The 144179-nt window shown below is 40.3% G+C and overlaps 1 protein-coding gene across 1 annotated transcript; it reads right to left on the bottom strand.

Annotated features, from left to right (window-relative positions):
• Nucleotides 1-23178: 23178 nt before the first annotated feature.
• Nucleotides 23179-136500, bottom strand: nectin3b (nectin cell adhesion molecule 3b). The gene is made up of 6 exons (XM_048533448.2): nt 136387-136500; nt 53595-53936; nt 52450-52749; nt 46270-46387; nt 40154-40305; nt 23179-38118 (listed from the first exon to the last, which is right to left on the bottom strand). Exons 1-6 carry the CDS (start codon nt 136445-136447, stop codon nt 37520-37522), a joined length of 1572 nt encoding a protein of 523 aa, XP_048389405.1. The 5' UTR covers nt 136448-136500; the 3' UTR covers nt 23179-37519.
• Between the last annotated feature and the right edge of the window lie 7679 nt (nt 136501-144179).

The following is a 144179-nucleotide window of genomic DNA, read 5'->3' as shown; positions in this document are numbered from 1 at the left end:
TATTTGACTAATGATGTTATGATTTTGAATCACAATCTTATGTCAACATTTAACATTTAACATTGAAAATATCCATGTAGGTAATTGGAACAGAAAGTGTGGAGTTAGTAGCAGTGATTTACTTTCAGGCTCTGGCTAGCAGCTGTCTATCTGCAGTGCATTTTTGAAACATCTTTCCCAACCCTATTGCCATCCTGGACATGAATTACCATTTAGGAAAATAGATAAATGTAGAATTTTAAAGGAATACCAAAACTTTTGAGTGGTAAAATGTGTGCATTTTACTACAGTATTGATCTGAATTTACAGTCTGGAAACACCAGCCAATGTTATAAGGAATGTCTGTAGGTTTTGCTCATTAGACAACAGTATAATTTTGGGGCTCTATGAAAAATGAGGATTTAACCTTCTTTAGCACAGTATGCTGGTGAAAGAAAATGGTTCATTGAGTGTTAGCATCCTAAGCTTTGTTAATTTTATTAATGCTGGCTTTCTCGTTCAACTCATATTGTTCTGAGAACACCTCACCAAAATATTGCAGGAGAAATTGAAGTCGTGACCTAACATCTACCGAACAAAAGAGGATTTAAATTCCATTGGGTGCTACACTGCTATCTTAGGGGAGAGGTACTCACAAGAGTGCATAGAGTCATCCTACAGAAGGGTTCTGGCACAGTAAGTGGGCATACATCCAGAGAATGGGCCATTGTCTGGTGCCTAGTTTGTCAGCCTGTGTCTCTTCAGCTGAAGGATCGTGGTCAGTCAGTTGACTCTGAGTAAAGCTAATGCAGTCAGGGAGATATACATGCAACCCTCCAGGGCCTGGGAGCATCCTTCCCTGGGCTGCCTGGTCACATCAGTGGTGGGCTGTGGTTAGTCTACTGGGTCTTTCCACAGAACCCAAGGAGGGAGGGGCAAATGTGACTTGCTACCGAACTGAGTCCCAGCAGCTTACCCCATTCAGGACTGGGGAATGGGGTACTTGTGAGCTTTAGGCAGGGGCACAGAGCAGTTGTGAATTGACAGCGAGGGGAGCAGCAAAATTTGCCATGGAGACTATGGTAAAGCATAACTGGGAAGGGCTTCATGCAGTCGATGGAATTGACCACAGTCAGGAGCAGCCTAACTTTGGGAAGATGGTAGGGTGGGTGACAGTGAATGACCACACCTGCCATGCTCACCTTATACGCCAAAGGCTAGCTGGGAAAGGTAGGCAGGTGTAGGATGGGCTGAGTGGGGATTTGGGGAATTGTGTATACTGTGGGGTTAATGGTAGGGATCACGAGGAAGGGGAGGTGGCTCCGTGGGGACTCACGGGTACATTGGTGCTGATGTTGGAAGCCCCTGGCAGAGGAACACTCGCTGCCATCTTCCATCGGGATGGAAATCAAAAGGGCGCAACAGGGAAAAAATTTGGTAAAATCCTATTTGGAGCGGACGGGCAAGTGACTCAACTTGTGAGAATGGGAGTTGCAGCAAACATTGAGCATCAGCATCTAAAATGGAAAGGTAATTGGCCTCATTGGTCAATGTACAGTCACAGGCTGCCAGTTCCCTGGCCATCCTAAGTATTCCACACTCTGTATAGTGCACCTCCTTGATACAGCAGGAACCAAACTTTAGGGATGTTGAATGCTGTTGGATGGTGCTAAGATATGTTCAGTCACGTACAAGCCTTTCTCACCCTGGCCCCAAAATGATCCCAATCGGTTCTCATTTCCCGACCATGCCTATATTTGAGCGTAACCCTGGTTCCACGGTTGGGGTGGAGAGAGCCTGCTGGGAGGTGGAATCCGTTGGCCACAGAGGTTTGAGAGTATGATGCTGGAAGTTCCTAGTCTTCTTGACAGATGTACGTGAACTGTCCTCAGCTTGAACTTTCAACAATCAAAGTTGGGGTTTGTGGGGTGGGGGTATCTGGGGTTGGAGGCAAGGTGAAGTTGAAAGTTCCAACTGCCTCTGTAAGTGTCCTGAGTTGAAAACGCTGAGGGTGCAGAAAAGATTTTACAAAGACATTGCTGGGATTGGATGGTTTGAACTATAGGGAGAGGCTGAAAAGCCTGGGACTTTATTCCCTTGAGCATCGGAGTCTGAGGAGCGATCTTATATGGTTTATAAAATCATGAGGGGAATAGATAGGTGTTTTCCCTGGGGTGCGGCAGTCCAAAAAAAAGGACATACGTTTAAAGTGAGAAGGGAAAGATTTGAAAGGGATCGAAGGGGCAACTTTATCAAGTAGAGGGTGGTGTGTGTATGGATCAGGCTGCCAGAGAGAGTGATGGAGATGGGTACAAATACATTGAAAAGGCATCTGGGTGGGAACATAAATAGGAAGGGATTAGAAAGATATGGGCCAAATGGGACTAAATTAGTTTAGCAAAGGGTTTGTTTCTGTGCTGTGTAATTCTATGACTTTATGATTTGTGTGTCTGGCTCCAGTTCCAGCTTAGTGCCTCTTAGAACTGCCCTGACTCTGTTAAGCGGGAGTGCCTGCACTGGGATTTCATTCTCCACCCCGCTCCACCTCTCTCACCCCACTACGGCCATGCTTTCATAGGCCTGAAGACAAATGGCTGGGTGTTGTTGTGTGGGTCTGAATGACTTTCATGTCGGTCCTAAGGGTGCTGGAGCTGTCTCCGCAGTGCGACACAAGGTCACACGATTCACTGCACTGATGTGGCTTCAGGCCAATGAGGGCCATTGCCTCCCAGGTGCCTGTTTGTTGCTGCTACTCCTCCCTGTGTATTTGGATGAAATCCCTGATTGACGACACCACAGTGTAATCTCATGCCAGGGCGCAGCAAGTGCCCAGTTTCTGAGTGCCAACTGACTGGGCCGCCTCTTCCTCAGCCAGCTGCAATGCTGTCACTGTGAGGTGCTCATCAAATTGTGTGCCTGCACGCTCTCCATCTACTTTCTCCCCGAGCTGTCAGTGTCTGGGCTGGTGGGGGTGAGTGGGGGCAGCCTTTCCAATCATTTCTCTAAGACCACAGTGCTCTCATCCTCAGAGGCCAAGGTGGGGAGCTTCTAATGAAGTTGAACATTTCTCTGTAGGGCTCATGCCATGTTAGCGGAACCTGTAAGATAAAGGAGAAAGGAGGTCTTGTGACCAGTTAAGAGTGTTGAGTAATGATCGAGAGTGGCAGCCGTGAGAAGGCAACTGGCAGTTACATGTGTGGGGAGACATGAATGTTTCTGCAGCCCCCGAGGAGGGATTTCAGTATTTTTAGATTCCGTCCTCATAGGGGCACGGGTAATAGGCACCGGCCCATCTAAACTTGCTCTGTCTCTCTGCCATGTCATGGGATGGCTTCTCCTGTACTAACCAAATGGGCCAGTGAGAGAGGTCACAGTGACATGGCTGTTTGTGATGGTGCATGCTGGTCAAAGATATTGAGGCGTAGCACAGGCAGCACTGAGGGCAATGCAGGGTGAGTGGCCTAGGAGTTTAGAGGAGGGGAGCAGTCATGAGAGACCAAGTGAGGGAAGGTGTTGCATGCAATGAGAGTGGCAGAGCAAAAGCCTTGGTGGGAGATGGGTGCAGTAACAGAGATGAAGTGGGCATGAGGTGGCAGAGCCAAAGGGTGAGTCACTTACACTGGCAGAGTGGAGTAGGTCATGGACTGACCCAGCTGGCAACCTCAGATCAGGCTGTAATGGCCCAGTGACATGGCCTTCTCAGTTGGCCCTCTGGGAAGAGGACATCTCTCATCAGGACTATCCCATCCACCAGGGCTAGCGTATGGTGCCATCTTTCCCTTCCTTACCAAATTCTGACTCTGTGAATGAGCAGTGCAGATCCAGAATGCCAGTGCACATCTGAGTTCCCTTTTAAAGGATAGCATGGGCACATGTGTGGCTGTCTGCTGGATGTTCAGATGTATTGGGAATGGTGCATGGCAAAATAGAACTGGAGTTGGATGTGATGGATGTCACATTAACAGGGCAAGTAATTCATGTGATGAGCTTGGTGAGATAGGTTGAGAAATCTGACTAGGTCTCACGGTGAAAAACCCTCCAAAAAAAACTCAACACAATACGGGCTGAGCCAAAAAGAGAAAAGATTCAAAACTCCAGCTTCAGAACTCCCTCAACAACTCCTCACTATCCTGGAGATCATTCTGTTACTTCTTTGGCTTCCACAGGTAGTCATCAGGCAACAAGTTTCAAGTTTAGAATGTGAGATAGTGGGAACTGCAGATGCTGGAGAATCCAAGATAATAAAATGTGAGGCTGGATGAACAGAGCAGGCCAAGCAGCATCTCAGGAGCACAAAAGCTGACGTTTCGGGCTTAGGCCCTTCATCAGAGAGGGTCTGATGAAGGGTCTAAGCCCGAAACGTCAGCTTTTGTGCTCCTGAGATGCTGCTTGGCCTGCTGTGTTGATCCAGCCTCACATTTTATTATGAAGTTTAGAATGTCCCTGCTTTGACTGTCACCCAAATACTCAACCTCTCAGCCTGATACTGCCCCCCACTGGATTCACAAGATTACTTCAAAAAAAAAGTTAGAAGCCCTTAGCCAGGTTGTAGCATACATTTGACTGAATGAAAACAAACACCAGGTCTTTGGTCAAGAGAGAACCCACTTCAGTAACGTGATGGGGTCTTTGCAATAGAGTTATACAGGAGGGAAACACACCTTGTGGTCCAACTCAGCCATGCTGACCAAATGTTCTAAATTATTCTAGTCCCATTTGCCCACAATTTCCCCATGTCCCTCTTAAACCCTTCCTATTCACGTACCCATCCAGATGCCTTTTAAGTGGTGTAATTATCTCAGCCTCCACCGCTTCCTCTGGCAGCTCATTCCATATACACACACACCACCCTCTGCGTGAAAAAGGTACCCCTTAGGTCCCTTTTATATCTTACCTCTCTCAACTTAAACCAATGCCCTCTAGTTTTGGACTCTCCTACCCTGGGAGAAAGACCTTGGCTATTCACCCCATCCATGCCCCTCATGAATTTTATGAACCTCTGTAAGGTACCCCGTCTGCCTCCGATGCTCTGGGAAAACTAACTACATCTCTTCAGCTGAAAGGGAGGTTCAGATAGCAAAGGAGACACACTCTTACAATTTAATGGAGCAGTGATTGGGAAATGCTTTCCTCGTTTTTGCTGTTAAGACTTCTTTGGCCACATCCTTTTTTAATTCATTTGTGGGGTGTGGTTGGCACTGCCTGGGCCAGCATTTATTGCCAATCCCCGAGTTGCCCTTGAGAAGCTGGTGGTGAGCTGCCTTTTAGAACAGCTGCAGTCCACCTGTAGGGTGACCCACACTGCTATTAAGGACAGAATTCCAGGATTGTGACCCAGCGGTGGTGAAGGAACAGTGATATATTTCCGAGTCAGGATGGTGAGTGGCTCGGAGGTGATGGTGTTCCCATATATCTGCTGCCTTTGTCCTTCTGGATGGAAGTCGTTGTGGGTTTGGAAGATGCTGTCTGAGAATCTTTAAATTTCTGCAGTACATCTTGTAGATGGTACACACTGCCGCTACTGAGTGTCGGTGGTGGAGCAAGTGGATGCTTTTGGAGGTGGTGCCAATCAAGCGGGCTGCTTTGTCCTGGATTGTGTCAAACTTCTTGAGTGTTGTTGGGGCTGCACTCATCCAGGCACGTGGAGAGTATTCCATCACACTCCTGACTCATGCCTTGTAGATGGTGGATAGGCTTTGAGGGGTCAGGAAGTGAGTTACTCACAGCAATATTCCCACCTTCTGGCCTGCTCTTATAGCCACTGTTAATGTGATGGGTCCAGTTGAATTTCTGGTTGATGATAACCCCCAAGATGTTGATAATGGGGGGTTCAGTGATGGTAGCATCATTGAATGTCAAGGGGTGGTGGTTAGATTGCCTCTTATTGATGATGGTCATAGTCTGGCATTTTTGTGGCGTGGATGTCACTTGCTATTTGTCAGCCCAAGCCTGGAGATTATCCAGATCTTGTTGCATTTGAACATGGGCTGCTTCAGCGTCTGAGGAGTCACGAATAGTGTTGAACATTGGCAATCATCCCCACCTCTGACCTTATGATGGAGGGAAGGTCATTGACGAAGCACTGAAGATGGTTGGGCTGAGGACACTACCCTGAGGAACTCTGTAGAGATGTCCTGGAGTGGAGATGATTGGCCTCCAAAACCACGGCCATCTTCCTATAGATCAGGTATGACTCCAACCAGCAGAGAGTTTGCCCCTTGATACCCATTGATTCCAGTTTTGCTCGGGCTCCTTGATGCCACACTCGGTCGAATGCAGCCTTGACATCAAGGGCGGTCACTCTCACCTTACCTCTGGAATTCAGTTCTTTTTACTAAGGCTGTAATGAGGTCAGGAGCTGTGTGGTCCTGGCAGAGCCCAAACTGGGCATTGCTGAGCAGATGCTGTTTGATAGCCCTGTTACTGACACCTTCCATCACTTTACTGATGATCGAGGGGCGACTGATGGGGCGGTAATTGGCCGGGTTGGGTTTGCCCTGCTTTTTTTGTACAGGACATACCTGGGCAAGTTTCCACGTTGTCGGTTGATGCCAGTGTTGTAACTGTACTGGAACAGCTTGGCTAAGGGAGCGGCAAGTTCTAGAGCACAAGCCTTCAGTATTATTGCCAGACTGCTGTCAGGGCCGTTAGACTTTGCAGTATCCAGTGACTTCAACCACTTGTTGATGCCACTTGGAGTGAATTGAATTAGCTGAAGACTGGTATCTGTAATGCTCCGGACCACTGGAGGAGGCTGAGATAGATCATGCAGTCGGCACTTCTGGCAGAAGATTGCTGCGAATACTTCAGCCATATCTTTGGCACTGATGGTCTGGGCTCTTCCATCGCTGAGGATGGTGATATTTGTGGATCTTCCTCCTCCAGTGAGTTGTTTAATTGCCCACCACCATTCACAACTGGATGTGGCAGGACTGCAGAGCTTAGATCTGATCTGTTAATTGTGGGATTGCTCAGCTCTGTCTGTCACTTGCTGCTTTCGCTGTTTGACGTGCAAGTAGTCCTGTTTGGTGGCTTCACTGGGTTGATACCACATCTTCAGCTATACCTGGTGCTGCTCCTGGCATGCCCTCCTGCACTCTCCATTACCATTGGCTTGAGGGTAATGGTTGAGTGGGGGATATTCTGGGCCATGAGGTTACAGATTGCACTGGAGTACAATTTTGCTGCTGTTGATGGCCCACAGCGCCTCATGGATGCCCAGTCTCGAGTTGCTAGATCTGTGTGAAGCCCATCCCATTTAGCACGGTGATAGTGCCACACAGCATGATGGAGGTTGTTCTCAACGTGAAGGCGGACCTTTGTCTCAGCAAGGACTGTGCAATGGTCACTCTCACTGATACTGTCATTGACAGATACAGCTGGCAGATTGGTAAGGATGAGGTCAAGTATGTTTTTCCCTCTTGTTGGTTCCCTCACCACCTGCTGCAGACCCAGTCTAGCAGCTATGTACTTTTGTACCCGACCAGCTCAAACTGTAACACCGTTGCTGAGCCGCTCACAGTGGCGGACATTGAATCCCATCCAGAGTACATTTTGTGCTCTTGCCATCCTCAGTGCTTCCTCTAAGTGTTGTTAAACATTGACGAATATTGATTCATCAGCTGAGGGAGGACAGTACGCAGTAATCAGCAGCAAGTTCCCTTGCCCATGTTTAACTTGAAGCCATAAGACTTCATGGGGTCTGGAGTTAACGTTGAGAACACCTCAAGCAACACCCTCCTGATTGCATCCCACTGTCCCGCCCCCTCTGTTGGCTCCATCCTGCCGGTGAGACAGGACATATCCAGGGATGGTAATGGATTTAGGGCAACGTTTATAAATATGATGCTGTGAGTATGACTATGTCAGACTGTTGCTTGACTAGTCTGTGAGACAGCTCTCCCAGTTTTGGTACTAAGCCCCAGATGTTAGTGAGGAAAACTTTGCAGGGCCAACAGGGTCGTTTCTGGCGTTTTATTGTCCAGCACCTAGGCTGATGCCGGGTGATCCATCCAGCTCCATTTCTTTGAGTTTTTATAGTGATTGGCACAACTGAGTGGCTTGCTCGGCCATGTCAGAGGGCAGTTGAGAGTCAACCACACTGCTGTGGGTCTGAAGTCACATGTAGGCCAGACCAGGTGAGGGCAGCAGATTTTATCCGTTGAAGGGCATTAGTCAACCAGATGGATTTTTCCCGACGATCGGCAATGATTTCAGGGTGATCAGTAGATTCTTAATTCCAGGCTTTTTATTTTGAATTCCAATTCCGCCATCTGCCGTGGTGGGATTCGAACCCAGGGACCCAGAACGTCAGCTGAGTTTCTGGATTAATTGTCTAGCGGTGATGCCAGTAGGCCACAGCCTACCCCTATCTGGTCCTGGTCAGTGGGTGGAACGCCTCTTTTTTTCCACTCTGACTTGATGTAATCCTGAACATAAGGTAGATAAAATCCCTGGGATCTGATGAAGTGTGTCCCAGGACTTTGTGGGAGGTTAGGGAGGAAATTGAAGAGCTTCGAGGTGAGAGCTTTGTATCATCGATAGCAAAATGCCCAAAAATTACAGGGTCGTTAATGTTGGGCCATTGTTTAAGGAATGCTGCAGGGAAATGCATGGGAGCTACAGACCGGTGAGCCTAACATCCAGAGTGGGTATGCTGCTAGAGGGGGTTTTAGAAAACAGGATCAACAGGCATTTGGAAAAGCAAGGACACACTTGGGATAGTCAGCATGACTGTGTGTGTGGGAAACATATCTCACAAATTTGATTCAGTTTTTTGAAGTGCTGACCAAAAAAGTAAACGAGGGTAGTGTGGTAGACTTTGTCTACATGGACTTTAGCAAGGCCTTTGACAAGGTACCTCATAGGTTGCTGTGAGTAAGGTTAAATCTCCAGGATCCAGGGAGAGCTAGCCAATTAGATACAAAATTGGCTTGACGGTAGGAGACAGAGGGTCATGGTAGGGGGTTGTATTTTCAGATTGGAAGCCTGCAACCAGCAGTGTGCCACATGGATTGGAGCTGGGTCCAACATTATTCATCACTTATATAGATGATTTGGATGAGAATTTAGAAGGTATAGTCAGTAAGTTGGCTGGTGACAGAGAGACTGATGGTACAGTGGGCAGCAAAGGTGGTTAGCTGGGAATACAGTGTGATCTTTATTAATTGGGCCAATAAGCTGAGGAATGGCAGCTGAAGTTTAATTTCGATAAATGCAAGGTGCTGCATTTTTGTAAGACAAACCAGAGCAGGACATATAATAGAGTCACAGGGAGACAGGGTGGTGGAGAAGGCTTTCAGCATGCTTGCTTTCATCAGTCAGAGCACTGAGTGTAGGGGTTGGGATGGCCTTTTAGAGCTATACAAGATATTACTGACTCCAAATTTGGAGAATTGCGTACAGTATAGAAAGGAACTTCTTGAACTAGAAGGAGTGACAGGAAAGAGTTACTAGGGTGCCACCTGCTCGGGATGGTTTGAATCATAAGGGAAAGGTTGGATTGGCTGGGACTATTTTTCCCCTGGAACATTGGAGATTGAGCGGTGATCTTATAGAGGTCTATAAAATCACAGGAGGCACAGATAAAGTAGACATCCGATGGCCTTTCTCCATGGTAGAAGTGTGCAAAATTAGAGAGCATGGGTTTAAGATGAATGGAGAGAGATACAAAAGGGTCTGGAGAGGCATTTCTTTTTTCACACAGAGGGTTATGAGCACCGAGAACGGGCTTCCAGAAGTTAGTGGAGGAAGTGAATACAATTTTGCCATTTAAGAAACATTTAGACAGATACATGGGTGAGATAGATATGGAAGGGTGTATGGACCAAGCGCTAGGCAAATGTGAGTGGTTTAAAAATTATGAAATCTGGGCAGCATAGGCAAGTTGGACAAAGGGCCTGCTTCCTTGCTACAGATCTCTATGACTACATGAGGGTGAAAGAATGTTTTGTATTAGCACTATACTTTTAGTTCTATTCATTTGGGATATGGGCATCAATGGCTAGCAAGCATTTATTGCCCAAACCTAGTTACCCTTGAGAAGGATGTGGTGAGCTGTCTTCTTGAATCGCTTCAGTCCCCCTGCTGTAGGTTAACCCACAATGCTATTAAGTAGGGAATTCCAGGAATTTGTCACAGCGACAGTGAAGGACCGGCGATATACTTCCAAGTCAGGATGCTGAGTGGGTTGGAGGGGAACCTGGAGGTGGGGGCTCTCCATTATGTCTGCTGTTCTTGTTCTGCCAGATGTAAGTCAGATTTCCCTTAACTTCTGACTGCCTATAAATGTTCCTAAGAAGTCTAGTTTAAAAAGTGGAAGAAAGGAAAGCTATTATGGAAATTTGAAATATCGGTGGTGAATATCTAATTAGAAACAGATGACTAATGAACAACTTTTACATGTGCTTTATAATTTACAACAAATTACATGCCTGCAATGAACTGTATCCTTGAAATAACCAAGACCAGGTGTAACATATTACAAATCTCATAGAATCTAATGACCTAGGAAGCCATTTGGACCATCACAACCAATGCTACACATTGTAGAAAGCTCCAATAAGCTCAGTTCTCTTGCTTCATCTTTATATTTCCAAAAATTCATTACCATTGAATGCCTACCTTAATTACCAAAGTAAATTTCTAAAAAAAAATGAAGGCAAATGATTAGAAGCCAGTCATGATTTCTTGATATGAAATAAGAAGAACATCACGTATCAAGATCGAGTTTATTTTTACCTCCTTTCTTTTGCTCTGTTTAGGTTTAAATGTGGGTCTATTTGCTGAAATCATTTTTCTCCTGACCATTCAACACAATTCATCACTAATTCACTAACGTTGAATAATCCACTGTTTAAGTGTGCCAATTCACAGAGACATAGACATAGAAACAAAGAACAGTTCTGCATAGCACAGGCCCTTCAGCCCATGATGATGTGCCAATCTATTATCTAACTAAGATCAAACTACCCTGCATTATACTATCATCCATATGCATTTCCAAGAGTCGCTTAAAAGTCTCTTAAATTATCTGACTCAACTATCACTGCTGGCAGCACATTCCACACACCCACCACTCTCTGTCTAAAGAGCTGACCTCTGGACATCTCCCCATACCATCCTCCTGCCAACTTAAAATTTATGCCCCTTGTAATAGTCATTTCCATCCTGGGAAAAAGTCTCTGACTATCCATTCTACCTTCGCTTCTCATCATGATGGGTTTCAGATCATTTTCCTTCACATGCATAGGCTGATGCTTTGATTTGAAGTTTTGTCTAGGTGAAGATGTACAATATTTTGGTGAAAATGACATTTTGGTGGACGTGCATAAAAGTCTCTTTCTTAAAGTTATTCAGCTTTTCAGTAATTAAGCGAGTCCCAGCTCACATTAAAAATTTGACTTCCATTTCCAAATAAAATTCTACCTTCAACTTCTTGGTCAATCTTTTAAAATCCAAAATGGCCAGTGTCATTTTCCAGAGCCTTACAGTCTTACATATAAATATGAATTTGTGAGATGGTTCCATATGAAATTGATATATATTGAGTAAAGAATTTATCTCACTCTCCATTTACCAAATATTGTATTGTGTAGGTGAATGGCATTTGTATTAAAACCACTTAGAACATTTTATAGTTTTCAAAATGGTATACTTTTATGAATTACTTTGATATTATTTCAAATACAGCTCCTTTAAACTATTAAAAAGGTGCAATGTCAATAGCACATTAATGTCGAATAAATTATGTTGACAGAGTTTACGAATATACCATTCTGAGTCATTCAAAGTAGGTCACAGTCAATCCATTGTGCCAGCTCTCTGAAGTTGCTCCCAATTAGACCGACTCACCACCTTTTTTCACATAGCTCTACAAATGTTCTCATTTAAGTAGGCATCAGTTCAGTTTTGAAGTTACAGCTGAATCTGACTTCACTAATTTCCTAGCTATGCATTCCAGACCATTAGTAACTTGCTGATTTTTATTAAATGCCTCTTCTCCCATCCAACTTTACAGCTGATTACCTTTAATCTGCGCTCTCATTATTAATCCTTCTGCCAATGTAAACAGTTTTTTTCTTAAATACTCTGTCAACATTCTTGATTCATGTGAATACTGCTATCAAATATTGTGTCAATGATCTTTGTGCCAAGGAGAACAATCTCAGCTTCCACAGCCTGTGTACCAGCAGTTGCTCACTCTAACCTCTTAGACAGAAGGTTACAGCTTCAAGCACCAGTCCAGCATCATGGACACACATACCTTGAGTGCTGTTCCAGGGCCATACTTGAGCAATGTTGTACTCTCAGTGATGCCATCTTTAGGCTGAGAACTTAAACCAAGGCTTTAGCCTCCATCTCAGTTAGACATGAAATACTTCATTACGCAGTTTTGGAGAACAGCACAGTTATTTCTGGTGTACTAACCAATTTTTATCCTTTCAACCAACATCACTTCAACAGCTCAAAGAGCAACAACAAAAAAAAAGCTGTAAATTGTCAGCTGATCACACAGCATCTATGGAGGAAAAGGGGGTGAATGTTTCAATTTGATGATCATTTTGTCAGAAGTTATTCTAGGACCTTGCTGTGCACAATTTGCGGTCATGTTCTCTAACCTCCAGCAGTGATTGCATTTCAAATGTATTTAACTGGTTTGAAGGTGCCTTGGGATGCCCCAAAAGTGAAATGTGAAAGACAACATTCGAGCGCAAGACTTCCATTTTGTTTTCATCACATAACTATAACCCTTGGGCCTTGATGTCATTTTAAACAATGTCCTCTGCACCATCTCCAACACTTCTCCAGAGTATGTTACTCAATGTGCTAGCTAAGGCCTAACCAGTGATTTTAGAAATGTGTAGCTTAACTGCAATTTATATTGTGGTTAAAATGTTTGGCGTCAGCCAGGCCAAACAGATTAAGCTAGTGTTGCTGCTTTAAACCTATCCTTGAAGGTTTCGTGGAATTTGAAAATCCAACATAAATCATGGAAAATTATGCATCTCCTCATCTCCTGAGGCCATATAGATGCAATGAAAAGAATGGTAATGCTTCAATTGAATATTAAAAATGTACTTTGAATATTAAGCTGGTGACACAAAAAGAGTACTTTGGTTAAAAAAAGGCAAAAAGAAACAGTTTGAAAGCAGAATTTCAGCTCAGAACTTAAATAGACTGAAATCAAAGTCTCAACGGCAATGGATTTATACATTAAACACTAAATAACAATGCTAATTCTCTAAAAACTGTTTGTCTCTGACTGGCCCTGGAGGTGGTCAGAAGTCCAGCAGGTTTATTTGAAAACCCCAGCTTTCAGAGGATTGCCCCTTCACCTGATGAAAGGACAAAGCCCCAATAGCTAATGTTTTCAAATAAACTTGCTGGGACTGTAACCTGTTTCTGTCGGACTTCTGAGCTTGTCTTTCCCAGTCCAACATCAGCACATCCATATCATGGCCCTGAAGAAATAATGTTATTTGTGTAATATTATTGAATATGTCCATATTGATCAATTGGTATTTTTTAAAAGTTCGTTCATAACATTTCAGTTTCCACTTTAGCCTTGTGTATGTCTTAATTCTTATTTTTATGCAAAAAATTTAAGTGATTTAGAAGTTGGTAACTTTGATTTTCTGCTTCACTGGTTTTTAAGAATGATTGCTCAGACAACTTGGTGCTGAGAAACCCCATGAAAGAGTGTTGCAAATTAACTTTAACATTCTCAGCACAAAGTTCTCACCACAGAGTTTGTTAAATTTCTTAGCTAAGCTTTCTGTGAGGTCAGGGATGAGTGCTCTCTCTTTGCTAAAGACTGAATTCCTAGCCTGACTTAATGATAGTCCATGGCACTCTTAATGCTGGAAAACAGTGCAAGGATTGAATAGAATCAGCATGGATTTATGAAAAGAAAAGCATGCTTGACAAATCTGCAGGAACTTTGAGGTTGCAACTGGCACAATTGATAAGGAGAACCAGTGGATTTGGACTTTTGGAAGGTTTTCAACAAGGTCGCACATGAGATTAGCATGTAAAATTAATAATAATATTATTAACATTGAGGGTGCATAATATTGAGGGTGATGTCTGCAGATGGAATACATATAATATTTTGATTGGCAAACAGTAACCAATGCGGTACCGCAGGGATCAGCGCTTGTACGCCAGCGATATGCAATAAATATGAATGATTTAGAGGAAGGATCTAAACGTAATCTCTCCAAGCTTGCAGACAGCATAAAGCTGGGCAGGAGAATAAACTTTGAGGAGGATGCTTCAGTGTGATTTGGATAAGATGAGTGAATGGGAAAATACATGGAAGATGCAGTATAAATGTGGATAAATGTAAGATTATAAAATGTGAGGCTGCATGAACACAGCAGGCCCAGCAGCATCTCAGGAGCACAAAAGCTGACGTTTCGGGCCTATTATCCACTTTGAAAGGAATAACATGGAGGCAGATGATCCGAATGGCAATGGATTGGGAAAGGGGGAGTTGCTTTGTGAGCTGGCTGCCCTTGTGCACCAAGAAACTAAACATGTAGGTAGAGTAGGCAGTGAAGAAGGGAAATAGTATGTTGCCCTTCTCAGTGAGAGAATTCAAGTACAAGAGCAGGAATGTCTTGCTGCAACCACACAGGCCCTTGGTAAGACCGCACATGGTGCATTGTGTGCAGCTCTGGCCTGCTTACCTTGGGGGAGGATGTTTTGGTTAATGGAGGGATTTCAACAAAGCTTTGCCAGACTGATTCCGGAAGTAGCAAGACAGATGTAAGAGACACTGGATCAGTTGGTTAGGATTATATTGACTGTTGTGGAGAAAAATGATTGGGGTTTGGGGGAGTGGTTAGTGGGGATCTCATGGAATCCTATAAAATTCTAGCATTACTAAACAGGATAAATGCAGATAAGATGTTATTGGTGACTGGGGAGTCTAGAAAAAGGAGTCAGGGTCTAGGGATAAAGAGGTGGTCATTTAGGACTGGGCTGAGGAGAAATTCTTCGTGCAGAGAGAGTGATGAGCTCCTGGAATTCTCTGCTACAGAAAGCAGTTGAAGTCAAAACATTGAATATTTTCAAAAAGGGGTTAGATATAGTTCTTAGGGCTAAATGGATCAAAGGGTATAGGAAGTAAATGGGAACAGTGTACTGAGTTGGATGATCAGCCATGATGATATTGAAAAATGGAGCAATTCGAGGGCTGAATGGCCTACTCTTGCTCCTATTTTCTATGAGACGTGGCAGAGATGGAGATAAGCAGATTATGGAGGGTCAATACTTCGTTATCTCATGAATTTTATTTTATGATTTAATTGGAATGTGTTTACACTACTGACACCATCTTTAATGGCCAGCTACATAAATCCTGACACTACATGCCTGGAAACATCCTTCACTCTGTGGCCTTCCATTTTTTGTAATGTCCAAGGAAATGACCTGGAAAGGTCATCGACTTAGTCTTCTAGGCGTGGAGATGGTTACAGGCAAGATGCACAGGCACAGAAACAGCGAAAAGGCTTGTCAGACGTAGTTGGCAAACTGGACAAAAAGATGGAGAAGTCATCCAACCTTATCAGTTTTGTGCTGGCTCTGGCATGGGTGCATCTGGCTGGCTATCACTATGAAGCCACCATCTTCCTGTCTGCTGGACATGCGCACAGACCTACACTCCATCACTGTAGCCATTGGTACTAAATGTCAATAGCAAGGTGGGAGAGCGACAATGGGCTTCAGACATGTTCCAGATGGTCCTACCTCTCATGGGGGCAGTATGGTCTCAGCAGGCACCCACAGGGAGAAGCCAAACACAGGATCCCCAGAAATTTCTTCTTGGGCCACTGCACCTTTCCCCTGCGTGTCATCCTGAAGCCTGCAAAATGCCCAAAATGAGAAGTGAGCCTGTAGGAGGTCACTTGCAGCAGATTTGTGTCTCCTAGGCCCAACTATCCCCAGGGACAACCACTTAAACCGTCAAGGCTCAACAGCACCAACTAAAGAGCAGAATCCTTCTACCCCAGCAGGAGGGGTCAGGCCTGTGCTTGGATGTAGTAAAGAAAGATATAAAATAACATTGAGGACAAACTGGTGGCACAGGAGGCAAAACATTGTAAATTAATCTGGCATGCTTACAAATGTGTCTTCATTTGCACATTCAAAACGTCTAGTCCGGTGTCTTTACTGCTGTTGGACCTGATGGAGGTGAACAGTCTCAGACATTCCAAATATGTAGACAGCAGAAATTGGAAACAGGAAATAATAACAAGGTACTGGAGAAACTTGCTGGTCTGGTAGTAAATGTGGAGAGAAAAACAGAGTTGAAGAACATTTTTCTGTTTTAACTCATCTTATGTGGACTGAATTGTTAAAAATGACCCAACTTTAGTGACGTGATGTTAGGGCGCTCTCTCACTCACTACTGCTTTTCCACCACACTCAGTAGGACCTATAAACTTTGTAAATACTTGAAAATGGGCTTTCACCACTCAAGACACTTCTACCCATGAATAGCTTCAATTAGCAAATTTTCTTTCTGCCCAGCTATTATTGATTCCCAATGCTGCTCTCTCTCTCGTTCTCACATTTATTGTTTATACATTTCCACATTCAATTAGTTCTGAAGAAGGGTCACTGGACTAAAAAAAAAATGACTCTGCTTTCTTTCCACAGGTGCTGCCAGACCTGGCAAGTTTCTCCAGCTATTTCAGTTTTTCCTTAATTTAAAGTGGAAAGATTTACAGCATACGGAGGGTTTAGGAAAATAAAATTGAGTGACAGAAAAGATTAAGGGCCGCAAAAATAAACAGCGTCTATCTTTTGCACTAAGCAGGAGCTGCTTACCATAAGACCAACAAGATGAGACTTAATTAAAGGAAGTCTAAACCCAGTTCAATCATCCTGGAAGCAGGTTTTAATTAAGTTCTCTCACGCACTCTGTTTGCTATAGAAGTCGCTGGCACACTTGCTAGCTATGACATTGACATGACTTGGTGCTGTACAGTATCACATTCACCTTAGTTATTCAGTGCTCAAAAATGCATAAAGTTGCCTGCTTCTCCTTTATGTTAAAAAGCAGCGTTAAGTCACAAAGGATGGCTGAGTCCACGCAAGAGCAAAGTCAGCAAGCCCTAAGAAATGAAGGCAAAACCCAGAAGAGGCAACTTGCATAGATACATGGGAGGTGTGTTTTCATGTACAAAATGACCTGGCAGAAACATATAGCGTTTCTCGTTTTCCAAACATCTGACTTATGAAAACTCGTACTGGTGAATGTGATCCCAATCATGGGTGTTTTAACAATAATTTTAAAGATTGGATATTTGAATATTTCCTCATACACGAGCAGCTATTTTGTTTTATCCTGCATTGAATTCCAACTTGCGTACAAATTGGCTTATGAGCAGAATCAAGGATGGAACTTGTTTGCAACCTGTACAGAGATACCTGAGCGTTAAAGTCCTAAAGGGTTCAAGTAGTGATAGAGTTGATCAGAGAACGGACTCGAAGGTGTGGGGAGGCTAATGGCCTGTTGGTACTATTGATAGACTATAAATCCAGAAATGCACCTAAATGTTCTGAGGATCCAGGTTAGAATCCTGCCATGGCAGATTTTGACTTTAATTTTAAAAAAAAAACTACCGGCTACCATGAAATCATTGATTGTCAGAAAAACCCATCTGGCTCAGTAATAGCCTTTAGGAAAGGAGATTTGCCATCCATACCTGGTCTGGCCTACACGGTCACTCCAGACCCACAGTAATGTGGTCAACTCTGAACTGCTCTCTGAAATGGCCTAGCAAGCCACTCAGTTGTATCAGTTCATACAACGTCCCAAAGAAATGAAACCAGATGGGTCAGCTGGCAACAACTTAGGCACCAAAAAAAAGAACGGCAGAAACAGCCTTGTTGACTTCGCAAAGTCCTCCTTACTAACATCTGGAGGCTCGTGTCAACATTGGGAGAGCTGTCCCATTGACTTGTCACACACAAACAGTGGTTTGACCATGCCATAGTCACAAAAATCACTGCTGAAAGATAACATCCCGGTGTGTTTGAAATGCCTGCAATCACCACTCTGCTAGGTAACATCATCAGTGCACCTCTGGTGTTCTGTCCCGCTTGTTATTTATATGGGGTGGTTGGTATTATTTCGGTTCGGTTTTTCAGTGGTTTCTATATTGGGCCTAGTTCAATGTGTTTGTTGTTGATGGAGTTCCGGTTGGAATGCCAGGCCTCCGGGAATTTTCTGGCATGCCTCTGTTTGGCTTGTGCTATTATGGGTGTGATGTCCCAATCAAATTCATTTCCTTCTTTGTCCATGTATAATGAGACCAGTGAGAATTAGTTGTATCTCTTGGTGGCTAGTTGATGTTCGTGTGGCATTGTCAGTTTTCTTCCAGTTTGGCCTATGTAATGTTTCTCACAGTCCTTGCATGGTATTTTGTATATTACGTTAGTTTTATTGGTTGTGGGTATGGGATCCTTTACATTCGTTAGTAGCTGTTGGTTTGAGGGCTTCTCTGACACCTAGGGTTCTGAGTAGTCTCGTGGTCATCTTTGATGTATGGCAGGATGGTCATGTTGTGTCTTCTTGTTGCGGTCTGTTGCGGAGGTAAATGGCGGATTGTGCTTTTTGGGTATCCATTCATTTAAATACACCGTATAAGTGCTCCTGTTCTGCTTTATACAATTCCAGGTTACTGCAATTTTTAAAATGGATACCCAAAAAGCACAGTCCGCTGTTACCTCAGGGACAAACCACAACAAGACGACGTAACACGTTCACCCTACCATGCAGAGGCATATCAGAGATGATCACAAGATTACTCAGACCCCTAGGTATCAGCATAGCTCACAAACCAATAACCATCCTGCGACAGCTACTGACTAAAGTGAAGGATCCCATACCCACAACCAACAAAACTAATGCAATATACAAAATACCATGCAAGGACTGAGAAACACAGAAAAGTTCTATAGAGACCAAACTTATATTGACCAAACTGGAAGAACACTGACATTAAAGGATACACGAACACCAACTAGTCACCAAGGCATAAGCAATTCTCATTAGTCTCAATACACGCAGACAAAGGAGGAGACAAATTCGACTGGGACAACACATCCATAATAGCACAAGCCAAACACAGACCTGCCAGGAAATTCCTGGAGACCTGGCATTCCAACTGGAACTCCACCATCAACAAACACTTTGAACTGGACCCAATATACAAACCACTGAAAAACAGAACAGGAATTGATGCCAACCACCCAGGCAAACCGAGGCATGTAAATAATAAGCGGGTCAGAACACCAACGCTTCACTGGAGGCGCACTGATGATGTTAACTAGCAGGGTGACGAAATATCTGCATTCAAACACACCGGCTCACTGAGCAAGTCTACAGCCTCATCCATAGCCTGAGCTACAAATCTTCTCAAAAACTTTAGACATTGTCCCAGACACCACCATCACCATCCTTGGATAGGTTCTGTCCCACTGACAGGACAGACCAGCAGAGGTGATAGAACACTGGTACACATTCAGGAGGGAGCTGCCCTGGGAATCCTCAACATTGACTCTGGAGCCCACGTAGTCAATTGGCTTCAGGTTAAATATAGGCCAGGAAATCTGCTGGCCACCACACACTGTCCTCCCTCACTCATGAATCAGCAATCTTCCATGTCGAACACTTAGAGGAAGCTTTGAAGATGGGAAGGGCACAAAATGTACACAGGGTGGGGAATTTCAATGCCCACCACCAAGATGGCTCAAGTTGTTCAGTTCCTACAGGACATATCTGCTAGACTGGGTCTGTGGCAGGCAGATGGTGAGAAAACCAACTGGTCGGAAAAATATACCCGTCCTCATCCTTGCCAACCTAGCAGCTGCAGTTGTCCAGAAGTGTAACCGTAAGAGCGACCACTGCACAATCCTTGTGGAGACAAATTGCTGCCTTTACTCGAGATTTACTTCCATCATGTTGTGTGGCACTATCACCGTACTAAATGGGACAGACTTCATACAGATCCAGCAACTTAAGACTGGGCATTCATGAGGTGCTGTGGGCCATCAACAGTAGCAGAATTATACTGCAGCACAATCTGCAATCTTATGGCCCAAATATCTTCTATTCAACCATTACCATCAAGCCAGGGGATCAACTCTGGGTCAAGAGGGGTTTCAGGACAGCATGCCAGGAGCAACACCAGGCAGACATGAAAATGAGGTGTCAACCAATCATTGACCAAGACTACCTGCACACTAAATGGCATAAGCAGCAAGCAATTGATAGAGCTAAGAGATCCTACAACCAATGGATCAGATAAAAGTTCGGGAGTTCTGCCACATTTGGTTGTGGGCAATTAAACAACTTACTGGAGGAGGCAGCTCCAAAAATATCCCCATCCTCAATGATTCCAGTACATCAGTCAAAGAGAGAGGGCTGAAGCTTTTGCAGCAATCTTTAGCCAGAAGTGTTGAGTGGATAACCCATCCTGACCACCTTCAGTGCTCCGCAGAATTACAGATACCAGTTCCCAGAATTACAGATACCAGTCTTCAGCCAATTCAATTCACTCCATTTGATTGAAGAAACAATTGGAGGCCATAGACACTGCAAAGGCTATGGGCTATGACAACATTCCAGCAGTAATACTGAAAACTTGTGCTCCAGAACTTGTTGCTCTCTGCCGTTTCAGCACTGGTCTAACACTGGCATCTACCAGACAATGTGGAAAATAGCCCAGGTATGTCCTGAATATCAAAAAGCAGGACAGATCCAACCTGGCCAATTATTGCCCCACTAGTCTACTCTTGAACATCAGTAATGGAAGGCATCGTCAACAGTGCTACCAAGCAGCACCTGCTCAGTTACGTCCAATTGGGGTTCTGCCAAATCCATTCAGTTCCTGATCTCATTACAGCCTTGGTTCAAAAATGGACAAAAGAGCTGAATTCCAGAGGTGAGGTGAGAGTGATAGCCCTTGATATCAAGGCTTCATTCAATCAAGTATGGCATCAAGCAGCCCTGGCAAAACTGGAATCAATGGGTATCAGGGGGCAAACTCACTGGACACATAGGAAGATGGTTGTGGTTCTCAGAGGTCAGTCATCTCAGCTCCAGAGCATCTCTGCAGGAGTATTCAGGGTTGTGTTCTGTGCCCAACCATCTTCAGTCACCTCATCAATAACATTCCCACCATTGAGGGGTCAGGAATGGGGATATTCAGCGATGGATTGCACAATGTTCAGCATCTTTCACGACTCCTCAGATACTGAAATAGTCCATGTTAAAATGCAACAAAATCTGGATAATATCCAGACTTGGGCTGACATGTGGCAAGTAACATTTGTGCCACAAAAATACCAGGCAATGACCATCTCCAATAAGACAATTTAACCACCACCCATTGACATTTAATGACATTACCATTATGGAATACTCCACTATCAACATCCTGGGCCTGATCGTTGACCAGAAACTCAACTGGACTTATCACAAACAGTGACTGCAACAGCAGATCAGATGCTAGAAATTCTGCAGTGATTAACTTCCCACCTGACTTCCCAATGCCTGTCCACCACCTACAAAGGCATAAGTCAGGAGTGAGATGGAATATTCCCCACTTGCCTGGATGAGTGCAGCTCCAACACTCATGAAGCTTGACACCATCTAGGACAAAGCAGTCCACTTGAATGGCAGACATCCCCAAGCATCCACTCCCTCCACCTCTGACATTCAGTTTCAGCAGTGTGCAGTATCCACAAATACAGTACAGAAATTCAAAGATCCTCAGACAACACCTTCCAAGTTGACAACCACTTCCATCTAGATGGGCAAGGGCAGCAGTTATATGGGAATACCACCACCTTCAAGTTTCTCTCCATGTCACTCACCATCCTGACTCTGAATATGTCACCGTTCCTTCACTATCACTTAGTCAAAATCCCAGAATTCCCTCCCTAATGGCATTGCAGGTCTGCTGCGGGTTAAGAAGGCAGCTCATCATCACCTTCTCAAGGGCAACTAGATCGGCAATAAATACTGGCCAGCCAGAAGCACCCACGTTCCCCAAAATGAATTTTAAAAATGGAATTATTGTTCCTCTGCCACTGGAAAAAATTCTGTTTATTCTGACAATGCCCTTCAATATTTTGAACATTGTATCAAATCTTCCCTTACCTGTTTCTGCAGTAATGAAAATAACTTCAGTTTTACAAAACCCAAACACAGCCATGCTATGATTCCAGTATATCTGCTCTCTTGCCTCTAAGAGTTGACTCTTCACAGCAGAGATACTCTGGGGTATTTAAAAAAAAAATGAAGAAATGTGGAAAATCCAGCCTTATTTCTTACATGCACCATCTTCGTGGAAAGGGAAGCACACATACGATTGTGCAATCAATTGAGCCATTTTAACTTGATGCACAGGACCAGTCAAAATGATTCACTCCAGGAACAGCCTCCAAGATCATTTTGAAGGCACAAATCCTTATGAGCGAAGATACATTATGTAGAACTGACTTGTCATTAAATCCTCTGCCTCTGTGTCAGAGTGAAATAAAAATCAGCCCAGCATTTTCAATAGATTTGTTGATTTAATTCCAATTCTGAGGAAACGGGGGGGTGGGGGGGGGGGGTGCTGGTCTATAAGTTCACTGTTTGACCGTCCAATAGATTGTTAAAAGATTAGTTATCTTTGATGGAGTGTATGATTGGCACTGACAGTCAGTGTGAAGGCTATATAATCGATCATAACAATGGGGCCAAATCCAAGAAAACTGTACGACTTGGTCTCCACTCCCACCAGAATAAATAGCTCTCTGTTCAGGACACCTGTTCCTCAAGGCATGTGCACCAGAATGGGACATTGACACCCTGACTCAATGAAAACCCAGCATTTACTACAGGTTTTGTTTTAGATTTGAAGCAATTACGGAAATTGCTAGTATTACAAAATATTAAACTTTGTTACGAAAGGCAGGCTACCAGGCAATTACAAATTTTCAACATTTTAAAGTTGTTTTGAAGATTTAGTTTAATGGCAGGTATTTGGATCCTGAATGTTCACTTTTTAAAAAAAATAATTTAAATGAGGGTCTATGAATTCCTTGTTTTGATTCTTGAGTGTTTAAATATTATTTCGGGTCAAACAGAAAATTACTGATTTAATTTGTGACAAACCAGAAAAACAAAACTAGCGAAAAGTTCAACAATTTATTTATTCCACACAATAGCTGTTTCAGTCAATGTGTCTCCATTTTTTGCCCCCACTATTTACAGTGATAACAGACAAACATATACAATCATGAGAAATGAAACACAATCTCACAGTATAGATTTCAGTGCCTACTACACTGGAAGACCTGCATTAACATTTATATTAGTCATATTTTAACAAACTCCATGTACAGTATATTCTTTACAAATCCCAACTGGTGGTGAGGTACAACAAATATTCAACTGCAACAACATCCTGCTGCTACAATTCAGTTGGTAAAATTAACACAATAACCACAAAAAGTCAGATATTGCAAAAGATTCCTTGTAATTTCCGATTTTTGAATATTTATGAACACATTTTACTGTTGGTTAAATGCTTCTAGAAAAGAGCACTCCAAAATGGCATATGCTTTGACAAAACTATGTTAATTTAGTTTTCATCAGTACACAATGTAATTACCATACAAAACTGGGTACAAGGCTGACTTTCCCATAATTCTGCTCAGGGACAGAAGTACAGCAAAAATCTAAACTTTTTTGGAAACAAGAATGAACTAAAATTGTATCTGTGAATTTCAGAGCTCTAGTCATCTGTATTATTCTTTCCTTACAATAACATGCCAGTAACCAAGCGGTATGAAACAATTCATACTCATGCTGCAAAAGCATTTGTGAAGATCTGACAGATTGTATATCATTGAGTTCAGCAGGAAGCAGAGGATTCACAAATAAGTGTTTGTATTTTAAATAATCTTGTATGGGTCTGCATGCTCAGTGTGGCTGTTATTCGGCTGGGAAAGTGACAGTGAGGAAAACAAATGCCATACCAGATTTTTAAATTTGTTCCTTCAATCCATGCCCCAAAAATATCAAATCCCATGCATTTTGATATCAGAAACACAAACCAATTTTTGCCCATGTGTTAAAAATTGCTAACCATACCTTCAAAACATAGATCTAATCATTTTAATTTTAATGAATGTACAATTTTGGGGCTACCTATGGCAACAGTGCCCAAGATTATTAAGTGTACGGAAGATATACTCCCAAGTTGCTATATTCATTTGGCACTGAAATCATAAATATTATTCAGTTGCTTAAGACAACCAGTAGGATGGTATTTTTCACTTACGAAATACACCAAAAACTGATGTTTCATTGCTACTTACATTTCTAGAGATTTTTAATGACATGAAATAAAGTATGCTACAGATGCAAAGAGGATTGAAAGGTATATAAAAATTATGAGCTACCTGAAATGGCTTTGTTTATGGATATATTAGGATTTTAAAACATTCTCTCTACACACAAATAAAGTCGTCATTTCACGGATAACCTCTGATAGGAACACAAATTACGTCTCAGAATACAAAACTGGTCCCAAAATGGTCATCAATTCTGCATTCCCAAACAATTGGCTTTTACCAATGTAAACACGAGTCGAACCACACGTGTTGATGTGCCATTTTATGAGTATTGCGTTTTCAAATCTACAAATACAAAGGATAGGCACTTCTACACAAACTTGGCCTTATTTTGTTTCCTGCACACAGAAAAATTGTGATTCATGGGAACATTTAACACAGTGAATAGATTACCAGACAAGCGTCTGCTAAGTCCACTTAGTTGTATTTCTTTCCTCCCAGATCTGAAGGCAGTGTTTTTAAGAGTATACTTCAAGTCATGAACATGTAATCAGAGCTGACACTGTTTTCAATGAGATTTAAAACATGATGCTGAGTGTCTGTCTGTTCCAGTGGTTCTGGTGAATAGAAAAGATCTCAAGAACAACAAGCTCTCCTGTGTCACTCAATACCACCAAAAACAAATTTAACTGGATGTTCTCTGCATTTGCTCTTTTGTGACCTTATCTCACATACATTGCCTGTCACATCTGGCTGAGTAACAAGTGGCTGCACTTCAAAAGTAATTCATTGGTTTTGAAGCATGTTGTGTATAAATGAACATTTTTCTTTTGATTTAGTGCAACAAACTCTTTGGGTCATTATAGTTGTTACAGCTCTTGTCTAAATAAGAAATCAAACATTTAATTATTTTTAAACATATCTCAACCACACTACAAAAGCATATTCACACCTAGAAATAAAACTGGAAAAGGTGATGAAAATATTCAAACTGAAATAGAGTATGATCTAAGGGCCACAACAGGGATCTTCACTGGAGTAAACAAAATTAGGATGCAAAATTCAATTTTCTTGTTATCTTTCCTGGCTAGGAGATACTTAGTTGTGCACAATTTGATGTCACCAGCCATTTCTCCCATCTGAAATACAGTCAAAACATTTCATTCCTAATTTTGATCAAACAACAGCTTCACATTTGAATTAGATAAAAATACACAGTCACTAAAAACACATCACAATTTGTTCATTCTTACTCTCAAACAACATTGCAGAGAACACACATTCAAATAATATTAGAAAAAATTAATCACAAATGCAATTGCTTGGCACAGCATATCTCCTACTCTACCTTTACCATTGCATCAGGGGATCATACCTGGTTCAAAGACGACTTGGTAGAGGGCACTCCAGGAGCAGACCCACATTGATCTAAATATCAGTTCCCAAAATGAAGCTATAAAATAGGGCTGCTTGTGTGCCAAACACCACAAGTTACAAGTGATTGGCAGGGTTAAGAAACTCCACAACCAACAGATTGGATCCAAGATCTGCAGTCCTGCTACATTCTGCTGTGAATGGTGAACAATTGAAATACTCATTGGGGGTGGACGGCCCATAAATATCCCATCCTCAACGATGGGCAGTCTAACAGATCACTGCAAGAGATAAGGTGGAAGCTTCTGAAACAACGTTCAGCTAGATGAGCGAAATGGATCATCCATCTTGGCCTCCTCCGTGAGTCCCCAGAATCACAGATGTCAATCTTCAGTCAATTTGATTCACTCCACATGATATCAAATAGTGGCTAGAGTAACTGGTCTGCAAAGATTATGGGGTCTGGCAACATTTTGGTAAAATTGAAGGTGAATGCTCTGAAACCTGCCGTGCCTCCAAACTGTTCCTCTACAGCAGAATGCTGTACTCACCTAACATGGAAGCTTGCCCAGGTTCGTCAAAAAGGACACATCCAACCCAGCCAATTACTGCCTTGTCAGTCAACTCTCTATCATCAGTAAAAGCGATGGAAGGCATCAGTGCTATCAATCAACACTTGAGGTGTGGTTAGATGACTGATCAAATACAGCCTGGTGTCAAGGCCAAGTATGTCAATAAAGTGTTCTAAACCAAGACTAAATGGGAATTGGGAGAAACTCATCACTGACTGGAGTCATAACTGGTACAAAAAAAAAGGTGGCAGCAGTTGTTGGAGGTCAGTTATCTCAAATCAAGGACATCTCTGCAGGAGTTCCTCAGGGCATTATCCTGGGACCAAGCATTTTCAACTCCTTCAATGATTTAGTCTTCAGTTTATTGTCAGAAGGGAGGATGATGGTTTACAACTGCACGCTGTTCACCACCACTCACTACTCAGCTTTTGAAACAGTAGATGTCGAAGTGCAACAAGATTTAGACAACATCCAGGTTTGGGCTAATAAATACGACATAAGTACCAGGTAATTAACATCCCAAACAACAGAAAACGTAACCGTCATCCTGTTGGGCTATAACCTGGTGTTGTGACTTCTGACTCAGTAGAAGCAGTGCACACCATCTACAAGATGCACTGGAGAGATTCAACTAAGGGTCCTTACACAGCACCTTCCAATGCTGCAACCACCACCGTATAGAAGGGCAAAAGCATCAAGTGCATGGGAACATCACCAGCTTCAACTTCCTATTGAAGGTATTCCCCATTCCGACTTGGCAACAGATCGCTTTTCTTACCATGGGGCTAGGTCAATATCCTGGACTGCCCTAACCTAATTGCAATGTGGGGCTACTTACATTAATCGGACTGCAACATTTCAAGAAGACAGCTCACCACCACCTTGTCAATTGCAACTAGGGTTGGGCAATGCTGATATCCCTTGAATGAATAGAAAGTATACAACTGTGGCAAATGAACAAGATGACAATGTTTGTACTCATGAATTAAAAGGGCACAACATTTATTTTGTCGTGAAATATTCTTACCTTAAAGAGTTCATTTTCTAGAATCAGAATGGAACAGCACAACATGCTACCTGGCCCACTATGTCAATGTTATTCCTTTGCAAGAGCTACCTAATTAGTTCAACACCCCACATCTCTCACCCCATACTACAACAGAAGTTTCACATTTCAAGTTTTGATTCACTTTTGATATTGCTACTGTCTCCACTGCCACTTTTCAGGTAATACATTCAAGATCAGAACTACTCAGCAAATCATTTTTTTTCTGTCCCCTGTTATTTTTTAAAAAAAAACTTTCTGCCACAAACGTGACGAGCTGAATATAGCATCATTCCGTGCTGTACAAATTAATCCTCACCTCATTTGAAAACAAAATCTTGAAATCTCCCCCTTAGTTCACTTTCACCAAAAAAGTCTCAAAAAAATAAATTCCCCCACACTCTTAGGAAGAATGGGTTTTGAAAACACAAGTTAATTACTTCTTTCAATCTAATTGAGAAGTTGCAGTTTCATACTTGAATAATGAATACAATCCCATAAAGTAGTTCAACAGTTAGAAGCTATCTGGTTATTAAGCATTCAAGTGCAGTGACACTCTGCTGACTAACTCAAAGGTAAAGGGGTGCAGCAACTCCCGAAACAAATCAGTTTAGGCTATAATTCGTAGTACCAATACTGATGCTGAGCCAGCAGCTGACATTTCTACTGCATTGCAATTAATTCTCCCATGGTAGTTAAAACTTGCCTACCAAAACTGTTAAAACAAACAATAAGGCAAATGCCAAAATTTGCACAAAGTGAAAAATAACAGTGAATAAAACTACGACTTAACTTCAGAAATATTGCAACTTGTCATAATGGATGCAAGATAAACACTTTCAGATAACTTTTAGGCCTAACTATAATTCACTTTATCCCACTAAAACTGTCTAATTTCACACCACTAGCCTCATCATTCAAATGACTCTTTTCAGACAATGTCAAATCTCAACATTCATGAATAAATTGATTATTTAAAAATATGGAGTGATTTCCAATTTATAGCATTGATTACCTTACTGTTTTAAATTGTTTTGTTCCGGCTGTAATTGTAAATCCCAACAACTGCTCAGAACCTTTGGGTATCTAACTGTGTGCACATTTGGTCGACTTCTGTGCCTACAATGCTGAGTACATTGTGATCTTAGTGCTCCTCAGAGCCAAATTAATTGCCACTGTTAACATGGATTACGCTGGCAAATGCCATTTATGCTATCATTTTTTGTTGCAACAGGCTATAGACAAAATTAAATGAGAAAATGACAGACATGTTAAACAATTAATTTGTAGCTTTTAACAAAAACAGGAAGGAAACTGTATGCAAGGAAAAGTAAATAATTTTGAATCAGATGAGTGTCAGACAATCATAGGATGAGTGTGGGTGGACTGCTCCCCTGACCAGAAAGATACTGATCCTGTAGCGGTAACACATTGAACAATGTCGACCGTCCAATCCGTACCTCAACTGGGACAAGTTCATGATTTTGGGGATTGTCTGTCAATGTGTTTAGTTGTTGGCAGCTTCCCAAGTCCCAGTAGTGCCAGAGGTCATTAGCAGGCACTGCAGGAAGCAGCTCAAAGAGGATCAGTAATACTTCATAGTGTCCTGGAGGTTTATAGACGGGGAGTGGCGAGGCGTTGTGAATTTGGGGTGACCGAGATCAGGTTTTGTAGGGCTGGTGGTTTGGAAGGAAGGATAGGGTGGCTTCTTGAGTGGCACCCTCATGAACATAGGGCACTCTGAATTAGGAGCCTCCCTTGCTTGCCTCATTGCTCACATGCGGCCTTAAAATTGAGTGCTTTGAAGAACTCCTACACACAAGCCCAGAGGCTGAAATAATCGATCTCTCTTGTGTTGTAAAGCCCAAAAACTGATAGGATTTGCTAACTATTCTTTAAGATGCCCATGCCAGGCATATTTTGATGTGGGTGTTTTCAGGGTCAATTGAACTTTTGACAAGCTCAATTGACCCTTTTTAGTGCACAGAGGGTGGGTTGCAAATTTGAGGGTAATGCAGATAACTAGGTCATGACATTTGACAAGCAGTTAGATATATTTCGGGGTTATGGCACTCTAAATGGCAGTATATGACTGGTTGCATCCACAGAAATCTATGCTAGATTAGATTAGATCCCTTACAGTGTGAAAACAGGCCCTTCGGCCCAACATGTCCACACCACCCCATGAAACATCCCACCCAGACCCATTCCCCTATAACCCACACACCCCTGAACACTATGGGCAATTTAGCATGGCCAATCCACCTAGCCTGCACATCTTTGGACTGTGGGAGAAAACCGGAGCACCGGAGGAAACCCACGCAGACATGGGGAGAATGTGCAAACTCCACACAGACCAAGGCGGGAATCGAACCCGGGTCCCTGGCACTGAGGGGCTGCAGTGCTAACCACTGAACCACCGTGCCGCTCAAAGGTCTTTAACCATCCTGTGTCTAATGGCATCTTGAATAGGAGGACTGAGTATCACACATCCAGGTTTGCTGAAGACAAAGACAGGTGACAATATGTGTCATGCAGATGGTAGGGGCAAGATTACGCTAAATAGATTTTAACAGAGGCAAGAAACTCACGTTGGACCTAAAGAAGATCTGGATATTTTGCAACTGACAAAAACTTACAGCAGTGAGGTTAGGGGTTGGGGTGAACAACATTATCCACATCATTGAAACGTCTTGAACAGGTGCAGATAAATGAATAAGGCTTGCGAAATGGGTGCCGTCATATGTAGAGGCTGTTACTAGTCATGTAACAGTGAATAACATCACATCTGATACACGGTATCAAGTTGTTTGTATTACATCTTGGAAGGGATACATTTGGAGAAATTGCAGCATAAGTGGTAGTCAGTAGGGTTCCTATAGGGTTTGTGTAAGGAACCTGCAGGAGCCAACAGTGAGGATGATACAAAATGCCTGCAAACAGAAACTAGATAAGTTAAGAAAATGGAGAGAAACTTCTCAAATGAAACTTAATTCTTTGAAAGGAGGCGATACGTTTTGGCAAAGTAATGGGGATTGGCAATACAGACATAATGACAGTTTTAATAAGTGTGCTAGAGCTAAGGGATCTGGGTGTTTGGGTTGAGGCTGAATCAGTCTTTGAAGGTGGCAAAGCATCATTAGAGAATGGTTAGCAGATCATATGGACTCGGTCTCTCCAGCACAAGAGACCAATTATTTCAGCCTCTGGACTTCAGTGTAGGAGTTCTTTAAGGCTCTGTCTTAAGCTCAATAACCTTCTTACAGACATAAGATCAGAAGTAGAAATGTTTGATGATGATTATACAGTGTCAGTATCAGTCATTATTCATCTGGTACTAAAGTAGTCTTGCCAGTAGTAACAAGACATGAGCAACGCCTAAACTTCAGCTGGTAAGTGGTCAGTAACATTAATGCCGCACAAGTGTAGGCAATGATCATCTCCAAAAAGACGACATCTTAACCATCTCTCTTGATACTCATCATCTGTATCCCCCATCAACAATGGGGGCTACTATGAACCAGAAACTTAACTGGAACAGCAACATAAATACTATGGTTATAAGGGAGAATGTGGGAACCTGCTGGGAGGAACTCATGTTAGAATTCCTACAGTGTGGAAACAGGCCCTTGGCCCAATAATTTCTGACCACTTTCTACATGGCACCAATCAGATGTGATGCAATGCTCTTTATCTACATGGATAGATGCAGCTGCAAGAACACTCAGGAATGTTAACACTATTCAGAACAAAATCAGTCTATTTGAACAATAGGCCAAAAGATCTTGCGCCTTGGCTGGCTGGCAGCAGAAATGATGTCAGCAAGTGTAGAGGTAAATAATCAAAAAATGCTCATCACCATCTTCTCAAAAAGCTAACTAGGGATGTGCAGTCAGTGCCGGTCCAGCCAGGAACAGTGAATTTTAAAATTCATCATGCTTCATTTTTCAATTATCAGAAAGCAAAACAAATGTTTGGCTGATTTAAGAAATAAGTCAAAATTAAAATAAACAAAAATGATTTTGAAATATAGATCTTAAAATCATTATTGTAGAGAAAACTGAATTTCACCAAATACAAAAATTCATGGGCAGCAGTAAGGATGTATTGCAGTAATTATTAATTCAGTAGGCCATTAACAATTGAGTAACCACTCATTCAAAAAGTGCTGCTTCCAAAGTTTCCCCACCCCCCACAGTAAGATTAATAGTGTAGAAATTATGGGTTCTCACCAAATTAGGATTGCAAGGAAGACTGCATTTATAGTTTGAACTTAGACGGCATACCCTATATAGCAGCTTACACACACTGGCAACAATTTTAGGAACTGTGCATGTTTGAATAACTTTGGTTTTTAATTATGCACCTACAGGCACTCCAAAACAGAAAAACAGAAAAAAAGAAATCCACAATGTTCCCTTCATTCTAAAGGTTTCCTGCCATCTTGTAGCAGACACTTAATCTGAGGAAAAAGACGAACATCTCATTGTATATACACATTTTTATCATACAACTCTATGACATGCTTGAGATAAATGGAACAAAAGGAAGTTTTAAACTCTCTCATAACAAAGTCTGAACTATACCCTTTTTTTCTCCTGAACCACTTCAATTTACTTTTTTTTAAAAAACACTTAAACAGGGACACTGAACTCAGAAATCTGAACATACAAAACAGATCATCTTCAAAGCAACATATATCAGTGTAGGCCTATAGGTTTATAGAAAAAAGGAGAATCAAACTCTCAACTCCGCCAAAAGGAAGGGCACCTGAATACAATCACTACTATGTTTAAGATGACAGAACATTCGGATTTACAACAAAATCATGATAAGTTTTAGCGTAGTTTGGACCATCTTTTCAAGGAGATTAATTTGCTAAGATGAACTACATGGCATCATTGTTTGCGGTTTTAGTATTGGCTGAGCTAGTCCTGGTCATCCAGGAAGTGAGCCTGTCTGAAACCGTACAATGTATACCAACAATCATTCCCAATCATTCCCTTAGTTCTTGCACACTCATTAAAATACAATATATCAAATAAGGAAACACTGTAATAGGAAACATTGGTAAAATTTTCTTGGCTATGATACCCGAAGAGTACTGCTTCCTAAACAATTTCTGACTCAAACCAAGAACACAAAATACTAGATGATTTCAGTGATATTGCTCTTCAGTTTGGATACACATACGTTAATATCAGCAGCTCAAAGTTTTTGTCAAGTGAGAGAAAGTCCATGGGTAACCCAATTAACATAAGAATTGAAGCATTTACAGTCAAGATGAACAACCGTAGTCTAAACATTGTTCAAGTAAATTTGTGTGTGGTGGATAAGTGTCATGAACAAAAACCAGGCTTACACAAAAACAGAGGCAGCTAACTGAAATTGCCCGTTACAATATTCATTCACAACTGAAATGCAGGAAAACACCTGACACCAAATATCTACAAAACAAAGCATGTGAAATCATGGTACAAAACATGCAAATGTGAAAAATAACTAGATTTTATAGATAAAACGTAGCATTATTTATGACACTATATAATTTTCAAATTATGATTCTTGCAAGTTTATTTTAATGGGCATTGAAATAACAGGCAACATTTTTAAACTTCCCAAACACCCACCTAAATCCAGGAATCTGATGAAATTTGTATTCAAAAAAGTATACATGTGACGTTAAAGGCAGGGCTTTAAGTTGTTCAAGGTAACAATTAAGTGGATTAATGTGTCTCAATTTAATCTTATAAAACTTCTATTTTGGATGGTAAATTAACTTGAAGTAGTACTAACCTCACCCCTCATTGTCAATTTAAAACCACTAACAAATCAATACATAACCAGATCCTGGACTTGCACAGGGCCAGAATACACTGATTTTTAGATAAAAATCACTACCACATACAATAATTTGTAATCTATATCAACAAAAATCACCATGCAAAAGGCTTAGTGTACCTTTAAATACAGAAATTTTCAAACTAATGGTAATGAGTTGTTTTGTTCACACATTGGGCACGCTTAACAGGCTTTATGAATACATCAGACAAGGAACATAATGATAGTTAAAAGGCGAGAACTGAACTAAAAACTCAAAAGCAAGGTGAAAGCATTTCTATTTTTCAGACAGCTATTCAAACTGACTGAATTTGTACGAGAAGAACAGAAATGTTCAAACTGCCTTTTCTCCCCCGTAAAAATATGCAGTACCTTTTTACTGGAGTTACATATTTAAATAATGAATCCAGAATAAACACGCATACTTATAATGAAACGCATAAATTGCCTTTTCACACAGAGAACAAGGGTGGATTTCAAGGATACATTGACAGGTCATGTAATTAACAAAATTTCCAAATGTACTTCACTTTTTGCATGAATCCATGAGTCCTAGTCTTCAAAGTTGCTGCTAACGTGAGCAACACTGAAAATCACTTGCCATAGGTGCAAAGCAAAAATTAGACCTCCTGGAAATTGTTTTCAGAACTTTCTATCTCATATAATCTTCAGTACCAACAGCATTTTCAAACTCTTTACTTATTGAGTCAAAATATTAATCTATTAAGAATATTGCAGAGAAATAAAAGAACATTGCATGCCATGGATGTCAGTAAATTATTACGTTTCACAATAAGCAAATCAAATGGATAACTTAGACTTGATATCATTACCCTAAGCTTAGCGCAACAGGCTTATCTCTCTTCTGTGTTCGATCTCTTGATGTGAAAACTTTGTATTATCATCTCCAGGGAAATTATGGATGGATAAATGTTCACATGCCAAGAAAACATACTTTTTAAAACCATTAGAAAGGCAGTGGGCATGTTAAACAGTCTTCAATTATATGCACAAACACAGCTCCCAAAATACACATTTCTGTCAATGAGTTTGAGCTTTCAGATTGAAGTCTCAATTCCTTGCATTAATATATACTGGAGGCTAACCCTTAGCTTAGTTCAGTTCAATTTTTACATGTTTGACTGACTTTCGTAAACTTAATTTATTTAAGTTAAAGAATCAATTGGAAACAGAACGGTGTTGCTGAACAAAGAGACCTTACGGTTCAAGTGCAACATTCCTTGAAAGCGGAGTCACAGGTAAACAGGGTAGTTAAGAAAGGTTTGGCACACATGCCTTAATTGGTCAGTGCTTGGAGTAAAAGGAGTTGGGATGTCATGTTGCAACTGTGCAGGACATTGAGGCCACCTTTAGAATACTGGTCTCCCCACTGTAGAAAAGAGGTTGTTAAACTTGAAAAGGGTTCAGAGAAGACGTACAAGGAAGTTGCTGGGATCGCTGGGTTTGAGCTATAGAGGCAGGATAGGCTGGGGCTATTTTCCCAGAGTTTTGGATACCAAAGTTTATAAAATCATGAGGAGCATGGATAAGGTGAAAAGTCAGGGTTGGAGAATCTAAAATTTAGAGGGCATAGGCTTAAGGTGAGAGGGGGAAAGACTTAACACAGACCTATAGGGGCAACTTTTTCATGTTGCGGTTGAAGGGTGTATGAGACATGCTGACAGATGAAGTGGAGGACGCTGGTATAATTATAATAATTTAAAAGGCATTTGGATGGGTACATGAATAGTAAGGGTTTGGAGGGATATGGCCAAAGGCTGGCAAACAGTACGAGATCAGTTCAGGATATCTGGTCTGGACAGACGAATTGGACTGAAGGGTCTGTTTTCATTCTGTATAAAACTCTGGCTGTAACTAACAGGAATGTCCTACAGTTTCACTGGCCTTGCTTTCATCTTATCAAAGTTTTTCATGCCACAGGAGGAAAGCTTTTGCTTCTTCTACAATGTCAGAGAAGATGAGAGATTACTATCTAGGAATATGCCATTTGGGTTCAACAAAGCATAGAAATTGTGAATATATTATTTGCTTCCAATTTCATTAAAATGCATTTTAGGCATATAAAAATACAGTAGTCTCAATATAAACCCAAACTTACTAATACTGCTACTGATACCTGATATTATCACCAAAATACAATGTCAAATCAAGAGGGAAATGCCATAGTATAACAAAACATAACTGAGTGTCTTGAACATTTGATACTCAAAGAACTGAGTTAACACAATGAGCCATTCATCATGCCAACCCACTTGATTCAGGTGGAAAAAGCTTTACTGCTTTTAGTTAGAGAAGCAGGAGTTCAAAACAGGGCAAGTTCAGCAGAACTTCTCACCAGTGATATACCTAAATTATCACTGGTTCTTCAAGTTCTATTGATAAAGGAAAGCAGAGAAAAGCCAAAAGTGTGTTATTTTGTATATCAACATATTGTGCATAATAACAAGTCCAACCCCTGTAGACTTCGCTCTTCCCATTTATCCTTGGTTAGTAATCCCTTTCACAATCAAGATTTTCCCTTTTTAATATAAGAATGTAACAATAATTAAACTAGAAGCATGTAATTAAGATATGCAACTACTAGTAGATTACAGCCTGAATTATGGTTCTTCATTTCATGCTTTTGTCTACTAAAGTAAATGGTAATAATGACATTGCAAATTCTAGTTAAGAATTTGCTTTATAACAAATCAATATTCATCACAACAGAAACAGACTTCATTTATTAAATTCCCATGTATTAGAAATGACACTGGAGTTCTTGACAAGTGAACATGGTTTGACATTTTCATTTACCTTGAGTTTGTTTCAAGAAAAAAAAAGTGTCTATTAAAAAAGACGGCAAATAAATAGCACACTGAGATTTACCATGTTAAGAGAAAATCCCAGTGGTAAATAAGAATAGATTTAACAATAGCCTGTGACATTTCAGTGTTGGAATTTGCAAAACAATCAAGTTAAAATGAGGCCATTTAAGTTTTTTTTCCAGCAAAATGTATATTTAGCAAACAGCACATCAAATCAACATTGCACTAACTTTATAAAACAGATAAAGTACAAAATGTACTGTACAGTAAATCTCTTTTGCATATATATATATATACACACATCAACACAAAAACTCAGAGCATTAATTTTGCTCCATTGGAGTCTTCACCAGCTTTTTATGTGCACCTTATCCACAATATATTTCACAAGATGTGCGGTTCTGTATTCACACATGCAGGTGAGAAAACAATCTCAGTGTAGAATTATGAAGAAGTGATAATCACAGCACTTTAGCTTTTCAGAACTAAAGTGCTTTCCATTGAAAAGGGAAAATTTAGGACTGTTCATTGAAGATATTGAAACTACAATGCTTGGATTTAATTTTGAATGATAAATATTCTCACAATGATTGTGAAAAAAATAGTAAATTATCCATAGTCTCAATTTAAATTTCAGAACATGGCATTGCAGATTTTCACCTCAGCTGTGTCATGACTTAACACTTTTTAAAAAAATGCATTATTTGAAAGGTCTAAAATATAGCCCAGTACAATGTCAGTAGGAAATAGTTTGTTTTGAATCCAACTTAGGATTGCATTTGGTTTCAAATGTAGTTAAGGTTTTGGTTAGCTACAAACTTAGTTTAGAATTCATGCACAATGAGAAAAAAAAATTGCACGAGCCTAACAAAGTTTCTCTACATCCCATTTTCTCCCCCAGACATATTTAGAAGTGTTCTTCAGTGTGCAGACAAGGAAACTATATTTTTCAGACAAATTATGAAGGAGAATGTAAACATTTAACTTTAAGTGAACAAATTGGCCAGAACTCAACTTCTGCAATGTTTTAACAGTACCGAAGCAGTTTCTTCTTCAACCAACTCCAAACGAGTGAAATCTGTTATGGGGCATACATTCATGTAAAAACAAACAAATAAAGCAAGAAATGGTCAGGTTTTCAGGAAACTCTATGGAAGGAGTGGATGAAAAAAAAATCAGTAATTGATCAGTCAGTGACAGCTTATTTACCCTACTCAGAAACTGCCTGGTGAAACAATTACAGGAATATTACAAAGTTCATCCTTAAAATTGTGAACAATTACTACTGTCCAAATAACTTTTGTAGTTTGGATTTCATTTCATGCTGGCTGCAAATGGGTCACAAAACCATATTTCTATTTTCATTATGGAAAGCACATTTTGTTCTTTTTGGGAAACAAGCACACATATATCCAAGTATTGTGGAAAAAAACAAATCAAGAGATGGAAACCTAGATTTCTGAGCTGAACTGAAGTCCCTCTACCACCTTATGAACATTTATCAATAACCACTAGACATACCACTCCCGGCGAGAAATGATTGAACCATCTAGGTGTGAAATGAGATCATCTTCATTTTCATCATAATAGTCATCATGCAAATATGGAGGTGCATTGGAAATTTTGCGATCTTCATAATAGTCGACAGGTAACTCGACTCCTTCAGTGTATCTGTTATTTATATTGTCTGCACTTCGCCATTTAGTTTTCTGCACCTCTATGGGATAATCTTGGAATATGTTATTTGGTTCGAGCTTTCGTTCACTTTTCTCATAATCAGTGTATGGCTCAATTCTATTTGATTGTAAAACATCCATCTGAGAGTCCTTCTGTATGTCTGTAGTCCCAGCATACTGCTTTGTGTAGTAGTCTCCACGGAAGGTACGCCGGCGTCTCAAGTAGAACATTACAATGATGATAACCACAAGCATAAGAAAAAGGGTGCCACCAACCACACCGCCGATGATGGTTCCTAAACCGTCACTCTTCAGAGATTCCAAGGTTGACTGAGGAATTGGGAATCTTCGGGTAAAACCAGGTAAACTTGTGATTCCCGCTGTTGAATGGATTGGTGGTGGGGTTGTTGATAACAAGGCAGTAGTGGGTGGATCTGAACAGAAATGGAATAGGGATGAAAAAAAGAGACAGAAATGCTATTGAATACATTTATTGTTATGGATCAGACCAAATCGCTTAAAAATATGTTGCAAAGAAAGCACAGATCCTAACTTTTTCTTATTTTACAAGCAAGCAGCAGATGTTACGTTCTAGATGCAATTCAATTGGAATTGAATCTGGAATGTTGGTGCTGTGAGGCAGCAGTGAAATCAAAACACAAGGCATCTTACTGAAACTTTTGAGATAACAGTACGGAGCTGGAGGAAAACAACAGGCCAGGGAGCATCAGAGGACAGGAACATTGACATTTCGGGTCGGGACCCTTCTTCAGAAAGGGAGAGGACGAAGGGAAGGTGATGAGTGAATGAAGGTAGGTAGTGGTGGGGATTAGTCAGCAGGATGGATGGGAAAAGATGATGGGCAGGTTGCCTCAGGTCAATGAGGCGGGGATGGGAGAGAGGGTTGACATAGGAAGAGGCCAGAGGTGGTGGGGAGGATTTTAAAGCTGGTGAACTCAGGGTTGCAGGGGTGGGGGGAGGAGAGAGGTGGACAGCAAGAGAGTGAGTGCGTGCGAGAGAGGGGGTAGAGCGCGAGTGCGTGGAGAGAAGGTACTCATTTATTTTTCAACTTATTCTTTTGGATGTTCTTTCCTGAAACTTACTTTTATTTGGCACTAACCCTCATCTTGTCCACCATCCCTCACTGAATGAAATAAAAATTGAAATATGACTCCCCGTGCAATAATACCAGGCAACACTGGTTATTTTATTTGCAATTGATTTATTATTGGTTAAATGTTCATTTTAACAAGATAGAGAGAGAAGTTTTAAGTTGTGGATTGTTATTTATCTAATCTTTTCCTGTAATGCTATTTTTACCACAGGATTCATCAGTTCTGTACATGCTGAGAGAATGGACATGGAAAAGTGCAAAGAATTGGCAGGTAGGGTATTGAGGCCATTTGGGGATTCAGTATGAAGACATGAGTTGGCATGGAAATAGTATGGGAAGCAGCTTTAGAAGTAATATTGCAAAAAATTCAGCATTCAGATTATGATTTAAAAGTCTTCTCGGGGAACATGAATCACAAGTTCTCCAATAGCTAATTCAACTGCGTGAAAACTGCAGAGGCTACCCAGAACAGCGCCGGCCAGATCAGGACTGGAAGGTGCAGGCAATTACCACAAGAGTGAAAACTGGAAGCAGGAATCCCAGAATTTGGTTGTTTGCTGCTTTTAAAAAGGTTTGTACAGTCTCCAAGACTTGAAAATCCTGCCCAATATCACTAGGTTTTGCCTCTGAAGCAATACATTTACACAAACATAGGAGAATTCACATTTGAATTGAAATCATAATTGGAATTATCTGCACTTTTTTGTCAATCACAGGAATTGGGTGTTGCCAGCTGTTTTAATGTTGCCCTTGGGAATGTGGTATTAAGCTACCTTCTTGAATCACTACAGTCAGTTTGCTGTACATCAACCCACAATAGTGTTAGGGAGGAAGTTCCAAGATTTTGACCCAACGACACTGAAGGAACGGTGATGAATTTCCAAGACAGGATGCTGAGTGGCTTACAGGGGAACTTGAAGGTGGTGGTGTTCCCACGTGTCTGTTGCGCTCATTCTAGATGGTAATAGTTGTGGATTTCAAAGGCCTTAAGGATCTTTGGTGAATTTCTGCAGTAAATTTTATAGCTGGTACACACTGCACTATGGACAATCAGAGGTAGACAGAGTGAATTTTTGTAGATGTCATGCCAATCAAGCAAGCTGCTTTGTCCTGAATGGAGTCTAGCGTCTTGAGTGTTGTTAGAGTTGTACTCATTCAGGCAAGTGTAAAGAATTCCATAACAGTCCTGACTTGTGTGTGGTGGAAGTTGGATAAGCCTTGGGTAGTCAAATGATGAATTACTAACTGCAGGGTCACTTGCCAGTGTTATGCTGTTAGCAGAGAGGTGAAAGAAGTCTCTGGGATTAGTCAGGTGCTTAGGCGGCCAAACTATGCAGATATCATAACAAACATACCTCTTATTTGAACAATCTTTTGATTTTTTCTTCGTCCATGAATATTTACTACATCACAGATATAGATACCAGAATCATTGTAGTTGAGTGGTCTGTTGAAAGTTAAAGTATCGTTTGCAATCTGTAAATTCTCTGGTAAAGGCCTCTCCAATCTAGATAACGAAAAATATAATTGGGAATAAATCTTCCAATAAGCCATATCAGAAACAGTGAACTAGTCTTCAGAATAATAAAAGCCTACTACACAAGCTACAAACCACCGATAAGTTCCTGACAATGCAATCGGCAGATACCCACCACCCTATAAAAGGAAAAGAGAGGCATATCTATTTGTGTCTGCTGCTTTCCTCCTACCTTCCTGTAGCTCAGTGAACAATACTTGCCTTAAGAACCTTCTCAGGACCCTTTTGAAGTGATAAAGTTGGTGTAAAAGGAAATTTATTAGTTACCAAATGCAAATTCCTCAAAGTCAAGAGATAGCCTCCTTACTTGTTGAGTTTAAGGTGATTGATCTGCTACCAGCCTGTAGAAAAGAAAATCCTCGAAACGTGCAGCACTGTTTGTTCTCTCCTCGAGTGCTCAAGAGATCTATATGGAGGTCCCAGTAGTGGAGGTTGGCTGCCCAAAGGCTTTAGCTTACCTAAACCTGTTTATCAAGAATCACTCTTCTTGCGGTAGTTCAAAGTCTACCATGTTCAGATGAGTTTTATCACAAGCAACTTTGTGTTTCTCATTCTTAAGGATGTCAACTGGTAGATCTTGTTCAGGAAGGTTGCTTTACATCTCAACACCCTTCGTAAAGTAAGTTGAGAGGTAGCAACAACAGTAATGAAAATTCTTGGGCTAGATTTAACAAATTAAGCTGGACAGGAACAGGAGGTATCTGTTGAGAACATTTTAATGTTAATAACATAATTCAGTTAGAGCTAGCAATATTGTGGAAAATGACAAATATACGCTAAGGCCAAAAGTCTGAAATTGGGTAATACCAATTTGATATACTGAGATGCAACTTTAAAACGAAACAGGATAATGAGGAGTTGAAGGAAACGCAGTTCAGAACAAGTATGTTCCTATTATCATTAAGATGTGCTCTACCAAATATCGATTTTAAATTTCATTGACTGATTCCACAAATTTTTAAAATATGGACTTTAAATCGACCTTCACATTCCTTCATGGATTACAAAGGGACATTTATAGATGACAGATACAACTATCATACTTGTTCATATCAAGGTTTACTCCAAGATCAATGACAGCCCTTCTCTGATACTGGGTCAAATGGTGATCACACAAGGAAATGAAAAGATGACACCTTCATTGTAACTAAATGCGAATCTGCATCTCCTAGAAACAAAACCTTTCAGCCCAAATGTGAGGAGAACCCAGTTGCTTGATAGGGTATCTTGGTAACCCTATTTGGAACCATGGCTTCAGCATTTGAAAACCCGTGACAGAACCATCTTTATTATTAAATATAATGAGGGACGGGATAATTGCAATCAACTGCCTGGCTCTCTTTCATGTCCATTGAGAAGGAGCATGTAGTATGTACCGTCAGGACAAAAAAATGTTAGAGACCAGTGGCGCCACACAGGGACTGAAGTGCATCATCACCCTGGACAATGCTATTTTGATTTGTTAAGTTATTAAACAATTAATTATACTTGTGCCACAGAGCCTCATCAACAGCTGTTTAACCTGACTTTAGGTTTGTTCAATTCAGTAGAAAACACAAGGCAAGCTACACTCTCTCCACAGCCATCATGACAGATTGATAGAAGGACAAAAGAAGCAACAGTCTTAACCATCCACCTACGAAGTCTCTCTCAAAAGCTAAACTGTTTGCTGTAACCAACTGGCAGCACACCTGCTACAAACAGCGATTTTTTAAAAGACAGACAGCTCGGCACATCTATCTCCAGGAGAACAACTCAAATTAATTGGCTGTCTTTAATCCAGAACGATTGATCATAAAATCAGCTGATCACTTTTTTATTGCAAAAATGTATTTTATTCATAAGTCTTTATGTACACATGTAGGTACTAAAGCAGTTCTGTACAGTCTTCAACGTACCAGGAGAAACAAACAAATATTGGAATTATACATCCCTAATGCAGGTGTGCAATACCCTGTCAAAGGGCTTCTCCTGATCTAGGCTGATGAGGCAGGTGTCTACTTTCCTGGCCTTTATGTAGGCAATCAGATCTTCCTGTTAAGTACAGCACAGGTTTGATCAGAATGAATCAGTGCTCCCAGAGCAGAGCTGATTGCTTTACAATGACCTTAGACAGGATTTTATAATCCATATTCAACAGTGAAATTCATCTAATTTCCTCATTCTGCCCATTATACTTGCAGATGAGGCTGAAGATACCATTCTTCAAAGATTCGCACACACTGTTGGCCAGAAGCATACTGGTGCATACCTCCAACTGGTTGTGGCCAAATGGTGCAGAGTCAGGACACAGAATAGGAAGAAATAGTCAGCCATCTGACATTTGCAGGTTGTGACTAGTGACCAGAAGAATCACAATTTCAGCCGAAGCTGATCACAATATGTTATCAAAGACTTGAATATGAGGAGCAAATGTGGTATTTCCAAATTTGCAGATGATCAAAGTTAAGCAGAAATCTGTTGTGATGAAGATGTAGAATAGTTTCAGAAGGGTTTTAGGCAGCATAAGCAAGTGGGCAAGAACATTGGAAAGGTGCAGTGATTAATTCATCAAGGCAGTCAACATGGATTTGTTTAGTGATGCAAACTGTGCTCTTAGTTGGCCACAACAGGCTACACCTATTGGGTTTATGAAGAAACAATACAACTTACCCGCCGCCTATAGCCGATTTTATGAATGCTGATTGTACTGAGAAAGAGGTGGCTCCACCATTCAATAACATCATGGCCAATCTAATTACTCCTTATTCCTGCCTTTTTCATATGATAGCCTTTGACACCCTAATTGTCATGGGCCTATCTACTTCAGTCTTAAAAAAAAATTCAAAGACTCTCTTCCTCAAATGTGTCAGAAGCAGAGTTTCCAAAGACTTGCCACCTGAGACAAAAATATTTTTTCTCATTTGCCTTAAATAGTGACTCCCGATTCGAGAATCTCCCACAGGCAGGCATGTCCTTTCCTCATTTCTCCTTTTGGAGATTCCTCAGTATGATGTTTGGATGACGTCATCTTTTGCTTGTCAAAATTTCTGCAGCAACAAGCCTAGCCTTTCCAATCTTTCCTCATAAGATAAGGCGAATTTTGATATTAGTCAAGTAAACATTCTCTGAATTGCTTCCAAGTATTCTTCCTTAAATAAGAAGCATGGAGTGCTCCAGATCTGTCTCACCAATGTCTTGTATAACTTCCATAATTTTGAGTTCAATTCCCCTCTCAATAAACAACTTTTGTTAAGCTTTCCCAATTACTTACTGTGCTTGCATAACAACTCTTCAGAGATTCACGCAACAGGATATCCAAATCTCACTATATTTTGAAATTCTGTAATCTTTCATCATTTACATGATATGCTTACCTCTTGAAATAGACAATATCATATTTTCCCAGATTTTATTTCATTTACTAAAACTTCAACTCACTTAATGTAGATATCCATGTTCTTAGCCTATTTATGCCCTCTTCAGAACTCTTCCTTTGTGTCATTGAATGTAGCAACTGTACTTTTAGTATCGTCATCCCAGTCAAAATTGCTGCAAGGTGAAATCCCAGTACTGATTCTAATGCCATAACCCTCATTAGATTGTGCAAATCAAAATAAATGGGATCGTTTATGCCCATTGTTTCCTGTCAGTCAGTCAGTCAGTCAATCAATCTTTTATTCATGCCAGTATTTTCTACTCATGCCACGAACCACTGTTTTTCACAATAACCCCTGAAGTACCACCTTCTCTAAAGTCTTCTGGAAATCTAAGCATATTATATTCAGCAGTTCCTCATTATCTACAATACATTTTACTTCTTCAAACTCTGGTTAATTGATTGAACATGATTTTGTTTCAGAAAGCAATACTGACTTTGATTACCTCAAACTTTTAAGTGCACTGCAATGACATCATTAATGATAATATCAATTAATTGTCAGTGAAGCTATTTAGAAGGTAAGTGAGTGGCATTTTCTTGCATTATTCAAAAGGACACAGTCTTAAAAGGTTACGTTCATTATTCTCTAATCAAACAAAATATTCAAACCAAGGGACCCTTTCTTCGTTCCACACAGCAAGATGTCGCACCTCTGTAACATCTATCACAGGCTGTCCGACCTGATCTGTCCTCATGAATTATAATCAAAGAATCCCTAGTGTGAAGATAGAGGTTAACTGGGATATTGAGTCAGCATCCAACCCCTTGACTCTATTCCCGTAACCCTGGATTTACATTAGCTAATCCGTTGAAGCCTAAGAACACTGAACACTTCAGGGCAATTTAGCACAGGCAATCCACCAAACCGGTACATAACCTAACAGACTGTGTGAAATTAAAATTAATAATGAGATTTCTCTCACAAGACAGTTTGTTTTTTGACCACAGGATTGGCGGTCCCAATGTCAACCAAAATGGTACGGTGTGCTAAGCAGTTATCATAAAATGAGAAGTGTTTAACAGGACATCAAAATATCAGTTATGAACAGCCTCTAAGTACCTTTACCTGAATTTTATCAATCGTGAAACTGGCAAATTTATTACGTACCATTATCCTGAATCACTTTATTTGAAATGGAGGGGTGCAATTATCGGCCTCTATGGAAGGTTGTTTGCATTTTAAGTGGCTTCTGAGAGATATGCATGGACATGAATAAGTCTCTGCTACTGTACGGAAAACGCAAAAAGGTCACCTTACCCCTAAAGTTCATCTTGTCAAGGTAAATTCTCTATTCCATTTTGCTTTCAGAAGTAAAAATGCTAATCTTCTACACGAGTTCAGGGATGCATGGCATCTCCTCAGGAACGAACGCAAATTTTTTGGTGTATCACCAGTAAACTTTACATCTGTCATACTCTCAAATATTGGGTTTTATGCTGTTACTTCCAAATTATAACCTCATTTGCTGGAATGAAGCAGCTTCCAAGTTTTAAATCTGAAGAGACAAGGAATTGGTATAGCTAAATTATTAGCTAATATGGGAGCTTCATTAAGGACATTTTTATTTACTGGACTCAAATTAAACAGAAAATTAATTATTCCTTAAAGTACTTTTTACATAATTTGATATCCCAAATCTTGTGACATAACAGTGATGAACATGAAGGCATTCATCACTACTGAGTGGCCACCTGGAACCATAACTTCAAGGAAGACAATTTACATAGAAATCCAGGAGGTTATAGTTCTGATATCTCCTGGAACCTATCAGTGTGTGAACACTGGCTGATTGTATGATAGACACAGTATTTGCATAGATTTATTTTGGATTGTTCCTAACTTCCCACCTCTGCTCATGTGTTCACCTATCCGCTCGCTACACCAGGTTGTCTCTCAATCCCCTCCTAGCTACTGTCTCACTAATGCTGAATAAGAGGTCGAGAGGGTATGCCATGAGAAGTGCAAAAATTAAAAGTTGAATGAAGTAAATATTTAAAACGATTAAAAAAAAAACTTGCTTATTATTGAGCTGAAGTTAACCCTTAACGGGTTTGTACGTTGTGGTGATTTTGGTGGTGGGAAAGCTGCTCAGCTGTGGGTAAGTGCACTTCCAGATACAGAAAAAGAAAGAAAGTAAAGATGACACAGGGGCCTCTGGTGGTGCAGTGGCAGCATTCCTACCTCTGACCCTAACCATCTTGAGTTCAAACCCTATCTACTCTAGAGCTATACAATAACATTTCTGGATAGGTTGATTAGGAAAATATCTGAAATGCAGAAAAAATAATTAATTAGAAATAGTTGACAAAAACTGTGATTGGGATTTGTACGCCACAAGTAATGGTTCTATTTTGGTGTTCAACAATAAATGAGGTTTCTTTCCAGTCTGGTTTCCTGAGTTATTATAGCTACTTATATTCAATTATTTCTGTAATCTATTATAGTAATGTAGAAACACAAAATACTTGCAGACATGTCAGAAGTAGTTGGTACAAGTGAATTATATACATACCTGGTCCATATATATGCAGAAGGTGATGGGTTTGCATCAGCTTTACACTTGAGTTGCACATTTTGTCGACCAACAAACCAGTTTCCATCATATCCCAGTACAGTAACTTCAGGTGCATCTGGAATAAATCAGCACATACTGGCTGTTGGAAGTTATCTCCTCAAATTAATTACAAGCTTGCCATACATTTACGTAATTATAGTAATACCTTTGTATGAAGTATTGAGAGTTGGTTACTTAGTTCAAACTTGTTCTTCCATGTGATCATGGCCAATCTGCAAACTATAAACTCTACCTTTATTGACGCATTTTTGTAAACCAAAGGGATATTTGTTTATTTTAAACTTAACAAATGAACTGGTATCAGTTGAAATTTATTGAGGAGAGTTTCAAACTTCTACAAATCTTTGGAATTAGCAGTATTTCCTGAATTCATTCATGAAAGGCCTGGTTCTACATTTATTTCAGACTCTCCCCAGTTCTATACCTTGGCCTAAAAAAAGGAACTAACCTATCTATTCCATTTAATATCTTTAAAACTGCACACAAATAACCCCTTAACCATCCAAATTCCAGGGAATATAACTAGTTGTTTAATCTCCCATTCCCACTTGAGCCTTGGAAAACCAGGTATAATTCAAGTCAATTTACGTTAAATACTGAATAAAAACTGAAAGAACTGCAGAGGCTGTAAATCAGGATCAAAATGGAAGCTGCTGGAAAAGCTCAGCAGATCTGGCAGCATCTGTGAAGAAATATCAGAGTTAACGTTCTGGGTCTGGTGACCTTTCCTCAGAACTGATGGTATCTGGGAAAATGTCGGTTTATATGCAGAAAATAGGGAGGGGAATGGGGTAGGGAGTAAACGATAGGATAGAGGCCGAAGAGAGAGAAGAGCAAATGGATAGACAAAGGAGATGGTAACGATCTGGCTAGGAGGGTGATAGCTGTTAATGGGGGCTGTTAATGACTAATAATAGGTAGGGCGTAATAACAGGCTATATGGTAACAAGGCCCTGCATGTGGGGTAGGGGGCTATGTCATTAGCCTCATAGCACCTTCCCCTGCAAACAGCAAAGGTGCAACACCTGCCATTTATCTCCTCTCTCCCCACTATCCAAGGGCCCAAATACATCCTCCAGGCTAAAAAACACTTCATCTGCACTTCCCAGAATCTGGTCTACTGCATTCACTGCTCACAATGTGGTCTCCTCTACAGTGGGGAAACAAAGTGTAGACTGGATGACCGCTTTGCAGACTTCTGCTCGCAAAAAAGACTCTGAGCTACCTGTTCCCTGGCCAACATCTGTCTCTGAGCTTCACTGGAACACTGCAGCAAGCCAACACATGCTGGAAGAACACTCATCATTTCCGCTTGGAGACCCGACAGCCCTCTGGACTCAATATCAAGTTCAGTAATTGTAGGGCCTAAATTCTCCCTTGTCCTGGCCCCCTTTTGTCTCCAAAAGGCATAAAGCCAATTAATCGTTTTCTGCCCCATCAGTCGACTCTCTATCATTAAAGCATTGGAAGGGGTCATCTGTATAATCAAAGTGCTTTCAAACATTACTTGTTCAATTACAGCCTGTTTACTGAAGCTCACTGAGCTTTGCCAGAGCCACTCAGCTAACAACTTCATTACAGTCATGCTTTAAACATGGTCAGGAGCTGAATACCAAAGATCAGTGCAGAGTGACTGTCCTCAATATCAAGTGACAGAGTATGGCATCAATGAGTCGAAGTAAAACTGAAGATAATGGAAGTCGGAAAACACTATCTAGCACAAAGGAAGCTGGTTGTTATTGTTAAGGTCTATCATCTTCATCCCAGGGCATTGTGCAGGAGTTTCTCATGGTAGTTTCCTAGACACAATCATCTTCAACTGCTTCAATGACATTCTCTCTGAGAACAGAAGTGAGGATGTTCACCGATGCTGACCAATGCTTAGTACCAAATACAATTCCTTATATACTGAAACCACTATCCTCAGGCAACAATACCCAAATACATCCAGATTTGGCTGTTAAGTAGCAAGTAACATTCCTGTCAGACAAGTGACAGGTAATGATCATCTCCAACAGGAAAGAATCTAATTATCATCCCTTGACATTCAATGCCTTTGCCATCAGAATCCTCTAACTTTCTGGGGTTACTTTTGACCAAAAACTGAACTGGACAAGCCATATAAATGCTGTGGGCACAGAGCAGGTAAGAAGTGAGGAGCTCTCTGTCTGTAATCACTTGCTATTGTCCCAATGTCTGGTCACCATTTATAAAGGCACAAGACTCAAGTGCAATGGAATATGTTCCAGTTATCTGGATGGGTGCAGCTTTAACAGCATTCTAGATGCTTTTACACTATCCTGGACAAAACAGCCCACTTAACCGTCAGTACCTTCAACATCCACTTCTTTCACCAACAATGCACAGTATCAGCAGTATGTATCTTTCTACAAAGGTGCAATGAAATAACTCACTCAGGTCCTTCAAAAGCACCTTCCAAACGTAGAACTACTACATTTACATAGAAGGGCAAATGCAGATGATGCATGGGAGCACCACCATCTGTAAGGTCACAGCTTCCTGCTTGTGGGTGTCAAAATCCTGGAATTCTTTTTAAATGTAGAGAGAACCTGCACTCCAAGTACTGCTGCAGTTGATAGCTCACCACTACTTTCTCAAAGATAATTAGGGATGGGCAATAAATGCTGGCCTACCCAGCGAGGCCTACATCCCATGGACCAATGAAAAACACTCCTCTGAAATGTTAACCATGAAGCAGAATGAAATTGAAGACAGACATTAATTCTTTTTTGTAAAGCAACATTAAATGGCCTGTCAATTGATGCATTTCATCAGGTGTGCATTTTCTTTTATTCTAACTGGAAGCTACATTTATTTCTCCATTTTATTAGTCTGGGGTTTAAAATAATTTCAGATTATGGCATGTAGGTCTTTAATTCACACTTATGAGCATTTACGCCTTCACAGAATAGTTATTCATCCAGTGTGTGTTAAGGTTCTTTAAAAGCCAAAACAGGGTCAATATGAAATTATCATTAATTTTAATTGGACTACCAGATGCAAGTTTTCCACTGTGCCATTCTTGGTCTGCCCCTTCTCCAAAAGCAAAGCGTATCCAAGTCTTGCCTGCCAATTTCAGTTTCAATCAGTTTCTGGGCGGACCCAGCTTGGAAAAATTAAAAAAAAGGGACTCATCTCCAATTCAATAGCCGTTTATTTGGGATACCTTCCAAGGTGGCCTTTTCTTTACTGAGAATAATATCTCAAAGTAATTATACACCAGTTCTGACATTTCCTTATATTTTATTAAGACTATTATGATTATCAGTTTACAAAAGGTATTATTACTTCAGACTACCTTCTCTTTTCCAATGTAATTGTAAAAGACTGTGTTGATTTTGATAAACTCTGGAAGATGCTTTTCAATGTCTTTTTGCAGCACTTCTCATCTACCGCTTTATCCTTCATTGCACTTTTTATTTTTCCCATTCGCCTGGCAGGTGCAATTTCTTTTTGCAATAGATCGCTTAATTTGATCATTCTTTTTCAAACAGATAGTTTAGTTTACATACACTTACTACGGTCACTATTCCCTAAATAATACTTCCTTTATATTGAAGTAGTATACATGTTAGTTCATTATTTAAAAAGTTGGTAGAGAGTGAAACCAGGGAACTATATTCTAATCATGGAAATTAATAGAGTATGTAATGAATGATCAGGTAGTTGAACACCTTGAAATTTTCAACTATTCAAATTACAGCCAGTATAAATTTGACAAGAGTAAGAATAATTTATGCCTGACAAATCTATTTTTTTTTGAAGAGGTGACTACTGGAGTGGACAGAGGGATGCTACTTACATTGTATTCCAATGCCACTTCATAAAGTCCCACATGAGACTTTAGCTACAGTTGCACCTCATGGAATTGTATTCAAATTACTAACTTGGTTAGGAAACTGGATGAGTAGACATAATGGACAGAGACTCAAATTAACAAGATGAGACTCATGCTGTTTTGCTAGGCTCTCAGATTATCAAATTAAATCAGGAAATCAGCCATTATTTTCACCTACATTTTAGGAAACCAAAATTTAAGCCAAATGATCAATGACAGGTTACATGTACAGATTAATAGGGAATAAATGCAACGAAAATCCAATTTTTGTTCAATGTCTGCATTGCTTATTAAGAATGGAAATAATCACCTGATCGTTTCACTGTAGGAGTACTTCTAAATTTAAAAAAAAATTACTTTGCTGAAGTGATGTTAACCACAGCGAACGTCTGTGTATGCTTAAGAGACTCAATCCAGCTAATGCCATGCTGTAGTTTACCCCCTAAACAATCCAGATTGTTTGGTTGTAATATGGTCTTGACTAGCCTGGTTCAATGAAAGCAGCCACCAAACTGAAAGTCATATTATATGCCAAAAAAGGTACCGTTTGCTTCCTTTAACTAAAGTCATGAAGTAGGCTAAGATTTGGTCACCCAAAATGAAACAAAACTGATCAAATATCTGTAGTATAATAATTTTTACGTAAAAACTGAGAGAACATTTTTTGCATGCAGGGTGAGCAGAAGGATCTCTGTTCAGGTGGAAAGTGTAACGTGAAAGGGCGGATAGCATGAATATCCACAAAACTGGGTCAGTTTTCACATGAACTGATAACAGTGTTAGGAACAGGACTACGCCATTAACCTTGCTGATCCGGTCCTGTCATTTCAACCATGATTGTAATGATCGAACATTTCAACATCATTTACACACCCCAGCCCCATAACCCTCTATGCCACTGCTAATCATAAACCCATCAATCTCTACTTTAAACATACTAAAAAAAAGTGAGTCTCCAATAACCCTCTTTGGGAGACAATTCTAAACGTTCACAATCCCAAGTAAACAAATTTTTCCTCATCTCACACCTAAGTGGCATCCTATTATTTATAAATTATGCTCCCTGGTTCTAAATTGTCTATCCCCAAGTAGTTTATAAGCTTCAGTGAGATCATCTCATTCTTCGAAATTCCATAGAATGCAGGCCCTGCTTACCCAATCTCTTTCTATTATTAGGTCAGACCTGCCTTCCTGGGAACATGTCTGGGGCATCTTTGTTGCACTCCCTTTACAGCAATGATATCTTTCCTGAGATGCGACCAAAAATGGCAACATTACTCCAGGTGCTCCACTACAAGTCTTCACACCTGCTGTTAATGCTGTCACTAATTCCTCAAATAATATTTCATGAGCAGTGTCCTCAAATTCTCTTGAAATATTCTATTTCCAACAACTTTTGAGGGAGCAGCTACATTAGATATGAAACATTCACTTTGTTTCTTTCTTCATAGATGCTGCGAGATCAGCTGAGTTTCTCCCAACTTCACTTGTAAAAAAAATATACAATCATAACTTTTGATCAGCACCAAAAAAAAAACATGAAAAATTATTCTAAAGACTGCAAATTCACCTGCATAAAGTCTTACATTCCAGCTCCTTTCCAAGCTCAACTGATTTCATGTTTCCTCCCAAGTTAATAGTTTCAAGACCCTCCTAGCTAAATATCTCAACCTTAACTTTCTCCAGCCACTGTGATACGTGCACAAATAAGCCCTATGACTTCCTCCTATGCAATGAGATTCAGTGGCCTACATATGTGATGTCATTGTTCTGGTAACACAAGTTATAGGTCATTCCAAGGTCATCTTTAGCAGTTGGCCCTTTCTTCCACTTGGTCAACATTTATTTGTTTTGCTCTTTCCTTCCCTGTTTTCAAACAAATTTGAAACATGTTTTTCAAGTACTCTTGTTTCAACTTTCTTTTTTCCACGTTTACCCTTTACTTAGCCATGTAATTATGAAAACCTTTATTAAAAAAATCAAGCTCTAAAAATTCAACCAAACTAAAAATATGTATAAAAACATTCAAAACTTCACGAGCTTTTCTCTTATGAAACAGGTGTACAAAACAAATACAACCAACAGTTAAAAATTTCACATTTGTAGTTTACACATTCATTTTAAGCAAGGATAAATAAACTAAAAAGTATGCCAGCAGGGTAATATTATTTTGAAATGTCAAACCTACTGTCATTTTTAAATCCTTAATCATAGCTTGAATTATACAGTACAATCAGACTTACACATCAGGTACTTACATTGTACATCCAAGACATATGGGACTCGAATACTAGTATTAAATGAAGGATGCATCACTATGCAGGTGATTGGTCTCTTCCTCACAAATCGGGACGGAACAATCTTGAATCGATTTACAACAGTCACAGTTTCATTTGGGGCAGAAATCTTTGTCTGCTCCTTTTCTCCAATGAGGTCAGTTTCCCAAAAAACACTTGCTGCAGGCTTTCCATTGGCTGCTATGCATATTGCTGCAACTGTCTCATTGGCACCGTCTACAAGTGGTTCAGGGCCACCTCCCACAGTTATTGTGGGTTCCACTGCAACGGTAATAAATAGAGTAGTGTTAGGAAATAGCTACATAGCTAGCAAATGCTTGTTTTGCAAGCATGAAACAGATAAAGGAACAGGTTAGAAACACATGTTTATTTCACTGGAATAAAAGTAAAATTCTGCAGATGTTGGAAATATTAAACAAATAGAGGGAATACAAGAGAAACTCAGGCAACATCTATAAAGGCAGAAATAGAGTTAACGTTTCATGTTTGTCATGACTTCTTTGGTTCTTCATAGTGGATGCTTAGCCTCCTATACCAAGTGGTTCTCCAGCAATGAAGGCTTAACAGGAAAAGACTTTTTTCCTCTCAAAAAGGGAAGGCTGAGTGGTGATTAAATGAATTTATTTAAATATTTGATGGAGTTTGGGAGTACAGAGAAGATCGCTTCAATTGCAGAAGTGTTCAAAACTATGATACTAATCAGAAGGTGGTCACTGATAATTGCAATAACAAATTTAGGAGAGACCTATTAATCCAGAGAATGGTTAGAAATGTGGGTAAAGTTAAGGTGAACTACACACATTTACCAGAAGCAGCTAAATACAGGAGTGAAAAGGAACAGAAAAATATATCGTTAGCAGATATGAAAGAATCTGTTTGGTCATGGGTTTATTGTTGATAACTTCCACACTTTAATCAATCAGCAAATCATCTACAATCAAGCAATTTTGTTGCTAATTACAAAAACAACTGTTGTAATAACTATAGCAGCCTTTTTGTTTGAATGCCTTCAATGACAAACTAGCATTAGTAAATAGCATAAACAGCTCAAATGTCATGAAACTTATCATTTGTTTATTCAAACTTTTAATGTTATATATACATACCAATCACAGTCACAGTGCTCGTCTCTTGGTAATTTCCCAATGGAAAAGTGACCACCTTGCAAATGTAGTTTCCAGAATCCGAAAACTCAACTTTTTTGATAAGAATTGTTGCATCTTTTAAAGATGGTCTTATGAAATCAGCTCTTCCTACATAGTTCCCTTGAATTGAGACTCCAAAGTGTGGATGATAGACTGCGACTGTATCCGAGGTCCCATGATCTTGCTTCTCCCAGGAGATCTGAGTTACAGTTTCTGTCACCGTAACTAGACACTTTAAGGTGACATTCTTGCCCAAAATTGCAGATACTTTCTGATCAACAACAATTGGCCCAGCCAAGGTACCTATTAAAAAAAAAGTAAGTTTGACAGTAAAAATGATCTTCCATATACTTTCACAAAAAGTAAACCTACGGGCTCAATCAAGACATGCACTGTAATTTCATCTCAAGCCTCAAAAATCAATAGCTGGTCTCTGTTCAATGTGTCGATCCTAAGTAGAACAGTAAACTAGTGTCCACAATTCAAATCAGGTTCAGGAAGGAAATCTTGCTGCTACCACCTTGGAGCCAAGAACAGAATGTTACAGCAAAGTTCTTAGATAATTAAAAGATTTTATTTAGAGATAGGCAAATTGCAAATCATGCTTCCAAACAACAGTCCTTCTTTCTGTATGCTCCTATATACAATGAAGTCCCCAATTAATCCTTATCACTTGAATACAATTAAAACTCAGTAGGGATGAAGTCAATTTTCAGACCACTTTGTTGAGCAGGATATTTTGGACGCATGAGATAAAGCTGCTCTGCAAGTAAAGCCGGGGAAAAATTGCCGATGCGAGCCAGTAAAGGAGGAAAAAGATATTTCAGTCAATTCAGATCATAGCTTTGTTAATATTATTTAATTTTCAATACTAATTGTGCATTTGTGCTCCCAAATGATTTTGTACTTCCTACTGGGCAGTACTACTGTTAACTAAATTCGCATCAATGACAAACCTGTCAGTTAATCCCTAAATAGTTGTATGTACAAACAAACCTACACTATTGAGACAATGATAAGAAATTTATTCAATATAACAAATTTATTTTTAATTCTAATTGTTCTAGTTCTATTCTAATCATTTTAGGTGAATTCTTGGCTACATGCAAGCTGTATCATTTAAAAATATAGTTTTTTTTCAATATTTCAGCATGTAGCCACAGAATGTTGTTATACAGCATGATATAGTTACTATAAATATCAGTCCCAGTGATTAGCTTTATTTCATAAATTAAGGCAAAGAAAGTTGTCATAATAAATACTTGCAGTTCAAATGAAAAAGTTTCAGAATTTAAAATCAATACTCGACTGTCAAAACTACCTGTTACCAGAGCAGTCACAAAATATCATAATACTGACAAGATTAAAGTCGCAGTAACAACTTTGTAATCCAAATGAAGGTGGATTTTTAAAATTATTTTTGTCATGTTTATATTTGTCTTTCAAAAAAAAGGCATTTACAACACCCTTTACGAATAGCAATGCACTTCCCTTGTTTTCACTTCTTCAATGTTAGGTCAATGCTCCATCACTTCAAAAGTAATGCTACTCAAACTCAATAGCTTTGGTTCAAACAAAGCAATATAAAATGTAAAGAGGTAACAAAAGCTTTGGCTACTTAAAGAAAAACTGATCAAGAAATAAGACTAAAATCAGGGATGTAATTTTATAGCACAAAACATTACTTATAATTGAGAACATGGGAAATTTATGCTATTATAGTGGAATTCTGGACAGGAGCACTCCGCACATGCATAATTGGGCCACGTTTTGTACTCCACTTTTGCATTTCAACTGGAAGTGAGAGCCGGTCTCAGCAAAGGTTATAGGGCTTCTGGGGCTTTAATGGCAAGATTAATGATGGGTGCATCAATTGAGATTTCAGGATCGACTAAAGAACAGGAATCAAGAAAGAAAAGGAGGAGGGTGAATCAGATCAGGTCAGGAAAGCTAAATAAAAAAGGTCTGGAAATTCATCACTTGTCATCTTTACATGAATGCAAACCAGCATTTTGGGAATCTGCACATGCAAGCTGGCAGCCAAAATTTGTTATCAGTTATTCTATCGTTCTACAGAGGTGCACTGATGAGTTCGAACCAGACACGACCCCCTGCCCAAAACCAGTTATCGTATCATAGAACCCCTACACAGTGTGGAAGCAAGCTGTTCAGCCCATCGAGTCCATGGAAAATCTTTGAACTGACAAGAACTTCCACAACTAGATAATTTATCTCGCTACAAACATCCTTGATAGAGGATACACCTCACAGAATGAGATGTTACTTGACACTGAAATAACGTATCAGCTTCATAAATCACTAACTTCATTGCTCAGTGAACATTTTATGCCAAAATAGGTCTCAACAACACAATCCTGTGGGTTAGTGGCTACCTCCAATCAGATCACAGCTCATGTATCGCACAAATGTGGAAGTGGGTGTCAGATTTCTGGACTTGAAGTGTGGAGCCTCTTTCAAATTATGCAGGAAGGTGATATATTATTATGTGATAAAATGAGAGCCACAGGTGCAGTTAGTAATTTCATGTTGTTGTGATGCAGTAGCAACCTAAGTGGTAATTTCCACTAACAGGGTGCTGCAGCCAAGGCAAAACAGTTTGCCTACCAAAGGAGTAATATAGAATAGCAAACTTTACTTTAACTGGCACCAGGACACTCAATAAGTTTGAAAAATTTAGGTATCTGAAGTCACTTTATTATTTTGTCTAATATTTATGTTCCTCTGAAATTTAGTATTCTTGTACTTGTCCTGGTAAGTTTTCTTTTTCCTTTATTGATTCGCAGGGTGATAGCATCGCTGATTAGGTCAGCATTTATTGTCCAACCACATCACTGTGGGTCTGGAGTCAAATATAGGCCAGACCAGATAAGGACGGCAGTTTCCTCCCCTAAAGGATATCAGTGTACCAGATGGGTTTTTCCCCGACAATCAGCAATGGATTCATGGTCATCATTACACTCTTAATTGCAGATATTTACTGAATTCAAATTCCAACATTTGCCTTGGCAGGATTCGAACCCTGGTCCCCAGAACATGACCTGGGTCTCTGGATTAACAGTCCAGTGATAGTACCAAATCGGAGAAACATGTTTCTTCTTGTTGAAAAAAAATTCAAGTCTACAAAAGTTTTCAACAGGGTGATAGGAATCTTGCTAGCAAGAGGCAGAGGCCTAACCGCATGCATTTGATGGCATCAGTGCCTAGTTCTGCCTCACTGATACACAATTTCCCATTCTCCCAACTGCCAAGTAGAATATAGAGGGTAATGATTCACATCATGGAAGTCAGAGGGGGCGTACCTAGAAGCTCCAGTTTGCCACTTGCTCCTCTAGGCCTCCAAGTTGGACAGCAACCACTAACAGCTTAACTTGTATTCCATGGGGAGCTACCACCCTAATCACCAGTCCATGGAGGTTAGCATCAGAGATGCATCAGTTTCATCACATCATAACGGTGCATCTCTGATCCATTTACAATGTATTTCACCACTTCAAATGTTGCAATCTGGAGCACACCAACACCTTTCTTTGTGCAAAATCCCTGTCAGCAGCATTACACAGGACCAGCGACTCATCTCAGGGTACCTTTATTACATTTTTAGTGCTCAGTCTCTTAGAATCTCTACCTTGACTTGTTTATTTGTGTTTTGACGCCTCAGTCAGATCATAAAAGGCTCACAGTACTTTTGCCGTGCATTGCTGCTTAGTGCAAACAAAACCAGGCAGCTTATCGTAGTTGAGCGCAGTGGTCACACAAGGGGATGTACATGTTACTATATAGAATCATGAGGTCCATATTACATCTGCATCACGTGCTACGAACAAATGGCTATGATTTAAAGTCTACAAGAATTAATCCTCGCTGATCAAGGAAAACAGCCTTCACCGCTGCAGCGACACAGTGGCTCTGTGGTTGGCACTGCTGCCTCACAGCACCAGTGATCCAGGTTTGATTCCAGCCTCAGGTGACTATGTATTTTGCACATTCTCCACATGTCTGTGTGGGCCTCCTCTGGGTGCTCAGGTATCCTCCCATGGTCCAAAATGTGCAGCTTAGATCAATTGGCCATCCTCAAACGTGTAGGTTAGGTGGACTAGCTATGGAGAATTCAGGGCTACAGGGATAGGGTAGGTGGTGTGTCTGGGTGAGGGGCTCTTCAGAGGGTTGGTGTGGACTGATGTGGCCTGCTTCCATGCTGTAGGGATTCTGCAGAGAAGTGTACAGCTTGATAAGTGGCATCACTAACTTATACAGCTGGGGGGGTTTAAGGGGTAATGGTGGGGGATAAAACAAATGAAAAAGAGCTCAGTTTTAACATGTGGAGCCACAGTGCTGCTGGGATAGGCAGGGAATGCAATAAAAGGAGGAACATGGAGGTATGGAGGATACCCTTGATTAACACACCAAGCCTCACTAATTCACTGCTTACATGCCTTCCATGCTCTTACAAATTGTTGATATACAAATGACAGGAAAATAGCTGCAGCCGCACTTGGAGTGACCTGAGTAAATTCTCTCTCTTCTGCCTGCAGGCTCTATTTACGACCAATATGTGACTCTTAAAGGGGTAACAGCATTACTCAGACATATAGACAGCATGGGTTAAAGATATCTGTAAACATGGAACAAAACTAAACTACTGCGCTTGCTATAAATCTGAAACAAACAGAATGCTGGAAAAACCCAGAAGTCCAAGAATTGAAAAAGGAGTCAAACTGCTCTTGGTAGGTCAACTTCTGATTTCTCCACAGATGCTATCAGGCCTGAATTTCTCCAGTAGTCTGTAATCTTCTGACTCTGTTGGTGAAATACACAAAGGTGTATAACTGTAGGGGATACAAATCATGGCCACGAACAATCTTGACCATGTGACTGGTCATTACAGATGAGCCATTTGAGAAACAGCAGTGCTCACAGATGACCTGATAAATTTCAGTCGTAGGCCACAATTCACAAAGACAATGCAAGATCCTAAAGGCTACCCAAGAGTGGGAGCTGGCTTTCTCTTGCGCTGAACTGCAAATATTCACCACAATGATATACAATGCTGCCTTTCTTGGCCAATAGTAGGGACAAGGTATCAATAACCACATAAGCTCTAGCAATGTCCTTTTGCAGTTGTACAACCTGTTCTGTTTATGATATTCACCACAGGTTCTTTGAAACTGTAACCAATGGATACAACAGCAGGAATTATTGTTGCAATAGCTGCAGTACAACAAAACATGCAGCAAAATCAAAAAGTAACAAATGCATTAGCCTGCCCAAGATCAGCTGCAACTTGAAACAGCTGCCAAACAGTTCCCACATGAAGATGACACAGCCCCTTCGGATGGGCAGGATGCATTCTCAGTGTCATTTCTTCCACATGGAGGATGCCCTGAAACACTGAGGCAATGTCAACTACTGGGAGCAGGACCAAACTGAAGGGATAGATGAACTCTCATCCTATTGCTGTAAAGATGACAGTTACACTAAACAGTAATTCAACTGGTTGCTTTGAAGGATCCATTTGGTACCTGTGTGGTATCCCTCACACGTACCAAGGTTGTTACTCATGAGATTTACAGCAGATCACATCGGTTCATTTCATTTACCGACAGTACAGTGGGTAGCACTACTGCGTCACAGACATTGAGCATGAAGAACATCAGTTGTTTTTTATTTGATCATCGGAAGTGGCATCACACCCTAACAGCAAATTAAACAAAAACATATCTGTAGGAGTTGAAACTAATTTGCTCCTGTCAAGCTTATTGTGCCCAATGCTACAGCACTCTACCAGGCTGGAGCTGATGTTCCTCCTGCTCAATGTCGTCACCTTTCTCCTCAGAAGATTGCTGCTACTCTCTCAGGTCTTCAGCATCCATCACATCCTTTCTTTTTGGGCATCACTAACTAAAGCAGCTTTTAGTGCCCAGAGAAGGTTAGGAGTCAACTACATTGCTCTGGGATCACACTTAGCTAACACCAGTAAAGGGGGCAGATTTCACTCCTCCAACAAGAGATTAGAGATCAAGATGAGTTTTTTTTTAAAATGGTAATCAGCAGAAATGGAATGGTCACCGATGGACCTAGCCTTTTAATTCCAGATTTTATTGAATACAAATTTCACCATCTGCCATAGTGGGATTTGAACCCGTATCCACAAACATTAACCTGAGGTAATAAAATGTGAGGCTGGATGAACACAGCAGGCCCAGCAGCATCTCAGGAGCACAAAAGCTGATGTTTCGGGTCTAGGCCCGAAACGTCAGCTTTTGTGCTCCTGAGATGCTGCTGGGCCTGCTGTGTTCATCCAGCCTCACATTTTATTATCTTGAATTCTCCAGCATCTGCAGTTCCCATTATCACCATTAACCTGAGGTTCTGGATTACAGGTTCAGTGTCTTTACCATTTTGCCATCACATTCCCCACTTCTATAATCTGGATGCAGTGATCAATGATTGCAAAATAGTTGTTAATTAAAAGGCAACTACTCCTAGCAGCGAATGTAAAATTTGTTTGTTTTTCTTCACTACTGCTATTGTTAATTAAAAGGTGAACATTTTCAAATGTTTGAAGGTCTTTCACAGTGAACATATGTTGTTGTGCTGGACATTAGGGAAGAATACTGTTCTCTTAGACAGTGTTCTAAAATGGGATGACACCAAGGGTGATAGCCTATATATAGCTGGATTCTTGCAGCTGCAGTTACAATGACAGTTGGTGAAATAGGTGCGAATATAAAGTCACAAACTTGTATCTGTAATAAAATCATCACGGATGCCCTCAAAGATTAGTAAAAACTGCAGATGCTGGAGTCAGAGATAACACTGTGTGGACCTGGAGGAACACAGCATACCAGGCAGCAGAGGAGTAGGAAAGTTGATGTTTTCAGTCAGGGTCCCAACCCAAAACGTCAACTTTCTTGCTCCTTTGATGTTGCCTCGTGTGTTCCTCCAGCTCCACACACATCTTTGCATGTCCTCAAGGCTTTTTATCATTCCGTTCATACTACTAACATTGTGAAGGACACCTCCTGATCATCAGCACAGGGCACATGGTTAGGGTTTAAACAATGCTAGAGTTCTGGGATGGCCTGGCAGTGTTGAATTCTTCCACCACTGCTGAGTGTAGCACAGTGCTAATGGCGACACTGGTGCGTAGCTCATCAAGCAAGGAGAAAACTGTCTGATAAAATCTGTTACCAGTTAACAAGAAAAATATGCTGTGAAACTCTTAGAAATTTACACTAGTTTTTTTTGTTAGAATACTCCACTTATTTTTCCCTTTGTTTTTTCTAAAAAAAAGGGCCAACCTAACAAGTTTTAGCTGATCAAAGCTTCCACAAGTAGTCTGTCAGGGGCTTCAGTGAAATTAAATACAGCATTTCCTCTAGTACTTCACCCCCTCTGCTGGGTACAGATATAACTACAAACTTCGTCAAACTAGTCTCAACTAAGCATCTGGGCAAACAAAATATCAGAATACCACTTTGCTGTGGATTCAGTCAGTGAGTACTGCAGTACACTATGCCTCAGGAGAAAAATGCAACAGTAAAATCAGGGAGTAAAGAATTGATAAACAATAAGAAAGCTAGGACAGAGGTTATTTCACCTCATTTGGCGAGAATGGATCATTTAAAACAGTGCCTTGAATGTCTCTGGATATTATGAGTCAAATGCAAAGTAAGTGTGAGAAATGGAAGTGGTGTTACCAGTATTTAAAATAGGATTTTTTCAACATCTCATTGAGGTATACTTTTCTTTGTATTTTATTGCAGATTCTCAGACAGAGGACTACATAGTTTATCAGCAGGGTTTTAATGACTGCCTCCAAGAGAGTTTTATGTTTGAAACAAGACAAACTGTAAGTTAGCTCTCTCAGGGGCAAAGACCAACAAATTTTAAACTATGTTTTCAGAATAGAAAATTAATTGACAATTCTATACATTTCAGAAACAGCCTTCAAGTTCTGAATAGATGGGAGTGTTCATGTTCTATTATCACAACCACCCTCATCCTTATTAAGGGCGGCACGGTGGCTAGCACTGCAGCCTCACAGCGCCAGGGACCCGGGTTCGATTCCGGCCTCGGGCGACTGTGTGGAATTTGCACATTCTCCCTGTGTCTGCGTGGGTTTCCTCACACAGTCCAAAGAGGTGCAGGCTAGGTGGATCGGCCATGCTAAATTGTCCATAGTGTTCAGCGGTGTGGGGGTTATCGGGGAATGGGTCTGGGTGGGACGTTTCAAGGGGCGGTGTGCGCTGGATCGGTCGAAGGGCCTGTTTCCACACTGTAGGGAATCTAATCTAATCTTATTATCAATTTTGCTATCAAAAATAAAGTGTGAATGAATATATAGCTCTGTATTTCATCCAAATCAATCTCATTGGAGAACTGTGAGAAAAATCTTGATTGTGGTTGCTATATCATGACTGAGGCTTAATCCTTCATCTTCCAATTACATATTTAGGTTGGTGTTGTGTGACATTTATGATCAGTTGCTTGTTATTCAAAAATTTAAAAAACGACCACCAGTTGGCTAATCTTATTTTCAAACAGATTACAAGAAGCAGCTTTGTCAAACAAAAATTGGTTATCTTACTATACGGTTTCAACTGGTGGAAGGGTCAAATGGGAGCTGGATAAGCACTGTAATTTTATGGGCAAAAGGGAGGGGTGCTGAGATGGGTATGTTGCTGTTGCAGAAAGCTAGCACAGACAAAAACAGGCTGACTGGCATCTTTTCACGCTGCAATGATTCAATAATTTCAATAATGTTTGGTATTTTTCTTGGTCATTTGGGAAATATATTTTTTCTGCAAAGGTATGAGGATATCTTATCGTTCAATGCACCTCTTCAACATGCAAGATCCAATACATATCGTATTCAAAGCTTGCTCATTATAAATTTCTGAATCTACATTGATAATTGAAATCACCAACATCTGGATGTCATCAATTTGTAAATCACAGTTATCTTGAAAAATATTTCATCCAGCCTTTCACTTTTCAAATTGCAATAAAAAGTCCAAACTAAGCATATAAATAAACGAAATAAATATTTCACAACCAAGATTCCTTATTAAATGGCCATCTTTGCTTAACATCATTGTTAAATGTTTTTATCCGAAGATTTCAGCATCTCAAATTGGAGTCTGGACTTTATATCATTGAGCAGAAAGTGTGAAAGCACAACAGCCATTGTGTCACGGGCTAAACTACAGGTGACCAACCAGTACAGTAAAAATATTACACCTGCATTGTCGATCTCTGCTACACTCCCATATTAAAACCCTGATCAAACAGAATCTACCTATCTGTTCCAGAAACAAAGACAGACAGCTGACTGTTTATGCCTTATCTGCATGCCAGTAAGAGAGAAATTAGAACTAACAGTCGTACTGGACTCAATTTCAATACAACTCAACTTCAGAAGTCCATGTTGGAACTTCTTCAACCAATAACCATTCTCTTCTCATGTTGCATAAACTGTTTCCCTTTCATCAAGTCTGTTCATTGCATCCCGTCAAAGACAAAATTTCTGCTTTCTTAAATCTCCTTCAGAATCACTGTAAAGACTGATGGTTGTCATATTCAATATGACAGAAATAAACCTGAACTTAAAAGCTACATTTTAAATTGTGTATGTATTATTATATTATATATATTATATGCACACACATGAAATTGCATTTCTTTAAAAGAATGGAAGCAAGAATTGATAATCCAAAATCCCAAGAAAAATGGCAAATCGATATTATTAAAAAACTTTGCATTTCCTTCTGTCATTAATTTTGGTCAGTCTTACATCAATACCAACTGCCTAAGTAAACATTTGGAATGAATATTCGGTGAAATAACCACTTATACAGATGCATTTAAATCATCGGGCAGGAGAAAGTAGGGAATCATTGGCCCATTAGTCTAACATTAGTAGTGTCTGTCATAAAGGGCGAAATAAAATGTCACAATAAACCATAATATTAGACAGTCAACCCGGATTTATGATAGGGGATAGGTAAACTCAGGTAGCAAAAGGATTTGACAGCAATGCAGAGCGACTATTTTGATGATACCCAGAACAGGAAGGAAAGGACAGAATATATAAACATATTTAAAACAAGGAAATACAGTTAAAAGTGGGAAAAAAAGATAAAGGCAAAACAAGAGGCTCTTTACTCAAATACATTTTTATCTTCAGACAATGCGTAAGTGAATTTACAGCATAAACAGAGGTTAATGGGAAGGATCTTATAGGCATGGAGACATGGTTACAAGGAGATCAAAGCCGGAAAGTAAACATTCAGTGGTACGTGATTTTTCAAAAAGAACAGGTAGAAAGGAAAGTTGTCAGGTGACTTTATTAGTACGAGATTGAATAAGTACAATAACAAGATGATCTAGGATCAGGTGATGTAGAATCCATATAGGGAGTCAAGTGGGAGTAGTCAAAGCGTCCCCTAACAACAGCTATGCTGTAGGACAGAGAATAAATCAGAAGATAAATGAGGGGAAGCAAAAAGGGCAGTCCATAAATCACGGGTGACTTTAATCTTCATATAGATTAGGAAAATCAAATTGACAAAGATTGCCACAAGGTAGAATTAATAGAATGTATTTTGGACAGATTCTTAAAAAAATGTGTTGTAAATCTAATCAGGTGCCAGACTATTTTGAGTCTGGTCTGAGGCTGGCTGAATAAATGACCTCAGAGTAAAAGACCCCAAGGGGAGAGTGTCCAGAACATGGCAGAATTTAGTATTCAGAGAAACTTGGGCTGGAAACCAACTGTGCGAAGCTTGAGGTGGGGTAATTACATAAAGGTAAAGGCAGAGCTGATTGGAGTGCACTGGGAAAGACATTTAGCAAAAGACGACCATGAGGAACAATGGTAGATGTATGAGAAAACTGCGCAAGACTCACCGCAAAGATATACTGCGGTGAGAAAGAAGGATTCTTTTAAGTGGGTAAACTGACTGTAGTTAACCAAAGAAGTTAAAGATTGTGTATCTTTTTTAAATTTAATACCAAGTGGCAAGCAAAAGGACCAGGAAGGTTTGAAAAACCAACAAAATGTGTTCTGAAAAATGGAAAGTAAACTATAATGCAAACTCTCAACTAATATAAAAACAGGCAGGAAGAGCATCCTTTAATTATATTAAAAGGAGAAAGGTCAAAGTAAACATCGGCCTCAAAGTGTGAAGTGCAGAAAATAGTAATTGGGAACCAGGAAACAGAGGCGTTGAATAAATATTTTGCTTCGGTCTTCATGGTAGAGGATTATAGCATTCCTAGAATATTAAATAATCAAGGGGCAAGGAGTGGGATAGAGAATAAACATTAACTATCACTAGGGGAAACATACTAGGGAAACTAAGGGGCATAAAGGCTGAAAAACCCCCTGGGTGTGTTGGACCGCTTCCTTAGATTTTAACTAGCTATGGAGATTGTGACTACAGCATTTTCCAAGAAGGAAAAGTTTGTAAAATAGTTAATGTAACTAACTCAAATCAAAAAAGGAGACAAGTGACTGCTAACCATTGACCAGATAACATCTTTCATTGGGAAAATGGTGAGTTTACTTTGAAGGATGCATGAAGTATTTGGAAATGCATAATATAAACAAGTCAGCATGGCTTCATGAAGTGGAAATGCCTTGACACATTTATGACATGTTTTCCTGAGCAATTAATATGCAATATAGATAAAAGGGGAAAAAAAGGAGTAGATGTAATATATTTAGATTTCCAAGAGGCTTTTGATAAGTCTTACATGGAGTACCTTATCAAAATAAGTGTCCACGGTGTTAGGGTAGTGTATTAACAGACAGAATTTTGGCTTCCAAATTGAATAGAAAAATGGGATTGCCCAACACACCTGAATCAATATATTTTATATCTCCTTCTCATCTGCCAAGATGTTTTTCCACAAATTTGTTTTGAATGTTGGAAAAATATCACATTTTAGGTGACGATACTTCATAATATTACAAAGTATATCTTCTAATTTTATAAAATCGTTTAAACAGTTCTTCAAAAGATTAAAAAAAAGTAAAAATACCATTTCAGTCAAATACATCAATTTAAATGACATTTTCTTAGTCTAAATTATGATAAAAGTGAGATTTTTATTTTTCAAAATGAGACTTCTTTTGGAAAAAAATTCAAATATAGAAACAGAATTTTACAACACTCACAGGTGTCCACTCAACCCACTGCATCTGCACCAGCTCCTGAAAGAACTACGGCAGCTAGTCCCACTCTCCAGCTCTCTGTTTCCCTTTAACTTCAATTTCAAATATGTATCTCGCTCTCTTTTGAAACCGCCTCCACCACCCGCTCAGACAGTGCAGTCCAAATCCCAACAAGTCTGAGTGAAAAAGTTTCTCATCTCATTCCAAGCTTTTCTACTCAAACTTTAAATTCTGAAACTTAGTTATTGACATATTCTTAGGTTTAAAAGAAATCCATTTCAACTTCTCATATGTTGGGTCATTTCACCAAGTAGTAGTGAAACAAGTATTGACTCATTACGGTGGATATTACAGGAAATTTTAAACTTTTATTTAGTTTGAAGTTAATGAGCAATTAACCCTAATTCAAGATAGCTCCTTGCTGCGTGCTAAGTGGCAGACCCTCAGATATATCATTTGTTTGTCAATGATTTCTAAGATTAGTGTGCAAGCACACACACTGCAAATTTTCAGACCTCTCCAATTCTGAACATGTCACTGCTGTTGGTACTGCAAAATCTGGGTCAAAATTAACCAGATGCTAATCTTCCTGTTGAAAGGTCATCAATCTGAAAAGTTAAATTTTTTCTCTTCTTATTCAAAGTATCCAGCATCCAGAGTATTTTACTTTAGACAATAGACAATAGGTGCAGCAGTAGGCCATTCGACCCTTCAAGCCAGCACCACCATTCATTATGATCATGGCTGATTATCAGGATAAAATCAGTAGATAATGGGAACTGCAGATGCTGGAGAATTCCAGGATAATAAAATGTGAGGCTGGATGAACACAGCAGGCCAAGCAGCATCTCAGGAGCACAAAAGCTGACGTTTCGGGCCTAGACCCTTCATCCTCTTCGGGTCTAGGCCCGAAACGTCAGCTTTTGTGCTCCCGAGATGCTGCTTGGCCTGCTGTGTTCATCCAGCCTCACATTTTATTATCTAGGATAAAATCAGTATCCTGTTCCTGTCTTATCCCCATAACCCTTGATTCCACTATCTTTAAGAGCTCTATCCATCTCTTTCTTGAAAGTATCCAGAGACTTGGCCTCCACTACCTTCTGGGGCAGAACATTCCATATAGCCACCACTCTGGGTGAAGTAGTTTTTCTTCAACTCTGTTCTAAATGGCCTACCCCATATTTTTAAACTCTGTCCTCTGGTTCTGGACTCACCCATCGGGCGAAACATGCTCCCTGCCTCCAGAGTGTCCAATCCCTTAATAATCTTATATGTCTCAATCAGATCCCTTCTCATCCTTCTAAACTCAAGTGTATACAAGCCCAGTTGCTCCAATCTTTCAACATATGATAGTCCCGCCATTCTGGGAATTAACCTCATGAATCTACGCTGTACTCCCTCAATAGCAAGAATGTCCTTCCTCAAATTTGGAGATCAAAATTGCACACAATACACCAGGTGCGGTCTCACCAGAGCCCTGTCCAGCTGCAGAAGGAGCTCTTTGCTCCTGTACTCAATTCCTCTTGTTATGAAGGCCAGCATGCCATTAGCTTTCTTCACTGCCTGGTGTACCTGCATATACTTGCTTTCATTGACTGATGTACAAGAACACCTAGATCTCGTTGTACCTGCCCTTTACCTAACTTGACTCCATTTAGATAGTAACCTGCCTTCCTGTTCTTGCCAAGTGGATAACCTCACATTTATCCATATTATACTGCATCTGCCATGCATCCATCCACTCACTTATTCTGTCCAAGTCACTCTGTATTCTCGTAATATCCTCCTCACATTTCACACTGCCACCCAGCTGTGTCACCAGCAAATTTGCTAATATTACTTTTAATGCCTTCATCTATATCATTAATGTATATTGTAAACAGCTGCAGTCCCAGCACTGAACCTTGCGGTAACCCACTGGTCACCACCTGCCATTCCGAAAGAGACCCGTTTATCACTACTCTTTGCTTCCTGTCAGCCAGCCAATTTTCAACCCAAGTCAGTATTTTGCCCCCATTACCATGTCCCCTAATTTTGCTCACCAATGTCCTATGTGGGACTTTATCAAAGGCTTTCTGAAAGTCATGACATCCAGTGGCTCCCCCTTGCCCATCTTCATAGTTACATCCTCAAAAAATTCCAGAAGATTAGTCAAGCACGATTTCCTCTTCGTAAATCCATGCTGACTCTGACCTATCCTGTTACTGCTATCCAAACGAGTCATAATTTCATCTTTTATAATTGACTCCAGCATCTTTCCCACCAGTGGTTTCAGGCTAATCGGTCTATAATTCCCTGTTTTCTCTCTCCCTCCATTCTTGAAAAGTAGGACAACATTTGCCACCCTCCAATCCACAGGAGCTGATCCTGAATCTACAGAACATTGGAAAATGATTACCAAGGCGTCCATGATTTCTAGAGCCACCTCCTTAAGTAACCTGGGATGCAAACCATCAAGTCCCGGGGAATTATCAGCCTTCAGACCTAACAGTCAATCTGACACTATTCCCTGCCTAATATAAATCCTCTTCAGTTCATGCGTTACCCTAGGTCCTTCAGTCACTATTACGTCTGGGAGATTGCGTGTGTCTTCCCTACTGATGACAGATCCAATATATCTACTCAACTCTTCTGCCATTTCCTTGTTCCCCATAATAAATCCACCCGTTTCTGTCTTCAAGGGCTCAATTTTAGTTTAATTTTTTTTCCCACATACCTAAAAGCTTTTACTATCCTTCTTTATATTTTTGGTCAGTCTGTCTTTGTACCTCATTTTTCTCTACGTATTGCCTTTTTAGTTATCTTCTGTTGCTCTTTCAAAGTTTCCCAGTCCTCTGGCTTCCTGCTCATCTTTGCCTGGGAACCCTGCAGCCATATGGTATCAATGTGGACTTCACCAGTTTCAAAATCTCCCCTTCCCCTACTGCATCCCTAAACCAGCCCAGTTTGTCCCCTCCCCCCACTGCACCACACAACCAGCCCAGCTCTTACCCCCCACCCACTGCATCCCAAAACCAGTCCAACCTGTCTCTGCCTCCCTAACCGGTTCTTCCTCTCAGCCATCCCTTCCTCCCACCCCAAGCCGCACCCCCATCTACCTACTAACCTCATCCCACCTCCTTGACCTGTCCGTCTTCCCTGGACTGACCCATCCCCTCCCTACCTCCCCACCTATACTCTCTCCACCTATCTTCTTTACTCTCCATCTTCGGTCTGCCTCCCCCTCTCCCCATCCCCCTCTCTGAAGAAGGGTCTAGGCCCGAAACGTCAGCTTTTGTGCTCCTGAGATGTTGCTTGGCCTGCTGTGTTCATCCAGCCTCACATTTTCTTATTTTGCTATGTTATACTTCTCTTTTATCTTTATAAAGTCCTTAACTTCTCTTGTCAGCCACGGCCACCCCTGCCTCCCCTTAGGATCTTTTTTCCTCTTTGGAATGAACCGATCCTGCACCTTCTGCATTATATCCAGAAATACCTGCCATTGTTGTTCCAATGCCATCTCTGTTAGGGTATTGCACCATTGAACTTTGGTCAGCTCCTCCCTCATAGCTCTACAGTTCCCTTTGTTCAACTGCAATACTGACACTTCCGATTCTCCCTTCTCCCTCTCAAATTGCAGATTAAAACTTATCATATTGTGATCACTACCTCCTAATGGCTCCTTTACTTGGGAGGTCCCTGATCAAATCCAGTTCATTGCATAACATCAGATCCAGAATTGCCTTCTCCCCTAGTAGGTTCCAGTACAAGCTGTTCTAAGAATCCATCTCTGAGGCAGTCCACAAACTCCCTTTCTTGGGGTCCAGTGCCATCCTGATTCTCCCAGTCTACCTGCATGGTGAAATCCCCCATAAACAACTGTAGTAATACTTTTGTGACTTGCCAATTTCAGCTCCTGATTCAACTTGCACCCTACATCCTGACTACTGTCTCGGGGCCTATAGATAACTCCCATTAGGGTCTTTCTACCCTTAGAATCAGGAGATGTCGAGTCAGTATGGATAGAGCTGAGAAATTCTATGTCCCCCTTGCAAGGGACTGACTATCATTCCTCATCAACAGGGCCACCCCACCCCTCTGCCCATCAGTCAGTCCTTTTGATAGCACAAGACAGCGAGTAGTAGTAGAAGGAAAATATTCTGCCTGGAAGTCAGTGGTGAGTGGTGTTCCACAGAGCTCTGTCCTTGGGCCTCTACTGTTTGTAATTTTTATTAATGACTTGGATGAGGGGATTGAAGGATGGGTCAGCAAGTTTGCAGACGACACGAAGGTTGGAGGTGTCACTGACAGTATAGAGGGCTGTTGTAGGCTGCAGCGGCACATTGACAGGATGCAGAGATGGGCTGAGAGGTGGCAGATGGAGTTCAACCTGGGTAAATGCGAGGTGATGCATTTTGGAAGGTCGAATTTGAAAACTGAGTACAGGATTAAGGATAGGATTCTTGGCAGTGTGGAGGAACAGAGGGATCTTGGTGTGCAGATACATAGATCCCTTAAGATGGCTACCCAAGTGGACAGGGTTGTTAAGAAAGCATATGGTGTTTTGGCTTTCATTAACGGGGGACTGAGTTTAAGAGTCATGAAATCTTGTTGCAGCTCTATAAAACTTTGGTTAGACCGCACTTGGAATACCGCGTCCAGTTCTGGTCGCCCTATTATAGGAAAGATGTGGATGTTTTGGAGAGGGTTCAGAGGAGGTTTACCAGGATGCTGCCTGGATTGGAGGGCTTATTTTATGAAGAGAGGTTGACTGAGCTTGGACTCTTTTCATTGGAGAAAAGGAGGAGGAGAGGGGACCTAATTGAGGTATACAAGATAATGAGAGGCTATAGCCAGAGACTATTTCCCAGGACAGAAAAGGCTAACACGAGGGGTCATAGTTTTAAGCTGGTTGGAGGAAAGTATAGAGGGGATGTCGGGGCGGGTTCTTTACACAGAGTTGTGAGAGCATGGAATGCGTTGCCAGCAGCAGTTGTGGAAGCAAGGTCACTGGGGACATTTGAGAGACTGCTGGACATGCATATGGTCACAAAATTTGAGGGTGCATACATGAGGATCAATAGTCGGCACAACATCGTGGCTGAAGGGCCTGTTCTGTGCTGTACTGTACTGTTCTATGTTTTATGCTCACATATAGCCTTGAACATTCATTTTCCAGGCCCTGTCCACTTGAAGCCACATCTCAGTTATCCCCACAACATCGTACCTGCTAATTTCCAACTGAGCCTCAAGCTCATTCGCCTTATTTCTTATGCTTCGTACATTCATATATAGCAAGTGTATTGCAATTTTATAGCAAATGTAGCCACTTGTATGATGTCATGACAGAGTGCCCATCACAGCAGTCAGAAATATTTTTTTCTTCCTTCATTCATTCATGGGATGAGGGTGTCACTGCCAGGCAGCATTTATTGCCTATCCCTAATTGCCCAGCGGGCTGTTCAGAGTCAACTACATTGCTGTGGGTCTGGAGGCACAGCAGAAATCAGGTGAATTTGTATTTGCAGATACTTTCTATTTTGTTCAAAAGAGCACACAATTTATAGACTATGTGGTGTTTCATAAATTTACTTTAGAAATAAAACCAGTCTGACTCCAAACCAAAACACACACAGATTCTAACTAAGGCCTCACACCTAACATGCATTGTCTGATCAAATGTCACCTCTTCTTTACACCGAGAAAACTTGCAGTTCTTCAGGGCAGTAACTTGAAAGGAATTTGGGGATTTACATATCCATATTAAATCAATTAAATACTTCTAAATGATTAAAGATTTAACAGCATCTTAAGTTTGTTTAGTACATCCTCATTCATGGTGATCCTTTGATCTTTTACTTATAAATTCTGTGTCAGATTCCATCTCTATCACTAACACCTGAAGGAGGAGCAAGGCTCCAAAAGCTTGTGTTTTCCAATAAAAAAAACTGATAGACCATAACCTGGTGACGTGTGATTTCTGACCTTGTCCACCCTAGTCGAATACCGGCACCTCCACAGAAATAAGTAAAATTCAATCTGCTGTATGAGCCAGAGCACTGGAGTGCTACAATTGTTTATAATCCACAAACTGACGAGGAAGGAAAAATAAACATCAGTAATATCTCTAATTCTTTGGATCACGGTAAGGTGGCCTTGTATTTTAAATTTTTGGTTGCAGTTCAGCACTAACCCTTAGGCATCCTATATGAAGGGAGCTGAGCAGACTTTTTTAAAAATTCATTCATTCACAGGATGTGAACATCATTGACTAGGCCAGCATTTATTGTCCTAATTGACAAGACAGCAGTTAAGAGTGGACCACATTGCTGCGGGTCTGGCCTACACGTGACTCCAGACCAGGTAAGGATGGCAGTTTCCTTCCCTAAAAGGACGTCAGCAAACCAGATGAGTTTTTCTGACAATTGATAATGGATTCATAGCCAGACTCCTAATTCCAGATTGTTATTGAATTCCACCATCTACTGTGGCAAGATTTGAACCTGGGTCCCCAGAACATTATGTGGGTCTCTGGATTAACACTCCAATGATAATATCACTAGGCCATTGCCTTCCTGGATTGGAGGCAAAGCTCCAGGGCCTGGCCAAAAAAGGCCATCAAAAGGTCCAGGCAATGGCTCGGAGAGCAGTTCAAAGTGTCAACATGTCTGTCCCTCTTCTTGTTAGGGCCCCAGAGGCTATATTTTATAGTAGAAAGAGTGTATACGTACGCTGAGGGCAGACGAAGGTAGACTCGGTGGTTCTTCCCACAGCCAACCATGTTACTCAAATGCTCAATACATTTTGTAAGCAAGTATTCCTATTTTACATGCAGTTGGTGCTATCCACTTTGATGCTGCTTACATGACAGCAGGCACCCCAGTTTGAAAAAGAGAGTTTAACAAATCAATCAAGTAAGCCATTACTGCACATGTTGCATGAACAGGCACTCAAATACCTAAAAAACTTTTGAAATCCATGTTTTATTTGGATGGTTTTGACTTATTATTGTCACATGTACCAAGATACAATGAAAAGTATTGTTTTGTATGCTAATCAGGCAAATCATAACCTCCCTAACTACAGCATTGTAACAGCATGAAATGCAGAATATATTGTTACAGCTACAAAGAAAGATCAATTTTAATATATGACAAGTCATTCAAAAGTCTGATAACAGCAGGGAAGAAGCGGTTCTTAAATCTGTTGAGATTTTTTTTTCCAAACCTTTGTTTAAAAACTGAAAGCTTTGGTAGTCCATATGAATTTTGCACTTTTCATCCAAAACCATGCTTTTTCACAATTCCAAAAAAAGGTTTGTTTCCCCCAAAAGGTTGTCCTACCTTTCTTTTTAATTCTTTATTCATTCATGGGCATTTATTGCCCATCTCTAATTGCTCAGAGGGCAGTTAAGAATCAGCCACATTGCTGTGGGTCTGGAGTCACATCTAGGCCAGACCAGGTAAGGATAGCAGTTTCCTTCCCTAAAGCAGATTAGTGAACCAGATGAGTTTTACCCTGACAATCAGCAATGGATTCATGGATACCCTGAGGCCCTTAATTCCAGACTGTACTTTTAACTGAATTCAAATCCCACAATCTGCCGTGGCAGGATTCAAACTCAGGTCCCCAGAACATTACCTGGGTCTCTAAAATGAATAGTCCAGTAATAACATGAGTAGGCCATTGCCTCCTCCCAGCAGGCCTTAATACTCAATCCAAAGGGATACATTTTCCTCTCCAAAAAGGGGGGAAATATAAAACCACCTTCTATTTATCATCCCTCCAAACCCTTCATCCTCACACACAAGTGCCACCAATGCAACCTAATTGTTCTGTATCCATCCCTCAGATCCCCTTGGCATCCTCTGCGCTTCCCTATGCCCCTCTATTTATCCCCAGAAATTTAACGTACACTGCCCACTCTCCTTTTCCCTTCTCATACCATGCTTACTCCTCCATTAACTACAAGTACCAACTCACAGGAGTTTAAAAAAATACTTTTTAGTCTTGTGTTCTATACTATATATCACACAATTGCAAAACAAATTGGCACTTGATAGATCTTGCTAATTTGAACTATTCTAAGAGGCTTAATGCACCTTTCACATACAATCTTCACTGATTAGCAGTCCCAAATGACACCTGACCTTCACCCCAAAAGGTGGTACAAGACTATAAATGCAGGGGTACCTCAGCTCTCCAAAGACAAATGTTCTTAGAATAAACCTGCTCTTAACTTGGTCCAACCTCAGGAACTCAAAATCTAGTTCACGCAGAGGCGAATGGTCACTTCTGGCCAGCTGCCTCTGGCAACTATTATACACAAACTACAACTGGCCCCCAATCTTGGCCCTGTGAAAAGGAGAAATGTCAGATTTGAGGTCAGACATGGGATTCTGGACTTTGGTATTTTCACAAGGGAGATGTACCCCATTGTGATGAAAATTTAGGACCGTATTTGAATTAAATTGTTCCGGAGTAGAACTTCAGAAGCTTGATCATTTGAGGGAGAAAAGGAATAGGTGTTTATAGTTAATTTAGATGAGAAGGGAGGAGACCGCAGTGGATTTTAAATATCAGAATGGACAGGTTTAGCAAAATGTGTAAGCTCAGGCTTATCTCAAAAATCAGCAAAGCTGTACATGGGTGATTTTCAAAAAAAACTATAATTAAAGCAGGATGCTCTTTGCAAGGTCATGTAGTGGATTCCAATAGTTCCCCAGAGACATGAGACACAAACCTGGTACTGCATCTGTTTTTATAATCAAATGACTTGCCAGGTTGCTTCAAAGTGGTCTAACTGCAAAATGATCAGCGTAACAGTGAATGATGCATTGCATGACTGAGGGGACACATGTTAAATGGTTAGGGATGAATAGTTCCTTTCCCTGAAGCCTTTATTTGAAATGGTCAGGATTCAATATCTTTCATTGCCTTTCTAATTTTAGGATAGCTCACAAACTAAAAGATTTTGTGAATTCAAGGGTGGTGCCAAAGAGAGAATTGCAAGTATGACATACTTGCTCAAAAAAAACTAGTACAAGGAAATATCAGCAATTATAGGGCAGTCAATTTAACCCAAGTGACAGGAAAGCTTTTTGGAACAATTGTGTGGAAATCACAACGTTTGTATTTGTGAGGTAATTAAGAACAGCCACCATGTATTTGTTGCAGGCAAATTCTATTTAACTGTCTTGCTTGCGCTTTTTTTGATGAGGTAAGAGAGAGGATTGTTGAGGATAATGTGGTGACCGTGGTGCACTTGGACTTCCAAATGACATTTATTTGATAAAACGCCAATTAGTAGGCTTGCCAAAAATTTTAAAAGGGACAGCAGCAGCTTGGATATAAAGTTGGCTCAGCAACAGAGTGACGACAAATGGATATTTTTTTGAATTGATGAAGCTTCATTGTATGATTACCCAGGGCTTGTTACTTAGGACCTATTTTTCAATAAGTATATAAATCACCTAGATACTATTGCAAAATTTGCAGATAGCCCAAAACCTGGATGCACGTGAACTGACAGGCAGACAGTGATAGACTTCAACAGGACACAGAGAAGCTAGCTCTGTGGGATCATGAGACAGATTAAACTTAATGCAATGAGGTAGGAAACGATGGTAGGAAGAACTAGGAAATGTAAAAGGGCATGATCCTAAAGTGATTGGAGCAGAGATCCAGCGGGCATATATGTAAACATTGTTTAGGTGGTAATGGAAGTTGGAAAGTTGTTAAAAAGGCAATAAAGGATCGTGGACTCTTATAAATAGCGACTTAGAATAAAAAAAATTAGGATGAACTTTCAAAAATAAGAGTTTGGTCTCAACTGGAATATTACGTCAAATTCTAGGCTCTGCATTTTAGAAAAGAACATTTTTCGAAACTCTTTTGAGAGGTGTAGAAATAATTTACAGGAATGGTCTCAGGGATGAGGGGCATTGTTGTATCATTACAGATGCTGAGTAGCAGCAGTGTGTGATATCTACATGATGTTCACTGGAAATCCTTAGACACCACCTTCTAAACCCAAAAACTCTTCCAGTAGAATGAACAGGGCAGCAGAGACATGGGAGCACCACCACCAGCAATTCCCCTCCAAGCCACTCACCATCCAGACTTGGGAAGGCCTCCATTCATTCACTGCTGCCGAGTCAAAATCCTGGAATTCCCTCTCCAAGGGCATTATGGGTCTTTCAATAGCACATGGATGGCAGCAGTTCCAGAAGGCAGCTCACCACCAGTTAAGGGTAGCTAGAGATAAACAATAAATTCTGGCAAGCCAGTGATGCTCATGTGCCATAGGAAAATTAAAAAGAATTGGAATAGTTGGGTTGCTTTTTGTAGAGGGGATATGTTAAAAACCACAAAGGGTTTCGACCGAGTAGATAGAGATTAACTGGTTCCATTGGCCCAAGGGTCAAAAACCAAGGGTTCACCAATTTAAGATGATTGTTCTTTTGCCAATCACACGAGGAAAAACCTTTTTTTTTAAACACAGCATTTGGAACCTACTGACTGGAAATGTTGTGCCTGTGCATTCAACTGTGGCTTTGAGAGAAGAACCCAATAAGCATTGGAAATGGTGAGTGAGTGTCGTTAGCAAGACCAGGATTTATTGCCTTTTCCTAACTGTCCTTGAACTGAGTACATTACTTAACTAGCTCAGAGTGTAGTGAAGAACAAACCACTTTGCAATGGACCTGGAGTCATATGTAGATTCGACCCAGGTAAGGGTGGCTGATTTTCTTCCCAGAGGACTTTAAATGAACCAGACAGGTGTTTTGTTTAAAATAAATACTGATGACAGTTATTATGGTCACCATTACTCAGATGGGCATTATGTTCCAGATCTAATGAACTGGATTTAAATTCCAGTTCACATGAAGGAAAGAATCATTTGAGACAAGATAAATCTTCAACACTAAGCATATTGTTTGAGGGGAAAAAAAAATCTAAAATTATAAGAATGGCATAGGATCAAGCGCATGTTGCAGTTCCATTTTAACCAAGTAGCAGAGAGGATATATGGAGGAGTGATGTGATTGCATCACAGGTGGTAGAAATGTCAGATGATGTGAAATGTGGAAGCCAGCAAAATGGATGGTAGGAAAAAAGACTAATTTTCAAAAGATATCCTACCAGAGGCATATATTTTTTAAAAAAGCACATACAGTAAGCATTTTCAGAAGTTGCACATACCAGTAATAAAGTCAAAGATGATTCGATAGGGACGAAAAACCCAGGAGAAAAGAATTAGTCCTTTTAGAATGTAGTAATAGGAAGGAGTACAACAAATGTTTGAATAAATCTGTGGAAAATGTAATGCCCTAACATGGATTGATTAGATGTTAAGATTAGATTCCCTACAGTGTGGAAACAGGCCCTTTGGCCCAACAAGTCCACACCGCCCCTTGAAGCATCCTGCCCAGACCCATCCTCCTGTAACCCACACACCCCTGAACACTACGGGAATTTGGCATGGTCAATCCACCTAGCCTGCAAATCTTTGGACCGTGGGAGGAAACCGGAGCACCCGGAGGAAACCCACGCCAGGGATACGACAGCCAGGAGGCATCTCAACATGGATCCTGGTGAAGGCAGTCATCATGATTCATGGGATAAGGTGGTCCGCTGGAATCAAGCCCCACCTGTTTTGGGCATCGCTGCAAATGCAAAGATTTACAAACGCTACCAAAAATCCCAAATTTTCCTCTGACTGAATGTTACCTCAGAATAAAAGCAATCCATGCCAGGCTTCCTCAGCTATCTATGAACTATTTATCATAACACTGAACTGTAATAGGAACAGTATTTCAAATTTATGCACCATTTCCAATTTACCCCTTTTAAAACTCACAAATATACAGAAAAATTTACAAACGTATTATCAGTGAAGGTAAAGCAAGTATCAGAAGAACAGTTCTGTACTACTGAAAAGGCCAGTATTCCATTAGCTTTCACACCATTTACAAGTCACTGTTTACAAGGCATTCTTATATTTACCATAGATTTCTAGTCCAACTCAATTTTGCTCAATTTGGCACTATGTATACAGGAGCTTGAACCTTATACGGCATCATATATAGAACTATTGTTTTTTGTTAAAATGAGAACTTCAATCATTTACTGGTTGCATATCATCTTGGTTACCACTTAAAAGAATTGCATCAGGTTAACACTGTCTGTATACTTTAAAAAAATTATTTCAGTTATCTCAAATAGTTAATTAAACTACTGAATCTATGAAAAGTAGAATGTTGGGATATTCAGACAGGTTCTGGTAATAGGAACACCTGCACACATTGGGACCAAAGACAGGATCAAAGACCTCAAATTAGTGCCATTGAGTGAAATTCAATATGGACTGGGCAACTAGAAAACAGCAACAAGGAACAGAAACTATGACAGATACAAGTCTATTATTTCTGCAGCTATCATATTTGGTGCACCCCCTCATTCACAAGTCTAAAAACAGTGTTATCTTCATGTTTACATATCACGTACAGGAGCGCTCCTCTCTGTGTATGCCCCCAGCTGGAAAGAGAGAGCAGTCAGCCTTCCTGCAGCAGCTTCCATTCCTGCTGGCTATGTCCACACTGGTCATTCTGGTGAAGGAGGCGGCCACCAACGAGTCAGGGCGACGGAAAAGTGTCACAACAAATACCAGGAAAAGAAAGCCCCGCCAAGCCTTCGCACCGCAACCATGCAATGGGAAGAGGCAGCTGCAGGATGGCTACAGAAGCTCCTCCCAAGAGGAGGACTCGCAGAGGGAGGGCCATCAAAGGAGAATCAAGGTCACCAGGGAGAAGGAGAGGAGCAGGCCCTCTATCCGAAAGCCGTGGATGTCGGAAGCGCCCTGCCAGCATTCAGCCCTCCACCGCCGGGAATCTGGAGGGTAGGTCCGCACCACAGCTCCGGGCGACCGGGAGCACTGAAGTTTTATGACAGGAGCAGGGAACGGCACGGCCCGCAGCCCGATGTTCCCAGTTTCATCCTCACCCAGGCAATGCCACATGGTGAAAGAGACCCTGAAGACGGTATGGACAGTTACTTCAGCCCGGGGAGTGTCCATATGTTTGCCAATACAGTGAGGATGCAGGGCCAGTCACAGGGACCAGAGCTTGGAGTGAATGGACTTGGGGAGGGTACTGCGGTTACTGCTCGCAATGGGGGTACGAATCACAAACGTTAACTTGCAGAGCGTCAAGTCTACAGCTCGATTACTCTCCATGTTGGTCAGGCAAGGTGGTAAAAGGGGGGAGGTGTGGCTTTGCTAGTTAAGGACAGTATAACAGTAGCTGAAAGAACTTTTGATGAGGACTCGTCTACTGAGGTGGTATGGGTTAAGGTCAGAAACAGGAGAGGAGAAGTAACACTGCTGGGAGTTTTTTTCATAGGCCCCACAAAGTTCCAGGGATGTGGAGGAGAGGATCGGCAAAACTATTCTGGGCAGGAGTGAAAAGAACAGGGTGGTCATTATGGGAGACTTTAACTTCCCTAACATTGTACTAGAGTTATAGCATTTCCAGTCATCGGATGGATCAGTTTTTGTCCAATGTGTGCAGGATGGTTTCCTGACTCAGTATGTCCAAGGGCCGACAAGAGGGGAGGCCACACTGGATCGGGTACTTGGTAATGAACCAGGCCAGGTGTTTGATTTAGTGGTAGGTGAGCACTTTGGAGAGGGTGACCATAATTCGGTTGTGTTTACTTTAGCAATGGAAAGGGATAGGAACATGCCACAGGGTAGGAGTTATAGATGGGGGAAGGGCAATTATAATGCAATTAGGCAAGACTTAGGAGGCATAGAATGGGTTAGCAAAATGCAGGGGATGGGGACAATTGAAATGTGGAGCTGGTTTAAGGAACAGATATTGCGTGTCCTTGATGGGTATGTCCCTGTCAGGCAGGGTGGAAGCGATAAGGTAAGGGAACCGTGGTTACTAAAGAAATGGTATCTCTTGTTAAGCAGAAGAGGGAGGTTTATGTGATGATGAGACGAGATGGTTCAGATGAGGCGATGGAGTTAGAGTAGCTAGGAAGGGTTTAAAAGAGAGAGTTAAGATGATCAAGGAGGGGACGTGAGCAAACATTGGCAGGTAGAATAAGGGTGAACCCTAAAGCTTTCTGTAGGTTCACCCTAAAGCTTTCTGTAGGTACATGAGGAATAAGAGGATGGCTAGGGTAGGAATAGGGCCAGTCAAAGACAGAAGTGGGAAGTTGTGTGTGGACCCTAAGGAAATTGGAAAGGTGCTAAATGATTATTTCTCATCTGTTTTCACTGAGGAATAGGAGAATATTGTAGAGGAGATGACTGAATTATGGGCTACTAGAATTGAAAGGATTAAGGTTAATAAGGAGGAGGTGTTATCAATTCTAGAAGGTGCGAAGGTAGATAAATCCCCTGGGCCAGATGGGATTTTTCGGAGGATTGTCTGGGAAACTAGGGAGGAGGTGGCAGAGCCTTTGGCCTTGATCTCTGAATCCTCATTGTCTACAGGTTTAGTACCAGAGGACTGGAGGATTGCAAATGTGCCCTTGTTCAAGAAGGGCAGTAAGGATGACCCAGGTAATTATAGACCTGTGAGCATTACGTCTGTTGTAGGAAAAGTTTTGGAAAGGATTATAAGAGATAGGATTTATAATCATCTAGCAAGCAACAATTTGATTGGAGATAGTCAGCATGGATTCGTCAAGGGCAGGTCGTGTCTCACAAACCTCATTGAGTTTTTTGAGAAGGTGACCAAGCATGTGGATGAGGGTAGGGCAGTTGACGTGGTGTACATGGACTTCAGTAAAGCCTTTGATAAGGTTCCACATGGTAGGCTACTGGAGAAAATACAGAGGCACAGAATTGAGGGAGGTTTAGCAGTTTGGATTAGAAACTGGCTTTCTGTAAGAAGGCAACGAGTGGTGGTTGATGGAAAATATTCAGCCTGGAGTCCAGTCACTAGTGGTGTGCCTCAAGGATCTGTTTTGGGACCACTGCTGTTTTGTCATTTTTATAAATGACTTGGACGCAGGCATTGGTGGATGGGTTAGTAAGTTTGCAGATGACACTAAAGTCAGTGGAGTGGTGGACAGCGTGGAAGAATGTTGCAGAGAGATTTGGAGAAACTGCAGAATTGGGCCGAAAGGTGGCAAATGGAGTTTAATACGGATAAATGTGAGGTGATTCACTTTGGGAGGAATAATAGGAAGGCAGAATACCGGTTGAAAGTTGCCACCCAGGTTGATAGTGCTGTTAAGGTGGTTTACGGTGTTCTAGGTTTTATTGGTAGGGGGATTGAGTCCCGGAGCCGTGATGTCTTGATGCAATTGTACAAAACGCTAGTGCGGCCTCATTTGGAATATTGCGTGCAGTTCTGGTCGCCCTATTACAGGAAGGATGTGGAAGCATTGGAAAAGGTGCAGAGGAGATTTACCAGGATGTTGCCTGGTCTAGAGCTCAGGCCCTATGAAGAAAGGCTGATTGACTTCGATCTGTTCTCACTGGAAAGAAAGCTAAGAGGGGATCTAATAGGGACATACAAGATGATCAGGGGATTAGATAGGGTGGACAGTGAGAGTCTTTTTCCAAGGATGGCGACTTCAGCTTGTACGAGTGGGCATAGCTACAAATTGAGGAGTGATAGATTTAAGACAGATGTCAGAGGCAGGCTCTTTACTCAGAGTGGTAAGGGCGTGGAACGCCCTACCTGCCAATGTAATTAACTCAGCCACATTAGAGGCATTTAAAGTGTCCTTGGATAAGCATATGGAGAATGATGGGATTGTGTCAGGGGAGGGGCTTAGATTAGTTCACAGGTCGGCGCAACATCGAGGGCCAAAGCACCTGTTCTGCGCTGTGTTGTTCTACATTCCAAAAAAGGAAATGCACGTTCCAAATTTGAAAGACAATCAATCAATAAAGAAGGCATGTTCATAGTGCAATCAGGTTAATAAACTGCTCAAGTTGCTGCATGATATTGAGACAGTTGGATTAACAGAAATGGCTCAAACAAGGACAGGAGTGGATTAATATATAGAAAATTGCCAGGATTCAGGAATGATAACGGAAGGAGTGAAAGAGGAATGCGGCAAAATAATTTAGAGCCCAATGTTACAGAATTTACTCTATGGCCCCTAAACCAAATTTATTTGACTCAAAGACAAGAAGATTTGACCACTGATGAATGAGGTTGAAGGTGGTGGGGGAGAAAAAAAACAGGATGAGAGAGAACTGGGGAGCTGTTACGTTGTTGTAAGTAGTTCCCACCCCGAGCTGCAAACAGTAACAAGATAGAGGAGCAAATCTGATAGCAAAATTCAGTCTATAACAAACGAGGCAATAGTAGAAAATTTTGCTTTGCATGCTCTGCATTAAAATAATTATTGTGCTATTTATGGATAAGGAAATTCTAACTTATACACAGGAAACTTCTCTCATTCAAGAGATCTCCAGTCTAAGGAGGAAGCAGTTCTGGGAAATGAAGCAGGGCAAATGTTACAGTAGGACATCACCTAACAGTGATCACATCATAATTTGATTTAAAGGACTTATGAACAGACACCAGAAAATAGCAACGTGCTCAACTGGCAAAAAACAAAAATAATTTCAATGATCTAAGAAGGGACCCAGGGCAAGAAGCTTGAAAAAAGACAAATACACGGTAAAGTAGTTGAGAACATTCATGAAAAAATGATTCAGATACAAACTGGGCATATTACTTTGCAGAAAAAATGTAAAGCATTCAAAACTAATGGATAAAATAGAACAGAAAATGCAACCTCTGATAAATATCAGGAACAAATATTTTGCTAATAACCAGTAAAATTCTTGGAGTACACACTGACCTATATTGGCTCTCAGTCAAGTATTATCTTAGTTTCTAAATTCTTTCTCAGCTTCACTAATCTCAAATCACACAACCCTCTAAACGTTATATACGTTTGTCTATTTCTAACCTATTTCACTCATTACCATTGGTGGCCATGCCGTCAGTTGGCTAGGCCTAAAGCTCTGGAATCTTCTTACCAGATTTTTAAAAAAATTGAGGTGTTGCTTAATTAGGAGCCAATACAACTCAGAAAAATGTCTTGGGCAAATGAGATTTGGTGCAACTTGGATAGATATTACGAGAACCACTAAGTGTACCATGATACAGCTGGATCATGGTGAAGCAATACTGGATAACAACAGTACAGAGAGCCATGATGAAAAATTACAAAAGGTAAGAAGGACAAGGAGATGCCTTATATGATGGTGACAAAGGTATAATTATAACTTTAATAGGAAACAGTTCAATACCATGTCTGTGTGAAAACTTGATTGGAAAGATTCAAAGATGGAATGCAGAAAAAATATTACACTGATTTTGTAGGAGGCAACATGCTCAAGGATGTTAGAGATGGGGCAACAGTTCAGAAGGAGGACAAGATCAAGAATTGCTTTTTGGAGTGAGGTGAATAGCACAATTCTGAGAGAGGGATATTAGTGAAAAAAAGTCATTCACAATAATGGCTGAAATCAGGCTCAAGCCTGCTCCTGTTAGGTTTTTGTTTACAATTTAAAATAATGTTCACCCTTTTCACTACAATAAAACCTAATAAAGGACTCAATTCCTACTTTTCCAACTTACTCTAATTTACTTTCCTAATCTTCCTGCACGATACTGCAAAAAAACTTCAGCTTATGTTGAAAAACTACTTGTGAGTAGTGAATTTCTTTCCCTTAACATCTAGTAAGCAAGCAGTAAATCACGTATAAACACTGCTTGAATCTTAACTGATTTACTTAATCAAAAATACAGCACAAAGCTCTGAAAGGTAGATAGAATCAAAGTGAGCTTTATAGAAATTTTCATTCCAGACCACACCATTTACAGTATATAAAACTGTTTGCTTTGATAAAACGTTTGTCATCTCAGCTTGTTCACTGACTAAAAACAGAGGTTCTGCATCCAATTTTTAAATGTTAGCAATATTTTCACGGACATAAAATAAATTACAGAAGCTGATTAATAATTGGTTTCATAGCCAAATTTCACTGTGCTAAGACTGTGCACTTGCTAATGTATTGGTTTTCAAGCAACTGGAGTAAATCTTGCACATTTGCTCTGCTATACATTTTAATAATATTTAGTCAAGGAAATATTAACAAGTGCGTTGAAATAATAAGTATTGCAAGTAGACATGAAGATAATGACAATTAGAGAAGAAACATGATCAGATTAGATCACAGCAGCCAGGTTCTTGCAGACATTTCACTGGGTTGAGAAACTATACTCTGGCACTCTCTATGGTGCCCAGGGGACGTTCCGAGTTCCCATTTTCTTTCTGCAACAGACACCTCTCTTCTTCAATGATAATGGGAGCTGCAGATGCTGGAGAATCCAAGATAATAAAATGTGAGGTTGGATCAACACAGCAGGCCCAGCAGCATCCCAGGAGCACAAAAGCTGACGTTTCGGGCCTAGACCCTTCATCAGAGAGGGGAATGGGGTGAGGGTTCTGGAATAAATAGGGAGAGAGGGGAAGGCGGACCGAAGATGGAGAGAAAAGATAGGTGGAGAGGAGAGTATAGGTTGGGAGGTAGGGAGGGGATAGGTCAGTCCAGGAAAGACGGACAGGTCAAGGAGGTGGGATGAGGTTAGTAGGTAGGAGATTGAGGTGTGGCTTGGGGTGGGAAGAAGGGATAGGTGAGAGGAAGAACAGGTTAGGGAAGCAGAGACAGGTTGAACTGGTTTTGGGATGCAGTGGGTGGAAGGGAAGAGCTGGGCTAGTTGTGTGGTGCAGTGGGGGGAGGGGATGAACTGGGCTGGTTTTGGGATGTGATGGGGGAAGAGGAGATTTTGAAGCTGAAGTCCACATTGATACCATTGGGCTGGAGGGTTCCCAAGCGGAATATGAGTTGCTGTTCCTGCAACCTTCGGGTGGCATCATTGTGGCACTGCAGGAGGCCCATGATGGACATGTCACTAAAGAACGGAAGGGGGGAGTGGAAATGGTTTGCGACTGGGAGGTGCAGTTCTTTTGTTGCGAACCGAGCGGAGGTGTTCTGCAAAGCGGTCCCCAAGCCTCCGTCTGGTTTCTCCAAGTCAGCTTTTGTGCTCCTGGGCCTGCTGTGTTCATCCAGCCTCACATTTTATTACCTTTCTTCAACACTGTCATCAGCCACGCTTCTACTGGAGAATGATATCTATTCAGAATTGCATAGAGTTACGCAGGGTTTGTGCTGTGAGGTAGTGTGCTGACTAAACAGGCCAATTCTTGAGCCACAGGTCTTTGGCCTCATAGAACTAAATGTCCTACAGGGTAAAGGGAGCCAGGGTTCAGGATTTGCTTCCTTTTACTCCCCTGTTCATCACTCTCACGCATCATGAAGGGGTGTTCATCAAAGCAGCTTGATGGCAGCAACTTGTCCATTTACACTATTGTTGCAAATTCCTTCCAGTCATGAATGTTTTATTAATTCATAACTTGTATTAATTAATGATACTTTATGCTTCATAGAGGGCCTCAGAGTGTTTATTTCACATTTCTTTATCCTTCTGAAAACTCGGGCCATTTAGGAATTCAGAAAACAGGACTGGCAGAGGAGACACTTTCAGTATGCAAACACCGTGCCCATTCTGTCATGGTTGGTTTAGCAAGAATTTTCCCCGAATATTTGTTGAGTAGGCTTTAAGAAGGACACTCTCAGTTGTTTACTGATCTTCCTGTTGATCATTCCTGACCAGAATCTCTCTGGTGCTCTTATGTGTCACTGATAGTGCAGTTCACTCAGTAGTACAGGAGTGCGATGATTACAATTGCTCTGCTCATTAGGACTATCAGTGACTTGTTTAAGGCTCACTGGCATAACTAGTAAAAAGATGAGTTGGCAAGTTGATCTGGGTTTGGATCAATGACCAGTCATATATAGTACGTTCATCACGATGTCAAAATCCCGCAACCAAACCCAAGAGTCCTGTAGGATTGCTTTCATAAAATTGGAGTCCAGCCATTCAAAGACCATGAGATGGAGGAGCAGAAATAGTCAGCCATTCAGCCCAGCTTAGTGGCACAGTGGTTAGCACTGCTGTCTCATAGCGCCAAGGACCAAGGTTTGATTCCAACCTCGGGTGAATGTGTGTGGAGTTGTACATTGTCCCCACGTCCGTGTGGGTTTTCTCCGGATGTTCCAGTTTCCTCCACCATTTTGCAATTTGCATTTATGTTTTAATAAACAGTTTTAATTAATTAGAAGGACTACGAAATTTAATTTCACTATGAGAAAGTCAAAAGAAAGCACAGTTCTGCATTTCAGACCACTAGAAAAATTGACTGGAGTCATTAAAGCCAGTGACAGAACATGAACAGAAAAAGCTGTTACACCTCACTGGGGACTGGAAATCAAGCCTCCTGCATTCCAGAAGTCATTGCACAAATTAAAGACTTTATAAAAGAATGCAAAATTCCCCAGTTTATCTGCCGTTTAGACCCAGGTTGATAAATAGTACATTAGGTTCCTGTAGTTAAGAATTACTATTTATTATGAATAAATAATTCTAGCTACAGATAAATCTTTATAAACTGTCAACATATAACTCTTAATTAAAATTTTAATCTCCTTATAAAACCCCAACTGTGCACGCAAAGAAAGAAAAATGGGTGTTATGGCAAAGGAAAAAAAGAGTGGGGAAGAAATTCAGAGACCCTGGTCACAGGGCTCTGGAGGTAATCTTTTTGAATTGACAGGGCCTTACTGCTCTTCGATCTTCCAGGTACAGGGGGTCCCCAGTTTACGAACATCTGACTTTCAATCACTTGAACAAACAGCAGTGTAAACAACACTTAGTATTAAGGAACTTGTCTTTTTCCTAAAAAGAAAAAAATTCAGAAATCTTTTCCACAATCCTTGGTTTTTCTTAAAAAACTGATTTTCACATTTTAGGCCACGATCAAAAACATTAAAAAAAGAGAGATATGGTCTTTACAGGATAAATCACCCAACTCCAATCAGCTCATTTATGCAATTATTTTTTTCAAAAATTGCAAACAAAATTCCTGCAGCCAGGAGAAATCACATTCAAGTTCTAGATCACTAAACCGTTGTTATTTTCCACCCTACTGTTTCTGTCTGAAAGTCAAGTTTCTTTCTCATTAACAATGTTCTTTAGTTGGCTAGACTACTGTGAATTGGTGCAGTGCCCATGTGCAGCCGTCAAACATTGTTGCAAATAATTTCTTTTATTTAGTTTTGTCTGTTTTACACTTGGTTACGCATATTTCCCTTTCTTAATTGTATTATGGAGGAAATACACCATACTGAGGCATAAAACGCAGCATGATTTTTTTTGTAACATAACTTTTTAAAGCTTGCAGATTGTTATACCGGTTACATAGCAGAGGTAATTTTGCACCACATACAACAGAATGGATCAAAACTATTAAATGCACAAGGATGTATTAGAATAGGTAAAGTAAAACTGAAGTAGTTCACAACTGACAAGTGTAAAATATAAACAGGGTTAGCAAAGATCATTTAAAAAAAAAACTTGTCTGAAGGTAACAGGAAGTTAGATTATAAAGTTTATTTTAAAAACGTTAAATTAAACAAGTACACATCTGTAATACTGAAATAAAATTGCCAGTATTCAGCAGAATCTGAAGGAATATGAATGCATTCCCTATACAACCAATTTTAAAAAACAAAAAAAAACAGTAAATTGCTCACATTTTGTAAATATAATGGTGGCTTGTCTGAACTTCTGGAAGCATAATTCTAGCACAAAAAAGTCTGCACCCTGTACAGTGCACATCTTTGAAACTGAATGTTTCTGGATGCAATACTACTTTATGACAAAGAATTTTGTCTGATTCAAATCAAACAGGATTTTACTGTGGTAAGAAAATTTGTCATGCTGCAGAATTTTATCAAAAATAGACTCTTAACAAAAAAAACAAAAAAAAATGTGGTTGGTGAATACAGCAGGCTTGCAAAGATTTACAAAACACAAAAAGGCACATCAGCCTGGCCATTCACATAGCTAAATTCCAAATAAAACATCCCATCAGACACATTAATTTGTAAATATATTTATATATATAGGAAAACATTTGACTTCAATCACTGAAATGAAATCCAACATTTAAACTGGCCTATACTTTTTCTGAAGAAGGGTCTGGACCTGAAATGTCAGCTTTCCTGCTCCTCGGATGCTGCTTGGCTTGCTCTAAACCTTGTGCCTTTCACGTTAAGTGTGCGCCTCCTTGTTACTGACACTTTGACCAAGGAGAACAGCTGCTTTCTATTCTTCACACTGTCCATGATCCTCAATCTTGTGGATCCCTCCATAAACCAGGAAATCTCAGTCATTCTGGTTATATACTGTGCTTCCTGTGCCACTTCAGTGATTTTTTTCTCGGCCAGATAGAAGTTCCTCAACCACACCTCTCAAAATCCCCACTCAAAAAGAAACTTTCTGCTAGCTGAAGTTATTCATATATGGTGCAAAGGAACATGGGTATTGGTCATTTGAAGCCATTCACGTAAGCCCGAGACATTGATGAAGGATTTTCTCTGGTAGTGCCAGGGGCACAGTCATTTTCAGCTGTTTCATTGAGGGTAGAATGGCTGTTGGCTAGGATTTCTCTCTTTCAGCTCCAATTGCAACATGTAAAAATACTTGAATATTCCATGCCTGCATGCAGCAGGAATTGGCCTATATCAATGTATGTACAGTTAAAGTAATGAGCACAGCACAATGTAAATTTGACGACTATAGGAAAGCAGACCAGTGTGTCAAGCAGATCAATTCAATTCCCCAAAGCCTCCATGCATCTGATAAGGCAAACATCAAAAATGTGACGACAGTTCCACAATACTTAAAAAGTATAATACTATCAAGACTAACTGACTGTATCCTATTGATAGCGGGGTACCACTGTTGAAAGCACAAGCTTCTGTGTCCTAGGAAGACAAGGGATTAGAACATCAATGCCTTCAACTGCCTCCCCAAGTCACAGACAACTGTGTGCTTGCAAAGTGTAACTTTCAAAGGCAACAGGGCTGGGCAACAAATCCTAGCCTTGCCAGTGACAGCCACATTCAAAAAAGCAAGCACTGGCCCAATTGCCTAGAAATAACAAAAGTATTGCAGATATTGCAGTGAAATGACATAAGGAGGAAGTAGAGATAATTAGGCAGCAATGCACAAAATGGTAACCGTAAAACACAGTCCGGTTTTAATTGTAACACTGTCAAGGTTCTGAGTAAAAGGCACATTAGTAAAAGCCAGAAAATAATTTCATTTAGTGCCAAGTCAGTAACATTGAACTGGTCAAACTCCAACACCATAGTTCCACAATATTCTGGCTACACTTTTGTATCTTGAAAAATATTTTCTGATTTGATACAAATATGAATTTCTCAAAACTGCACCTTATAGAGTCACAGAGTCAGGGAATCTCTACAGTGTAGGAAGAAGCGATTCAGCCCATCAAGTGTGCACTGACACTTTGAAGATCATTCCACCTAGACCTAACCACCACGCCACCACACCCCCAACCCTGCACTTACTATAGGTTAATCCACTGAGTCTGCACATTTTTAGACTGTGGGAAGCTGCATACTATTTTCGTTAATACCTCTTTCAAAATAATTTTATTCAATTGTTATTACATACTTGGATCATCAATGTTGTGTCATGCTTTAAGTCAATACACAGTCTTCCCAAACATATGAGCTGTCACAGAACAGGATATTTGTGGAGACTGTAGCACATGGATTATGAGATTCTTTTTGTCCGATGATTAAACGATGAGTGTTGGTTACTAGACAGAATTCCAGAACCATTACTCAAATAGTGCCACAGAAGCCTATACATCCAAATTAGTAGGCAAATGAGGCCTTGAAGCTACATCTCTAACAAAAACAGAATTTTAAATCAATGCAACATTTCACATATACCTGAACTGAAATACTCAAATCCTAGAATTTGAAACTGAAATCATTTGGTTGGAGAGAAAAGGGAGCCTAATATATACCAAAAACTGGAACAGCCATAGATATGGAACAAATTTTGAAGTTATGCATCAGTATTAACCACATGTCAGGATGTCAAAGGATTTAATTTAGTTATACTCAAGATGCTAGACAATGTGGAAAAAGAATGAATTGTTCAGCAGTCAAAGTCTTGGTACATATATTAAAACCATATTGATCAACTAGAATAAAACTTAAGTAATAGATGTATATTTGCCTGGTTTCAAAAGAAAACTGATCTTGATAGAACAGAGTGAAGGGAAAAAAAAGTGAGAAACATATTTGTGCAAACGTGTGCAATCATTGTTGTACTATAGAGAACACAGCAGTCGATTTGAACACCAAGATTCCACAAACAGCAGCAAGGTTGTTTTTGGGGAATAAATGTTGGTAAGTAAATATTTCAGGTTTGATTGCATTTTTCCCCCAATCACATTATCTAGCTATGTGTTACTTCTCATGCTGCTATGTACAATTAGAAGCTCAACTTTAGTGGACCATGACTACTCCCATCAATAAATCTCAAACCTGGAAACAATTTTTCTGGAATTCTTTTCAGTTGAGGGGGTGTCAGAGTCAGATTTCAGGGTACTCTCCTCTGCGGCAGCAATGCCAATTTACGGCAAGGTGATTCCTCAGGGTGGAAGTTCAATGCCAAATAAATGGGCAAATGGTGGGTCCAAAGTACTCCTTAATCTTATGAAGCTCATCAGGTCAAATGGGCCGAGGACATTTGTGTGCTGACTTTGGGAAACAGGGGTAGGAAAGCCTAACTCAGTAACTGATAACCCAGAACATGGTGGTAGTGGTGGTGGTGTGTGGAGGAGGGGGGGTGGAGAGAAGGGTTGGTAATGCAGCTGCGCTGGGAAGGTGCCTTCAAACTTTGCAGCTTTTCTGTCCCTTTTGCCTATTTTACTAGCCCCTTAGCTTGGCTTGGCAACTATAGGTGGTAGTCAATGGCAACGAGAGCAAAAGTGAAGGAGACTGACTGACTTCTGTGTGTGCTTATGGAATGGTAAGTGGCAGGGCTGATTACATGCATGTGTGTGTCAGGGAGCAGGTGAGAAAGGCCCATGACAAAACAAAAACATTCACTACACAGCATGATGGCTCACTGGTTACCACCACTGCCTCACAGCCCCAGGGACTTGGGCGACTGCAAGTCTAGAGTTTGCACATTCTCCCCGCGTTTGTGTGGGCTTCCTCCCACAGTCTAAAAGATGTGCAGGTTAGGTGGATTGGCCATGCTGAGCTGCCCTGTAGTATCCAGGGATGTACATGTCAGGTAGATTAGCCATGGTAAATGTGGTTACCAGGAATAGGCTGGTGGGCTGGGATACTCGACGGAACTGAATGGTCCCTTCTACACTGTAGTGATCTTGAGATTCATGCACACTTTTAATCTAATTGAATTAGTTATGGTCTATTTCACTTTTCACTTCCAGTTAATTTTCAGACAATTGAATGTTGGAAAGTTTCAACCAGACATAATAAACCAGCAATTGAAAGGCAAAGGGAATCAAAATCCCTTGTCTTTCATAGATTATTATTCTTGCAGTCAGAAATATACAGCACAGAAAAAGACCCTTCTGTCCAACTCATCCATGCTGACAAGATATCCTAAATATTCTTGCATTAAGAGTTGTGAAATTGCTGGTTATTTTGCAGTATGCATAAATACTGATGTTGTTTTCAGAACTGTGTTCCTGCTTCCACCTCTAATTTCAAGACGGGTATTGCCGAAGCAGATGTGACATTTAAACTAGCATTTCAAATAGCTATGCCAACCTTCAGGACTGCTAGCACCCAGATGGTTGACTCCATATAGTTATGACAGCTGACATGCAAAGATGATAAGGAGTTGATGCTAATCTAAGGACACTGTGCAACAGTGATTATGCCATTAGATTACTAGTCTGGGCCCAGATTTATGCTTCAGGGACACTATGTCCAAATTCTACCATGGCAGCTTATGGAATTTAATATGAATTAATAAATACATAATATAGAGTTAGTTTTGTTTTTGTAGTCACTGCTAGTATTATGGATTGTTTTAAACCCTTTCTCGTTCATCAATATTAAAGGAAGGAAATCTACCATTTTCTAATCTGGCCTGAATGTAATTTGAGATCCACAGTAATGTGGTTGGCTATTTCTGTTATGTTTCCCTGTGTCTCTTCAATTAAGAGACATTGAAATCCTTGTGTCTCTTTTCCTGTCCAAGAACCTCCTTGATCCCAATTTAAATTGGAAAAATGACATGTGCCAAGTCGATCACTCCTTTCATCTTTTATAAACTCCATGGTTCTTTCCTACCTTGACTGGCCTGGTTTCAATCCTTGAACTTTCTTTGGTCCTGACCTATACACTACTTTGTTTTTAACTTCTGCCAACTCAACAGGCTCACTGTAGTATTTTCAACTCTGCTAGACTGTACCTGGTCTCTTGGCTTATTGGGCTTCTCCTGAGCCACATCAACCTGCTTGGGTTCTATTATCCCCCCTTGGGTTTCTGTGGTTTAGATTTTTGAACTTCTGTAGAACTTTGCTGGTTTTCTCCAACTTTTTCAGCCTTCTTGGATTGACCTTTCAGGGTTATAACACTCGCCTGCCAGGTTGATTCTCAAGTAGCCCCTTGCATGAGCAAGATTCAGATCACATTCATTGTTACTAGACCAGTGATGGATCAACTTTGCAAGTGCTTCTGCACCTGTCCCATAATAAGTACACTGGAAATTACAAGTGGGAATACTTCAGGCAACATTTGCAAGCAGGCAGGGTTTTGGAGAACGTTCATCATCTTTCTCTAGCTATTCTTTTTAAAAACAGTACCCTTCGATATAATTCTGACAGGGCATCTGCATCACCTTCTCCTCCTCAAACCTTGACAGATGGAGGCTCTCGGCAAAGCTTTTTAAAAATGTCTTGTTTCTCACACTGAAAAAATATGGTGGCATTTACTACCATTCTCCCTTCTGAGTTCCGTCTGTTAATGTTTGGGTATGTTCTACTTTTCCCTCGTTATTTTTTCTCTTCAGCTTTAGTCAAATATGTCCATCTTCTATCTTTCCTAAATAAAAACCGACAGAACTGCGGATGCTGTAAATCTGTTAGTCTGTGATCATTTCCAGGTCTTGGTTTACTTCAAAATTATGGATCTGCATATTAACTCAATTATCTGTCACAGAGATTGTCTGTCGAGAATATAGAGGATTGGTTCATGGCTTACATAGCTTCCCTACAAACACTTTCATTGCTGCTGTGACTAAATATTTAATGTTTCAATTGTTGTGACCGAGTAAGGGGTGGGTGAACTGATCCTTTCCCAATTCTCCACTAGCCAAAACAAAGTTTGAATTTAAAAAGGAAAGTATATCAATTATACATCCATTATATGCCATACAGCTAACTATGAGCAACAAGTCAGACACATTCTTTAAAGTAACAAAAAAAGAACAAGTTTACTGCCAAAAAAATGTACTCAAGCAAAGGCAAAAGATTATTAGCTCCAATTTTAAAACTAATGAAGATATCCTCCCATCTTTCTCAAAGTAAGACAAAACTTCCACTACAGTCTAACTTAAAAGCATTCTGGCCAAATACCAATCACATTTGGAAATTTTCAACCCTGAGATTGGCTACAGACCAGCAAATGGACAAAGTCCATTTCCGCATACAGTTACAAGCACTTTTTTGGATCAGTTTCAGCAGGTTAACCTGTCCCCTTTTTTTCTTATTTCATTCATGGGAAGAGGGGAAATTGCTGGCTAGGCCAGCATTTATTGCCAGTCAGGCATTTGTGAGTCAACAATATTGTGTCCGGAGTCAGACCAGGTAAGGATGGCAGTTTCTTTCTCTTAAAAAGGACATTAGCAAACCAGATGGGTTTTTCCTGACAATTAGCAATGAATTCATGGTCATCATTACACTCTTAATTGCAGATATTTATTGAATTCAAATTCCACCAGCTGCCTTGGAGGGATTCAAACCCACATTCCCAGAACATTATCTGGTTCTCTGGATTAATAATCCAGTGATAATACCACTAGGCCATTGTATCTACATTCTGTCTTCAGGGGAGACAGAGGTGTCCTTTAAGAAAAATCCACTTGCAGTGATGGTGGTCTTCGGATGGGTTTTCAAACTCTCATACTTTGGTACAGCAACAGGGACAGGGTGGGGTATGATTATTTCCTCAGTGACAAGTCTGCTCAGGTGTTCAAAAACATCAATATTTTTATACTCACAAACTATAAACAACAATAAAGATCAGAAGAAATAGGAAGAGGAAAACCCAATTGGCTCCTTTAGCCTACTCCAACACACTCATCTGCCTTCTCACCTTTTACCCATAACCCTAAATTCTTTATCAGTAAAGAAATCAATCTCAGCCTTAAGTACACACAAGGGCATGGTCCCCACTGTACTGTATGGCAAGATATGCCAAAGACTCTCAACCCTGCCCTGTGGGAAAACATTCTTTCAGCATTTGTTTTGTCAAGCCTCTTAGGAATCCTGTGAGTTTCAATGAGATCCCCATATTATTCTAAATTCCCAATGGAAGGGTCCCAACCTGCTTAACTTTTACTCATAAGGCAAACCCTCCATACTGGGATCATCCTGGTGAACCTTCTCCGAACTGCCTTTTCTTTAATAAAGGAGGCCAAAACTGCTCACACTACTCTAGCTGTGGGGTCACCAGCACCTGTATAGATGCAGTAAAACTTCTCTTTTACTCCAACCCCGTTGAAATTACAGCCAGCATTCCACCTTCCTGATGGTGCACCTTTGTGCTAGCTTTCAGCATTTTATACACAAGCACTGCTAAGAGTCTCTATTCAAACAGCTTGCTTTTTGAAAAGCAACATCATTGCTAATGTAATGAAATGAGAGGCTGGATGAACACAGCAGGCCCAGCAGCATCTCAGGAGCACAAAAGCTGACGTTTCGGGCCTAGATCCTTCATCAGTGAGGGGGATGGGGTGAGGGGTGAGGGTTCTGGAATAAACGCCTCCCCCTCTCTCCCTATTTATTCTAGAACCCTCACCCCATCCCCCTCTCTGATGAAGGGTCTAGGCCCGAAACGTCAGCTTTTGTGCTCCCGAGATGCTGCTGGGCCTGCTGTGTTCATCCAGCCTCACATTTCATTATCTTGGATTCTCCAGCATCTGCAGTTCCCATTATCATTGCTAATGTAACATGTGTTCGTGAAAGTGTTCTTTCCAAAAATATATTCTATATTCTCAGATGATGCAATAAGTAAATTTTGGATAATGAAAATCATAACAACTACTTACTCTTTCAATGTTTCATCCTCCACTTTGATGCGATAGTAAAGTTGGTTCTCACTTCCAGTTGTCCTTAACTCAAAAGTCTCTCTGAAGCAGAAATGATATGGCTACATAGTGATGAAAATTAGCTTCACTATCTTAGGGTGCAGTCAATGTTCTGTGCTTAGCACTTTTTATTGGAGGAAAAAAGTCTGTGACCAGCCAGTGGAATTACAAATTAATATTTGATAATAGACACATTTTCGTAATAGGTCTGAGTGTGCACACAGTGGTAGATGGATGTGTTTGTATGTGCGTTTTAAAATTGTTTCAGAAGTACTGACAGGGAGGGTGAAAATTGGGTAGAAACTTGTCACAACTATAAGTGACTTCAAATTTACATTAAATACACGGGAAACTAGCAGCCTTGAAGAACACTGAAAAGGGGCTGTTTCTTCATTGTGGATAAATACACACGTTTATTCAAATTTCTGTGCATCAGCCCAGATGTTGTAGTCAATAGATAAGTGTATTTTTCTGTCTTAACACCAGTTTTAGCATTTTTTGAGTCTCAAGTAAATACTTACAACTAGTTCCTTTATGGTTAGGCATTCTAACATTATTCCCTAATCCCGGAAATACCAAAATTAAAAAAAAATTGGTTCTAAGAATGTGAACTGGAGGGATTACACTGCATTTCCTGTGAAACTAGCAATTAGCCTTGTGATTCTTCTCTGCAGAGCCTGAAGTGTTTCTCTTGGATCTTCAATAATGAAGCCAGTTTTGGTTGTCACAAGTGAGATTTGATCAGACCTTGAAGTTTGACCATAAATTCCCAATTGTATTTTACTACTTTGTTCATGTTAAAATGAAGTCGCGTCCACTTAATTCCGTTCACATGTTCAGGTCAATTAAAGCACAGGTAAATCAGGTTTTCGTAACAAAGATTATTTACATGTGCCTTATTAACAACAAAGAGCAATGAAAATAAAACAACCAATTCATCTATCTGACTGAAGCAAAAACGTTGCCCAGCACACCAAGAGAGCACTCTGCTGTTCTTCAGTGTCTTGGCATGTTTTTATGTCCCACTGCGTTAATCCTTCATCTGACAGTTGTTCTCAGCACTGAAATGAAGCTGTTCAACATTCTACTGCCCTTGCTGATTGCTGCTCTGCATTTGTTTGACATGCTTGGTGCTGCCAGGATCTCTTTCACATTCAACTATTTCAGTATCAAGCAGGAAATGCGTGGAAGTTGTAATTTTCAATTTTCTTCTTCGGGCAGTATTTTGTGTTTATACAAATTCAATTCCATTTATAATGAAACATTTTGTTCAGAATTCTGTAATTTGAGCTACTACTTCTAGATTGATGCAGTCTGCAAACTAGAATACTTTGCAAGGGTTCTGCATCCTGATCATTCATGTAAGTTGGAAACAATGTGGTCCCTGCTACAACCACGGACATACAGGGACAGGAAGGTAGGCCCTCATGGTGCACTGGTAGTGTCCTTCCCCCGGACTGAGGGGCCTGGGTTCAAGGTCCATAAGTTCCAGACGTGTGTAATAACATCTGTGTATAGGCTGATAAAAAATGTTGAATTAAAATATTATAGCTTCAGAATGTATCCATTCAATCCATCAAGTCTATTGCTGTGCAGAGAGCTGCAATCAGGTCAGTCACATTTTCCCTCTCTTTCAAAAGGCCACCCAGTTTCCTCTTTGCAGTAATTTATATTGCTGCTTTCAGGTCATTACCATTCACTGCTTTAACAAAAAAAAACTTCCTCACAGCACCCCTGTATCTCCTGCCCAAACTCTTAAATCCCTGCCCCATGCATTTTCTGCCAAAGGGACAATCTTTCTCTTCCACTACTATCTGAACCTGACCTCATGCTCAATCAAATCTTCCTTAAATCATCTTTGTTTCAATAGAAAACAATGCCAGATTTTGCAACTGAACTCTGGAGTTAATTCTCCAACTGTACAATCATCTGATACAACTACTCCATGTATTCAAGGACTGCCATATTCTTAAAATGTGGTGACCAGAATTGGTTGCAATATTCTGGATATGGCCCAACCAGAGATTTAAATGGGTTTAGTATTACTTTCATGCCTTTATACTCAATATCTCTCCTTTATAAAACCAAGATCCCATATGCTTTGCTAATCACACTCTGAATACATCTTGCCACATACAAAAGATGGTCAAGACAAAGACAGGCCCTTCTCTTTTTGCACAAAATCTTTAGGACTGTACCATTGTTTGGGTTTCATCGTTTTACCCAAGTTGATGCAGCCCCTGCAATTCCATGATCTATAATTTTGCTAGCCTGCTTTTACATGGTAGTTTGTCACAAATTTGTTTTTGCCTTTGTTAACCAAACCCTCATCAAGTGCTTGTTATGCACTGTTTACCCCAGATAGATTATCAAATATTACATTGTTAAACAGTTCTCCCTATTGTTAATAGAAATTCTAACATGGTCACATTTGCCAATAGCCTTCTTTCAATGCCTCCTTAGATTTTAAAATGACTGGAAGATTATGACAAGCTCTTTCTCCATCTCCCTCCAGTAACAAATAGTATAAGTCATACCCCCACTAAGAAGGCAGGCTTTCTAGTACATCCTACCTGTTATTTTTAATCCAGTTTATTACAACTAGCGTCTATGCTTCCAATAATATTTTATCCACAATCTCTTCGTAAGGTAACTGTCATTTAAAGTACAGTAATTCATTAAGTATTCTATCCATATCCAGCACCTCCAAGAATAAATAACCACTTTGTATCCACATACTATTTACATGCTGGATTGAATTCCTTATGTTAAATGCTATTCTGTTGCTTTTTCTCGAATCTTATTTCTTGCTTCCTTGGCCATATCAATTTTTTTATTTGAACTGGTTTTGACTTGAATAAATTACCTGTTAAACAAACACCCTACTCTATCATATTTTCTCACCTCTTTAGTCACCCTAAAATAAAACCACATTTTGCTCCAATTGGAAAGTATCTCTTCACCAGTGCCTGAAACATTAAGAATGCAATCACCCATTGTTCAGTTACTGTTTTTTCTGTCAGATTTTTACTCAGTTTAGCCCTGGTTAGTCTCCTCATTGAGTATTAAGAACCAGCCCTCACCTTTTTTCAACCACATTTCTGTTTCTACCACATCATATTCCTGCTATTTGAGAGTGCTGACCACCAAACTTACTAACTACACTTTTGCACATTTACAAACTGATCGTATTGAGATCTTTCATAATTGGTTTCTTCCCAAGGATAGTATGACGCTCTTCTCTAGTATTATCAATATCCTGCAATACTGTGTGCTCACGCACACACACTTGCTCATTTAGTCCAAGTCCTCGCCAACCACATTCATGAACGTTCATCAGCCCTATGCCTCATGAGGCTAGGAGCCTGCCCCAGATCAGGTTCTAACTTCACACAAGCTGTGGCTCCCTGTGATGTTTGGCATTCTTGTGTCTGCACGACGAGAGGCTTTGACAGCTCATCCTGTTTTTCAGCAGTACGTTTCATGTAGGACTTAAGGTGGTGCATGTTGTATGAAGAATCGAGGGGCCACAGACTTTTAACTATGAGTCTAATAGGGTAGAGAGCCAAAGATTAAGGGTAGAGAGATGTACAAATGACCGGATCTAGTGATACTGATTAGGAAAGTCATAAAGCAAAAAAAAAACCGAGGCCAAATTTCTTAAGGGATAACAAGGAAAAAACTCAGGAAGTTATGTTGCACTTGCACTGTGCTTTGAGTAAGCACTTCACAGTTTGTGCTCATCTTGGGTTTACAAAAAAAGGGCATGGAGGTACTAGATTGGTTGCAATTTACAACAAATGTAAGAACAGAAAAGTTATACTTGTGCAAGTGTAAAGACTTTTTAAAAAAATTTTTACAGCTTTTAAACTGTGGGCTGAAATGAAATAAGACCAAAAAGCCCATTCTGAAACCCAGGGATTCACAAGGAAATCTGCACGATGATTTGAAAACAAGGAATTTGATACCTTTTATAAACCTTGTTTGTTTGCTGGGGATTCCAGAAGTATGCAGGCAAACTGAAGAGGGACTGGTTATAATTGAAGTAGATTGATAATTGGTCCCTAGCCCACAAACCAACAAACGTCCTCAGCCATTTGCCTCGGCAGGCAATCAGGTAGTGATCTTTATAAAGGACTTGGATGAAGAAGTGAAAGGATGGGATAGTAAGTTTGTCGACGATACTAAAGTAGGTGAAGTTGTGGACAGCATGGAGGGCTGTTGTAAGTTGCAACAGGACATTGACAGAATGCAGAGCTGGGCAAAGAAGTGGCAGATAGAATTCAACACAGAAAAGTGAGCAGTAATTCATTTTGGAAGGGCAAATTTGCATGAAAAATACAGAGTTAATGGCAGGATTCTTGGCTGCGTGGATCAGAGGGATCTTGGGGTTCATGTCCATAGATCCCTCAAAGGTTGCTACTCAAGTTGATAGGGTTGGAAAGGTGGTGCATGGTGTGCTGACTTTCATCAGGAGGGGAACTGAGTTTCAGAGCTGCAAGGTTACGCTGCAGCTCTATAAAACTCTGGTTAGACCACACTTGGAATAGCGTGTTCAGTTCTGGTCACGTCATTATAAGCAGCTTTAGAGAGGGTGCAGAGATTTACCAGGATGCTGCCTGGACTGGAGGGCAGGTCTTATGAGGAAAGGTTGAGGGAGCTGGGGCTTTTTTCATTGGAGCGAAAAAGGATGGGAGGTGACTTGATAGAGGTATACAAGATGAGGACAGGCATAGAAACAGTGGATAGTCAAAGATTTCTTTACAGGGTGGAAATGACTATTAGAGGGTGCAGATCTTTAAGGCGATTAGAGGAAGATATAGGGGAGACGTCAGAGTAGATTCTTTACACGGCGAGTGGAGGACATGTGGAATGCGCTGCCGGCAGCAGAGTCAGATGCTTTGAAAGGCTTTTAAGCAACTCTTGGATAGGCACATGGAGGATAGTAAAATGTAGGGTATGCAGTAGGATAACATGTTGGCACAACATCATGGGCCGAAAGGTCTGCACTGTTCTACGTTCCACGTTGAACAACTTAGGCTATGAATAAGACAGATGCTCTGTCAGACCAGAAGAGAAACAAACTGATCTGTGGCAGTCAAAAAAATATATCAGTTCTCTGTTCTAAGCCTTTAAACTTGAGGAAAACCAGCTCATATTTCCTTCAACAGATATGCAAGTTGTGAAGTCAGTGGAACACACCCTGTGCCTCTCGTAAACCAGTGGAAGCATTTGGAAAAAGGAAGATCAAGGAAAAATGTTTAATCAGCAAGAACAATCCAATAGTACTTGGGAACAAGACTATGGAACTTAGTTTTTCCCGCCACCATGTACTCCCCCCAACCCTGCATACATTTGTCTGTTTATCTGAGAGGTGACGTTTACAAAGTGTTTAGGATTTTAATTTGTAGAGTTCACTTCATTTAAATTGTTTATTTGTAGCTAGAACTTAATGACCTGTAATAAAGTGATTTCTTGTTAAATACAGTAACATGATCCATAATTTCTATAAAGTTGCATCTAAAAATCAGGCATTTGAGATTCCTCGTATTTCTTTTAAAACCTTACCATTTGTGATGACTCCAGAAATAAAGGCACTTGACTGAGTGAACCTGGGTGCCTGGTACATTACCTGGGCCTTTGGATTAACAGTCCAGTGATAATACCATGAGGCCATCGCTCCCCTACTGCTTGTTTTTGTGTTTGTAAATAGTGTGAATCTGTAACCCTCCCTCCTGCATTACACCTCACGACATGTAACATTTTTCCAGATCTTCCTCCTTTTATTCTGGCATATTAAAATCCTGAGATTACCATCCTTGCGTTATGTCAACTTAGGTATAAAAGAAAAAAATGGTGTAGTGCTGATGATCAAAACTGTGATCTGTGTATTTAAGAGAGGATTGCCAATTAGAAGAACAGGATGCTAACTTGATAAGAATTGAAATTGTAGGAGAATGCAAAGTGGCTTCAGCAGATTTAAACAGTGAGTGAGTATTCAAGAACACAGAAGGTGGAATTTGAGACAGATAAGTGTAAAGTTAGCTACTTTGGCAGGGGGAATGCAAGTAACACTTCATGCCGAACTCTCAACGACAGTTACAGAAATATCTGTCCATCTCCTGAACAAGAAATCTCATAAGAACAGCATTTCTATTCATGATGTTTCCACCTCTGCAGATGCTGACCACTAATCTGGTCTGCATTCTTTCAATATGTTATCACTGCCAGCAGGCTGATGCTCAACACCAGTTTCAAAGTGGCACAATGTCAAATAGCTCTGACTTTCCCTTCTTTTCTGGATGGCCACTCATTACTATGCTGAACTCTTACTGAGCTGAGCACCTAATGGTTTGCAGGATGTCAAACCGCATATCCTCCCAAATATTCTGCAGTAACTCCAGGTGCCAATCAAGTTAGAAATCTTGAAAGATCTGAAGAATGTTGATCACCAATTCCACTGTTAAAATCTAATTAAAGAACAGTAATGGGTTTAATTATGTTTTAGAGTCAGAAAACTCATTCAGTGGAACAAGATGAAGTCACAGATGTGGCTTCTCTATGCAAAAATTAAACAGCATGAATACAACAACTATTGTGGTCAGTTACGTTAGAAATATTAAAAAGTACAATGAACACAAAAGCTTAAACTGCAAAACCAATATTGGAAGTGTTTCTCCTACAGACATTTTACTTACACCCTCTAAATTTAAAGTCATTTACCCAAAATTGGAAGATTAACTACTTGGTCTGAGTACAATTTCCAAACAATGGGTCAGTCATTTAGGATTCAGAAGAGAAATGTGTTTTCCATCAAAAATTTGAAATTTGTGAATTTTTGCCATTGTATAGAGAGTGTGTTGTAGATTGTCAGCATTAAGCATTTTGTTCAATTGTTTCTCAGGTCTTATACAAGAGGCAAGACTTGCCTCCCTGACAAATTTCAAATGGAACTCATGACTATGCAACCAGCAGACAACCTTACATTTAACAATATAACGGTAAAAGGATTTTTAATAAAGAAAATGAAGTTGGTTGAGTTTAGAATACCGTTGAGGAACTTTTGCAGTGGTGCCCTGGGCTGAGATAATAGGCATCCAAAACCTAAAATCATCATCCTTATACTGATTGTGACTTTTAGCCTGTGAAGACTTTTCATTGCTGAGTCAGAGCAATTTTATAGGGATCCTGCATGTCATACTTGACCCAATGCTACATAAATATTTAAAACTTTTGCTGATTTTTCTTTATTTATATATTCTTTTATCAATTTGGACTTACAACTGGAAACTTAAGAACCTTTGTATTATGGCAGCAGTGTTTGTTTGAAAATAGGGTAAACAGGCATTTGTTTGAGGGGCCAAAACTGAACGGTAAGTAAAAATTGGTTCTCGATCAAAGAGCTCCATAGACACGTCACCACCGAGAAAAGCATGCATGTCTAACCAATTAACAGATGTTTAGCCATTAACAAGGTTAGTATTTAGGAATTAGTAACAAGTCTGGAAGGGAACACAGTGATGTTAAGCTTTCCTACAGAAATGCCCCAATCAGGTAGTGCAGGTACATCCACAATGCCACACAAGAGCAGGCCTCAGGAATCTGTCCAAAAAAAAAAATCAATGGAATTAGCTTAAATGGTTTGCTTTGTACGTGAGGTGTAGTGGGATTGATGCCTGCATTCTCCACTCACTTTTAGCAACACGGTGGCTCAGTGGTTAGTACTGCTACCTCTCTACGCCAGGTACCCAGATGCGATTCTATCCTGTGTGGAGTTTGCAAATTATCCGTGTATCTGGCTTGTTTCCACACTGTAGGGATTCTATCGTTCTATATGGTATTTGACTTGGAGAAGAAATTGGAGTAGAAACATGAAGGTAGTTCTATACACCTGCTTTCTTTGCTCTTCGAGGTAACAAAAGTTCAGATTGGAGTTGCTTTTGAATTCACATGGCAATTTGCTGCTGCATGCCTTTCAAGTGTAACAAAGTGCTGCCAGGAATTGAATGTAGAGGGTGGTAGACAGGTATAAATCAAGTAGAGTGCTTTGCCCCGGATGATGCTGAGTTTCTTAAATCATTGTTGGAGCTACAATATTCTGGCACATGAGAAGTATTACATCACACTTTTAACTCGTGCTTTGTAGATGGTGACAGGGTGTAGACAGTCAGGGAAGACTTACAGTGGTCATTTTGCGTGAAGACCGAGGCGGATCAAAAACTCAGCACTTCTGGCTTAAGATGGTTGCAAATGCTTCAGCTCTGTCTTTTGCAGTTAGGTACCAGGTTCAGCCATCATTGAGGATGGGGATGTTAGATTTGCTTTGTACACTTATTTTAATGATTTCTGTGCCTTTGATACCCAAACCTTTCTGGTGTTCAACTGGACAACTTCAAATCTGCACAGGATCAACTCCATTTGGCATATATACACTTTTTTTAAAATCCTAGTTCCTTTGCAAACTTCAGGTCCCATTTGAAATACTTACTGTCACTCTGAATTTAGTGTAATTACAAGCTTGGGTACAGAACTCTCTATTCCTTCATGCAAGTTGTTAAAGCAACTTGAAATCTACCTATCCTCTCTGTATTTGTGAATGTTGCATGGCATTCAATGTTACATATATTAGTTTGTTTTTTGATCAAAACTCATGTCATCTATTGAGTTTCTCTTCTACATGAAATAATTACTTGAATAACCATGAAGCACAATAACCAACCGTATTCTTGCAAAAAAGTTCTGAGCATAAAGCTACTGACAGTTCAGTACGAAGGTAATGAGGCTGTATTTGTTCAATCTCCCACTGGCAGGCCATCTGTGCTACTGGAAGCAAACATGTCAAAATGAGGGTTGTACAGTACAGTGAACCCAAGATACTACAAAGACTTGGGCGTCTGCAGGCTAGGAACAACGAGAGATACTGCAGCAATGTGATATAAATTTATTATTTCAATAGATCTCCCCTGGATAGCGGGAGCGAATAAGTACGCACCGACACATACAGTGGTAATCATCCTAGACATATAAAAATGGTTACAGTCATGAAAGGAGTGTTCAGGGTTGAATTTTTCAGATCGTTATAGGATCAAATTTAAATCATTTATGTGAAGATACAACCCCACATACTCTATCCACTTGCCTTGTGGCTCTCAAAGTTAATACCAATAAATTTATACAACATAACAGAACGAAGGACAAGTTTAACCAGGCTTAGATCAAATTTGCTAATTGTTTAAACTGACATGCAAAAAAGCACTTCACTAAACAATCCACCATTACAAGAAAATCATACATCTTCTACTTAACCTTCTGATCGTAATCCAAGAAAGACCCACGAAAAGGAAAAAGAAACTTTTTTTTTTACATCACAATCAGAGCATTTCACACAAGGAAAAAATAAATAAATACAAATAAATCCACTACTTACACTTGCCTGTAAAAGATTTCTGGTTGCTTGACATACTTTTAAAATATAACCAGTTGTATTAAAACTACAAGCAACAGAATATCCAACAAGTTGTATGAGACAGACAAAGACTGTAAAAGCAGGTTTGCTCATAATTCACAACAATTTTAGGGACAAATCTCTGCCTTTTACCCAAGCTCTGTAAGAACTTGTTTTCCTTGATGATTCTATGACTATCTGCAGTGCATCACAACTGATTTACTTTTAGCTCAAGCTGAATGAATCAAAACGTGTACTCAAAGAGTGTGTCCTACACAGGAAAGGACTGCAGCTAAAACATTCCAGAATTAAATTTGAAAGCTAACATGACAAAAAAAAGTCTGGAGAGCATAATTAGAGCCTCAAAAGATGTGACCAATTAACATCAAATCTTAACACAGAAAACCAACAAAAAGCAAAATGGCAAACTGGCACTTGAACTCATCATTTCATAAGGTTAAAATCTGATGATATTTGACCAGGCATTTGATTTAAATGCATGAAGCATTTTCACATCTTAAATGAAAGAGTGAACATTCATTTTTGTGTGAATGACCTCATGCTTCAGGATAGATGCTACCCTAGGGAAAAAGTAAATACCCTTGGCTTTTTACCCTATCCATGCCCCACATAATTTTAATAAACCTCCATAAAAGGTCATTCAGCCTCCAATACTTCAGGGGAAAAAAAGCCCAAGCTTACTCAGCCCCTCCCTACAGCACAACTCGCCCTAACCTGGTAAAAGTTTTCTGAACCCTTTCTAGCTTTACAACATTTTGCAAATAGCAGGGAGACCAGAATTGAACACAGCATTCCAAAAGTACCCTAAGCAATGCCCTGTACCGCTCCAACACGACCTCCAAATCCTATACTCAACGCACTGATCAGTGAAGAAAAGCATACCAAACAGCACCCTCTCTATCCTATTTACCTGCGACTCCATTTTCAACTATGAGCCTGCACTCCAAGGTCTTTATTCAGCAATACCCCCCAGGACCTTACCGTTAAGTGTATATGTCCCTCCCTGAAATGCCCTACTAAATTTGCCCCACCTCACATTTATCTAAATTAAACTCCATCTGCCACTTCTCGGCCCATTTGGCCCATCTAATCAAGGTCCCATTGTACTGAGGTATCCTTCCTGGCTGTCCATTACACCACTAATTTTGACATCATCTGTGAACGTAGAAACCATACCTCCTTTTTTAAAACCAAATCATTTGATATCAAAGGACAAAAAGCAATGGATACAGCACTGATCCTTGCAGCAAACCGCTGGTCGCAGGTCTCCAGTCCAAAAAGCAAACCCGCACCACTACCTGTCTCCTATCTTTGAGCCAGTTGTGTATCTAATTGGCTAATTTGCCATATATTCCATCTGATCTAACCTCATTAACCAGTCTACCAAATTAGGCGGCCAACTGTAATTCTGCCATTTACAAGAAGTTCAATTTATTTTTAAGATGTACAATGGAATTAACTTCAAACACCTTTTATCAGGTAGAGCATTTCAGAACCTGTCTCTTCTGTAAAAAAGCTTTCTCTAACTGTTTTAGTTCAATGCACTCCTATTATTGAGTCATACTAATAAGACACTAGTTTTTCACCATCCATTCATCAAAACCTTTCATCTTAAAAAACTTCTTTTAGGTCACCTCTTCATACAATTAACTGGTATCTACGCATTGAAAAATTGCCTAATTACATCCTATCCATAAAACATAGGCTAAATCAAACATGGTCAATTATCTCCCTATAGTCTATTCTCAAAGTGATGGAAAACATAGTCAAGAATGATATCAAGCATCACTTGCAAAAGGAATAACCTGCTCACTGACAGAGTTTCAGTTCCACCAGAGACACTTGGCTCCTATCCTCATTGTCTTGTTCGAAACATATATAAGACAACCTCATCTCCAGGTGAGAATGACTACCCTTAAACATCAAGGCAGCATTTGATTAAATAAGGCATGAAGAAACCCGAGCAAAACTATAGTCAAAGGGAATCAGGAGTAATTATTCCCTGGTTGCAGTCGTACCTAACACAAAAGGATGACGGTTGTTGTTGGAGTCATCTCTGTAAGCATACTACAGGGTAACCTTTTGTAGGTACTCCAGATATTTTATAACGTACCTCTGGAACCTCCTGGTTCAGAGGTGGGGTTACTGATCTGCTGTGACAGAACGTTCATCCATCAGGGTAGTGTTCTAGGTTCAACCATCTTCAGCTGCTTCAATGATGTTCCCTCTGACCCAAGGTCAAAAGAAGGAATGTTCTCTGATGATTACATAATCTTCAGCTCTAATTGCGACTCTTCAAATATTGAAGTAATCTCTGTTTCCACATTCAGTAGGATCTAAACAATATTCACATTTGGCCCATTGAATAGCAAGTAACAAACAATAATAATATCCAACGAGAGAATTCAATTATTGTCCGTTGATAGTCAATGGCATTTCCGTGACAGAATCCTCCACTATCAACATCCTGGGAGTTACAGTTGAAGAGAAACAGAAATGGACCAGCCACAAATATTATTGCTAGAAGTTCAGGTCAGAAGATACAAATACTGCGGATAGCAAGTCACTTTCTGGCTCTCCAATGCCTATCCACTATTTAAAAGACACAGCTCAGGAGAGTAATAGAGTATTCCCACATGCCTGCATGAATGCAGCTCCAACACCACTCAAAAAGCTTGACACCGTCTAGGACAAAGCAGTCGACTTGTTTGGTACCCTATCCACCACCTTCAACATTCAACCCCTCATGACCTCCATCAATGTACTGTTGTAGCACTAAAAAAATGGACTGCAATAATTCACCAAGGCTCCTTTGACAGGACTGTCCAAACCCACAACTTCTATCACCTAGAAAGCCAGGCAGCAGCTACACAGAAACACCATCATACCCTTAAGTTACACTCACCAAAATGATACAGTATCCTGATTGGCACTGTATGCCATTCACTGTCGTTAGTTCAAAATCCTGAAACTCCTCACAACTGCACTGTAGGTGCCCTAAACCCTATGGATTGCAGTGGCTCACTGAACATTCCTAGTTTCCAAGCAAGAGATGCAATAAATACTGGCCTCATCTGTAAAATCCACATCTCATGAATGAATAAAACAAAAGATAAGATTCCAAGGTCACTTATCAGGGTGGATGCCATTAGGATAGTTAGACAAATGTTTAATCAATAAGGGTTATGGCAGTAGGCAAAGAGGAATTAAAACATTACCCACAACAGCAATTGTATTATTGAAATGAGGCAGCAGGTTCAAACAGTCAAAACCTGTTAGTCCTGCTGTTTTTCATTATGATCTTCAGAGAAAGAAAACTACTCACCCTCAACAATGGACTAACTGGAAGTGGGCACATGCAAAGAGGCTGAACTGTGATAATGTCTTTCCTCCATGATAACACTCGAGAATGGACACTTCAGCGGACACAAAAGAAATCATCTGGACAATGAAAGAAGGGAACAGTGGAAAAGCAATACAATACCACAGCAGTGCCAAACCCGGCTCACTGCCCAGTGGTTCTGCACCTCTAATCATGAAGTGCTTCGAGAGGTTGGTTATGGTTCACATGAACTCTGGTCTCCCAGCCTGCCTGGATACCCTGCAATTTGCCTACCAACTTACCAGGTCCACAGCAGACACCATTTCCCTACTCCTGAACTCATCCCTGGAACGTCTGGACAATAACGTCACAGATATCTGACTCCTGCTCATCGACATCTCTGCCTTCAACACCATTATCCACTCCAGACTGGATCTCAAAACTCGGAGACTTAGGTCTCAGATCTGCCCTCTGCAACTGAATCCTTAGCTTCCTGGCCCATATACTGCAGTGAAGATAGACAACTGCACCTCCCCCACAATAACAACACTGGCAAACCCCAAGGATCCATTCTCAAACCCCTAATGCAATCCCCATACACTGACTGTGTTGCCAAATTCTGAACGAACATCATCAGCAAGTTTGCTTATGACACCATATTAAGACAGACATCAGACAATGAGTCAGAATACAGAATGGAGACAGAGGGCTCAGTGACATGGTGTAATAATAACAACCTCTCTCAATGCTGGGAAAACCAAATCATTGACTTCAGAAAGAAAGGAGCAGAACACACGCCCAGCTATATCAGTGGAGCAGAGGTTGAGAGGGTCAGCAGCATCAACTTCCTAAGAATGACAATCGAAAACCTGCACTGGACTTCCCACGTAGATGCAACAATCAAGGAGGCACAACAATACCTCTTCCTTCTCAGGTGACTCAGGAAATTTAGCATGTCCATAAGGAGCTTCAACTTTTACAGATGCACCATTGAAAGCATACTGTCTGGGTGCATAATGGCCTGGTTCAGCAACTGCTCTGTCCTGGGCCGTTAGAAACTACAGGAGTTTGTGTGCAGATCAGATCAGGCCACCACAGATGCCAATCTCCCTTCTGCGGACTTCAATTACACGTTCTATTAATGTTGGCAGCCTTTCCATGGCAAAGACCCACCCCATCCTGGTAATGCTCTCCTGCAACCTTTTCTGTCCAGCAGGAGAGACAGAAACACACACCACACACACATACACATTCAAAAGCAGTTCTTACCTACCATTGGATTGGTGAACGGACTCTAATCCAAATAAGGCAGATCCTGGATAATGTTGACCTTGCCTAGCACGTGTCTTGTGGAGGTGTAATCCGTATGCCTTGCCCTGTCCAAGCTTTTCTTTCAGCCTATGATCTGATGTCCTTGCTTACTATGTTTTGCCTGTACTGCTCTCAAACAAAGCTTTTCATTGTACTTAAGTACACATGGCAATAAATCAAAATCAAATGCAATTAGATCAATTTCTTTATTAAGATGAAGAGCGACATCATTGTTTTAGACTAGGATCCTGAATTTAATTAAAGGAAATTATGACAGTATGGGACATGAGCTGGCAATGATAAACTAGGGATCATGGAATGGCAGTACAAAGGCAACAGCAAACATTTAAAGAGCTTTCGGATACTATAAAATTTTCTCATTCCAGTTCAGCATAAAAATAAAATGGGAAACATGGCTGGACCACAACTAACAAGGGAAATCAGGGGTTGTGGTAAAGGTCTTTTAAGACAGAGCTGCAGCATCTGAGACTGAGGGGCAACCATACAGAGGTTTATAATATCCTGAGGGGCATGGATAGGGGGAATACCCAAGGTCTTTTCTCAAGGGTGGAGGAGTCGAAAACCAGGAGGGCACAGGTTTAAGGAGACGGGGTAAAGATTTAAAAAGGTATCTCACAGGCAATTTTTTCACACAGTGGGTGGTGAGTATACGCAATGTGCTGCCAGAGGAGGTGGTGGAGACTGGTACAGTTGCAACATTTAAAAAGGCATCTGGATGGGTATATGAACAGGAAGGATTGAGGGGTCTATGGGCCAAATGGGACTATAGTTATTTACGATATCTGGCTGGCATGGACAAGTTGGATGAGGGGTCTATTTCCTGCACATCTCTCTGACTCTGTGACAGATGAGGAGATATTTATTTACTCACAGAATGGTGAGCCTGTGGAATACGCTGCAACACCAAAACATTTATGTTCAAGAAAGACGTTGATACAGTTCTTAAGGCATAAGAGACCAAAGGATGTGGGGAGAAAGTGGAAATAGTGGTACTGAATTGGATCATTGGCCACAATCATGTTAAAAAGGCAGAACAAACTTGAGGGCTAAATGGCCTACTCCTGCTCACGAAGTCTGTGTTTTTGTTTCTGTTCCCAATCTTCACACACTTTAAACAAATGTTATTTCAATTAAAACATTTTCAAAAATTCTATTCACCAATTTTATCCATTAATTCCTCCACTAGCAAAGAGATTTTTAAACAAGTTTGTCAAGTCAACTTAAAATAACTAGCTAGCAAAACCTTGATTGACTAAACATTGAACTGTGAACAGTACCTCAATAAGCACATGACTGAAGCACTCCTTAACACAGAAATGCCATAAGATACAGGAGATCAGAATAAATTGTCCAATTAGCGCTCATCTAACATGAAAATTATTAGTTTACAAAAATGGTAGGCAAATGAAGTTGTCCATAAACGGTCACTGTTTCATTTCACGCAGCCTTCTTTTAGAGAGTACTTCTTGATTTTTACTGAAGCAGTTTCTGAAATACATTTATGGGTGGGAACATTGTCCTAGTATCCACAATTCTTAGATGTGATTTACTATTCCAACCTCTAGGCTCGAATGAATCTATTGCATCGCAGTGACTGCAACAAGGGCTCCATTGCTTGCTCAGGATAGAGGGAGAAATAATAAACAGAAAATCCATTACAGAAGGGGAGTGGGATCAGATGAGCTTCTTTTGTGGACAGCCAAAGACATGCTTGACTTATTTACAAAGTCAGAGTCATAAAAGTCCATCAACTTCATGAACAGCAAGCTGCTTTGGCGGAGGCGATCTTGGCGAGGTAGGCCCAGTGGCAAAAGATGGCACCTGACAATCAGTGATTTGGTCATTGGTTGGGTCTGGCACTGGCTGCGGCAAAGCAGTCACAGAAGGGCATCACAACAGCATCATTAAGTTGGGCGCAGCAACAAGAGTCGTGACTCTGACACTGGCGGGTCCAACACAGGTGGTCGTGAGGCAGTAGTGGAGAATTGGCTCAGTGGTGAATGGTTGTACTTGAAGAATGGAGACTTCAACCTTGGTTGGATCCATGTAGACAGCACAAGGTTATGGAGGAGAGATAGAGGCTCAGGCATCATTGACAATGAGCTGGCTCATGACAGATGGAGTCTCTTTAGGCTATATCTTTTTTTTCACATTCATAAAACTATTCAAAATAGCACCCGATCATGGTAACAGTGGAAAAGCTTTTTGCTATTTCCTCACTGTAAAATGCATGTGACAAAAATCATTCCTTTGTCCTTCCACTACTCCACACCTCCTGCTCAAAGTTTATTTCACTCAAAATTAATTTTGTTTTGAAACCATTCAACTCTGCTGAGGGGCAGCACAGTGGTTAGCACTACTGCCTGACAGCAGCAGGAACCAGGGTTCAATTCCAGCCTCAGGTAACTGTCTGGTGTGGAATTTGCACATTCTTTTCATGTCTGCATGAATTTCCTCTAGGTGCGCCAGTTTCCTCCCACAGTCCCAAGATGTGCAGGTTAGGTGGATTGACCATGCCAAATTGCTCAGTGTCCAGGGACATGTAGGCTAGGTAGGCTTTGCTGTTAAAGTTGACAAGCCTTAGTTCTGTAACCGTCCAACACTTAGAAGGCCCTTGCAAGCTGTGCCATTAAGAGTGGTGACTGCAGGGAAGATAACGGAACTATACATGGCACCTTGATACAGGGAGTCATTCAAGTAAGAGAAGCAAATACAGAGATAAAATGTGCCTTTGAGGGATTTGTTATGTCTTGCTTCTCTTGAAGCAAGTGTTACAAACGTGGAGCCAAAGTTCAGTTCCATGGAAAGCAGAGCTACTAACTTTGATTTATTTTCGTACAGAAGAAGAGAGTGGGTGGAGTCAGGCACTCTGTTGAAGTTAGGGTTTTGGGAGTTGAAGCTGATAGATACAACTCTCTCTGATGCAAGTTTCACTCTGTTTGCGTTGTTATCTCCTCCACTCCAGGAGAAAGTAAGTGAACAAATTTGTTTTCCTGAATTTGCCTTTGCCAAGTGTGTGTTTAAGGGATTCTGCTATATTGGAACAGTCAGTCAGAGTGATACAGCATGGAAACAGGCCCTTTGGCCCAGACTGGTCTTTCTGCGTGAAGAGGTTGCCCCTCAGATCCTTCTTAAATCTTTCCCCTCTCCATATGCATAAACACATGCTTTCCAGTTTTCAATTCCCCAGACCCGAGAAAAAAAATTGTGCATTCATCCTCTCTATACACCCTCATGATTTTATACACATCAATTAGGTCATCCCTCATTCTCTTATGTTCCAAGGATTAAAGTCCATCCCTGGCCAACCTCTCCCTATATTTCAGGGCCTACTAGTCCTGACAACACCTTCAAATTTTCTTTGCACACTTTCCAGTTTAACTATGTCTTTCCTGTAACAGGGTGACCAAAACTGTACACAATACTCCAAGTGCGACCTCACCAACGACTTCTACAACTGTAACATATCATCTCAACTCCTATATTAATGCCTTGACCAACAAAGATCAGCATGCTAAATGCCTTCTTCACCACTGTGACGCAGCTTTCAACAAACTATATACTTGTACTCCCAGGTCCCTCAGCTCCACAACACTCTTCAGGACCTTACCATTTACTGTATAAGCCCTATCTTAGTTTATCTTTCCAAAATGCAACACCTCACACCTATCTATATTGAATTATACTTGCTGATCCTCAGACCACATCTCCATCTGTTCAAGATCCCCTTGAAATTTTCGATAACCTTCTTCACTATCAACAATACCACCTAATTTTGAAAACTTATTAATCATACCTCGTACATCATTTCCAGATCATTTATGTGAATAACAAAGGTCTCAGCACTGACCGCTGTGGCATACCAGTCATAACTCTCCAGTCTGAGAAACAACCTTCAACCATCACACTCTGGTTGCTAGCATCAAACCAATTTCAAATCCAATTAGCTAGCTTTCCTTGGATCCCACGTGACCTAACTTTCATGACTAACCTGCTGTGGGACCTTGTCAAAAGCCTTATTAAAGTCCATATAAACAACATCTACTACCCTACCCTGATCTATCCTCTTGGTTACCTCTTTGAAAACTTTAAACAATTTGTCAGACATGACTTCCCGTGCACAAATTCATGCTGACTATCCCTAATCAGAACTACTCAGTTGATGCGTAGTAATTAATTAACACATTGTTTTGTTAAGTATTTTGATCATGTTAAAGTTACGCTCATTTTTTATATATATTTTAACCTCATGGTTTAAGAATAGTGTGTTCTGCTTATTTCCTGGCAGTTTGACCGACTGAATCATATCTGGAATGCAGCACTTTTCAATTGACTAAGTAAGAATTAAAGCCAACTTCGAGATATAGATTCATAGACATACACTGCAGGGAAATACACTCTTTGCTCAAACCCATCCATGCCAACCAGGTATCACATACAAATCTAGTCCCATTTACCAGTATTCGGCCCACAACTCTCTAAACCCTTTCTATTCATATACCCATTCAGATTTCTTTGAAATGTTGTAATCGTACCAGCTTCCATTACTTCTGGCAATTCTTGATGTTTTGAGGAAGTTCAGTCTGGTCCATAACAATAGAAATGTAGTTGTGGTAGGAGACAGTACAGTTAGCGAGACAGATAATGCTCTCTGCAACCATGAGGGCTTCTGAAGGCTATATTACCTGGATGTAAGTTTGTTTGCTGAGCTGGAAGGTTTGTTTTTCAGACGTTTCGCCACCATTCTATGTAACTTCATCAGTGAGCTTCCGGTGAAGCGCTGGTGTTATATTCAGCTTTCTATTTATGTATTATATATAAACACATAAATAGAAAGCTGAACATAACACCAGCACTTCACCGGAGGCTCACTGATGATGTTAACTAGAATGGTGACGAAACGTCTGAAAAAGTGAACCTTCCAGCTCAGTGAGCAAACTTACATCCAGAACCTCAACCTCAGCTACAAATCTTCTCAAAACTTGCTGGCTACATTACCTGCTTGGAGTCAGGGTGAAGGACATCTCCTCCAGGGTGGAGGAGAACGTGCAGAAGAAGAAAAGGGACCCAATACTATTCATCCATGCTGGTATCAAAGACTTTGGTAGGGCTAGAAAATAGGATTCGCTGAAAAGATTTTAAAACACAGTCAGGAGCCAATTTAAAAAGAATAAATAAAGGTATAATATCTGATTACTATCTAAGCCACAAACTAATATAGAGTAAATATAGTCAAAAGGTTGAATGCATGGCTCAAAGATTAGAGTGGATAGAGTGGGTTTCACACCATGACAGCAGTGCTGGGGTAGAAGGGAGCTGTCTAGTAGGATGGACTTCACTTGAACCATGCTGGGACCAGTGTCCTGTGAAGTGACTAACTAAAGCTATTAACAGAGCTGTGAACTAATCTAGAGATAGAGGGGGCTTGGGTGAGTGAAAGTATGGGCTTATAAAGCAAAAGTATATGGCAGCATTACATAGCAACTATTTGGGTATCGATAACTCAATATAGAAAGGGTCAGAATAATCAAACAGGGAAACAGTCAATGAGGTCAAAAGGGGAAATATGGTAAAAAGGCCAATACTTCACTTGAATGTTTATAGTATTTGGGACTCAATCTTATAGCCATTACTAAGATTATGGCTACAAGTAGATCAAAGTTGAGAACTAAACATTCGGAGGTACATGACTTTTCAAAAGAACAGGCAGAAGAGTGGTAATGTAGCTTTGTTAGTACTAAATGGAGTAACCATGCTACCAAAAAATGATCTCAGACCGGATGATGTAAAATCCATGCAAATGGACAGAAAAATTAAAAGACAAAGATGACATCTATATGATCTAAGGCCACTAACAGTAGCAATATGGTAAAACACAATAAATCGGGGATAATGTGGCACGAATTAAAAGGTGGTACTTTAATCACGGGAGACTCTAATCTTCATGTAGTTTGGGACAGTCCGACAGATTGATGCACTGTAGCCGTAGGGAAGAATTCATGGAGTGTGCATTCAGGACACTTTCCTAGAAGAAAATTATTCTGGATCCAACCAAGGATCAAGCTATTTTGGATTTGATGATATGCAAATGAGACAGTTTTAATAAATATGTCAGAATTCATGGGCCAAAGTAATGTTAAAATTAGAACTCGGTCATTTAGAGGTATTTTTAGGATGCATAATTTCATACATATAGTAGGGGAAATCTGTAACCCTCTTTCCAAAAAGATGAGTTAGTTAACTTCAGAAATGGGATTACTGGATTTTCATTACACAACGATACTTATGGTCATGGAATTAAGACAGCTAAATGTAAAAGATCTGATCTACTTTGGTCTAAATCAAGCAGCAGAACAAACTCAAGAACCTGATTAGACTAGTCCTGTTCCTTTGTTCAGAGAAAGCTAGACTAGACCAGGTACAAATGGTATAACAGCAATTACATTTTGCCATATTTCTAAGTGTACAGGATAAGGCAGTGAGCATTTGACAACATATTAGACATGACCTCAGTCACACTGGAGCAGCCTACCATCAAAAAAAGGGGTCTCAACTTGAGACAGCTGACTTACAGCCCATTCCTTTTCACTTTGATTCAGGAGCTCAAAACATAAAAACTAAAGAACCCCTAAGTCACAGATAGCTACTGAATTTATTCATCGCTACCTGAAATAATAGGGCCTACGCAAAAGATTGGGAAAGCACTTTTCTATTTAATTTCCTCTTATATTTCTCAAAATAAGTTTAACATTTTACATTTTAATGGTAATAGATTAGAACGTTTCAATTTGAAGTTTCAGCTGAAATCAAGATTGATGGAATCTGATTGCTCATACTTGGAGCCAAACCCGTTCTCATGCTGCGGTTCTCATCTGCCTAAACAAACAACTGGTCAAATGACATTCAAAGCCATCAGCAGAACACTGCAAAACAGCAAACAAGAGGAAATTGAGCAGAACAGCATAAGATATAAAGCCTGTCATACACAGAGGTAGGGAAAAATGCACTGCTTCAAAACATGCAGGGAATATGAGAGCCACAAAAGTGACACCTACTGTTACTGGCCAAAAAAATGTTTTCCACTAGATAGACAAAAGTCACTCAAGGTTCTAGACTTGGAATGAGTACTCAAAAAGTATTTCAACACCAAGAGCAGCAATGAATTGCATTATAAAATCTGGCAGTGACTGAATTGTAATATTAACACAAGAACATTTTCTGTTTCAATTCCAGTAATATCACTTTTCTCAAAAGATAGACATGGAGAGCTGAACAAGAATATCAAGCAGCAACAACATAAAACCCCATTATAATTTTTCCACTAATTTTACTGCAAACAGTACTTTCATGATTCTTACAAAACAAGATGCATAGGATTCTGGCATTGTATTGCATGTAATAATTTCACCCATACAGAAATAAAAGCAATGTTTATTGTAGAAGCAAGACAGTAACACTGGAGAAATGTCAAAAGGAATAATGCCAGCTATTTCAACAATGTTAAGCTTAGACTTTTATTTTGTTACAAGGTGGAACGCACAAAGTGGATACAGAATTTGAAAGTGAAAATAAAAAAACTTCAATATTATCATGAGCTGCCAAATCTCATGAACCTGAGTAGAAGTTATGAATCTTCACATGACTGAGCAGATAAATTCTTGACCTGTTGATCTTTAGACACAAGAGGCAGGACATCCCAGGAGCTAATGCGACCCCACAGAAGATTTGCTTTTTCTTTCCTCCTTTACACTGCTGCATGTCCTCATCATGAATGGATTCAAAGCATGATGCAGTCTGATAAACAGTGGTCACAAAATTGCTCTCACTCAATATCAATGCCTCAAAAGAGTGTCCTTGCCCACCCGAATACCTGCCACTTGGAAGCTGAGTGAACAAAAACAGAATGGGGAAAAGGTGTTTTTCAACAAGTTTTGACGAGTTCATCTTGGTTGCTTTTGCAAAAGATTCACTCTGAATGCTTGTAGAGTTGGCCTCAAGAGGCACTGCTGATGGATTTGCTTTGTGTTTCTGTGACACCATCCAGCTCTCAAAGCAGAAACTTTTTTTTTTGTTTCATTTACTGATCAAACATGTGCGGCACAGGCTGGTCAGCAATTATTGCCAAATCCCTAGTTGTCCTTCAGAAGGTGGTGATGAGCTGCCTTCTTGAACCATGGCAGTTCACGTACTGTTGGTTGACCCACATGCCCAAGGGATGGAACTGCAGGATTTTGACCTGGAAACAGTAAAAGAAGTGATATATTCCTAAGCCAGGATGGTGACAGGTTTGGAGGAGAACTTGCAGGTGTTGATACTCCCATGTATCTCCCCTCCTTGCCCTTCTAGTTAGAAGTGGTCATAGATTTGGAAGGCATTTTCTCAGGATCTTTGACGAATTTCTGCAATGTATCTTGTAGATAGTGCATACTACTGTTACTGAGCTTTAGTGGCAGAGGCAGCACATGCTTGTGGTTGCTGTGCCAATAAAGTGGCTACTTTGTCCTAGATGGTGTTGAGTATTGTGGGAGCTGCACCCATCCAGGCAAGCGGGGAGGAGAATTCCATCACATTCCTAACTTATGTCTTGCATGTGGTGGGCAGGATTTGGGAATCTGGTGGTGAGTTACTCATTGCATTATTCCTAACCTCTGATCTGCTGTTGCAGTTACTGTGCTTATATAGCTAGTCCATTGAGCTTCTGGTCAATGGTAATCCCCAGCATGTTGACAATGGGGAGATTCAGTGATGGTAACACCACTGAATATCAAGGAGTGATGGTTAGATTGTCTCTTACTGGAGATGGCCATTGCCTGGTATTTGCATGCCGTGACTGTTACTTACCACTGGTCAGCCCAAGCCTTGATTTCATTCGAACCTTGCAGCATTTGAACATTAACTGCTTCAGTGTCTGAGGAGTCATAAATGGAGCTGTAAGTTATGCAATCATCTAAATCACCTCTTCTGACATTGCGACCGACAGAAGATCATTGATGAAACAGCTTAAGGCAGTTGGGGCCACAACACTACCCTCAGGAACTACTGCAGAGATGTCATGGAGCTGAGACAACTGACCTCCGACAAACAACCATCTTTCTGTGGTAATGGGAACTGCGGATGCTGGACAATCCAAGATGACAAAGTGTGGAGCCGGATGAACACAGCAGGCCAAGCAGCATCTCAGGAGCACAAAAGCTGACGTTTCGGGCCTAGGCCCGAAACGTCAGCTTTTGTGCTCCTGCGATGCTGCTTGGCCTGCTGTGTTCATCCAGCTCCACACTTTGTCATCTTTCTATGGGCTAGGTATGACTCCAATCAGAGTTTGCCCCTGATTTCCACTGATTCAATTTTGCTACAACTGCTTGATATCACACTCAGTCTAATGTAGCCTTGATGTGACAGGGGTCACTCTCACCTCACCAGTTGCAGTAAGTGTGGTGACAACAACTATCCAATTTAAGGACTAGCTAACACAGATGATCCAGTGTTGAATCCAGTCACTGTTGGCAACTGCCTTGTTCAATAGGACAATGTATAGAATATGCTGAACATATTCCACAGTTTTTCTTTTAACAAACGCGGCAGTCAGGGTACCTGACTGACCAGGTCTGGCTCATTACCAGTTTTCTTTTGGGAACATTCAAGGACTGACTTAAGTCTCTTGTACAGAAGAGTCAAGCAGATCAAGAATGGCTTGGAAATCTGACACAGGCTTCACAATCTTTCACAACTCAAACACCCCACCAACATTCCCACTAAGCTGTTTGGCCTCTGGTGGTTGCTTGCACGTCAACTGACATGCCCATGTATCGGCTTCCACTTCCAGATGCCGCTGCTAGACACATACTTTGAGGTCTATCTAGCAGGGAAAAAAAGTCAAAATCGGGGGAGAAACACTGCCCCGAACACAGTCAATTTGTTCTGCACTGCACAATATGCATAGTATGCCATACTGTATGTTATGAATTCAGGATGTGTTTTCCCTTTTTAACAACTTTTCGTATTTTCCAATCAATCTGTTCAGACATGCTATTCTATTATATACCTTTGGAATAGGAATTTCAAGCCATGGTTCTAAGCTCAGAGATGAGGATACCATCGTACCACAAGAGGCCTTTTATTAACTTTTCTACCTCGAGTGTATAATAAAACTGCTTAATTGTGGTAACTTAAGAATTTTTGGCTTATTCATTCTTATAGCTTTCACATGGCCGAGTATATAGTAATTTGAGAAATCATTGTTTTAAAAAATAAAAGATTTTAAAACCAATTTCTGGAATGAAGAGCCCTCTGACTTGGCTGGAAGATCAAAAGTTGCAAAATTCACTTTAAATAGGAATAATCAGGTTGAGGGAGATCTCGCATGTTTCCTATTGCAATAATATTTGTAGCATTAAAGGCTTTTGATTGACTTGATCATTGATAACTGAATTCAGAAAAGTTTAATTTAAATTCAATTTGGATGGAAATTTTAATTTTCAAATGCAGAAGTTGGAGGCGGTTTTTTTTGCAAAAGAGACAATAAGTATTAGCTACCTACCCTCCGAAAAATATTAGGGTTTATTTCATTGTAATGAGAGACAATTAGTTCTACGATTATAGGATATTAAATGACAGAAATAGAGCCTCTCCATATCTGCATATCACATTGCAAAGGTGCATAAATTAGACTATACTGAAACTTTAGAATAAGTGTTTCATGGACAGACTATTGATTATCATGATGTTTGAGATGGTTTGTTGGCTTTGGAACTTGACTGAACATTAATTCTGAACCAACCAAATAACAATTCCTTGAATAAGATCAGTGTTAATTTGAGGATCAGCCATTTATGTAAAACTGGTTTATCAAATAATGATTTTAAAGGGCTAATGGCTGTTATGTTTATAATTAAAGTAAACTTGCTTTGATGCCTAGGGAACAGTTCTAAATGTATGAATACACACACACACACACACACACACACACACACTTCACCTAGAGATTAAGCTTGAGAAAATATACTGCCTGGTGATAAAAAAAACTGACAACATCACAACTACTAAATAAAAGGAGCAATTGCTATCGATGTTCCTTTACTCATTAATGGAATCAAACCGGAACGCCATGTACCAGAGACTGTAGTATCAAAGAAGTTTCTTAACATTGACGTAGATCAATTCTGGTTCTACAATAAGTCATTCATGTACTCCCTTGAGCAGAAAACCAAAGTCTGAAATAGGTGATCCCGAGCAGTTTCGTACTGATATATGCAAAAATGGCCCCAAGCCTACATAGAGATTAAAAAAAAGTGTCCCAAAAAAGTACTACAAACACTGAGGATCTGAAATAAAAACTGGAGAAACTCAGAACGTCTGGCTTAAGAGATGCAGAATTAACATGAATCTAATATGACGCCTGTAAAAATGAAGGAGGCTAGAAGAAAAGTGATTGCTTTCAAAAGAGGAAGGAGCAGAACATAGAAGAGATAGGAAACGTACCCAAAGAAATTTGCAAAAGAAATGCTATTGTTGATGCAGAGGGAATATAAGTGAAGATAGGTGAGCAGTGTAGGTGCAAGAAAACAACAAAAATAGGTCAGCTCTGCTGAGAGCAATTCTATGCAAGCAAGGTGCCAGGTGGTAATCAAAATGGAGGACTGAATTCACAGTGTGAAGGCGTTGAAATCAATTCTGAATCCTGAAGGCCATAAAATTTCATAAGCAGAAAATGAAGTGCTATGCCTCCATCTTGCGTTGGGGGTTTCACTAGAACACTGCAGAAATTCACCTGTCTCTCCATTGTCCAAAGTGCACAATTCTGGAATTTGATGGAATACTTTCCACTTGCTTGGATAACTGCAACTCTAGCAACTCTTGAAGACTGACACCAAGGCAAAGCATCCCACTTGTTTCACCCCTCACCTACCACTAAGCTACTGCAGCAGCACAATATGCCATCTGCAAAATGCCCTGCAGTTAATCACACAAGCTCCTTCTACAGTACCTTATAAAACACGCCGGGATTGTTACAGATGTATACCCTTTAAGACTGGCTTTGTCAATACTTTTAACTGGGCCAAACACTCACCGAAACTGTTTAATGTTAAGTAGGACAGAAAGCTACCTTACAGGATAACAGCCACCTCAATTAGATCGCTACATGCCATACATCACGTAAACTCACGAATCGGCCTAACACCATCAGTTTTGGTCTTGAAAAGTACCCACTCTTCCTCAGATAAGTTTGTAAGGGCAAGATGCCTCAAAAATCTGAGCGAGAGGTACAATATTCTCTAAACTGGATAATATCTTCAAGCTGAAGAAGAATTCCTCAAACATGGAATATGAATTGCGATTTCAGAATGCTGAACCTCTCAGGTTGGTGGATCAGGTCAAACAATAGATCTTTGGAACTTCACACAAGATTATTGATCATACTCAACCAGTCCACACCTGCTACAATGCCAAGTCTTCAACATTAGGTATGATTCTGTGATTGCACAGCATTTCCTAAACAAACTCAGTTGTGTTATAAATTATACGAACAACCAATTTAAGATCATCAGCCAAACACGCAGTGCGGTTCACTTGCGAGTGCAAAAAGCCTCATTATCCAAAGTCCTGCTCTTAGAAGATCAAAAGAGCATTTCCACATGGTGTCTTTTCAACTAAAGCTTGCTGGATAGCCATTCCCTGCTACATTCGCCATTACAACACGTTGACCATAATCAATTGGTCTAGTTTAAATTTAAAATGCACGCCTTCTAACTGTTTTATGATGCATGCTCCATGGCAAATAACCAACAGATTAATACTTTAGTTTCATACTACGTAAAATTTTCTGGTGATTGTTTTTTTTGGGATTCTGTCCTGGCTAAGTTCAAGAAAAAAAGTGATTCAACAGACTTTCTTCCCCCCACCCACCAAGCAATACACTATAGATACTATGGCATTTAATCTCTGGCGTAAACTGGTTATCGACAGTATAACCAGTCCGCCATTCATATTCTCATTTTAGCAGATGCAGCTACCTGCCTCCATCACCAGAATTAAACCATTCACTATCATTCCCTCATCTACACCCTCGTCAACTGACTCAATAACCAAACCAAATTACTTGATGCTTTTAAAAATACAAAATACACTCAATATTTGATCCTATAAAAAAGTTACGTCCTCCATACTGCTCTCTTCACTCGTCTTCTCTGCAGACGGACGCATCAAGTCTTCCTCGTTCCACCCAAGATTGAAAGCCCTGGCTGAGGTAAACACGAATACAAGCATGCAATTATTTCCAAAGACAGCAATGCACACAACAACATGACTGAAAGATGTGGCACATAACCTAGCATCCGTTGTCATTTCCTTCACTAAAACAGTGGTAAAATTCTGGCTATTCTTTTTTGTGCAAACACTATCCTTTGCTTATTTTTTTCCAAGCAACCATCTCAAATTGAACCAGATCACTTAACCTTGGCATCCTAAGTGGCCTAAGCTGAGTTGTATATTATGTGCTGGATGTGTTGCACAGTCCAGGGTCAAACTGACCTGTCTTACTATAATCAGTCATACTACAACAGACCAAAAATAAACAGGTAGACAACTGGATCCTATTGAGGATGATAGATCACATTCTGCTCCAAATGTCTGATTACTTTCACAAGCTATACATGCACAAGGAAATTAATGACTAAAATAATTAATAATATGGTTTTGATGAAGGTGACAAACATATTTATTAACCATGGTACAGCATGAATGTATGGGTATAAAAATTGGCAGCAAATCTTGTTCTGAAAAGAATCCAAGAACAGATAGATCGGTAAGTCTTGTTGCATAAATAGATTTGAAGTAAGCAAAATGATTCACATAAATAGTTTGAAAATACTTCAGAAGAGACAAATCCAAAGGTCTTACATATTTTGTATATTTAAAATAGAGAAGCCAGGACGCATATCCTCAGAAGCTTCTGGATACAGTTTTTATTAAGTATATTCAAAGACAGATTATTGGTTTCACCGGGAACCAAGGGATAAGGGAGCAGGTGGGAAACGAGCTGAGGTTGAAGCCCAAGATTAGCCATGAGAATGTAGAGATTGTAACAAGGTCAGTTGGACCTCAAAATACAAAGTTCCCTAACTGGGGCTGTTATTCTGGTTTACATAAAAGTGTAAGTGGCAGGGATATTGATATGCTGAATGCCTGGCTCAGTAAGAGGTAGTGCTATTGCCAAAGGCTATGCATTCGTAAACAAAGTGATTGGTGATGGGATGCAGGCCTCTGAAGAATGATTTCAATGGGGGCAAAAGTAAAGCACAATCATGAAGAAACTCGCTCTCAGTCATTTTGCAATTGGGGTAAACATTTTCTTACCTCTGTTTGGGAAGCTTGACTAATTCAACCCTGCCATCCAGGACCACGACCACTATGTAGAAAGATAAAGTCATCTTTCCCAATCAAACAAGATTGTGGCAGACGAAAAGTAACGAGTAATTCTCCTGACAGCCTGTGCAGCTGCAATTTTTTTTCTGTCATTTAGGAGCCGAACATTTCCTGAGGCACCCGCAGATGCTAAAACCTTTCAAGAATTGATTGATATCGTTAAGGAATATTATTGCCCCAATCCTCCTTCAATTCGGAGATGCTATCGCTTTTACTTAGCAATTCGAGAACCAGGGTAATCTGTATCAGGATTTTTGACTAGCTTAAGGTGGAAGCCTGTGAATTTGGCTTAACCCTTAATTAGATGCTTAGAGACCATCTAGCATACAGGATGAATGACATGACTACGCAAAAACGCTTACTGGTTGAAGCTCAACTAGACTTCAAATGGGCACTACAACTGGCTTTATCATTGGAAAATTCAGCAAATGGAGCACGTGGATTGCAAGGTATTCCAATGGACGTGGACACCGTCGTAGTATTCCCCCAAGCTCAGGCAGACTGACTTGAGTGTAGGCAACTGCATAGCCTCACTCAAGAAATACCGTGATAGGAATAACAATAGGACAGCCTGCAGCATAAACTCCAAAGTAAAACCAAGTCTTGTCGAACAGTTACAATTTTCCTCAGAATCCTGCCTGCTAAGGCTTTGTAATTATTACAGATTTGGTACACCAGAGTCATACTAGGCTTAAATAGAGAAAGATAACTTTTTGGCCAATATCCAGGAGGGTGTCCAGGGAAGTTAGTACTCTGGAAGCTTCACAGGCAGCTGATTTGGAATAGTTAAATTGTCTAGCAACATCCAAATCAGATAAAAATCTGGTTAAATGGCCATCTGGTTCAAATGAAGAACGATACCAGCAGAGCCACATGGTGATTGCAGAACCAATATAAATAAAATTCACTTTACACTCCAGCAGTTAGATTTCTGCAAGTCTTCAGCTAGGCTGAGAACCTGTACTGGGGAATCTCTGCAGATTAAGGATAAAACCTCTGTTCTGGTCTCTTATGAAGGGTAGCTAGTTTGTTAACCAGTGATTGTACTAGAAGGTTCAGACCCAAGAGTGATGGGGTGAAATTGGTTGTGAAAGATCCACCTAATTTGGCTCAACATTTTTAATTAGAATAGGACTGTCTGAGTGAAGTCCTAACTAAATTACTGGATGTTTTCCAGGAAGATCTGGGCACTATCAAAGGAAATCAAGATTGCCTTGCATGTTGACCAGAAAGCAATTCTGCAAGGCCAATCCAGTATCATTTGTCTTAAGGGCAAAAGTAGAAGCAGAACTGAGAGAGAGGGAGGAGAGAAAGGAAAGTGAAAGAATCAACAAACCAGTCCAACGCGCGGAACGGGCATCACCAGTCATACCAATTTTGAAGCCTGATGGGTCAGTTCACTTTTGTGGGGATTTTAAACAAGCAGTAAACTGTTTCTCTCAGTCTGATAAATATCCAATCCCTCGGCTAGAGGATTTGTCCCTCACAAAGCTTGACATTGGCCACGGTTACTTGTAAATGCATTTAGAGCAGGATTCACAGACATATGCGACAATTAATCCCTACAAGGGCTCGCACCAATGTAGGAGACTGCCATTCAGCACAGTCTGTTCAATTGTTGCACAGACGATGGAGAACATTTTGAGGTCTACCTCAGGTCACCATTTCCTTGATTATCTGCTGATAACAGGAAAAACTAATGAAGGAACACTTAAAAATTAGATAAAGTCCTAAGCACTTTTTTTCCCTGAGGCAGATGAATACCTAAGAAATGTAAAACATGTGTTCCAGGCCCCACCAAGTGACCCATTTGGGCTAATAGGATCAATATGGTTAGGTTACACCCATTGGCAGATAAAGTGAGGGCAATCAAAGATGCCTGGCACCTAAGTCTGTCCAGGAGCTGAGGTCATTTCTGGGTCTGATAAAATATTACAAAATTTGCATTAATTTTCCTCAAATAGTAAAAGGAAGATTGACAGTCAAATCTGGAGTCAAAGTTTCACCGATACCTTTATGGGTGAAAATTCGTGATGATCATGGACCACAAACCTCTACTCGGTCTGTTTAAAGTGAATAAGGTAGTGATCCCCATAGCTTTGGCCCACATTCAGTGGTGAGCTCGAACATTAAAAGTGCTTATAATTATAAGTTAGAACACCATCGAGGAGGACAAGTAACAAATGCAGATGCACTGAGCTGCATTCCATTAGTAGATGGTATCGCCAATGAAAGAGTCTGTCATAACATGGAAACTTTCTGGACACGCTACCAGATACAACTAACAGCAACAGTTTTTAGAACCAAAGATCCAGACCTTTCCAACCTGGAACAATGGGTTTTAATTGGGGAAACCAAAGGGGCATCACAACTTGAATTAAACATTTGTGGGCTCAGAGACCACCTCATGGTAGAGGATAACATATTATTACATGAGTGAGTGAGTGATTGTCACAAGCAAAGGTCGCCATCAAGTACTGGACAACTCCACCAGAGCAATTCAGGGGTTTCGAATATTAAGATGCTAGTAAAGAGTTATGTCTGGTTGCCAGGCTTGGTGAGAGCGGCCAGATAAACTTCAGCCTCAGCTGTATGTCAACTTTGTCTTGGTCAAGGCACCAGCAATCTCCTCTTTTGCCTCTCTCAATAACCTGGAGTAGATACCATTGGGGGTCAGGGACTTATCCATCTTATTGCTCTTCATGAGATCCAATACCATTTCTTTTCTGTTCTCAAAATGCCCAAGCCTATTAGCATGTTCCTTACAAGTCTCACTATCCTCATTTCCTTTTCCTGAGTGAATACCAATGTGAAGTACACATTAGGGTCTCACCCACATTCTCTGCCTCCAAACACAAGTTCCCTCCTTTATCTTGAGTGGTCCAACCTTCTCCCTAGTTATCATCTTGTTTTTAATGTATCTACAGAAAGCCTTGAGGTTCTCTTTAACCTTATTTGCCAAGGTCATTTCATGGACCCTTCCTGCTCTCCTAATTCACCACCAGCCCCATCTAATTTTAGCTTCTTAAACCTTTTGTTCATTTTGACTAAATTCACAACCTCCCTTGTTATCTAAGGGTCCATTACCTCGACATCTTCATCCTTCCTCCTTGAGGTATGCTATTCTTGAACCCTCCCCAGGTCTTTAAACAATTCCTACAGGTTTAATGTTGACTTGCCTGATAACAGTTTCTCCCAATTAACATTCCCAAGCTCCTGCCTAATACTGGCGCACTCCCCAAAGGTCCTCACTCATCCTTGCTCATAGCTATCTTTTTTTTAAAAAAAAACTTGAGTTGTAATCACTGTTACTAAAATTCCCTCCCACTGAAAGGTCAGTCACCTGGCCAGTATAGCCAAATACTGTTTCAAGAAACCCTCTTGGATGCACTTAAATTCCACCTCGTCCAAGCCTCTTGCTCTAAAGGGAGTCCCAGTTAATATCGGTGAACTTAAAAGTCATACACTACGGCAACTTTGTTTTTATTACATCATTCCATAATCTGCCTACATATTTGTTCTTCAGTCTCTCAGAGGCTGTTGGAAGGCCTATAGTATAATCCACAGTGATTGCACCCATCTTATTTTTGAGCTCTACCCATACTGCCTCAACAGATGAGGCCCTCCGGTATGCCTTCTGAATGATGTTCTCCCTCAATAGTAATACAACTCCTCCACTTTTTTTACCTTCCTCTCTATCTCATCTAAAACAAAACCCTGGAATGTTAAGCAGCTAATCCCGTCCCTTCCTGAACCAAGTGTTTATAATGGCCACATTATAGTCCCGTGTAGTGATCCAGGTTCTAAGCTCAAAAGCCTTCCCTTTAATACTCCTTGCACTGAAATAAATACACTTCAGCCCATTAATACCACCACATTCATTTACCTGTCTCTGCCTGGCCTTTCTTTCTGATTTACTGGTCCTAACATCTACCTTCTCCTCAATCCCTTCATTTGCTGTCCAGCTGCTCTGGTTCCTAGCCTCCTGCCACTCTAGTTTAAATCCTCCCAAGAAGCACTAACCAACCACTCTGCAAGGATATTGGTTCCCCTCTAGTTTAGGCACAACTTGTCCCTTTTGTTCAGGTCACCCCCACCCCAGAAGAGGTCCCAATGATTCAAGAACCCAAAACCCTACCCCTTTGTGGAGTTTGCACATTCTCCCCGTGTCTGCATGGGTTTCCTCCAGTTTCCTCACAGTCCAAACATGTGCAGGCTAGGTGGATTGACCATGCTAAATTGCCCATATAGTGTCCAGGGATGTGTAGGTTAGGTGGATTTGGGAAATGGGTCTGGGTGGGATGCGCTGAGGACATGTTGGGCCAAAAGGACCTGCTTGCACACTGAGGAGATTCTATGGGTACGCACTAGCTCCTTAGGACAGATGATTGCATGGCTATCTGTCTATTCCTTGCCTCATTAGTACACGGCACTGGTAGTAGCTGAGAAATTACTGGCCTCTATGTCCTGCTTTCCAGCCTCTTAACTCCCCATACTCACTTCACAGGACGACATCCCTCTTTCTACTTTACGTTGTTGGTATCAACAAGCAACATGATCACTGGTTGCTCACCCGCCCACTGAAGAATTTCATGCAACCACTCAGCCATCCTTGACCCAGACCAGGGAGACAAGACAATACAATCCTGGAGTCTCCGACATGACCACAGAAACACCTGTCTGTGCCCTTAGTGAGTCTCCGACCACTAAATCATTCATTCAGATCTTATCTGACCCTACTTTAAGGCAGAGCCTGTGGTGGTGCCACGAGCTGTTATACTCCATGGAGGGGCTACCCCACAACAGTATCTAAAACAGTATACTTGTTAGAGAGGGCAATAACCACACAGACTCCTGCACTACCTGCCCGCCGCTCCTGGCGGTCACCTATCTACCTGACTCAATCTGTGGTGTGAATACCTCTCTAACTAGTGTCTATCAAATGCTGCCCCCTGTACATTCCTCAGTTTTGTCCAACTGCCACTCTAACGAAACACAGTCTGCAAGGGGCTGCAACTGCTCACACTTCTTGTGTAAGAAATGGCATTGAGAGCCCATGACTGTGCCAAGCAGGAGAGACAGCCTGACAATGATGATAAAGTTTGGGGCAAGAATCATGGAAATCATAGTAAGAGGCATGATCAACACAAGATCAGGATCAGTGACTTACAAAGTTCAGGAAGGTATGACTGTCCTGAATACACATGTGGACCATTTGAAAGCTGCAAACTTGCAGATTCTGCAGTAGCAAAACTTGCACTGCACCTCAGAGCCTTCAGAAATACTTCAAGGCCCTCAAACATCATTGGAGTCCTCTGAATCAGAGATGGACGCAGATGCCACAGTGCTTTGGCCTCCAGAAGAGCGAAAGTCTGAAAGACATTCTACGTGTAAGAGGCAAGCTCTCGTTCATTATGCACCTTCCATATTGGATTCCAAATTGTCAGAACCTGACCACCCTAGGTGTTTCTCAAAGGAATCGGACTGCCATGTCTACTGACTCAGAGGAGGGATGTAGTGATCCTTATGAGGTCAGCCAACTGAATGGCAACACATGAAGTGAAATAACCAGGTCAATTCCAACTTCTTGAATTCATGCTGCTGTACTTCTCACCTCGGCATTGCCCTCTTTCTTCAGTTGCTCTTGCAAGCGCCTCATGAGTTCCCTGATTTGACCCAGACTAACAGCTCCAATCGGCAAGGCCTGGCTGTCATTAATTTTTTTTAATGTTGGGAATATTGATATGCTGAATACCTGACTCAGTGAAGGGCAACATTATTCTCAAAGGCTATGCATTTGTAAATAAATGGTGATTGGAAATCGGACTCTGAAGAGTTATTCAAATAAGTCATATGATTTTTTTTGTTCCTATTTCTTCTGTATAAAGGAGAAATGAATTTCCAGAGTGAGTTGTAAAGAAATCCAAAACCACTATAACTTTGTTCCATATTGACAGATTTCCTTTTGCACGTGCAAATCAAGTAACTTCTGAATACACAATAAAGGCTTTAATGCTTACGAGTGTCCTTGTAAACTGTATAAGGATTAACAAATGACTGATTCAAATGATTCCACAGTTTGTCCCTCAGAGACCTGAGAAATGATCCAATTTTTTGTCCCTTGCCTCATTCCATCAGATGTTGAAAAGCTCATCATTGCTTTCAATTCCAAATCCAACCTTTTTAATGTTCTACAGAACAGCTACAATCCTCATTCATCTGTACATGACAGCTCAGATCCTATGCCACTTGGTGGGTGCACTTCATGCATTAGTCCTGTCTTTATCACGTAGATTAGCTCCTAGTTTCTCAATGCCACAAGTTGAAACATTTCATTGTTGTTTTATTTATACCTTTTTATACCCTTGTCCTTCAGTGACCTCTTAATGAGGTAGCACAGTAGTTAGCACTGCTGCCTGACAATACAAGGGACCCACGTTCAACTCTAGGCTTGGATGACTATGTGGAGTTTGTATGCTCTACTTGAATCTGTGTGCCCCAGTTGTTGCAGCTGTACAAGATCTACAGGTTACGTTAATTAGACGTGCTAAATTGACCAGGGATGTGCAGGATGGGTGAATTAGCTATAGTTAATATGGGGTTAGAGCAGAAGTGGTGAATCCAGGTGGGATGCTCCTCAGAGGGGCAGTGCGGACTCAATGACCCAAATAGTTTATATCTACACTGCACGAATTCAATGTATCCAGTAGTGAATTTCTTAATGCAGAATTATTTGGGATGCTGATTACAATTTCTAGTGACACAGGACATAGGAAGTGAGAAATGATGTTTCAGGATCAACCTAGCATACTCCCGGTCATTAAACTTTCATCAGAAGAATAATCTGCTTATAAAGCTGCAAACATAAGAAAATCATTGAGAAAAGCCCTTAGTTTTAAACCTGGCTTGACGTAAATTACAGCTGCGCCAACCTAATGAGTTTGATAATTTAAAATCTCATGGACATTTATTAATTATTGACTGCAATAAAAAGTGTTCAGCTGTGAGCTGCAAGTGCATTACTTCAGTGGTCTATCCTCAATCACACCAATGGATTAAAATGACTCTTAGCACAAGAGGTTACACAAGGTAACTGATAAATGGTAGTAAACTGAAAAGGCACTTAAACGAGACATTATGAAAAAAAAGCTCAAAATGTGTTGTAAATGCTCAGAAGATTAAAGTAGGATTTTAAACAACTCACTTTTTAGGAGTGACACAATGAACGTGCTGCCGTTACCTTAAGTTAGTAAAAGAAATAAATACCAGAACTGATCACAAACATCACCATATGATGCCATAAATCTAATCCTTTATCAAAATACAATGTGTATTAAGACTACTTGGAAATGAAAGCTTTTTAACTAAATATATTCAAACAATAAGTGATTATCCACTAAAACCTGTAATGTTTGGAAGTGGCAGTATGAGGAAGGGATCAGCCAAGAAGTGACAGATTTTTGAATATCTGAGCATTTTCAAAATTTGTATGCATTACTCAAAGATGAAATAACATCAGTTCTACTCATTTCATTAAAAGCTTTCTTTTGTAACGCAGTGTGCACATGTTCTGGAACTATTGCTTTAATCAGCTTGCGACGGATATAGCTATATTTTCCTCGACTTTGTGCGGCCCAAGTAAAAATATGCTTTACGAACAGAAATAAATCATTGTAATCAATAATGCGGAAATAGAAGAGAGATTCTTGAAGTATAAAATTTGAGTGAAAATAAAGCTTGTTTAATAGATTTTTGATATCCCACTGTGTTGTAGTTTTAAGGATAAAAAGAAAAAGTCATTTTTCTTCAGAACAAATCAAAGATCATAGTACGGGACATCAAGATGAAAACAAACAACATGGAAATAATAGTAAAGCAATTCTGGTTTTTTAAAAAACCTCCCTTTCAAAGCTCCTGGGATGGAAGGAATTAGTGTAGGGAGAAAACAGGCACAGATCTGGATATAGTGACTGGAACTCTTTCAGTTTCCCAAGAATTGTTGGATGCAAAAGAACAAATAAACTTGTGCTTACATGGCATATTTCACAGCTTCACAATGTTAAAAGATGCATCACCCCAAAATAAAAACCCTTTAAAGAACAGTCATCACTGAATGCATCAATAGCCAGAGACTTTTCCCCAGGGCAGGAGTGACTGCCACGAGGGGTCATATTTTTAAGGTGTTACGAGGGAGGAAGGTATAGAGGAGGCGTCAGAGGGAGGTTCTTCACCCAGAGAGTTGTAAGCGCATGGAATAGTTTACCAGTGGTAGTCGTGGAAGCGGAGTCATTAGTGACATTTAAGCGACTGCTGGACATGCACATGGACAGCAGTGAATTGAGGGGAATGTAGGTTAGGTTATTTTTGGATAAGGATTATTCCACGGCACAACATCGTGGGCCGAAGGGCCTGTACTGTGCTGTACTTTTCTATGTTCTATATTCTATGAAATGTAGGAAAATATGTCAGACTATGTCTACACTAGTTCAAATACAGCAGTAAGATAAATGACCAGAAACTGTCAATTTCTGGTAGCAGGGTCATAACCATTTGCCATCAAAAGAACTCCTGCTCCTTTTGGGATCTTTCATAGAAGATTACTTCATAACACTCCAGACCAGATGGGCATTTCTGATTCATCAAAACTCTGCACCTTCAAATGTACAGTACTCCTTCAGCATTGAAATGAAGTATAGTACCCGCCTAGATAATGTGATTCAGTCTCAGAGGGAAGATGAATCCACAAATTCTGGCCCAAGAACTAAATATGTTATCACTCAGCTAGTGAAACTTAAAAATATGGCTAGTTTGTTTACAGACGCAAGTGATTTTTTTTATTTGGAAGTAATGAAATTTCTTAAGCTGCCTACATAACAAGCATGAACATTACTGGTTCTGCTGACATTAACATAGCTTTGATGCTCCTTCTTGGGAGTTTTTCAGTCAAAATTAGTAGGTAAAGAAAATAAGACTCATTGATTTTCAACGATAACAAGGTGTAGAGGTGGATGAACACAGCAGGCCAAGCAGCATCAGAGGAGCAGGAAAATGGACGTTTCAGGTCTGGACACTTCTTCAGAAATTCTCTCTCTCATTGAGATTCAAGTTCATTTTTGAATTCCATAAGGAATTTTGCATCATCTGTTTGAAAGACCAAAATTCCTGGAGGCCACAGTAACTTACTCCTGTTATCATATCTAATAAAAGTGACAAACTAGTTCAGAAATTCTAAATTACTCGCAATCTTGAAATTCTGTTAGCAAGTGATTTTAATGAAACATTTCATTGAGACAAAAGCAGCAGCTCTCTGTTTGAATGTTTGTGTCACAAGTCAGCAACCATCACTTCATCCATAATGGGAGTGGAAAAAAACTGCCTGATAAAAGAAAAATCCACCCAAGGAAACATAAAAACCTAATTACTTTCTTTTAATACAAACGCCATTAAAGAAAAATAAATAGTTACAACTCTAATAGATCCCAAATCTCAAATTCTCACACTATCAGTAAAGTACAGCTTTAAGTCAAAATAACTAGATAAGTATTAAAAGCATGGTTAAAAGGCCCACTGCATCACAAGTTACAGAATGTGCATAGCTCAAATATTTTCAGAAGTTCTTTTACAGTCCAACTACATTTGTGCAGGGTTGTATGCAATCAATCCACACAGCTGTGCTTGGAGAACAACTGTCCCAACAAAGTCTGTCAGCAGGAATCAACCTAAAAACACCAACAGGTGTAAATAGAAAACAACAGAAAACCTGTCCCGTAAACCCAAACCAGGTCAACACATTTTAAGCAGCTAAGTTTGAAATCATATCACTGAGCAGACAGGTCTTTACTGTGCGCTGTTGTCTAAACTCAGTGCATTTTAGTAACTGAAAGATTTGAGCTTGTTAGTAAAGAGTCAGCATAAAACTAATAAACATATTGTGATGCTTTCAAAACTTCTGGACATTGGGAATAAATTGCAAACAATTCTCTACAATTAATGAAAATCCTGCATTGTCAAAATGTGGATTCTAGCTTTATCACTGTTCATATCTATATGTTTGACTGTACAATAGATGATATACCATTTGTAATATTTACTGTAATTTTTACGTTTGATTAATCAGATGTGTAACATCTTTGAACATGCAGGAAAAATTATATCAAGAGTAATAATATTGCCTTTCCAAATGTTATGCAATATAAAAGTTAAATCCAACAAGCATAAGCAGAAATTAATATTCTTGCCATTACTAAGTGGAAAATATTGGCTTTCAATATTCCATATTATGGCATTCCAGATCAGTTCACCACATTCCAGTTTACAAGGCTCTTGGGTGCGAATATGCAGAGGTTTTCAAAAGTAGAGTTTAAAAAAAAAAGCAATTCTGACAATAAGGCAATGTTCCCAAAAATAAGAAAGAAAGGATTGCATGTTTCTTTTTGTTTGACTAAATGAACTCAGGTGTTTAACTATGTGCTGGTATGTATAAGCTACTGTCAACTGTGCATTGCCGCTTTTTATAATTCTTATTCTTCAACTTTCCAAATTGAAAACAAAACAAATTCACATTGTGCATGGAAGAGAAGGATTGCAGAAGTGTATCAAGTGAAATGTGCGCAATTTAATTGTAGTAATAAAGCTAGAGTTTTTATTTTTAAATTCTATTGCTGCCTTCCCTTCAGTCTTTTACTTAAACTCTCTCTCATACCTCCTTGCTAGCCGCTTGTTTATGTTCCACATCGAGCATCTTTGTGGTCTTAGCTCAGCTGGCTGGCTGAACGGTTTACAATGCAGAGTGACACCAACAGCAATGGGCTCAATTCCTACATTGGCTAAGGTTACCCTGAATGCACCACCTTCTCAACGGTGGCTCTCACATGAAGCAACATGACCCCCAGATTAAACTCACCACTAGTCGGCTCTCTCTAATGGAGAGAGCAGCCCCACAGTTCTCTGTAACTATGGCAGTTTTAACTGCTAATGTGAATAGAATTGCAGAAAAGCTGTAAACATGAAGGTCCCATGTCTTGATTTTAATGTGCTATGATCCATTCTAAATCTACTTAATACATGGAAAACTTGGCTAAATTTGTTTTAAAGTGTGCAAAAGGCATTAACAACTCCTTTCCCCTCACTTTTTCATACATAAAAATGCGCTAAATACTTCGTTAAATGGGCAAAAGAGGGAAAAAAAGAAAAATGTCACAGCACACCTAAACACTGTTTCAAAATTGTATGAATACTTGTATGACCCAATCATGTGACACATTGCATTAGAGATAGGAAGGAAAGTGTGATTTTTTTAAGTGTTCACACGAGCTATTAACTGTAAACACAGAAGTTATTAAAAAATCCAAATTTCAGTTTAAACACAAATTGATTTGTGCCCTACATATGATGCAATAAGTATAGTTCCTCCAACACTAAAATACTTCACAAAGTTATAAGGTCAAACAAAGTACTGCAAATTATGTTTTGAACATTGCAATATACCAATTGTCTGAATTCACTGACTGGTTATTAGCTGTTATCTAGAACCGTGCCCAGGAGGAAGTTCGCACTGTATGCTTGAACTTTGTACAAATCTGTTCATTGCATTCCATTGCAAATATGTTGCCCATCCTATGAGCACCTTGCAAAAACTCAGAGGCACGCACTGTACTTCAACCGCGACTTTTCTTCGTTCTAGTTTTCAAGTATTTGAAAAACATTTCAGATGCACATTTCGATGCACTCCCGCGAAAGTTACGGTTCTGCCATGTACAAATTTTGCTACAAAGATGTATTGGGGCTTTAACGCGACATTGAACAGACACTCGTCTATTGCAGATGAAACAGAAACCACAGTTTTCCAAATGAAACAAACCCAGTGATATCCAAGTCTTTTAACGCAGTAAATGCCGGAATGTCTTCCCGGAGGCCGTTCAATCTGCTAAAGAGACAAACCCGTTGCCTTTTTCCTTCGGTTGAGTTTTAAGACTTAAGAGGGATGCGGTCACCATGACACCGGCAGGTTTAACTAACCTGCAGCACACACCACACCACCCCACCCCCAAAAGACAAACAACACCCCAACCCCCACAAAAAACCGCAACGACAGACCCGAAACACACAAAAAACAGCAGATCAAAGCCCGTGCGAGATTTTACAACGTTTGGAAACAAAACTCGATATCAAAACAGAGAGGGGGTGGAGGGAAAGAAAAGTATGCTGGAAGTTGCAAACTCTCAGATTCTCCCACACACAGTGGTGTGGAAAGAAAAACTTATCGGATTTTTAACTCACACTAAAAAAAGACACTCAGAAACCGCGATACGAATTTCAATTCATTGAACGGAGACCAAACTCCGGAGAGGCAGAGGAAGGAGGAGAAAAAGTTTAGCTGTCCTTTCGGGATTTAATGTTGGGTGGGGGGAGCTGAACCGGAGCAAGGCCCCTGTCACCTCTCTTCCAGAGACCGACAACACCGGACAAAAAAAACTTTTCTTCACCTCCTCACACCAACCCACACCCGCCCGTCCTCCTCCTCCGCCTCACTAACCCCCGGCGGAGACAATTCCGGCAAAAAAAAAGTCAACGAAACCCCCAGCCGGCCGGTGTATAAAAGATAAAAATCACATAACGGACCGATACAGAATAAATAAATAACTATCAAACGGCTTGGCGGGGGGGGGGGGGGTCCTTACCGGGTAACAGAAGCAGCGTCGCGAGCAGTAACGGTGCTGCTGGAGGCTGTGTCCCCGCCATCTTAGAGCCCAGTCAGAGTGTGTGTGTGTGTGTGTGTGTGTGTGAGGGGAGGGGAGGGGAGGGGAGGGGGTGTGGACGTTTAACCGGAGACAGGCACACGGAGACGGGAGGGAGGGAAGGAGACAGAGAGATAGAGAGCGCTTCCACCCCGGGGCGGCGCCAGGGACACGCGGCCGCGGCCACAGCGAGCGCGAGCTCCGGCTCCCGGGCTGCAGCGCCGCTCGCGCGCGCCTGCACAGGGAGTAAAGGAAGGTGGTGTGGTGTGGGGAAACACTGACCTCTGCAAATAAACACACCCCCCCACCCCCATCAGATATATACCTCAAATCAAATAAACACACACCCTCATCAGTACATAGCCCCAATCAAATAAACACACACCCCAAAACAAATAAGTATACTCCCATCAGATATATACCCCGAATCAAACATACACACACACCAAATCAAAAAACACGCCCACACACACCCCAAAACAAATAAGTATACTCCCATCAGATATATACCCCGAATCAAACACACACACACACCAAATCAAATAAAGCACCCCTCAAATCAAATAAATACACACATCCAAATCAAATACACCCGAAATCAAGTAAAATACACAACCCCCATCAAACATACACCCCAATCAAGTAAATACACAAACATCACACATCTCCCCATTAAACAAATACACGCCCAATCAAAATATACACCCCGAAATCAAATAAATACATCACACCAATCAAACATACACCCCTACTCACACGAATACGCAGCCAATCACACAAATATACACCCCCATCAAACATACACCCTAATCTTACAAATATACACCCCCATCAAAGTTGCACCCATCCCATCAAATACATATCACCATCGAACCAATATACACCCACCCCATCAAATAAATACACGTCCCCATCAAACAAATACACAAATCTCCCTCAAATACACACACACTCATTAACATCTCCCCTCATCAAACAAGCCGACAGCCCCTTCAAACAAATACACACACCCCTATTCCCACTCCACTCCCATTCCAACAAATACACACCTCCTCCTCAAACTAATACAAAGCCCCCAGTCAAACAATACCCCCCCCCCCCCATTAACATTCCCGTTCGATCAAAAAGTCACATTTTCCCGCTCCATCAAACAAACACACCCTTACTGTCCTTCCCCACACCCCGGGCAGAGCCCCTCCCTACTTCATTCATTCTCCCTCCCTCCTCTTAATACACACATACACACTGAGGCACCGTGCGTGCCTCAGTGAACGTGAACTAACGGTCTTGTTCAGTTCCCCGCCCCTACCGCGCCCCCCCCCCCCATTATGATTTGATTTTTTTGTGTGATTGCAAAGTTGCCATCAAAACCTTAACTGCACTCTCCGGCTCCCCTCTTCTGTTTCCCCGTGGCTTCGCATTTTCCCCTCTCTGTCACTCCACACTTCCTCCTCGTTCCACTTTTCCTCCTCTTTTCCCTTTTCTCCGGTTCCCCGCTTCCTTCTCTACCCATTTCTCCTCTTTCTTTCGCTCTCCGCATCCTCCTCCACTTACCCCGTCCTTCCTCTTTCCCCTCTTCCTCCACTTTGCCCATTTCTCTTCTCGCCCCTCTTCCATCTCCTTCCCCTCTTCCTCCTCTCTCCCCATTTTCTCCTCTTTCCTTTAGCCGTGGCTTTCCCTTATCCTTTCGGGTTGTTCCATCAGCCAAACGTGCCGCTTCAGTTCTTTCTTGTGTATATTGTCGTCTTTGCACACATCGGTCAGGCAAACATTGCTGCCAGGCACCCGCCAAAAAAATGCTCTCGTTCGGGGCGAAATTGAAGGATCTGACCTGAGCAATGCCCTCGCAGAGGAGGACTACGGATTTAGTATTGCACAGCGTGCTTTCCAACCCCAACCGCGTTTGTTCATTGTATTTCAAACTCGTGTCCTGTAATGACTCATGACATGGAGCAGTGTTTTAGGAAATGTTTCTAACCGTAAAAGTAACGCTGCAAGAGTGCCGTGGTGTCGGAATCATCGTTCGGTTTTTACAGGACGTGAAGTTCAGGCACTTAGAAAATGCAAATGTATCACTTCTTAAAGTAATGCCAGCCAAGTGTTGAAAAATATAGTCATCGTTAAAATGTAATAATGACTGCATAAGGAGACTTAAAATAGTAGTTTATGATACAATTTTAATGATTTTCATTACAGTTTAAGCGACTTGAAATGGATTCTGCTCCCGTGAACATGAATTATGCAGCTCTTGCATAGTCAATTATTCTGATATATTTCTATAATATATCTATGTTTTGTAAATTCAGTTAAAGTATATGAAAATATCTTAGGTTTCATATGTGCAAACAGAAAAAAATAAATATTTTGTACCAGTATTTACAGCTCAACTTGACTTGCTGCAGATCTGTGGTAATCCATTGCTGGTCACTGTATTGCAAACATTTCTATGTAATATAATTGGAATTGCCATACTTAGTTTTAAGGCAATAGATTCAAAGTTTTCTAGTATTTCTGTTTCTGTGATATATAGCTGTCGTGAATATTCGCATTCATGAAGGCATTGGATGATTATTTGGATATAAATGGTATGCAAAGACATGAAGGTAAGCACAGGCAATGGGTAAATGAACCAGTTCAGGAACAATGGGCCAATGGCCTCCTTCTCCATCTTAACAATTCTGTGATGGTAATGCTCTGTGTCCGAATGCCTAAGTTAACTTGTTCTACGTTCATGAATACAGTACATTCATTCAGGTTCAGCAACGTTATTAGACATTAAAGTAAAAACTAACACCAATGAAAATTTTAGCCTTCTGTTATTGCAAAGCAAGTATGATCATAATGAACTGGCATTGAAATTAATTTAAAATGCAATCATAATTTGAAATCATTTTTGACTTAAGTATCAAAGTAGATTACCATATTATGAAAAATAATGCAGACCTTTCAAAACAAATATGAAATAATCTCAAGACCAGGGCAACAGCTGCAGAAAAACGTTAAAAATGCGCAGGAGGTTCCTTTGTTCTTAAAAAAGAAAAGCAAACTACCTACTTGTGGCAACTTTGCTTGGAAATTTGAAACATGTCTCTGTGAATTACTTACTGGTGTGGATCTTCACAACATTTTCTGTTTATAGCATTTATGGGATTTCTTTTTAGTGCAATTATAATTATTTTTCCTCAGAACATGCACAGAATTGGCAAGGATGCATTGATTGCTCATTCCTGGTTATCCTGAGATTGGTATTGGTTGCACCAACAGAATGTTTATCCTCTCCATTGGTCCTGGTGGAATTTGAATTCATGACATCCAGTGTTGACTAGTACTATGAAAACAACACTATTCACAGGGCAATAGCTGTTCATTCGTGTACATAAAAATAGTTTCATAAATGAGTGGGCTATGTTTCTTTTGTTACAATGTTCTAATTTTTGATTTTGCCTTTTTTCACGGTTTTGATGTTTCTGTTGGTAATGGTTTCTAAGTCTTTGGTACCTTGTTTTACGGAGACAGTGAATAAGCACAGGTCAATCATTCAAAGAAGGCACCATGTATGACCTTAAGCCAATGCATAACCACATAGAACGAACTTTCCAACACAAGCCATTTGAAAGCAATCAGGAGCCATAACCCTCGTTATTCCAGGAGCCAGCTTCAATAACATAATTGACAACTACATGCAGGTCAGATGGTTGGCACAATCTGCAAACCATACCTGCAATTCATCCAATTGGACTGTACTAGCCTATTGTTAACCATCCAGTTGCGCAATGTTGAAAATTGGGCTTACATATGACTTTGTTACCCAGAATTTTTATGAAATGGCCAGAGCTCCACTCTAAATTTTGATACTGTGATTTATGTACTTTTACCTGGTACAACTAATGCTAATATATAATTCCATGAGCAACATACTTTCTAATCTCTGCTATGAGCAAGGTTGCAGAAAATAAGCAGCTGAATAGATTGGAAAAGTGTGAAGTGTTACACGTATATTATACAGGAAATTTGTTCTTTTTGAAATGAACTAAATATGTCAAAAACTTCTATTTAACCTAGCTTTGCATTTGTCAAGCTGAGAAACTGCATTTGTTAGAAGATTGTCATTTTTCGGACTTAGTATCAATATTGGGAACTCCTGCAGACTGTGCTGTTCCAACAGTATACCTCAAAAAATGCTAGACTGATTTCTGGGATGGCAGGACTGAAATATGATCAGTTCGGACAATATTCACTGGAGTTTAAAAGGGGTACTGCAAGGTTCATATAAAATTCTGTCAGGACTCGACAGGATAAAAGTGAGAAGAGTGTTCACAGTGACTGAGGAATCCAGAACTAGGGGTCACTGTTTAAAGATATCAGGTAATATAGGATATATAGGACTGAGGTGAGAAATTTCACCCAGAATGTGATGAGTTTTCACCAATTCTAAGGCCATTTCATTTAAACCATCTTTAAGACAGCCTTTATCTCAATTAGTGGATTATTGAATTCCAATAAGTTAAATTTAGAACATTATTATTGTGGTAATCCAATGGCATAAAATATTCATGTATTACATAATATGATTTTTATGCCTATCATTTTTCACACAGTTAGTTATTGGTTTCTAAAAGGCATTCCTAGTGCAAAGAAAAAGGCAGTTGCAGAAACAGCCTTGGCAGTTGTAACGCAAAAGATCTGAATTTTGCATCCTCTATATTTAGCTAAATTTCAAATGTTGTGTACATTTTCCATTCATAAATTAAAATGTGACAGAGATACCAATATTTAAGGCTTAAATGAAGCATTCTTGTGATGTTCAGATAGCTCATAGACAACTGCTGCAATTTTCACAAATGATTGTAACTGATAATTAAAACCAAGATGCCAAAAATTATGTTATCGAACATGATGTAGTTCAGAAATTATGTAGTTGTCAATATGTACGTGATTAAGCAGTTAATTAACTGGCAATAATACCAAATTATGACTATTAGTGTCACAAAAGGTGAGTAAATAAGTGTCACTGAGTTGTAGGGTGAGGTTCCTGTAGGTGTATATCTCTTAATGCACATTTTGGCTGCCAAACAAATGAATAACGTTGTGAATAGCAATTTTGCAGTCTGCTTGTTGTGTACTGTATATAATACAAATATAATATTTTATCACAAATATACTGAAGCCATTTGATCATCAGCATAGACAGAAATCATGGCACTACCTCTTCCCAATCATACAACTGTCACATAACCAGACCCGGCACTCCTAGGAGACAATGGGGAAAGCCATCATACTTACTCAAAATGACAAGTATAGGTACATTATATTACAGTAACATCATCAAGATTTTTAAGAGAAATCTCATGTAAGCCTATTCATTTAAATTATAGAATTCTGGAATAGCACTTGGCTTTTCATCTTATCAATAAAAATGACCACAGAAAACTGTTTGAAAATAATAATGGGAATTGAATCCATATTGTACCAACAAAGAAATGCTCACAGCGGTCTGAAAATACAAATTGTTTGTTTTTGTTCTTAACCTACAAAGATGTATTTTCATAAATAAAAATTCTTCACAAATGACATATGTATCATTGTCTACAAAAAAGTATGTACCACATAAATCTTGAATTGAAAATGTTAAAATAAACTGTTTCTCGCTCCAGATAAAGTAATTAAAGTCACCAGAGTCCTGCTCTTTCATTAGAGAGACACACAACTTGTGGCAGTTTAAACTGAGGTTCAGCACATCTCAATCAAGGGGAAGGGCTGAGAAGGAGAATCCTTCAGGGTGACCTTAGACAGTGCAGGAATTGGACCCACACTGTTGGTATCAGTTTACATTACAAACTAGCTGCCTAGCCAACTGAACTAACCTTTTTTTATAGAGATAATGGGAACTGCAGATGTTGGAGAATCCGAGACAACAAAGTGTGAAACTGGATGAACATAGCAGGCCAAGCAGCATCTTAGGAGCACAAAAGCTGACGTTTCGGGCCTAGACTCTTCATCAGAGAGGCTATCTGATCAGAGAGGCCTCTCTGATGAAGGCCTCAGCCCGAAACATCAGCTTTTGTGCTCCTAAGATGCTGCTTGGCCTGCTGTGTTCATCCAGCTTCACACTTTGTTAGCCTTTTTTTCATGTTCAATGAGTATTTACTGTAGATTAAAACATGGTGAGAAATATTAATTTATTGATGAATCTATGTGATATGACTGGGAGGTCAGTTAAGGATACTTACAGATTTATCATTTGTGTTTAGTGCTGCTTCTTTCATTCAAATCCCTCGAAGTTGAACAAAGATAGATAAATAAACTAAAAGGCCAACATTGTTGGTCAAGGCCTTGCTAAAAATCATTAACTTGTGTAATGTTCCACAGCATTTAATATAGATAACAACATTGAAAAGTTAAACACACCAGTGGAGTAATGAAGTCTGGAAATTTATGACCAGCGATTTGGTGACAATCGCCATAAACATGATGGAGAAGGAGGGGTAATTATGAAACACGAAGGCTATCAGTGTTTCATGATTCATAGTAAGTGCAAGCAGAGGAGGTCCACATACTGGGGAGGGACCAATCAGCATGGAATTACCGCTCTGCACTTCAGATTCCCAAGCTGAAGCTCCTCCCAGAAATGCAGAGTTCTCTGGTTGCTAATCAAGAAAGAAAAAGTGGCAATCTGTGTGAAACAGCTATGCAAGAGAAAATCCGGCCCAATGTCTTTGAAAAGAGACATCAAATTGTTAGTTCTGTCTGCTCTCTTGAGCAGATGCAAATGCTCCCATGGCATGATTCAAATAAAACAGATGGATTTTTATGTATCCCGATAAATATCTATTCCCAAAAACAGCATTATTAAAATAATTGTAAGAGCAAATACATTTATTATTTTTCATTGACGGTAAGACATGTTTGGACATCCCAAGGTCATGAAAAACAAGGTGAAGTAAAGAAAGAACAGGACCAGATATCAGCAGATAATATCTGCTAGTATAGGGAATAAAAATGGAAAATGCTGGAAATTCCAGCAGGTTCTGCAGCATCTGGGAAAAGGGAAAGAGTTAATATTTCATGTCTGTGATGTTTCTCATTTTGAGCAAAGGGTAGTTGTGCTGTAGACAAGAGGAAGTTCTGTGATAGGGTGAAAGAAATAACTGAATAATCAATGAGAATGGCGATGGAGAAGAAAAGAAAAGGAATGCCTAGAGCAGATGCTCTGCTGTTTGAAACAGAAGCCACAAAATAAGCAAAAAAAAGGGAGACGAAATGGGGTAAAGCCTAGAGCCTAAAATTGTAGAATTCACCTTTGAGCCTGGAAGGCTGCCTAGTGCCTAATGGAAAGATGATGTACACTTCTCCCACATTTGCAATGAGCTTCACTGGAAAAGTGCAGTGTGTCATGAGCAGAAATGTCAGCATGGGAGCAAAGTGCAGATGTGAGATTTAGTAAAGAGAATTTATTGAGTAAAAACAGCATGCAAGTTATGTTGAGCCAAGGTCTGGTTAGGTCCAAACTAGAGTACAGCATGTATTTATGGTCAACACATTTTAAGAAGGATACGAGGGTTCTTGACAGGGTGCAGATTGACTGTAATAATGGATTTTGGTTGGAGAGAGTGACCATAAAATCCCTACAGTGTGGAAGCAGACCATTCAGCTCAACAAGTCCACACCATCCCTCTGAAGAGCACCTCAACCAGACCCATTCGCCTACCCCTGCATTTCCCATGTCTAAACCATCT

Source organism: Stegostoma tigrinum, chromosome 6, assembly GCF_030684315.1.
Source record: "Stegostoma tigrinum isolate sSteTig4 chromosome 6, sSteTig4.hap1, whole genome shotgun sequence".
Lineage (NCBI taxonomy): Eukaryota > Metazoa > Chordata > Chondrichthyes > Orectolobiformes > Stegostomatidae > Stegostoma > Stegostoma tigrinum.
The sequence above is the reverse complement of the archived record's forward strand: the minus strand, read 5'-3'. Positions and strand labels throughout refer to the sequence as shown.

Coding starts and splice junctions, on each gene's coding strand:
- nectin3b (XM_048533448.2), bottom strand. CDS start 136,447: ATGGCGGGGACACAGCCTCCAGCAGCACCGTTACTGCTCGCGACGCTG. Junction 52,750..53,594: donor GAGCACTGTGACTGTGATTG/GTATGTATATAT, acceptor TTACCGTTGCAG/TGGAACCCACAATAACTGTG. Junction 40,306..46,269: donor TCTGCATATATATGGACCAG/GTATGTATATAA, acceptor TTCGTTATCTAG/ATTGGAGAGGCCTTTACCAG.